Source organism: Anastrepha ludens, chromosome X, assembly GCF_028408465.1.
Source record: "Anastrepha ludens isolate Willacy chromosome X, idAnaLude1.1, whole genome shotgun sequence".
NCBI lineage: Eukaryota > Metazoa > Arthropoda > Insecta > Diptera > Tephritidae > Anastrepha > Anastrepha ludens.
In genome coordinates this window covers 30,707,473-30,851,651 of record NC_071503.1, presented here as the reverse complement: position 1 = coordinate 30,851,651, position 144,179 = coordinate 30,707,473, and the positions used below count along the sequence as shown (strand labels likewise).

At 38.5% G+C, this 144,179-nt stretch overlaps 2 protein-coding genes and 13 pseudogenes across 2 annotated transcripts; 8 read left to right on the top strand and 7 right to left on the bottom strand.

Moving 5' to 3' along the window:
* Positions 1-60,792: 60,792 nt before the first annotated feature.
* On the top strand, positions 60,793-61,380 carry LOC128869884 (uncharacterized). Its single transcript, XM_054112481.1, has one exon. The coding sequence runs from the start codon at positions 60,793-60,795 to the stop codon at positions 61,378-61,380; it is 588 nt and encodes a 195-aa protein (XP_053968456.1).
* Positions 61,381-61,560: 180 nt separating this feature from the next.
* Positions 61,561-65,951, top strand: LOC128869883 (uncharacterized). Its single transcript, XM_054112480.1, has 3 exons — positions 61,561-62,160; positions 62,257-63,854; positions 65,210-65,951. Exons 1-3 carry the CDS (start codon positions 61,561-61,563, stop codon positions 65,949-65,951), a joined length of 2,940 nt encoding a protein of 979 aa, XP_053968455.1.
* Positions 65,952-80,857: 14,906 nt separating this feature from the next.
* Positions 80,858-81,533, top strand: LOC128869192 (NADH-ubiquinone oxidoreductase chain 5-like; annotated as a pseudogene).
* A 2,893-nt stretch (positions 81,534-84,426) lies between these two features.
* On the bottom strand, positions 84,427-90,222 carry LOC128869882 (ATP synthase subunit a-like; annotated as a pseudogene).
* A 173-nt stretch (positions 90,223-90,395) lies between these two features.
* LOC128869283 (cytochrome c oxidase subunit 2-like) lies at positions 90,396-91,083 on the bottom strand (annotated as a pseudogene).
* A 97-nt stretch (positions 91,084-91,180) lies between these two features.
* On the bottom strand, positions 91,181-94,722 carry LOC128869881 (cytochrome c oxidase subunit 1-like; annotated as a pseudogene).
* Positions 94,723-95,091: 369 nt separating this feature from the next.
* Positions 95,092-108,674, top strand: LOC128869880 (NADH-ubiquinone oxidoreductase chain 1-like; annotated as a pseudogene).
* Positions 108,675-108,683: 9 nt separating this feature from the next.
* On the bottom strand, positions 108,684-109,509 carry LOC128869281 (cytochrome b-like; annotated as a pseudogene).
* A 1,212-nt stretch (positions 109,510-110,721) lies between these two features.
* LOC128869287 (NADH-ubiquinone oxidoreductase chain 4-like) lies at positions 110,722-111,421 on the top strand (annotated as a pseudogene).
* On the top strand, positions 111,375-112,802 carry LOC128869879 (NADH-ubiquinone oxidoreductase chain 5-like; annotated as a pseudogene).
* A 3,320-nt stretch (positions 112,803-116,122) lies between these two features.
* On the bottom strand, positions 116,123-116,810 carry LOC128869282 (cytochrome c oxidase subunit 2-like; annotated as a pseudogene).
* Positions 116,811-116,907: 97 nt separating this feature from the next.
* LOC128869285 (cytochrome c oxidase subunit 1-like) lies at positions 116,908-117,617 on the bottom strand (annotated as a pseudogene).
* LOC128869878 (NADH-ubiquinone oxidoreductase chain 6-like) lies at positions 117,592-118,122 on the top strand (annotated as a pseudogene).
* A 16-nt stretch (positions 118,123-118,138) lies between these two features.
* Positions 118,139-124,771, top strand: LOC128869286 (cytochrome b-like; annotated as a pseudogene).
* An 8-nt stretch (positions 124,772-124,779) lies between these two features.
* On the bottom strand, positions 124,780-126,119 carry LOC128869280 (NADH-ubiquinone oxidoreductase chain 1-like; annotated as a pseudogene).
* Between the last annotated feature and the right edge of the window lie 18,060 nt (positions 126,120-144,179).

Genomic DNA, 144,179 nt, shown 5'->3' with positions numbered 1-144,179 from the left:
CACCACAGTTATGCGATGCTACTATCAAGCAACAAAAATGGAATCCAATAAAATAGGATACAAAGACGAAATGCGGAACCTATTTCTTCAAATATACCCACAATATGAAGACGTAATCACCTCACAGAGACTAGTAGATCAGAAAAGGACCATTATTGTAAACAAGCGTTTATCAGATATTGAAATTGAAAACATCAAACAAATAGTAGTAGCACACTTTAAGCCACCATCAACACAAACTCAGTCTCTATTAGATGAACCACAGGCAACAACACACCTAAACACACAACCAACACAAACACGTGCAATATCAACAGAGCAACACGAAGCAACAGATAATAATAACAACACATCAATGGCCGGTCCCACACAGGATACTATCCCGGTCCCAAACACACACCACACAACAGAAGAAATAGAAAACAAACTAATGACAAACACAATAAAATGGAAAAATACGGACCCAACAACCAGACCTTCACTTCCAAAATTAATTTTTAAAGAACATACGAACGCATATATATGTTATATAAATCGATATCTAACGGACAACCAAACATATTTAGAAGAAACACAGAACCTGGAAGAGTACCAAACATTGATATACACAATCGCAACAACAGTAATAGAACTAAATCAACAAACAATATCCAACAATAAACACACAATAACCAGAAAACGAGCCCCAAAATGGCAAACTCGCCTACATACAAAAATCAATAAATTAAGAAAAGACATAGCAATAATCACACAATACAATAGAGGAAATACATCGAAGAAAGTCACCAAACACTTGAAGCGGTTGACAGGGAAGAGCGAATCCCTCCCAATCACGCTGGATACGTTGAAACAAAAATTAAAAGTATACGCATATAGGCTACGTAAATATAAAGAATCAAACGAACGGAAGAAACAAAATAGAATATTTAAGTACAACGAAAAAACCTTTTATAAAACTCTAACAGAAAACAATCATCAATTAAACATAAGTCCTCCAACAAAACAGCAAATACAAACATACTGGCAAGATATATGGTCCAAATACGAAGAACATAATAACAATAACACATGGATAAAACAAGAAGAAGAAACACACAGTACCATCCCAACACAAGAAAACATCACAATAACCCTACCAGAACTTACAAGAACTATCAAAAATACACACAATTGGAAATATCCCGGAATAGACCACATCCACAACTATTGGTACAAAACAATAACATCAACTCACAATAGACTACTAAAATTAATAAACGATACAATAAACCAATCAAACACTCTACCAGCTTTTCTTACTCAAGGAATAACATTTATTAAACCAAAGAATGATCAAACCAATAATCCAGCAAATTACAGACCGATCACATGCTTACCCACTCTTTACAAAATTATCACATCATTAATGTCCCAAAAAATATACACGCATCTAATAGACAATAACATTTTAACAAATGAACAAAAAGGATGTAGAAAACAAAGTCAAGGCTGTAAAGAACAAATAATAATAGACCAAACAATCACACAACAAGTCATTAAAGAACAACGAAATCTACATACATGCTATATTGACTACAAAAAAGCGTTCGACAAAATTCCACATAGCTGGCTGTTACAAGTTCTAAAAATATATAAAATACACCCAAAATATATACAATTCCTTAAAATAAATATGGAAAACTGAACAACAAAAATACTTTTACAAACCCCATCCATAAATATAACAACAGATACAATTAAAATAAAAACCGGAATATTTCAAGGAGATGCACTAAGTGCGCTCTGGTTTTGCATATGTCTGAATCTACTCTCAAACATACTCAATAAAACAAAATATGGATTTGATATAAAAAGTCAAAAACAAAATATTCACAAAATAAATTACCTATTATACATGGGCGATATAAAACTATATGCGAAAAATCAACAAGAACTACAAAGATTAATAAAAATAACCGAGAAATTTACTATAGACATAAAAATGGAATTTGGAATAGATAAATGCAAAACCCAACATATAGAACGCGGACAATGGACGGACAGAAACACAATAGAAACACTAAATAATGAAACTCTCCTAAATATGGAAGAGAATGAGTTTTATAAATACCTAGGTTTTAAACAAAATATAAAAATAGACCACACAACAACTAAAAAAGAATTAACCGCTGCGTATCTAGCGCGTATAAATAAGATCCTAAAAAGCTACTTGAACTCGAAAAACCTTTTTAAAGCCATGAACACATATGCGATACCGCTGTTAACATACTCTTTTGGAGTAATCAAGTGGAGTAATACAGATATCGAAAATCTAAAGATAGCCACAAGAACGAAATTAACAAAACATAATAAACATCACCCACATTCATGTAAAGAGCGTATAACAATACCCAGAAAAAATGGAGGAAGGGGACTTATTGATATCCATCAGCTGCACAACAACCAAATAAATAATTTAAGAACATACTTCTACAACCAAGACACATCCCTTCATAAAGCAATAGTACTAGCAGACAAAGAACTAACGCCCCTCAACCTCAACAACCAAAGCCTTATTCTACCAAAACATACAATAGAGGAAACCATAGCAGCATGGAAACAAAAACAAATACACGGAAAACACCCACATATAGTTAACAATGTCAACATAGATCAGCAAAACACATATACGTGGCTAAGAAAAGGAGATCTACAAGCAGAAACAGAAGGATTCATCATTGGAATACAAGACCAAATCATAGCCACAAGAAACTACAGAAAATACATAATAAAAGATTCAACCATCACATCCGACAGATGCCGTAAATGTAACATATACACAGAAACTATAGACCACATAACAGCGGGATGCCCAATGCTCGCTGGGACAAAATACACACAAAGACACAATACAGTAGCCAAAATCATCCACAAGGAAATAGCCACATTTCTCAACTTAACCAATGACACAGCACCATACTATGAATATACACCTGAAACCATACTAGAAAACGAAGACTTTAAACTATACTGGGACAGAACCATATACACTGACAAGACAATAATATGCAATAGACCAGATATAACAATAATAGATAAGAAAGAAAAAACCACACAGTTCATTGAAATAAGTGTCCCTAATGACGTTAATATACACAGCAAATATACAGAAAAAATTGAAAAATACATAGAGCTTGCGCAAGAAATCAAAAACATATGGAAACAAAATGAAGTGAAAATAGTACCATTTATTATTTCAGCAACAGGAATATTACACAACACTTTCATACAAAACCTAAAATCAATAAATATAAACGAAAAAACACACGCACAAATACAAAAAGCTGTTATACTGAAAACTTGTAATATAGTAAGGTCCTTTCTAAACCAGATCTATTAAAATCTTACACTCTTGCAACATTACTACATCGTAACATAAAACAACAGAGCATTGTCCCTTGATAACGATATCCGGGACACATGTTATCTCCGGTAGTTGTGAACCCAACCGAGATGGAGTAACTCTGTAATAATATTAATAATAATAATAGATGAATGACATGCTCTCCCCGAGATTCGCATCACTGGTGAGAGAATCAGTATCAACGTCAAGTACTGTGTTAATAGGCGCGGATATATCAAGTTTTCTGCCACAATCAGCAGACTTTCTAAGGTATCCAACAGTGGCGCTCGTGCCTTCAATGCGAACATCAAACCTCGTTTACGCTCACTTTGAACGCTTACCCAATCATCTTTGCTTGCGCCAACAAAATTTGTCACCATGTCGCGTCTAAGCTGTACTGGTACACCTCTTCTGTTTATGAAGTTATGGAAGAGAATTACGATTATATAGGATGACCCGTAAGCAATATTATTGGTCTGTCTATTCGGCCCCCTAGTTATGGAATGCCCTCATTGTCTATCATTGGGCTTAGCTTAAGTAAAGAGCTGCATTTCGTAATTGGCGCATCTTTGCGGAAAGATTCAACTTCGTCGGCAAACAAATCTTATTGCGCTAATAGAAATATCAGTAATACACTTTGTTTAATCTCATTGGCAATAATTAGGTTAGGTTAGGTTGAAGCGGTTGGCCTGTGGGACACTCTCAGGCTCACATTTTAGAATATCTCCCATCTCGTTAAGAGTTGTGCTGCATTTCATAGCTACCTTGGAGGTTTCTACCGCTTGGCTATCAGTGAAAATGTCGTAGATATCATTTCCGGATATCGCATCACACTGTATCAGTGTCGCGGCTTACATTATTGACATCAGTTCAGCCTGAAAGACACTACAATAGTCGGGGAGCCGAAAGCTAAAGGAGATACCCAGATATTCGGAGTATACACCTCCGCCCTCCCTGCCCTCAAGCTCTAAGCTATTTTTGTAAACATGTATGGACTCGCCCTGTCTTACATCGTTGCGTTCCCACTCTTCCCTTGAGGGTAGGAGGGTCGTGAACGTTGTAATAGTAAGTGTAGGCGGGATGCATAGTCCACCAGTCCGGGAAGCGCCAAAGCGCCAGCCAGGAATTTACCGTGACCCAAATCCGTGTTTGACCACTTACTTAGAGTCTTCAGCCTTATTGCCGCACTGCGTGCATTATATAATATATTGCCAGCAGATCTACCGGTAGGAAGTTTAATGTCGCATATAATGCTTTCGATGGTGTGGTTGACATCGCACCGGTTATAAGAACAGATGCCAGTCTTCGAACTTTGTCAAGTTTTTTGATGTTCACAGCTTTCTCAAGGGCATTCTACCATATTACAAAACCATAATAGAGAATTGGCATAACCACTGATGTGTAGAGCCAATGTATCATTCTGGGTTTCAACCCCTATTTCTTTCAAATTAGCCTTCTGCAGGAGTACAACTCGGCCATAGCTCAGCGTGCTCAATCTGCGACTGTGAGCCCCCTGTTTAGCTTCCTGTCCAGTACAAGCTCTAGATACTTTTCCCTTTCTGTTACTCTAAGTGGTTTCCCTCCTAGGAAAATTCGTTTGAAAACAGGTGTTTTATGTTTCCTAATAAACAGTGTCAGACGAGTTTTTTTCGGGCTTAATTCAAGTCCTCGACTTTCACACCAAAGGGATAATCTGTTGAGAGATCTTTGTTGAAGAGCACATAATGTTCGAAGGTGTTTCCCCGAAATTGCTATTACAATATCATCGGGAATGAATAACATATTTACTTCTGCCCATTTCTTGGGGATATAATTAATTCGTATCGCTGCCCCAAAAATTAAGGCGAGAATATGTGCATTCATATCTTTTCTATATTACAGATCAACGGGGATGATTCCATCTCGCCCCGGTAAGGTTTGAAGCTACCAATGGTAAATTTTATGTTATCCCCCTCTAAAATCTATTGGGAGATTCCCGTTGTGAGCTATAGGGTGGGTTTTACAATTTTCGTTGCAGAGACAACCTGGAAAGTATGTCTGCATTAGTAATCTTATGAGTTGGTGCGTGACTACCATTCGGAATTCAGGGAGAGAACGTTGGTTCGAATCTCGGTGAAAGATCAAAATTAAGAAAAAGTTTCTTCTAATAGCGGTCGCCCCTCGGCAAGCAATGGCAAGCCTCCGAGTGTATTACTGCCATGAAAAAGCTTCTCGTAAAAAATATCTGCCGTTCGGAGCGAGCCAACTTGGAACTGTAGGTTCCCATCAAGGGGCACACCACAAATAATAGTAGGAGCCCAGCCAAACACCCAAAGAGAATGTACGCTCCAATTATATATAATATATGAATATATATGTTAGTAATTCTAGTGTTTCTTAATTCTAGTGTTTCTTAATACTAGTTGTCCAATCGCCATTCTCTTTTACGAGGTTGCTAGAGTTCCTGGGCTTGTTGATACAACTTCCCGGAGTCTACTGGTATCCGAAACACTTTATATCTTTTGACAGAAATGTATGTTGGATTTCTTTGTATCCATCCCACGAGTTAGTTCTCGTCGCTTCGTTCTACATAGTTCTGCATTCACTTCTAGGGCTTGCTATATGAGTAAACCACCGTGGAGGTTTCGGTTTCCCTCTCCTGCTTTCGCAGCTTGTTTAAATGCTGAAGTCAGCTCATCAACCGCTGAGTAGGGAGATTACTAGATAATGTAGTTTGAAACATCCCCCAGTTTGTTCGTCTGTGGGTTGTAACCGGCTTGCACTGCTTAGTTGGCAATGAAATACTGTACATTAATTACCTATGGTCTGAGAAGGAGTTGTCCTTTTAATATTCGCGCATCACGTTCATTGACATATGTGATGTCTAGAGCTCCACTTCTCGTATTTGTTAGAAAAGTAGGGGTCTCACCAATGTTGCTAATATAAAGATTGTTGCACATATTGAATTCAAAAATGTTCTCACCGCGTGCGTTTTTGTCTGAACTGCCCCAGACAGTTGCATGGTGTGCCATACAATAGAAGGCAAGCTATATTGTCCTTCCGCAGGACATCACCGATATGATGACGTTCCCCGCATTGCTACATTGTACCAATAAGTTTGAATTAGTACGTTTCTTTACTAATATGCACGACCTGGGCTTACCTTTGTTGGTGATAAGGATCAATTTGTATTCCTATTGTATTGTTCCAACCGCAAACCCAATCTTTCATGTCCCATTCTTTCGGCGAGACGGAAGATGAGTGCGGCTGAGGTCGCCTTACTGTGGTGAAGATTGATTTGTAAAATCCTCAATTGTGTTCGTTATTGAAGGGCAACAAACCACGGTTTCTCTGCATTCTCTACATCGGATGTAGGGTGGAGATACTCCTCATCCTCCACAGCAGAGAAATTTGAGTATTCCGCCACTATGTCCTTTAAGGAAACCCTTTGAAAGAGTTCTCCTACTTTGCCGGAATTGGATACTACCTTATCGTTTTCTGCAACAACCTCGTCCGACTACGCTGATGAAATCGTATTCTCTTGCTAGCTACATCCTGTCTGTAGTCATGGAGAGTGAGCGCTTGAAAGACGTAATTAATCTTCCACTTTCTGCTGGCGAGTGGGTCCAGTGATTCCGAATTGAGGATTATCACGGCCAGTCTCCTCTTGCCGTCTACTTCGCCAATCTTTTCTACCTTCCAGTCGATGGTAGGTAGTTCCGGGTTGCCTAGCTTTATCAGGTTCAGGACTTCCTCTGAATCAGAATGGAAGCCTGAAACCAGGTTCTAGATCTTGGCGGGTTGGGAATATCTTTCCGGGGTACCACATCAAGTTTCGCAAAGCGATTATTCGCCAGGGAGTAAAGGTCCATGGAACGTTGATCAGCACTGGAGAGAACGCACCATCGTGGGAGCTGCGATCAATCACCACCCCTATATGGCTTTCTTTCACAATTTACGCGAAAGACTTCCTCGCCGTGACATTAGTCGTCTGAATGGCGAATAACTTAGTTCGCTTGGCTTCAGCCAATGCCCCTTGATTCGATCGCTTGCGCTTGCTTTGCACGGAGTATATTTTAGCCTTCTCCCGGTGTTCGGTATTTAAAGCTTCAGCCCACGCCTTGAAGTCTGACTGTTACTACGTCAGATCCTCCTCTCTGATGCACTTCAGTCTGTCCAGGATTCTGAAGGCCTATTGCCTGGTGCGATAGTACCTTTCCAAAGCACTTATATACTTCGGGGGGTGGGTGCACCCGGGGCAGGGGTAGTGCCAGAAGGGCGAACACCAAAACCCATTGCCTGAGCATTATGGTCCGATGCTGCCGACATTGGTAGACGTGTTTCTCCTCCCGGAGCTCCAGTGTCACCTGGAGGGACGGAGACAACAAGACCCGCTTATTTTCTGACAGGGCAGCTCTTTCTTCCCAAGGATTTTCTTGCTAGGGCGGGCTACTGCTCGCACCAGACGTAGATGGTATGTCATCTCAAACTTGTCTTATGACTAATTCTCTGTTGGTCTGATAAATCTCTCGCTTATACATGTCAATAAATTGTACATATTAATCGTTCGTCGGCCGCCGTAGCCGAATGGGTTAGTGCGTGATTACCATTCGGAATTCATAAAGAGAACGTTGGTTCGAATCTCGGTGAAACACCAAAGGAGGAGTTCGGCCAAACACCCAAAAAGGGTGTATGCGCCAATTATATATATATGTATATAATCGTTTGCATCAAGCAGCTCGGTAAATTTTTTTAGTTCGCAAATGTAGGTACATACATCGCTACGTACAAAAAGGTTTTGCATGTTCGCATATGTTTGGGTTTCGTCAATTTTTTCTATTGTGCACTGAATATTCACCCCAAGATCTCTCGGTTTCGGCCCCCAAGAAGCGCCCAACGCTGGGCTGTATATCCTGCAAAAAGTGAGACGCTAAATTCGTCATTATCCAATGGCTGGAGCAATAACAGCAATCAACCAGTTCGCTGGAGCAACAACAACAATCAACCCATTCACATCTATACATCACCTCGATATACTTTTGCTGCATTTCACCTCTTGCTAGCAGTTATTTCCCACCGTGAATTCTTTTGGTGCTTTTTTTTTGCAAGCACACAAAAAAAACCAGCCCGCCACTCTAAAGGGTCGCATTCATTGGAAAGAATGTATGTATCATCAAAATAAATACAGTTTTTGTTTTGATAAGCCGATTTGCCGCAAGATCAGTACACCTTTATGTACATTGCCTGCAACTAGTTGTTATTGTTGCGCGTATCAATTGCGTGAACTGTTGTCATAACCGCTAACTGGCATTATTCGCGCCTACTAGTGCATTTTTGGCCGCCGTAGCCGAGTGGGCTGGTGCGTGATTGCCATTCGGAATTCACAGATAGAACGTTGGTTCGAATTTCGGTGAAACCAAAATTAATAAAAACATTTTTCTAATAGCGGTCGCCCCTCGGCAGGCAATGGCGAACCTCCGAGTGTATTTCTGCCTTTGAAAAGCTCCTCATAAAAAAAATTTGCCGTTCGGAGACGGGTTGAAACTGTAGGTCCCTCCATTTGTGGAACAACATCAAGGCGCACACCATAAATACGAGGAGGAGCTCGGCCAAACACCCAAAAAGGGTGTACGCGCCAATTATATAGATATATTTAGCCCGAAATAACAATATGATTCGGTTACAAAGCGGACAATATTGTCTTCGCATTCGTCACTCATCGCAGCTCGTTATTGCTTGTAACCAACCGTACACATCACAAAAAATGCACGGATCAGCACCGCTTACGGGTGCTCTATATACGTACGTACGGAAGACTTCACTTCCCAATCTTGAACTTTGCGGTGCGCATCTTCTTGCATCTCTCTACGCAAAATTAAAAGATGTTCTTACTGACCAACCTCTAGGCAGTTACTTTTAGACCGATTCACAACTAGTGCTGCATTGAATTCGACAGCATTCAATAACACTATCAACTTTTGTGGGAAACAGAGTATCGGATATACAAGAGTTGACTGAAGGTGGACACTGGCGACACGTACCAACGCGTGAGAATCCTGCGGGCCTTGTATCTCGAGACTGCCTACTGCAGAGCTCAAAGCGTCGAATTGGTTTTCCGGTCCAAATTTTCTGCAACAGGATCAGACCAAATGGCCAAACCAAAGAACAGCAGTTGACCTCGACGAAGACGTTATCAATTTGGAAAAGCGCAAAACGATGCGCACCATGATGAAGGAGACAAACTATATTCACGATATCATCATCGACATAAGCTCGTACCCCCATTGCTTACGCCTAGTCGCCTGGGAATTTAGATTCCATGACTCATCCAGAAAGAAGTCAACGTTCACTAACACTTCGCCATCGCCTGACGAACTCCGAAGCGCTTCGCACTGCTTAATATGGAATATTTAACAGCACCACTTCTCCGACGACTTTCAGTTGCTAAAGAAATATCAGTTTTTAAAAAGTAATTTTAAAATTTTAACTTCAACAGTTACCAGACACCGAGTTACCAGACAGCAAAAAACACCCATTGCTTTTGCCCAGTAATTCACACTTCACTTTGACGTATGTTTTGTAGGAAGATACTCCATTTGCAAGAAACCCAGAATGAAATTAACAAATTTTGCTCGTCCGATTTTATTAATTTTCATTTTATTCCATCCAGGTCACCCAATTTTGGCGGCTTCTGGAAAGCAGCAGTCAAAAGCACATAGGCTAATACAGGACTAACATTTGAAGAACTGAACACTGTAGCCTCATAGATATAGGCCATACTAAACTAAGTAGATTAGATGGCAACAGTACCCCAGATACACTTCAAGTAGCACTTACGTGCAGTTTTGATGCCATAATGTGGGCCGCTACCTGCGAAAAAATTTAAGGAAGAGAAAACCGTCTACAGCCATCCAGTGCTGTTGATGTAGTGGAGGAGAGAAAAGGGATCAAAGCTGTAGAAGTTCCTTAAGCCATCCCCAAATGGCACACTAAGGCATTTCAAGCTCCCAGCCGCCAGAGCCGGACATTTGCAGATAAATTCTTGAACAGTCTATTTCTCTGCAGGATCCCCAAAACTTCTGCAACAGGGGTTGCACGGAATTCCAAGCTTCTCCGCATGAGTACCGATCACCCAGTGACCAGTGAACACCGCAATGAGTTTGGAAATTGAATGGCGGGGGACTCACATCACCTTAAGCGTTCTGTTTATATCGTATTGAGGCCATAGTGTTTTCGAAATAATACAAGATGAGACAGACCTCCATCTGTCGAACGCTTTTTTTTAGAAATAAATGGTGCAGTTTCCCTTTAACAACGGTCAAGGGGACACCGATGTCTGAAAAAGGGACAACTGATACCGGTTCTGTCGACCCCTTCTAAGATCTACGGGAAGTTAGTGCTGAATGATGTTGAGAGCAGTAGTGGGACATGTTCTACAAGCACCAGTGATGCCCACACCCGCAGTTCTCTGCACTCTCTCTAGTTTAGTGGTGATGTAGCCATTCTGAAGAGCTACCCACCAAACTAGGCAACCATATCGAACATAGATTTACAGGCATAGTAGGCTATACTGGTCTTCTTAACTCGATTTTTTATCTGCAGCTTCCTGTGGAGCCTGGGGAAGTGAAATTTTTTATATTCGTCTCCTACTGGATTAGCAACAGCTTCCTGAACTGTTACTTCCAGCAATAGTAATTTCCAGCATGCTGTCAGGGTTAATTGTAAAACTTCTTTAAGTGACGTTCCAACGATTTCAACACACTTTAAAATTGAGAACTGTTTCCTGATCCCCTTATACAATCTAACGACATCATTCCCTCTCACCAATTTTCGCTTTCCCTTTCGGCGAAAATATTCAACGATACAACAGGTACACAGAGTAACAAATAAAATACAAAAGGAAATTGACAACAAAACTTATTGCGTCGCAGTCTATCTTGACGTGGCTAAAGCCTTTGACAGTGTATGGCATCCCGGGCTATTGCACAAATTAAAAAAAACAACTTCGAAATGACTATTATCTACTTTTCCGGAGTTACTTTAATGAAAGATATTTTTACGTTAAATAACAGGACGAATGTTCTGACGTACTACGTATGGAACAGGTGTTCCGCAAGGAAGCGTTTTGGGGCCACTCTTATACATTATGTGTACAAGTTAACACATGACTCCCATGCAGTCAACAGTTGACTCCCACGCTATATTGGTTTACATTAGAGTTGAGCAATGACAGCAGCAGCTATGGCTCCAAGTGCAGCTGCAACTAAGTTCCTAGAATTAAGAAAACAATATTGTATTCCTAGAATAAGGCAAGCATTTATTGTACTCCTAGTTTTAAGCAAATCTGAAAAGGCTAGCGTCAAAATAAAATTTGAATAAAATTTAGTAAGATTCAAGCAGCCAACAATTGAAGTTGTGAATTTACTCCAGCAGCAAACATCGGTTAGAAGCCCCCAGTGTATCAAAAGATAAATCAACCAATAAACTAAATCAACTGGCGCCCAACGGAAAGGAACTCATCTGACCCGTCATAAGAGAATCAGGAAGCCTTAATCAACTTACTCCTGCCAACGATGTGGATTTTATTGTTAGCTCTTATTTAGCTATTAAAAAAGTGAATTTGTAACAAGAAATTGTGAATCTCAATTAGTGAAAAATTACATTCGGTAAAGTGAAATAAGCTCAAAATGAATGAGACGCAAATAAAAGAATTATTTGATGCCTTTGCAAATAAGGTAACACAAGCAGTGCAAGCAAATATAAGTGAATTAACAGGAAGAGTGGGCAGGTTAGAAATACCAAATCAAATAAAGGAATATGAACCAATTTCAGTAGTTACCGGTGTGACTTGCGAAGAGCCTTTATATATTGTCAAGACATTACCTGAATTTGCCGGTGATGAAGCGCGTTATGTTTCATGGAGGCAGGCGGCGTTTGCAGCGTACAAACTATTTGAACCTTATAGAGGCAGCTGTAAATATTATCAGGAAATAAGGAATAAGAAATAAAATTGTAGGTCGCGCCGATGCCACGTTGGCTTCTTTTAACACGGTACTGAATTTTCAAGCGATAATAGCTAGACTTGATTTCGCTTTTTCGGATAAACGCCCGATTCATTTAATAGAACAAGAATTATCGACTTTGAGACAGGGACCCATGAGTGTGTACAAATTTTATGAGGAGGTAGAGAAGAAACTAACCCTTATAATAAATAAAGTGATAATGATTCATGAGGGAAATTCCGAACTTATTACATTTAAACGACAAATATCGTAGTGACGCACTTCGAGTGTTTATATCTGGGTTGAATAAACCACTGTGTAATATCTTGTTTTCTTCAAAACCAGGTAATCTGCCCAGTGCTCTGGCATTAGCGCAGGAACTCGTATCAAATAATGCTCGATATGCTTTTGCAAATGCTTTTGAAAATTCTCATCATAGGATGTACAGATATAATTATTCTCCGCATTACCAAAGTTTATCTAATATAGCGAATAAAAAAATTGACAATTCACAGACCCCTGTGCCAATGGAGGTTGACCCAAGCACCAGACGGTTTGTAAGGACAGCGGGGAATACTTCTGCCCAAAACAGAACAATGAATAGTCACAATATAAACAGATCAAATATTTTTAGCAACCGGATACAGGATAGAAACAGGTGCAATGTTTTTAATAATGAAAACAGGCCTACCGGGAGAACACAACAAGCATCCAATAACCAACAGCGTATAAATCATATCGAAACAGACGAATGCAATTTTTTAGGTTAGAATCGCGGCTGCCATATATTGAGAAGCACTTAAATGGTAAGCTGCTTAAATTTCTTTTGGACACGGGCAGTGCCAAGAACTATATAAAGAATGCAACATTTTTAAAGGGGGTTAAGGAACTTGAGAAACCGTTTACCTTAAAATCAGTGAATAGTACAATAAATTGATTATAAATCAAAAATGTCCGATGAACGTGTTCAACGAGTATTCGTACTTTTATATATTACCCGAACTTCAGTCGTTCGATGGTATAATAGGATTCGATTTTATTAAACAAATAGGGGGAATTATCGATGCGAAAAAAGAAATACTTACTTTTAACAGCGGCATAGAACCGTTAAAATTTAAAAGTTGCGCGGATGTGAATCAATTGGAATTCGAGCATTACCTGCCTTCATATGTAAAGGCTAAGTTTTGTGAAATATTGAACGATAATAAGAAAGTTTTCGCAGACCCAAATGTTAAGTTAGCGTATAACACAAATGTAGTAGCAACTATAAGTACTTCGACGAACGAGCCCGTTTACAGTAAAAGTTATCCTTGCCCAATGGCGGTAAGTGAATTTGTTAATAAGGAAATCAACGAATTGTTAGGGAACGGTATTATACAACCTTCCAAGTCGCCCTGTAACAACCCAGTATGGGTAGTTGACAAAAAGGGTATAGACAATAATGGCAAAAAAAAAGAAAAGATTGGTCATCGATTTTAGAAAACTAAATAACATAACTGCTAGTGACAAATATCTTATACCGGAAACTTCAGTTATTTTATCTAATTTAGGCAAGGCGAAATATTTCACCACGCTAGACCTTAAAGCGGGTTTCCATCAAATCCTGCTACATGAAAAAGATAGGAAAAACAAGCTTTTAGCATAAATAAAATACGAATTTTGTCGTATGCCATTTGACCTAAAAAATTCGCCTATTATTTTTCAACGTACAATAGATGATGTATTAAGACCAAAATTGGAAAATCATGTCACGTATATGTGGATGACATTATAATATTTTCAGAAAATGAAAGCGATCATTTAAGGCATATTCAGGAAATTCTAGCTTTATTAAATAAAGCAAACATGAAAGTAAACATAGAAAAATCGCAATTTTTTAAAGAGGAAACCGAGTTTTTGGGTTTCGTTGTATCCAAAGAGGGGTTAAAAACTTCACTAGAAAAGGTTAAATGTATTCTCGAGTATGAGGAACCAAGAACACTCCGGAGCCTCCGAGCATTCCTCGGGCTGACAGGTTATTATAGAAAATTTATAAAAGGTTATGCCGACATCGCAAAACCTCTTACAAAATTTTTGAGAGGTGAAAATGGCAACGTTAGTGCGAACCAATCAAAAAAAATTCCTGTGGAACTAGACGAAGAGGGAAGTAAAGCATTTCAAAAGTTAAAGGAAATTCTTACATCAGAACAGGTAACCTTGTTGTACCCGAACTTCAGTAAGCCCTTTGATTTAACAACTGACGCATCATCTCAGGCAATTGGTGCAGTATTATCCCAAAACAACCGACCAATTACATTTGTTTCGCCAACACTTTCCAAAACAGAATCCAACTACGCGGTTAACGAGAAAGAATTACTGGCAATAGTATGGGCCATAAAGAATTTGAGAAATTATTTATATGGTTGTAAAGGACTAAATATCTTTACCGACCATCAGCCTTTAACATATTCAACGTCGGACAAGAATCCTAACTCCAAAATTAAGCGATGGCGAGCATTTATAGAAGAGTTCGCTCCCAAATTTTTTTACAAACCTGGAAAGCAAAATTTGATGGCGGACGCATTATCGAGACAAACTCTAAATCATTTATCTGAATCTGGCTCACATTCGCAGCTATCTTTAACGGGCACCATTAAAATAGTGCAAACTTGCTTAAACAGTTTCAGAAATCAAATTTTAATTATGAGAGGCGATGAAGACAAGAAAAAATCAAAAATATTGTTTCAGAGGTATACGCGGCATGAGATAAGTTATACAAACGATCAGGGCCTGATAAAATTACTTAGGGAAACTATAAAAGCTGATGTGGTAACGCATTTTATTCCGATGAATGTTATTTGGGACAGGTACAAGAAATACTGCTAAAAAATTTTCAGGGGGTTAAATTTGCATATACGCAAAAATTAGTAATAGACGTAACGAATAAGGATGCTCAAGAGGGAATTTTAAATAACGAACATAACAGAGCACACAGAAACGCTAAAGAAAACCATAAGCAAATAACAAAGGATTATTTTTTTCCGAATATAAGGAAAAGATTGACCGAACTAATAAAATCATGTAACACGTGTTTTGTTTGCAAATATAATACAATAGAAAACCAAAAAATCATACAATCGAAGCAACGCCGATTCCAGCACGACCCGGAGATATATTACACATAGACATTTACTCCACAGCAAAAATCCCTTTTCAACATGTATTGATAAATTTTCAAAATTTGCGGTTGTAAAAAAATTGGAAACCAGAACAATTCCCGACATTAAAGTGGGTTTAATCAAAATCCTAAATATATTCGCTAATACAAAAATTTTGACTTGCGATAACGAACCAGCATTAAAATCAGAAACAATTAAAAGCTACGTTAAGAATAATCACGGAATAGAACAGTTCGAAGTGCCACCCAACCACAGCAAATCTAACGGTCAAATAGAACGCTTTCATAGCACATTAACGGAAATAGCCAGGTGTATAAAACATGAAAAAAACACGAGTAATGTGGTAGAAGCAATCCTGTTAGCGACAATTAATTATAACAACTCAGTCCACTCGGTAACGGACAGTAAGCCAATAGAAGTAATTTACGACAGGAAAATAATGATGAAGGATATTGAGGATAGGATAAGGAGAAAGCAAAGGGACGATCTCAAATATCATAATAAAAATACGGAACATAAAACATACAATGTAGGAGACATAGTGTACGTAAAACTTAATAAAAGACTAAGAAAAAAGTTGTCTAATATCTATGTTGAAAAGATAGTTCAAGAAGATTTAGGTACTACTGTTAAGATAGAAGGAAAAAAGATTCACAAAGATAATATTCGGTAATTTCAGGCTATATTTCACCGTTACGGCGGCAAAAATCATAGATTATTCAAACTCATCATACATTTTTATAGAGGATGGCGAAGTTGCAGTATATGAGGAAACAAAGTATCTGATTCACAAAACGACACTAAAAGATTTCTCTAGAATTGCTCATGAATGTCTGGAAATGGCCAACGACTTTTCATACACAAAAGAACAATAGAAATAGACTCGGAACAAATTATTAGAATGGTTAACATATTAGCACTACATCATAGACAAGCCCGTAGCATCAACTTATTAGGCACCGCTCTCAAATATGTCGCAGGGACACCCGATTTTTATGATTTTTATGATGTGAAAGTAAGAACAGAGGCATTAATTGAAAGCAACAATGAACAGGTAACAATAAATGCAGAAATTACAAATAAGATTAAAGAATTAACAAAAAATATGTATGAGTTACAAATGGAAAAGTCAATAACCAAAGAACACAATCTTTTCGAGCTTATTTCACACAGGAATAACATAATTATTTTAGAATTACATTATATATTGTAATATTATATATTCAATTGTTATAGCAAAAATGGACATTGTAAACCCCTTTTATTATCTAATAATGAGTTACTAGTAATTGATTCAAATGTTAAAGATAAGGTTAGTGTAGCAAACTTACTAAGTAATTCTAAATTAAAAGTAGTGCAAACTAATGAGACCATATATTTTGTAATCCAGTATCCATTAATTAAGGAATATTTAAGAAAGTTTACTGTAAAACCTGTAATTAAGAACAAAAAAATTGTCAACCTTGAATCTAACATAGTGCGGAAAAACGCAAATCAATTTCAATTGCTAAAAAACTGTAATAACAAGACAACAATTAATTTTTGCTAAATAATGCAGGAAGACGGTTGCTTGTTAGATTTGCTTAACCAAAATGCCGCACGCTGCAACACAAGTAGCCCAAGAAAGTACAAAGCAATAGAAAAAGTCAAAGAAGGAGTAATAATATTAAACGAAAATCAGTTTGTCATAAGGGATGGAAAAAATAGTGAAACATCAGTTAACGGAACATTTTTATTAATATTAAATGACGAAATTATCATAAATGGGTTAAAATTTAAAAATAGAGAATACCGAGCTTATTCTGAGATAGATCATCCCGGAGTGCAAAAGATTGAATTTGAACGACATCTAGAGGACCTTACATTAGAAAACATTCAAGAGGTAGACATCAGGAATATAAAAAGAATCGCAACTATAAAGAAAAAAATTGAAAAGAAAAATACAAATGTAAATATTATCATGTGGACCACAATTGTAATATTAATTATAGTATATTATGTTTCATAAAACTATTCAATAATAAAAATTTTAAAACTTGGACGAGGAGACAGCCTCAACAAAGAAATAACTTCGTCATTGAAGAGGTGTTGAGGCAGGTCAATGCAAATGACGTGAACAACGGCGAGTAATCGCGGACGATTACATTTAAGAGGGGGCCAAGTTAACACATGACTCCCATGCAGTCAACAGTTGACTCCCACGCTATAAGTAAACACTTGACTCCCACGCTATATTGGTTTACATTAGAGTTAAGCAATGACAGCAGCAGCTATGGCTCCAAGTGCAGCTGCAACTAAGTTCCTAGAATTAAGAAAACAATATTGTATTCCTAGAATTAAGCAAGCATTTATTGTACTCCTAGTTTTAAGCAAATCTGAAAAGGCTAGCGTCAAAATAAAATTTGAATAAAATTTAGTAAGATTCAAGCAGCCAACAATTGAAGTTGTGAATTTACTCCAGCAGCAAACATCGGTTAGAAGCCCCCAGTGTATCAAAAGATAAATCAACCAATAAACTAAATCAACTGGCGCCCAACGGAAAGGAACTCATCTGACCCGTCATAAGAGAATCAGGAAGCCTTAATCAACTTACTCCTGCCAACGATGTGGATTTTATTGTTAGCTCTTATTTAGCTATTAAAAAAGTGAATTTGTAACAAGAAATTGTGAATCTCAATTAGTGAAAAATTACATTCGGTAAAGTGAAATAAGCTCAAAATGAATGAGACGCAAATAAAAGAATTATTTGATGCCTTTGCAAATAAGGTAACACAAGCAGTGCAAGCAAATATAAGTGAATTAACAGGAAGAGTGGGCAGGTTAGAAATACCAAATCAAATAAAGGAATATGAACCAATTTCAGTAGTTACCGGTGTGACTTGCGAAGAGCCTTTATATATTGTCAAGACATTACCTGAATTTGCCGGTGATGAAGCGCGTTATGTTTCATGGAGGCAGGCGGCGTTTGCAGCGTACAAACTATTTGAACCTTATAGAGGCAGCTGTAAATATTATCAGGAAATAAGGAATAAGAAATAAAATTGTAGGTCGCGCCGATGCCACGTTGGCTTCTTTTAACACGGTACTGAATTTTCAAGCGATAATAGCTAGACTTGATTTCGCTTTTTCGGATAAACGCCCGATTCATTTAATAGAACAAGAATTATCGACTTTGAGACAGGGACCCATGAGTGTGTACAAATTTTATGAGGAGGTAGAGAAGAAACTAACCCTTATAATAAATAAAGTGATAATGATTCATGAGGGAAATTCCGAACTTATTACATTTAAACGACAAATATCGTAGTGACGCACTTCGAGTGTTTATATCTGGGTTGAATAAACCACTGTGTAATATCTTGTTTTCTTCAAAACCAGGTAATCTGCCCAGTGCTCTGGCATTAGCGCAGGAACTCGTATCAAATAATGCTCGATATGCTTTTGCAAATGCTTTTGAAAATTCTCATCATAGGATGTACAGATATAATTATTCTCCGCATTACCAAAGTTTATCTAATATAGCGAATAAAAAAATTGACAATTCACAGACCCCTGTGCCAATGGAGGTTGACCCAAGCACCAGACGGTTTGTAAGGACAGCGGGGAATACTTCTGCCCAAAACAGAACAATGAATAGTCACAATATAAACAGATCAAATATTTTTAGCAACCGGATACAGGATAGAAACAGGTGCAATGTTTTTAATAATGAAAACAGGCCTACCGGGAGAACACAACAAGCATCCAATAACCAACAGCGTATAAATCATATCGAAACAGACGAATGCAATTTTTTAGGTTAGAATCGCGGCTGCCATATATTGAGAAGCACTTAAATGGTAAGCTGCTTAAATTTCTTTTGGACACGGGCAGTGCCAAGAACTATATAAAGAATGCAACATTTTTAAAGGGGGTTAAGGAACTTGAGAAACCGTTTACCTTAAAATCAGTGAATAGTACAATAAATTGATTATAAATCAAAAATGTCCGATGAACGTGTTCAACGAGTATTCGTACTTTTATATATTACCCGAACTTCAGTCGTTCGATGGTATAATAGGATTCGATTTTATTAAACAAATAGGGGGAATTATCGATGCGAAAAAAGAAATACTTACTTTTAACAGCGGCATAGAACCGTTAAAATTTAAAAGTTGCGCGGATGTGAATCAATTGGAATTCGAGCATTACCTGCCTTCATATGTAAAGGCTAAGTTTTGTGAAATATTGAACGATAATAAGAAAGTTTTCGCAGACCCAAATGTTAAGTTAGCGTATAACACAAATGTAGTAGCAACTATAAGTACTTCGACGAACGAGCCCGTTTACAGTAAAAGTTATCCTTACCCAATGGCGGTAAGTGAATTTGTTAATAAGGAAATCAACGAATTGTTAGGGAACGGTATTATACAACCTTCCAAGTCGCCCTGTAACAACCCAGTATGGGTAGTTGACAAAAAGGGTATAGACAATAATGGCAAAAAAAAAGAAAAGATTGGTCATCGATTTTAGAAAACTAAATAACATAACTGCTAGTGACAAATATCTTATACCGGAAACTTCAGTTATTTTATCTAATTTAGGCAAGGCGAAATATTTCACCACGCTAGACCTTAAAGCGGGTTTCCATCAAATCCTGCTACATGAAAAAGATAGGAAAAACAAGCTTTTAGCATAAATAAAATACGAATTTTGTCGTATGCCATTTGACCTAAAAAATTCGCCTATTATTTTTCAACGTACAATAGATGATGTATTAAGACCAAAATTGGAAAATCATGTCACGTATATGTGGATGACATTATAATATTTTCAGAAAATGAAAGCGATCATTTAAGGCATATTCAGGAAATTCTAGCTTTATTAAATAAAGCAAACATGAAAGTAAACATAGAAAAATCGCAATTTTTTAAAGAGGAAACCGAGTTTTTGGGTTTCGTTGTATCCAAAGAGGGGTTAAAAACTTCACTAGAAAAGGTTAAATGTATTCTCGAGTATGAGGAACCAAGAACACTCCGGAGCCTCCGAGCATTCCTCGGGCTGACAGGTTATTATAGAAAATTTATAAAAGGTTATGCCGACATCGCAAAACCTCTTACAAAATTTTTGAGAGGTGAAAATGGCAACGTTAGTGCGAACCAATCAAAAAAAATTCCTGTGGAACTAGACGAAGAGGGAAGTAAAGCATTTCAAAAGTTAAAGGAAATTCTTACATCAGAACAGGTAACCTTGTTGTACCCGAACTTCAGTAAGCCCTTTGATTTAACAACTGACGCATCATCTCAGGCAATTGGTGCAGTATTATCCCAAAACAACCGACCAATTACATTTGTTTCGCCAACACTTTCCAAAACAGAATCCAACTACGCGGTTAACGAGAAAGAATTACTGGCAATAGTATGGGCCATAAAGAATTTGAGAAATTATTTATATGGTTGTAAAGGACTAAATATCTTTACCGACCATCAGCCTTTAACATATTCAACGTCGGACAAGAATCCTAACTCCAAAATTAAGCGATGGCGAGCATTTATAGAAGAGTTCGCTCCCAAATTTTTTTACAAACCTGGAAAGCAAAATTTGATGGCGGACGCATTATCGAGACAAACTCTAAATCATTTATCTGAATCTGGCTCACATTCGCAGCTATCTTTAACGGGCACCATTAAAATAGTGCAAACTTGCTTAAACAGTTTCAGAAATCAAATTTTAATTATGAGAGGCGATGAAGACAAGAAAAAATCAAAAATATTGTTTCAGAGGTATACGCGGCATGAGATAAGTTATACAAACGATCAGGGCCTGATAAAATTACTTAGGGAAACTATAAAAGCTGATGTGGTAACGCATTTTATTCCGATGAATGTTATTTGGGACAGGTACAAGAAATACTGCTAAAAAATTTTCAGGGGGTTAAATTTGCATATACGCAAAAATTAGTAATAGACGTAACGAATAAGGATGCTCAAGAGGGAATTTTAAATAACGAACATAACAGAGCACACAGAAACGCTAAAGAAAACCATAAGCAAATAACAAAGGATTATTTTTTTCCGAATATAAGGAAAAGATTGACCGAACTAATAAAATCATGTAACACGTGTTTTGTTTGCAAATATAATACAATAGAAAACCAAAAAATCATACAATCGAAGCAACGCCGATTCCAGCACGACCCGGAGATATATTACACATAGACATTTACTCCACAGCAAAAATCCCTTTTCAACATGTATTGATAAATTTTCAAAATTTGCGGTTGTAAAAAAATTGGAAACCAGAACAATTCCCGACATTAAAGTGGGTTTAATCAAAATCCTAAATATATTCGCTAATACAAAAATTTTGACTTGCGATAACGAACCAGCATTAAAATCAGAAACAATTAAAAGCTACGTTAAGAATAATCACGGAATAGAACAGTTCGAAGTGCCACCCAACCACAGCAAATCTAACGGTCAAATAGAACGCTTTCATAGCACATTAACGGAAATAGCCAGGTGTATAAAACATGAAAAAAACACGAGTAATGTGGTAGAAGCAATCCTGTTAGCGACAATTAATTATAACAACTCAGTCCACTCGGTAACGGACAGTAAGCCAATAGAAGTAATTTACGACAGGAAAATAATGATGAAGGATATTGAGGATAGGATAAGGAGAAAGCAAAGGGACGATCTCAAATATCATAATAAAAATACGGAACATAAAACATACAATGTAGGAGACATAGTGTACGTAAAACTTAATAAAAGACTAAGAAAAAAGTTGTCTAATATCTATGTTGAAAAGATAGTTCAAGAAGATTTAGGTACTACTGTTAAGATAGAAGGAAAAAAGATTCACAAAGATAATATTCGGTAATTTCAGGCTATATTTCACCGTTACGGCGGCAAAAATCATAGATTATTCAAACTCATCATACATTTTTATAGAGGATGGCGAAGTTGCAGTATATGAGGAAACAAAGTATCTGATTCACAAAACGACACTAAAAGATTTCTCTAGAATTGCTCATGAATGTCTGGAAATGGCCAACGACTTTTCATACACAAAAGAACAATAGAAATAGACTCGGAACAAATTATTAGAATGGTTAACATATTAGCACTACATCATAGACAAGCCCGTAGCATCAACTTATTAGGCACCGCTCTCAAATATGTCGCAGGGACACCCGATTTTTATGATTTTTATGATGTGAAAGTAAGAACAGAGGCATTAATTGAAAGCAACAATGAACAGGTAACAATAAATGCAGAAATTACAAATAAGATTAAAGAATTAACAAAAAATATGTATGAGTTACAAATGGAAAAGTCAATAACCAAAGAACACAATCTTTTCGAGCTTATTTCACACAGGAATAACATAATTATTTTAGAATTACATTATATATTGTAATATTATATATTCAATTGTTATAGCAAAAATGGACATTGTAAACCCCTTTTATTATCTAATAATGAGTTACTAGTAATTGATTCAAATGTTAAAGATAAGGTTAGTGTAGCAAACTTACTAAGTAATTCTAAATTAAAAGTAGTGCAAACTAATGAGACCATATATTTTGTAATCCAGTATCCATTAATTAAGGAATATTTAAGAAAGTTTACTGTAAAACCTGTAATTAAGAACAAAAAAATTGTCAACCTTGAATCTAACATAGTGCGGAAAAACGCAAATCAATTTCAATTGCTAAAAAACTGTAATAACAAGACAACAATTAATTTTTGCTAAATAATGCAGGAAGACGGTTGCTTGTTAGATTTGCTTAACCAAAATGCCGCACGCTGCAACACAAGTAGCCCAAGAAAGTACAAAGCAATAGAAAAAGTCAAAGAAGGAGTAATAATATTAAACGAAAATCAGTTTGTCATAAGGGATGGAAAAAATAGTGAAACATCAGTTAACGGAACATTTTTATTAATATTAAATGACGAAATTATCATAAATGGGTTAAAATTTAAAAATAGAGAATACCGAGCTTATTCTGAGATAGATCATCCCGGAGTGCAAAAGATTGAATTTGAACGACATCTAGAGGACCTTACATTAGAAAACATTCAAGAGGTAGACATCAGGAATATAAAAAGAATCGCAACTATAAAGAAAAAAATTGAAAAGAAAAATACAAATGTAAATATTATCATGTGGACCACAATTGTAATATTAATTATAGTATATTATGTTTCATAAAACTATTCAATAATAAAAATTTTAAAACTTGGACGAGGAGACAGCCTCAACAAAGAAATAACTTCGTCATTGAAGAGGTGTTGAGGCAGGTCAATGCAAATGACGTGAACAACGGCGAGTAATCGCGGACGATTACATTTAAGAGGGGGCCAAGTTAACACATGACTCCCATGCAGTCAACAGTTGACTCCCACGCTATAAGTAAACACTTGACTCCCACGCTATATTGGTTTACATTAGAGTTAAGCAATGACAGCAGCAGCTATGGCTCCAAGTGCAGCTGCAACTAAGTTCCTAGAATTAAGAAAACAATATTGTATTCCTAGAATTAAGCAAGCATTTATTGTACTCCTAGTTTTAAGCAAATCAGAAAAGGCTAGCGTCAAAATAAAATTTGAATAAAATTTAGTAAGATTCAAGCAGCCAACAATTGAAGTTGTGAATTTACTCCAGCAGCAAACATCGGTTAGAAGCCCCCAGTGTATCAAAAGATAAATCAACCAATAAAATAAATCAACTTACACACGATATACCCTGCCCAAGTGAGCATGATTGCAACCTTTGCTGATGACACCGTTTTAATGACCTCTTAAAAAATATAAATGCTGTCGTGTTAATATGCAACAGCTGGTTTAACTCAACGCTGGCCTGGTTCAGTACATGGGGAATCGAAATTAACACAGATAAAACTCTCCAAGTAATATACACAAACAGAAAGTTTGATCCACAAATATTGACTATAAATAAGAAAGTCATTAAATATGATACAAAAGCCAAATTTGTATACATAATAAGAGAAATGATGTTAAAATCAGATTCAGACAATTGTACTGGATACTACGAAACGACTCGCGTCTTTCACTTGGTAACAAATTGTCAACAAAAGTCAAGCGGAATAGAGCTCGAGATCTCATTGAATTCTCTTAAAGTGCGGGCAAGAGGGGCATTACGTGCATAATTCGTGTTAAGTAATTTAAGGTGAAAGGGATAAGTGATTCGGAGAGATCTAGTAGGAATATGAAAAGAAATATTGTTTAATAAGGGTGAACAATCAATATCATCTTTAATTAAACTAAAAACAAAAGACAGCGAGACTATAGATCTTCTATTTTCTAGCGATTTTAAGTTAATTAACATCAAACGGGAGTTATATGAAGGGATGGGATGTGAGTATTTTAACGACCTGAGAGCAAACTTAAGAAACACCTTCTGTACACGTTCTAGTCTCTCAATTGCAAATTGGTGGCAAGGCCTCCAGATAAATGTTGCATACTCTAATCTAGAGCGAACAAAGGAAGTAAAAAGTAATTTGAGAGTGTAAGGGTCCGAGAATTTCAAGCTATTACGCCGTATAAAGCCTAAAATTGAGTAAGAGGGGGATACAACAAAATTAATGAGATCCCACAGTTACTGCACCAGCGAACTAGTGCATTAATATCCGCTTGCAACATAGGAATATCCTCAGTTTTCCTAATAGCAGAAAATATTTTCAGGTCATCAGCGTATAAAAGAAAGTTTGCAAAAGAAAAACAGTTACTAATGTCGTTAATAAACAGAACGAAGAGAAGAGGACCTGAAATACTGCCTTGTGGCACGCCTGAAGAAGCAATGAAAGGTACCGAGCATTCACTCTCAATCATTACCACACATCGTCTATTGGCTAAATAAGATTACAGCCATTGATAGAATATAGAATGAAAACCAAATGAGGCTAATTTGTGCAATAGAATTGCATGAGAAACTCTATCGAAAGCCTTAGAAAAGTCCGTGTAAACACAGTCCACTTGAAAACCATCAGCAAAAGTTGAAAAACAAAATTCCCCAAACGTAGCGAGGTTGGAAACTGTAGACCTTTCCATTACAAAACCATGCTGATTGGGCGAGATTAAACTCTTAGTCGCGAAGTACATCTTATCTTTTACAATTCTTTCAAAAAGTTTTGATATAATTGAAAGCTTCGAGATTGGTCTGTAATTGCACACATCATTCTTTTTACCACTTTTGAAAATTGGGGTAATAGTTGTGATTTTCCAATCATTAATAAAAACTCCCGAGGATAAAGATTTATTGAAAATAAATTTGAGAGGAATAATGATAGCCGGACAATTTTTAAGAAAGATTGCGGAAAGCCCATCCTTATCAGTCTTAGTAGAAGTTTTTAAACCTGAGATCCCATTCTCAATGGCACGAGAAACAAGTTTTAAGTCTCCGAAGTTCAAGGATGAAGGAAGATTAGTATGACACGAAGAAAACATGTCTGGATCATCCTGACTGAAATTAGATTTGAAAAAATCTGCAAACAAGTTAGCTGCACCCGCAGGCGTAGTAGCAGATTTACCATTGAAATGAACGGCACAGGGGACTCCGGTACTTGACTTTTTAGATTTAACAAATCTCCAAAAGGCTTTTGGATTGGATTTAATATTCTCTTCAATCCTAAGAATGTAGTTCCTGTACAGAAAATTATTTAAACAGTTGAACTTTTTCAGGCATTGCTGGTAAATTAATAAGATAGTTTGATTCTTAGATTCTAAAAATTTTTTATGAAGCTTATTCCGCTTGTTTTTAAGTTTATTAAGTTGATTAGTATACCATGGAAGCTTGATTAATTATGATTTTATGTTACGCTTATATTTCCATAATTGTTATAAAAATTGCTAAGTGTCGAAAGTTGACAGATGTAATAAAATGAAAAAAAAAAAATAAAATAAAATAAATTTTTTCGTCTACACAAAGATTTGCCTCTTACTAAAGTTTTTGACTTGAGCTCGGATGATTCACTGGTACATCTAGTAATATCGGTAAATGCAGCACAAAACCAGAGGGCAACAAGGCTAGTCAATGCTTTCAAAAGTCCCCTGGATTTGATTTAATCACGGCTCTAAACCTTCGTAATCTGACAATATCTCTGTTACCAGTAATGTGATACTATAGCCATCAATTGAAAATTGCCCATTCACCACTTTGGTTTCAGAAAAAATCAATCAATACTCGATAAAAGACACAGTGTATTCAGCTGTTTTTCTTAATGTATCGCAAGTTTCCGACAAAATATGACATGAAGAGCTTCTCCAAAAGCTTAAGGCTATGCTACCAACACAATACTGCGAGGTGGTTATTGAATATCTTTTGCGTAAAACATGAAAATCTATATTCGTCTCTAAAAAATATAAACAATGACGTTCCGAAGTATATCACTTCTATCCAACGTCTGCAAAACAAAATCATGTGGAGCATAGTATTCGCGCCATACTGTATAAGGAATAGCTACCCACGTTACCTGTCTGTGTCTGAAGTAACAGTGACTGAAATATCACGTCAACGAAGCAGTATCCAACTTACGTCGGCTGAATTATTCTCGAAGACAATTAAAACACAAACCGCAGTAGAACTTATGCAGAGCAAGTAGCGACTATATTGTAAAATGCTTCCTTAAAACAAGTTGAATCATCAAATGAAAACTACTTATACCTATGTAAGTAAACTAGTTGCAATTGTACAACGCTTCTACCATAAACAGTGTCTATCGTTAATATTATAAAAAAAATAAAAGAATATACAATATATGTGTAGGAGTGACAGACGGACGTAAGACGACGAGAAGCGGGCACACCTTTTAATAATTAGACGTAACAATATGAAACACAGCGGACTGAGGAACACAGGAGAACAAGAACGAACAGAGGACTGAAACGATGTACGACTTAGCCTAAAATCAGTCGGCGAATTGGCACCAACCAGTACAGATTGATAAAAGTAAAGAGTTTTATATATATGTATAGTACTATTGTGTTTGTGTTCTATGTACTTATACGTGGATAAATACCGTTTGTTACACAAAGAAAATTAATATTATAAATAAATAAATTGAACTGATTAAAGTAAAACGCTTTATATTTGGGGGCTCAACCGCGATAGTAACGGCTTTAGCGACGAGCAAATATTTTTATAATTTTCAACGCAATTAACTCGGAGTGTCTTGACGACTTAAAACGTTCATTCGGGCTGCGGAAAGGCTGATTTCGTCGCTTGCACTACATTGATTTTCTAAGGATGGCTGCAACAACAAAATTCATTGCTGGCTTAGCCGAAATTTATTGCCGTGTTTGTGCTGAAATTGGCGGTAAGGAGCATCGTTCCTGGATAAAGAAGTATTCGTCGCGGAATTGCGCATATGAAAGGTAACGGCTTGTACTAACGGAGCTCAACAAAAGGATAGCGGTTCCTATTGGCAGCGATTTCGAAGCAACAGGCAAAGCGGCTAACTCCAGCAGCAGCGACCAAAAGTTGATGCGAGCAGAGCGGCTAACCTCAGCAGCGACGACCGAAAGTTGATGCGAGCAGCGCAGCTTCTATCAGCAGCGACAACACCATTTTCAAATTTTAACGAACGAAGACGATGTTCAAGAAGGAAGGCGCTTAAGAAGGAAAACGAAACAAAAAAGAAGTTGAAGGCGAACACTAAATTGTAATTGAAGCAACAGGCAGACGAAAAGAAGGTAAATTAGAAGAAGAAAGAGTTGAGGCAGTTCGAGGCGATAAGCAGAGAGAAGAAGGTAAAAGTGAGACAGATAAGTTGTGTCAGCGACCAAACAAACAGTGTGTAAGTTAAAAGAAGGCCAAATAGGAAAATATATTATTGTGAAATGTACTTTGATCAATGTAAATTTATATTATTATATTTTATAAATACGTATACAAACGCTTTTACATACTTATATCCAAATACGTGTGCACTAGTGAGTGAAAATTTTAATTTGTCTGTTAGTTGTCAAAAAGCATAATTCGATACAAAGGTTTTGTTTATACAAATAAGCGTGTAGGTTTAAATCGATTGTTGATGTACTATAAGTGAGTTTATACTTGCATATTTATCATTCAGATATTTCACTTATATTTTGTAAGATTCAATTTAAAATTGTTATTCGTATTCAATATCACTTATTTATAAATTATTAGAATGAGTGACCTCGACGCTGACGCTATTTTAAAAATGACAGTAGCGACTCTAAAAGACAATTTAAGAGAAATGGGACTAGGAGTAGTCGGACGCAAACATGAACTTAGGGAAAGACTTCTCCAACATCTAGGCCTGATTGACGACGGTGACGACGATGAAGACGAAGATGCTGATATCCAATCAAATCAAACAGTTCGGGAATTTTCTCATGCAAGCAGCGCGTATTTTACCTTTAGAGATATAGAAGAAAGTCTTTCAACGTTTGATGGGGCTGCTCTGTCCGACGTAAAGAAATGGATAAGAAGAAAATGCAGAAATAGTGAATTGGCAGACAGATAGAAGAAAATGCAGAAATAGTGAATTGGAATGAAATATATAAATTCATTTACGCTAAACAGTTGTTAAGAGGTGCACCTAAGCTTTTTGTAAGTAGTCAAATCGGGTTACGTGATTGGAATTCTTTAAAATTGGCCCTTGCTAACGAGTTTGGTAGTAAGTCATCGCCAGCAGACGTGCATAAGACATTGGGGAAAAGACATAAGAAGCATAGCGCATCGTACCGTGAATACTTATATGCCTTAATGGAGATAGGAAAATCGATTTGTTTAGATGAAGAAAGTTTGCTCGAATATTTTATAGATGGAATCCCTGGATCTAAATTTAGCAAGTTCGTAATCTACCAAGCAAAAACCGTAAGTGAACTTAAAGAGCAATTAGTAATTTATGAGAAGATAAGACAGGACCCAAAAGCCGATAACCTTAAAAACATGGAGGTGCCTAATAAAACTAAACCAAAAACTAGCAGTTCCTCGGCGTCATCAAAAAACGAAAAAAGATGTTTCAAATGCGGCGAATATTCGCACCTAGCAAAAGATTGTCCACATAAACAATTCAAATGTTTTAAGTGCCAACAGATGGGTCATAGATCTTTTGAGTGTAAAGTAGCAATGGGCAGCAGAACAAAGCGAGAGGCGGGTCACGTAAATTCAATTGGTGAAGTTTCAAGTCCAAAGTTAAAACTACAGAAGGTCACGATTTGCAATATCGAAATACAGGCCCTTATCGACCCTGGGTGTAGCTTGTGTCTTATGCGATGCGACACATTCAACAAGTTGGGTAAATCCCTAAAGCTAACTCCGGAGCAACGGCAACTATTTGGGATCGGTGCAGCAAAAATATCAACGATGGGTAGTTTTGAGATAGAGGTACAAGTAGACAAAAGTGTTGTTAAACTAACGTTCCATGTGGTGCAAACAAATGACATTAGCTACGAAGTAATTCTAGGTACTTCAATTTTCAAACATTTTGATATCTTAGTGCGTGATGACGGCGTCGAGTTTAAAAACAAGGTCAACATGCAGGTTAGTGATGATGCGTCGGAGGACACCGTCCAAGGGCTGTTGGCGTAGACGTTCGCTTTCACGTGGCCCCAAAGAAAAAAACCACAAGGTGTTAAATCACAAGATCTCGGTGGCCAATTGTCATCACCTTTTCGAGAGACAACACGGTCCAGAGACTTTTCCCGTAAAAGATCAATGGTTTCGTTGTTTGTGTGGCACGTAGCTCCGTCTTGTTAAAAATAAACGATGTCCAGATCAATACCAACCAATTCCGCCCATGAAAAATCGTTAATCATCTCTCAATAGCGCAATCTATTCACTTGTTATTGGAAAACCCTTTATATGGTATGTATATTCTTATATGAATGAAAATGAATACAATAAATAAAAACAAAATAATTACTTACCCTTTCCATTTCTTCTATCTCGGTGATTGTTGTTATGCCTTCAGTTTGCTTGGTCTCGCAAAAAATCGAGCAAATGGAAATACCATAAAGTCGGTAAATAAACATTGTACGCACCAGCGCCGGATTTTTCACTATTTATTACTTTTAGAAATCTCCTCTTGTATGTAGTTTTTAAAGCATTAATTTATTTAACACTTTCAATACTAGCGTTTCTGTCTACTTCTTTATATTTGTCCAATAAAATTTGCAACGATTTTAATTTTACATTTCTGCCTTTATATTCATCATACTAATTTTTCCACAATGACGGCTGGTTTTTAAACAAATCTATGAGTTCTTCAATAAATGCCTTGCTTAATGGTGCCATTTTTCCGCTCATGTGCACACCTCAAAATTTCAAAAAAAAAGTGAGAAAAATCGCGACCTTCGGGTCGCACACACCCAACCTATTACAAAACCCGAAGGGGAAATCGTCAACTTCGCCACACATGCATACGCAACCGATTGCAAGTAGACACAATTTTTTGTGAATTTTCGATCGGTTTGTCAACTATGCCATACACGTATGATTCAATTATAGAAGTTTAGATAAGTAAGCAGCTCTCTCGCTTCCTCTTGTTTTCTAAAAAAAAAACTTTTAAATTCTAGTAAAATTTAAACTTTTGGTGCAAATTATTATGTCGGCAACTTTGTTTTCATTTTTACGCTTTGCCTTATTATTATTCGTTGAAAATCGTAAATATTCATCTGTAAACATTTGAGTTAGTGTTATAATAAAATCGAATTAATTTTTAAATTAATACCGTTTTTAATTATTTAGGTCGATGGTGGTCGGCTTTTGAAATAGTCAAACACACAAGCAGTTATCAAAGTCACCTCGGATATGTGGGAAACTTCAAGATTACGTGCGAGGACATATACAGACTGAACGAGCTGGCGGGTACAACTACTGCAATATTACAATTATGTGGGTGGTACGAAAGAACGGAAAAATAAGGAAATAAATAAAAAAACAACTATCATACTTTGGTGGAGAAATTCATTTGTCCGCAGCCGGAAGAAGGGTGCAGCTCAGTCACGCACAATGTTGTGATCAACCGACTTAAGCAACACACCAGGTGTATATCTATGAAGTGAGATTTTCAGCTACTAGTCCACAGATGTCGCTAGGAGTATTTTTAAGCCTTCCCAAATGTCTTGTTTTTCTCGTCTATCATCTGTCAACAATATTCAGTTCATTGTTTGTTACGTTTCATACAACAATGCATTTTTTCCGCTATTAAAAATGTCGAATTTCGTGCCTTCAAACTACGATTGGCGGACATCGTGAAACCACTTGTGAAATGGAGGAAACCAAACGTAAACGATGGTATGCTCCGCCCGGCCTCAAGCCAAAAACAACGGCCAAACCAAATCGCTTCGGCCGCAAGGCAATGCTGTTTGTTTTCTGGGATCAGCGTGATATGATTTGGTACGAGCTATTAAAATCGGGTGAAACAGTTGACGGTGCACGCTACCAACGACAATTGGCCGATTTGAACAGCTCTATACACCGAAAACGGCCACAATGTGCCGATCGGCGTTACAAAGTAATTTTTCTTGATGACAATGCACCGCCACATCGAACAAGAGCGTCCCGGAATTTGATGGATACGTAAGATTGGGAACCGCTGGTGCATGCAGCTTACTCACCAGACTTGGCGTCTTCCGATTATCCTTTGTTCGTATCGATGGGCTGCGCACTTTCCGAGCAGCGCTTCAATTCTCACGAAGAAGCCAAAAAATGGCTCAATGATTGGTTTGCGGTCAAAGACGGCCAATTTTTTTGGCGCGGCATCCACGAATTGCCTGAGAGATGGGAAAAATGTGTCCCTAGCGATGGCTATTATTTTAAAGATTATATTTGTAACCATTTTTTGTTAATAAACGTTTGAAATTGGAAAAAAGTCTCATTTCATAGGTATACACCTGTAAGTACTGTCATAGTTTCAAAATCTTCGGTAGTCTAAAATGTTCCTTGACATCCCACATAGACCAAACTTCAAATTTATTTTTATCATAAGTACTATTGACGAAATATTTTAACAGTTGCTCTCTAGATCCTAGAAGATGAGGAGGAGCTTATACTAGGAGGCACTTGGGGATATTTTATTTATTTATTTATTTTTATTTATTTATTTATTTATTTATTTATTTATTGTCTTTGAATGCATACATTCTTACAGACTATATTAAGCTAATGTACAATAGTTTAGTAGTATACTAAGAAAAGAACGATTTAAGATGATTGACTAAGATGCCATACGTCCATGTAAAATCAGCACCAGAAGAATTGAAAAACATATTTAAATCTGCACATGCCCTATGAATCGGAGCATTCACCCCATAGTTGGTTCTCGAGAAGCCAATTTTAAAGGTTTAATACTGTCGGAGCCTCATATTGGGTATATTAAATTGAATTTTACTTAAAAGGGAAGGACAATCAATAGATCCAGAAATGATACGAATAATAAATGAGCACGATAGAATAGATCGTCTGCTATCAAGTGGTTTTAAGTAAATTAATAAACATCGAGAGCAGTACGATGGTACAGGTTCAGAAAAGTTTAAAGATCGGAGCGCAAAACGAAGAAAGACTTTCTGAACTCTCTCAATCCGATTAGACAGACCTATTTGGTACGGTCTCCAAATAATAGCGGCATAATCTAATCTTGATCTAACAAAAGCACAATACAATGTTTTGAGAGTGTGTGGGTTGGTAAATGCAGAACAATTTCGGCGAACGAATGCTAGCATCGCATATGATCGTCTTATGACGTGGTTAACATGGCTGGTGAAATTCAGCTTAGAGTCGAAAATAACGCCTAAGTCTTTAATTTCCTCAACGGATTGCAAAGGTAAGCCAGCAATATTATACGAAGTATGCAAAGTATTGTTTGATTTAGCATATTTTACGTGAAAGCATTTGCTAATATTTAGTGACAAATGGTTTAAATAGCACCAGTTCCGGACATTGTGCAAGTCGGTTAGCAACTTTTCAGAGTCCTAGAATACTTCCCTGTGGGACACCAGAGGATGCAATAAATGCACGGGATGTCGTATTATCAACGGCTACAACGCAGTGCCTGTTGGACAAATATGATTTGATCCACGACAAAAACGTGGAGTGTATACCCAATGATGCAAGCTTCGACAAGAGTATTCGGTGCGATACTTTGTCAAACGCTTTAGAGAAGTCCGTATAAATTGCATCAACTTGAGATCTGTTCTGGAAGACTGAAATGCAGTAATCATTGAAAATAGACAAGTTAGTGACAGTGGAGCGACTTGCAACGAAACCATGCTGGTTGATATAATCACGCGATCCTTCCTTTGAATAATTATGCTTCCTATCGAGTTCAGCCTTAAGAACCTTAGGTTAGGTTTGGCAGCCGCATCGTACATAGAGACAACGATGCCACTTAGACCACGAAGTGCGTCCGTTGTGAGTCGCAGGAGCTAGGCTACATTTCCCTTTCCATATTGAACCATCCTGAGCTTTTGACAAAGCGTAAACGGTTGTTGATACCTAAATTGTATAGACTATCTATATTCGTTAAGAAGTATGATCTTAAATATCGGTTCCTCCTTCTGGCTAGAGCTGGACATGTTCAAAAATCGTGTTGAATTGTTTCTAACTCCTCCTCATTTCTGCAGCTAGGACAGAAATCATGCATGTAAACGCCTAATCTCCTTGCATTATTTCCTATGAGACAATGGCCCTACCAAGGTCCTAATTTGAAGTCAACTCAATTTTATAATACTTCTGGATAGACGTAGATTTAGCCTTGGCCATGTTTGCCTAGGAATTTCACAGGCATTGACACTAATCCAGCTTTGATTTACAGAACTGATTAGTGCGCCTTAATAAGAAGCGTACAAGTTGCGAGAGGTACCCCCATAAAATTACTTATGTTTGGCATACAGATACCTTCTCTTGTAAGTTGGTCAGTCCTACAGTTCCCTGGTATATCTCTGTGGCCTGGAACCCAGTATAAGATGATACGATATTGTTTGGCCATCTCATTAAGAGATTGGCGACAATGTAAGATACTACTTGATGTTATTTGGAATGCATCCAGGGCCCGTAGGGAAGATTGGCTGTCTGATAGAATGCAGATATCTGTTGATGATATTCTGTTTATCTCTAATCATTTTAAGGCTTGATGAATAGCGTTTATTTTCGCTTGAAAAACACTACAGTGATCCGGTAGTTTAAAGGATTCACTGATAGAAAGCTTTTCGAAATCTAGCGCTGATCTAACACCGGGGACTGTTTTAGATCCGTCCGTGTAGATCTTAACGTGTGAGTTGGCTGATGGATCCCAGTCTAGAAAAGATTTTCATTAAGAAATTCCTTTCGATGCAGAGAATGGGAGGGTGATAGTCACAATCACTGGGTATATCCGTGAGACAGTCTTCCATTGTGAGCTCGCTCTCAGCCTTAAGGCGGAACAGGCCGCTGAGTATTTGCAGAAGAGATCAAGGGGTAGCAGATGTAATATGATATCCAAAGCCATGGATAGCGTAGTTTTCATGACGCCACATTTTGTTAATTCCGCTGATCTCTGCACCTTATTCAATAAATAAGAATTGGTTTTTCTGCATAGCTCACCGCCGCAGCCGAATGGGTTGGTGTGTGACTACCATTCGCAATTCACAGAGAGAACGTCGGTTCGAATCTCGGTGAAACACCAAAATTAAGAAAAACATTTTTCTAATAGCGGTCGCCCCTCGGCAGACAATGGCAAACCTCCGAGTGTATTTCAGCCATGAATCGAGTCGGCTTAAAATTGTAGGTCTTTCCATTTGTGGAACAACATCAAGACGCACACCACAAATAGGAGGAAGAGCACGGCCAAACAGCCATAAAGGGTGTACGCGCCAATTATATATATATGTATATATACACCACCATGCTGTCTGACGACAGCAGTATAATACCAATGAGCAACCTTAGGTTTAATTTCCCAGACCGTACCTAAAGCGCTCTTACAGGCATAAAAAGCTAGGTTCGCTTTCCTAACTCTTTCTAAGATGTTTGACTTCCAAGTGAATTTCCTACCTATGTTTAGTCCCAAGTACTTAGTTTCTTCCGAAATTACAAGATCTTCCTCCTTGAGTATAATTGGACTTAGCTGAGGGTACTTAGCTTCTTTGCTTAGTGGTACAACAGATGGATATTTTCCTAAGGTAACCCCGAAAAAAACTACATACTTTTCCCAGTCTGTTTTCCTGATATTTCTATTAGGAGGTTTGGGTAGATTTTTACTAGTCTCAAGCGAGATATATCCATGATCAGAAAAGGAATGTTCTTCCAAAACTTTCCAGCTCCTAATTCTGTTAACAACGGGGTGAAAAGCAAAAGTAGCGTCCAACACTTCCTGTCTATTACTTATGACAACAGTAGGTTGATTTCCTTTATTACAAATCTGTAGTTTAGTTCCTATCAGATAATCAAAGAGATATTCGCCTCCAGCGTTAGTATCAGTGCTGCACCAAATCACATCCGCACCAATAATTAGCTTTGCGCGAAGCTTCTGCGCCTGCGCTATCAGATCTTTGAAAATTAATCTCGGTAGCTCCTCATGGCCACGAGGTAACAGAAAGATAGCCACATCTGTTCATTTCCTGACTCCAGGCTATTGGTCAATTATTCGTTGTCGCTATAATTAGAGTGCATGAAAGCATTTATCCCTTTTTTTATTAGCACTCACGCTCTAGGATTACCTTTGTTGCGAACATACATCAGCTTATATTTTTGAGTCCTTAGTCCGCACACAAGTCCATGTCATACCCATGGTTCTTGAATCAGTAGAATATGATGCCCACCTTTTGACAGGTGGATTATGAGGTTGGCGGACGCAACCTTTTAATGGTGAAGATGAATTTGAAGAACCCGTAACATCATGGTTACTGGACTTCATCCCCACCACCGTTTTGTTAGCATCATCCGAATCTGATGCCAGTAACTCTTCCTCATCAGTGAGAATAGTATCAAGTACTCTATCTAACAAGGAAGAGATGCTGCCGTCAATAGATGCTTTTCGTACCGCTATGGCACGCTGTGGACGTCTTGTTCTTATTATATACCCTAAATTTTATGAACGAAAACCGTAAGATCGCGCCAGTGCGTCTACCGAGTCCTTGCAGACTACGAAAATAGCGCTTCGGTACTCACCCTCGGGATGGCTCTGCTTTCTAACCTTCCAAAACGATGTAGGAATTGCATACCCGAGGCATTTCAAGGATCACTTGAGGGTCTGATGGCTCCGCTGGTAACCAGGCCCTAACCAGTTTAGACCCCGGCCATACTTCGCCGATCCTTGAAATGGCTATTTTATAAAGATTAGTTGATCTCTGATCAGCACAAGCGATGAGCTTCACGTGGCTCTGATAGCATCTACTATCGCTACAGAAAGGACCAGGATTCTCCTTCAGAATTGGGAAGAAAACGCTTGAGAGCCTGGCTTCCACTTTCTTCCAATTTTCAAGCGAAATAGTGCGGTCAGGGTTGCTTTTATCAACCACAGCCCATAGCTGTTGGCCGCTGACAGATTCGCTGTACGTAGCTGGAGAAGTCTTGGTGTGTCGCGGCTTCTTGAACGTGCTGGAGTTGCTGGGTGGGTCATCCGACAACTGACGTTTTCGGTTCGGTTCAGAACCCTGAGGGGACTCCTCCGTTACCCTTGTCGCCCAGCTTATTGAGTGCTTCTGTTTAACAGACCACTCCCCCTCTGGAATCGTTTTTAAGCGCTCCAGTAGCCTGAAGGCAGCACGCCTCTCCTTGTAGCCATGCCGTGCAGGATCTGTTACTGCAGAGGTATCAGTCGTTTTTGATTCGGTTTTACCACTTTTACCAAGGCTAGCCCCGGTATTGATGGTAAAAGAATTTGACTTCTTGGCCAGACTTATATTGTTTGTACCGCCACTTCTTCAGTTGCCAGGTTTGTTCTCAGCTCCAGCTTCCGTCGTACGAAATGGGCTAGCCGTAAAGGGCTTGGATGTACTGACATTGCCACTAGGGTTTAATTATCCCAGCTTCCGTCGTAATAATAGAAATCCATATTAGGACTGCTTGTCCATAGAGGTTGTTCGTTGTAAAGACTCCATCTGTTTCTTATGACTACCGTCCACCGTGTCAGACATTGTGATCTTATAAAAAGGAAGGGGAAATCTAATGATCGACCGTGGCAGCGCCCCATACCATAGCGAGGTCGTGGTTATACCCCGAGGTGGCCCGGTATCGAGGTAGCTCCCTAGAAATTCATTCGGAAAAAAACCCTTGACTGCAAACCACTCAATAGGCACGGTTCGCATGACACCTTGGGTTAGGGAGGGCAAATAGAGGAGATGATGGGATGTTGGGGGCTTAGGAATAACAAGGGATCTTCGCCGTAAAGCGGCTGGATGGCAAGCCAATCCCCATATGGAGCTTCCCTCTTAGTTCGTGTTGAGTTGGTCCCCATGATATGAGGGTCTAACGACCACTTAAGCCTCATCCCCGCGGCAAGGGACCAACATGGTAAGGAAGAACCTTATTCGTTATACTAATGCGACGGTCCACCTGCTTGAGCTTCAGATACTTTAGGAATCATGGGCCAATATAGACTGCTTGCTGCGATACAATAAAAAAACTATATGCTATACTAAATGTAGCATTCACATGCAACGGGTGTATCCTAGCATTAGGTGCCAGGTGGTACTCCTTAATAGAGTTATTTCAGAGCAACAGTGTATCTTTTAGTAGAAAAGGGTATTTTATCCCTTAGCAGCACTCTTAATATACTATATGTACCTATACTAGCAAATTGTGCACTGAAAACCGTAGTTCCATAAATTGAGTGGGCAATTGTAAATACTCTGAGTAACTTAGTAGTGATCACATTCTATTAATCTGTGTTGTGCTCATGTTATTATATATTAATAGTGAATAAATCTAAATAGTTTAATTCCTGCTGTAGATTAATGCCAAAGTTAATGTTAAATGGATTTTTCTTCAATCTCAAAAGATACGATATCGTGTAAGTATTAATCATTATGTTGAAGAAATTACTATTAATTCTAAAAGAGTTCTTTTTATTTTAACGGTCAATTGAAAATACTTGAAGTTGGATCGAAATCTAAGAATACCTATATATAATATCATTTTCAATTTCAAGATATTTCTTGGATCACATTTAGGAGATTGAAGAATCACAGAGTAATAATTTATTATTCCAAACAACTTAAATGTAATAGAAAAAATAATAAATAAACTTAATCAAGAGGCGCCATATTAGACATTTAACTATTTTAGTTGACAAACCAATGTTATAAGTTGAAATAATTTTGTATTAATAAAATTTATCATTACAAGCACTTGCTAATGAGACGGATAAATAAAACATTTTTATTAAAAGAAAACAATAATTTTTTTGTTATTTTGTTCTAATGTAGATTGAATCTATATTTGTCAGTTTTTCTTTCATTTTTTATTACATTGCTACTTTGAGTACTTTTTTACTACCTTTAAGGCAAGAAGGGGGAAAACTTTTCTCCCTCTTTCTCAATCCTTTGTAAGTGCAACCCAATATTAGGGAGTGTCAAAATTCCCTTGTCATTACTTACCTAACCTTCTATAATTGAATCATGCCACACACGCATCAATCTGTTGAAATTTCAACCGCTTGTTTGGATTTTTTTTCACCTGTGCCCAGCTTTATTTTCAAGAATCAATAGCAGAAATATTGCTGTTATGTATACATATGAATAAGAAAGTTTGGTTTTGTAAACCAAAATTGCTGGGTGTCTTCTACGTTATCGGCCACAAAACCTTTTGTTTGCACTTTGCGTGCATATTTCGTTTTAGACTGTGTACTTCTCTGCTCATTATATCTGGGCTCTGCTCACTTGATGAAAAATTTGCGGGTGTTGTGTATTTATTACACCACTACATACAATATTAAGACCAATTCTTTATGCTTACGCCATCTTTTTCTATTGTAAAGCAAAAGTTTGTCTCGTGTCAGAGTCCTATCGCTCACGTGTTTGTATTCCGCAATTCGAACACAAGCGTAAAGTAAGAACATAGCATTCTCCATGATTAATACATAGTAGGGAAAACAAGGAAGTGTAATTTCAAATTCAAACGAAAGCAATTTTGCTATCGTTGCACTATATTTAAAATGGAATCCAACATCAACAGAACCACCAACTACATATTGGCCTACACCATCACCACAAATATCTACACTATCAACAATAACTTCCATAGATATAAAAAACGAATATGTATATAGAAAACAAGCAAACGCGTATGTAAACAATCGATTATATCTAAGTTAACTTATTACAAATTTTTTCGGCTTAGGCCGTATTGTGTACACTATTGTCCAAAAGTAACTAACTTACAACAATTGAATTTTGAAGCTAACTTACGCGACGGCCTCTGACACGTTGCAACTGCAGGTGAATGCGTCCAAAGGCGTTACCACGGGAAGTGCAGGTGCATTGTCAGCTTAGTTTAGAGTTAAGTTTCATGGTGAAAAGATTTTTAGAGGTGTACTACCACTTTAAGGTGTTGGGGTACCCGTGCCGAGAGCTGCATGACTGGTAGTCCCTAAATAACCAGTCGCTAACGGTCCCCTCCGATTTGGCCAGGCAAGGCCGGTTGTAGGAAATGCCTTACCACGGTATGCCGGCTCTGCCGCGGCGGACCATTTCCTTCCGTGCATATTGGTTCGACAAAAATTTAGATAAACGGAAACAATAAAAACTGGGAGTGTGCTGGGCACACTCTCTGAAGACGAGTGGTCGCACCCCGCACGTCGAGTGCTCACCATAGCACTCACCACATAGCCGTCTACAGCCAATAACTCTACAAACGCAATCCTTTTCTCCGGCGACCTCTGGTAGGAATACCAAAAAGAAAAAGAAAAAATCCTCTGGGTCGCTGCTCAAAGCGCGCTACTTGAGAGCCAAATTCATTCTGACTCAGATAGCTAAGAAAGAATTGACCGGTAGACCACATGATCGAGATGCAGGGCAACGTCAGATTTGAGACCGTAGGTTCGGAGTGAAAACTTCCCGCCTCTAAGTGTGCTGATGAGTTCTCCAGGGGTTTTCTGGAGAAGTGTGTTGCTGAGGTCAGCAATGCCTGAGAGGGGCTCTCACTTAATCTCATCCCAGCTTTGGAGATCCCAGGAAGACCCAGAGCCCACATTTGGCTACTGAAGGTGCATCTGGAGGGTCCGAAGATCCTCCACGGCCTCAAGCTTCAAAACCCTGAGTTTCCTATGGACAACTGATCAATGATCAAGTTGAAGGAACCTCAAAAAAAAAGCTCCGCTTCACTGCTGCTAATTTCTGAAGAGTCGGTGAAGGTACTTGAGGAAAAGAAGCACGAACTGCGTTTTGGCCTCAGGACGGGCAAACTTAACATCTGGTGCTCCGGATGGCGAGCTGGACGGAATAGGGGAAGTATCAAATCAGCTGGACGAACTACGAGCGTCTGCGACAGAAGCGGTACCCGAAGCCAAGAGCTCCATGAAATCCTCGGAGCTCGGTCAGCCTGTTTGCTTAGGTGAGCATCCTTTAACAAAAAAATGTTAAGAGTAGCTCAGATTAATCTTTCCCACGCTAGTTTTGTCACCGATAGCCTCTGTGTCATCCTCAGGAAGAAACACATAGATATCTGCGGCAGTCTAAGATCATGGGCCTCGAGAGCGGACACTATGATCTTTTTTATGTCCAGTCGGAAGGTAAGCCTAGGGCTTGTATCCTCGTTAGGAACTCTTTTAATGCCTTTATTCAGATCACTGGACGTGACAGTAGTCCGTGTGCAAGCGTCTAGTGGCCGCTGCTACTATTTGGTTTTTGCATACATGGTCCACGAAAATGCAGCACCTTCATTTTATAAAAAAGAGGCCATCCTCATCGGCTGCGACGCCAATGCGAGATATGCCATTTGGGGAGACACCGAGATAAATGATCAATGTAATTCTCTTTTTGATTTCATTATCATAGAGTCAGTGACTGCAGCCGTGAGGAAATCTTCACTACATGCTTGGCACTGGCTTATATGCCACGCTCGTGTAGGATGGTGAAGGTCGCTTTCATCCCTAAGGTGGGTAGAGATGACTACACCAGCCCCAAAAGCTTCAGTCCCATCTGCATGACATCTTTCATGCTGAAAAGACTCGAACGGCTATTGGAGTTGCATATGCGTCAGAAGCCGCTGAAGGTTCCCCCACTCTCTCCATGTCAGCTTAGCTATCAAAGCGGAGAATCCTACGAGTCGGCACTGCAAAACCTTGTTGCTAGGATGGAGCAGGCCATCGACAGAAGGGACACCTTTTTGGATATAGAGGGGGCTTTTGATAATGCCACTTTCGACAGTATGTGCAGCTCTGCCAGCAGACATGGTGTATGTAGACTGGGTGCTGGTGAATTGGATTCGTTCAATGCTAGCCCAAAGAATCGTCGCGGTGTGGGCGGAGGAGGATCTGCTGGTGTCGTCCGGGGTTAATAGAGGCTGCCCCCAAGGTAGTGTGTTGTCTCCATTGCTCTCTGCATGGATGACCCAAACTGGTCCTCTTTACCAGAAGGAGGAAACTTGATGGATTCGTTCTGCCTAAGCTAAAAGGAATCACAATCCTGCTATCCAAAGAAATCAAATACCTTGTAGTAATCCTCGATAGTAAGCTTCTTTGGAAGTCACACGTTAAAACAAAAACATCCAAAGCACTGACAGTCTTCTGGCAGTGCAAAGGTGTCTTTGGGAAAACGTGGTGTCTCTCTCCTAGCAAGGTGCTATGGATCTATACGGCTACGATAAGACCTATTATCACCTAGCCATCACTGGTCTGGATGAGTAGACTCTCTCTCGTGGGAGTCAGGAGGACCTTATCGAGACTACAACGCATCTGTTGCATCGGACCGACTACTTCAGGCCCGGCATTAGATGCTCTGATTGGTTTGCCACCACTTGAGGTTTTCATCCAAGGAGAGGCCTTGAAGGCAATCTACAGGCTGAAACACAATGGGAACTGGTACGGCCCCTGTCCGGTATTAGAAAACAGAGAAGACATGGACCTCGATCCAACGATTCTTTCCATGCCCCTTGACTCCATGCCATCAAGAGTGGTACTTGAAAAGAGATAGAGTGTAGTGCTGCCAGAGGCTCCACCACTAAACACTGTTTTCGCATTTGTACGGATGGCTCCAAAACCGAACATGTATCCGGCTCTGGGGTCTACGTGGAATCCTGCGGGACAAAACTGCACTTTGCTCTTAGAATGCATGCATCTCAGTTTCAAGCGGATGTCTCTGCGGTTCAAGAAGCGATGAAGTTTGTTGTGGAAACCCGATAGAGAGGCAGATCTATATGTGTCTGCAGCGACAGCCAGGCTTCATTCATGGCTTTGGACACCACTCAACCACATCAGGGGTAGTTGAGTCCTGTAAATCTAGCCTGAACTATTATCAGTAGACATAACAGCCTGATGCTATATGGCTTCCGGGACACGTGGGTATCGTGGGTAACGAGACCTCTGATCAAAGCAACGGTTAACCCACTACAACCCACAAGCGAGCTTGGCAGGCTGAGAGAGGCTGCAGATGGACTCAATTTATGTTACCTGTCAAGTCCGATCGACTGTCGCAAACCCTTCTGTCATTAAGCAGAAGAGAGTGCAGACAGCCGGTTGGACTGATGACGGGCCACTTTCTGTGGGTGAAATACTTGGAAAGGGTTTGGATCTCAGACATTGTATTCTGCCCAGCTTGTGAAGAGGAGGATGAGCCAGCGGACCCCTTCCTGTGCGTCTGGCCCGCCTTCGCTCGAATCAGGTTTGAGGCCCTTGGCACTGATGTGTTAAGAAGCGACCACCTTGGCTCCTTGGTACCACAGGATATACTCAGATTTCTTCGGAGATCGGGTAGATTTAAATAAAATTAAAAGGGAATCCAAATGTAGTTCAATGGACTTAATTAATGTCTGAGTGCTGCACTTGCTGGTTGTCCCGACAAAAAAAATTACTTCGATATCTTAAAATTCGTTTTGAGAAGTGTGATGTGTGGTCTGTGCTCTTATATGGCATGGAATGTTGTACACTTAAAACCGCTGACACAAACAATATCGGGACCTTCGAAATGTGGATTTTTTGGCGATTTATGAAAGTTCCGTGGACCTAGCTGGTTTCTAAGTTAGATGTTCTACTACGAGCTAATCAAGAACGGAAACTTCTACAAATAACAAAACGTCACAAGACAGCTTATCTTAGACATATCATGAGAAACACCAAATACCTCATTAAAAAAATTTTTGCCGTTCGGGAACAACATCAAGACGCACACCACAAATAAGAGGAGACGCTCAGCCAAACACCCAAAACGGGTGTAAGCGAGAATTATATATATATATATAGGGTGATTTTTTAGCTATTATCTTTTTAAACAGTTGGTTTAAACAGCTGACGCACGTTTCGTGCTTTGTTTCACTGTCAAACATCTTCAGTTTGGTTTATAAGTTAACCATGCATCGTCTTACAAACGAACAATGCTTGCAAATCATTGAATTTTATTATAAAAATGCGTGTTCTGTTAAGAAAGTTTATCGCGTCTTTCTTCCATTTTATGGTCAGTTTAATCGACCCACTGAAGCAGCTATTCGAGCTATTGTGACTAAATTTAGAACCAAGTTTACATTATTGGACATCAAACCACCAACACGCTTACGTAGAGTGCGAACTGAAGAAAGTATCGCAGCTGTAGCGGCCAGTGTTAGTGATGACCATCAATTATCGATCCGTCGCCGTTCGCAGCAATTGGGCCGCTGTTACTCAACAACGTGGAAAATCGTACGATATAACGCCTTAAGCTTGTTTTTGTGGGGCTATGTTAAAGCTCATGTCTATTCAGACAAGCCTGCTTCAATTAACGCATTTGAAGACAACATTAAAGCATTTATATGTGAGATACCTGCCGAAACACTGGAAAGAGTATGCCAAAATTGGACTAAGCGGATGGACCATTTGAAGCGCAGTTGCGGTCAACATTTGCATGAAATAATCCTCAAACATTAAATTATATTGACTGTACTATCTATTTAAATAAAAATTGAATGCATTTTTCTGAATTTTACTTGTGTTGTTTGGAAAAACTTTCCTATAGCTCTTAAAAAATCACCCGTTATATATATATATATATATACCTATGTATATAATATGTTTTGAGTAGTGTAGTTAAGAAACAAAAAGATATAAAATATGGTGTGTGTTTGTAACTGGCCTAAGATGGGATTGTCAGCGATGATGCCGTCTGTTACTGACGGGTTAAGGTAACGTTTGAGAATACTTATGAGTTTTTCTTTAATATATTCGGGTTCGACTATAAGATGTTTGTGATAGGCCAAAAAATTCAACATCCTGGGCAAAGAGTTTGAATTTGTCCAAATGAAGTTTCATGTAGGCCTATTCTTGTGTATCGAAACTTATTTTGAATTTTTTTGTATGTCTTGCCGAAGATTATCATTATCTAAGTATTATCTATGCAGACGTAGCATAATTTTCCTATGCGCTGTAGTAAGATGTCAAGACAACATGCGTCAACTCTCGCATGGCCTCCCTGCCGCAGGATAGACAACCACTTTACGGGCTTTGGATAGCGGCTTCGAATGGGGACCCCCATAAACTACAGGTGGCAGCGGGAACTCGGAGCCGAGTCCTAAAACCATTTCTCGTATAACAAGAGGAGCGAAATCGCCTCCTCCTTCTCAGCTATCTGATAAACTTTCTCAGGCGCTTGAGCGGACATGTAAGGCACTGCGTGGGGCGGAAGAAGGCAGAGGAAAGGGAGTGAGTGCACCACAAGTGGATTCGGGGGTGAAGAGTCAACGATCCCAGGAGGAGGATGCTTCCCTCAAAAAGAGACCTTGGACTGATGGCGGTCTGCCCAAATCATTTAGCGAAGTCGCTAAACAGGTAGGCTACATCACTCTTGGAGTCATGGACAGCGGTAAGGAGGACGGGACCAGCGTAGCGTCTGCCATCTCCGCCGTATTCATGAGGGTAGTAAAGGAAAACCCTGGACCCCCCTTGCTGTGAGTGTGCCGGATGGCACTATGACACTTTTAAAAGAATTATTTGCGCTGACGAACGGTCGGCTGCTATGTACACGGCGGCAGTGGTCTTAGTGGGAGAAGTATGAAAGGGAGCTTAGCTGAAGGCGGTGGACAAAAAATATCTACCTATGTGTCGGCGAGCACGTGTCTGGCTCCCTTCCGAACCCTCTACTTCAGAGGAAATCCTCCGGTACTGCAACCCAAAACTCCGCACGCACAATTGGAAGGGGGTTAAGGTGGGGAGGACTGAGGGATCTTATCGGCAAGCGCTGATTCTGCTGAATGCAGAGTCTCTTGGTCCTCTCGATGAAACAAAGGGGGCTATCAGCTATGGTTTCGAAAAGGTAGTCCTTAAGGTCTACCAAAGCGATGCCAGAGCGGATGCCTCTGCACATCCGGAGGTGCTGGAGGAAGAAGGGTCCACATGTGAGGGAGCTCCTGTGGACATGGAGATAGACTCCGTCACGTCGGAGGTTGGCAGTGCTGGCGACCCTCCCCTCACGACCAGGGTCCGCCATAAGCATAGGGTCATTCTTTTACAAGGCGGAGGAGGAGACGCTTTTGACCTCGGAGAGTGAGGAAACCGACCTTGGGGTGCTGGAGAGGATTATCGAAGATGGTTATTCTTCAGATAAATCTTTAGCACTCTAAGGCGGCGTCCGCTAATCTACTACTCCGCCTTGAACAAGGTGGAGCTGATATATTTCTGATCCAGGAGCCGTGGCTGAGCAGCAGCGTTATTTCTGGACGAAAAAGCTATAAACTGATAGCGTACAGCGGTTGGGTAAACCAAGATCTTTTATGCTCATGAGGAAGGAACTCAATGCATTTATTTTGCCTAGTTTTAGCAATGAGGGCATTGTGACTGTGAGCCTAGAGGGCCCTCCCGGAAAGCTGTGGCTGATGTCGGCCTAAATGGCGCATGAGGACGAGGTGGAGCCACCTCCGATGATGCTGAGGGAAGCCCTGGCTGAAGCGAGGCACAGGAAAACCGGCGTTATTGTAGGGACGGATGCAAACTCCCACCATACCTGATGGGGAAGTTCCAACATAAATGCCAGAGGTGAGTGACTTTTTGATTTTATTTTAAACGAAGATTTGTTTATTTGCAACATCGGTAAGGTCCCCACTTTCATTACTGCAACTAGCGAAGAGGTGCTGAATCTTACTCTGGCCTCACCCTCACCGAACTTCCGATTGGAGGGTGCTTAGCACCCACTCCTTATCGGGTCACAGGTATATTCCATCTTCTCTCACTGAAACCCGTCCAAAAAAACCTCCTATAGGAATCTGAGGAGGACGGACTGGGATACATAAGGCAGGAATCTGCTGAACCTTCTCCGCGAAGCACGAAGGGAAAATTTAAATCTGTCGGGGGAGCGATCGATGATCTTCGTGGCGAGGCCTCTTTAATAGGGCTAAAAGAATTAAGTCTCCCTCACGACGGAAACTCTAGAAAGTAGGGCTAGGAATTTATAAGTCCGAAATTAGGAATTCCAAGAGGAACTCTTGGAAAAACTTCTGTGGAAGCGTGGAGGGCTGTCATGAGTCTTGAAGATTTAGACAAATACTCACGAGGAGCTGGGCTTCCTTGGGATACCTGAGGGATGAATCGGAACGTTGGGCGATAAGCGGGGAGTAATAATCTAGCAGCACCAGCTCATGAAGTACACCAATCTGTCTTCAGAACCGGGACTGGCTGCTGGATGAGCACCGCTTGGTTTGAGCTATTGGCTCCTTCGGGCCCTTCCTGATGGCACCATACCTGCCCAACTGCAGAAATCTGCGGAGGTGTCATGCCGCTGGCTGAGGCCTATCCATGCGAGTTGCATAGCCAGGGGCTATATACTGGGATCTTGGCGGGCTGTGAAGGTTGTGTTCACACCTAAGGCTGGCAAGTGCTCACATGGCTCCCCTAAGGATTTTAGGCCAATCAGTCTCTCATCTTTCCTGTTGAAAACCCATTAGAGGCTGACTGACGTACACATAAGAAGTGAAATTCCTCGGGGCGTTTGTCGCATACCGAACTTGCTTACTGCAAAGGCAGATCAGTGAAATCTGCCTTGCACACAATTGTTAAAGATATTAAGGAATCTCTACATCAGAAAGAACTCGCAGTTGGCGCCTTCCTCGACATTGAGGGGCTTTTAATTTATAATAATAATTTAATAAAGTTCTCCCGGAGGCAATCACTAAATCTCTGGGTAGGCTGGGGGTTGGAGCCGACATTTCCAGGTTTATCTACAGAATGCTTAGCGACAGAACGGTCGTGGCAGAGTGGGGCGTCGTCTTTCTCCGCTGGCAGGTGAGCAGGGGCACGCCGCAAGGCGGTGTTCTCTCACCACTTCTCAAGATCATTGTTATCAACCCTCTCCACCCCTTTCCCTTTCGTCCTATCGTTTTTTTTTCTTTGTCTCTTCTTCCCCACTTGCATTGGTATCACAAAGAATGAACCACACTTCTTTTGTCCAAGGTGGCCTTCTCTCTGCGCAACCATTACTACCAAACCTAACCTTACCGATATGTTTGTTGACTCGCTTCTCAACCTCATTTTTTCAAAACATTGGTTGGTTGGTTTAAGTGGTGACTCATCCAGAATCCTAACGGCACTTTCGCACATAAGAGTGGATGAGGCCCAGATTGCGCCGCTCACAGAACCTCACGAGACTAGTGGCCTTCCCGGGTGGTGGCCCTTCCAGAGCATCGTAAGGAAAATAAGCAGATGCAATCACAAACTTCGACTATGCGCGTCTACGTCTGTAACACAGCCCCGCCGCTACCAGGTCATTGCACCGAAATTGCTCAAGACCCGTCACAGTGAGATGGGATGATACTATAAGACCGGTCCTAGGTCTACTAGAACTCCTGTCATATAATAACATGGCCCCTTTCAACGCGCTTAAGCCACAGAGGCGGCCCCTAAAGACCCAGGGCTCTTGCACTGTTGTTATCTGAGGTAATGTGGGCAGCTGGGTAAGCCTTCTACATAGTAGTGCAGTAGCTTTTGAATGCTGCAAGTAAAACTTTCCTATAGCTCTTAAAAAATCACCCGTTATATATATATATATATATACCTATGTATATAATATGTTTTGAGTAGTGTAGTTAAGAAACAAAAAGATATAAAATATGGTGTGTGTTTGTAACTGGCCTAAGATGGGATTGTCAGCGATGATGCCGTCTGTTACTGACGGGTTAAGGTAACGTTTGAGAATACTTATGAGTTTTTCTTTAATATATTCGGGTTCGACTATAAGATGTTTGTGATAGGCCAAAAAATTCAACATCCTGGGCAAAGAGTTTGAATTTGTCCAAATGAAGTTTCATGTAGGCCTATTCTTGTGTATCGAAACTTATTTTGAATTTTTTTGTATGTCTTGCCGAAGATTATCATTATCTAAGTATTATCTATGCAGACGTAGCATAATTTTCCTATGCGCTGTAGTAAGATGTCAAGACAACATGCGTCAACTCTCGCATGGCCTCCCTGCCGCAGGATAGACAACCACTTTACGGGCTTTGGATAGCGGCTTCGAATGGGGACCCCCATAAACTACAGGTGGCAGCGGGAACTCGGAGCCGAGTCCTAAAACCATTTCTCGTATAACAAGAGGAGCGAAATCGCCTCCTCCTTCTCAGCTATCTGATAAACTTTCTCAGGCGCTTGAGCGGACATGTAAGGCACTGCGTGGGGCGGAAGAAGGCAGAGGAAAGGGAGTGAGTGCACCACAAGTGGATTCGGGGGTGAAGAGTCAACGATCCCAGGAGGAGGATGCTTCCCTCAAAAAGAGACCTTGGACTGATGGCGGTCTGCCCAAATCATTTAGCGAAGTCGCTAAACAGGTAGGCTACATCACTCTTGGAGTCATGGACAGCGGTAAGGAGGACGGGACCAGCGTAGCGTCTGCCATCTCCGCCGTATTCATGAGGGTAGTAAAGGAAAACCCTGGACCCCCCTTGCTGTGAGTGTGCCGGATGGCACTATGACACTTTTAAAAGAATTATTTGCGCTGACGAACGGTCGGCTGCTATGTACACGGCGGCAGTGGTCTTAGTGGGAGAAGTATGAAAGGGAGCTTAGCTGAAGGCGGTGGACAAAAAATATCTACCTATGTGTCGGCGAGCACGTGTCTGGCTCCCTTCCGAACCCTCTACTTCAGAGGAAATCCTCCGGTACTGCAACCCAAAACTCCGCACGCACAATTGGAAGGGGGTTAAGGTGGGGAGGACTGAGGGATCTTATCGGCAAGCGCTGATTCTGCTGAATGCAGAGTCTCTTGGTCCTCTCGATGAAACAAAGGGGGCTATCAGCTATGGTTTCGAAAAGGTAGTCCTTAAGGTCTACCAAAGCGATGCCAGAGCGGATGCCTCTGCACATCCGGAGGTGCTGGAGGAAGAAGGGTCCACATGTGAGGGAGCTCCTGTGGACATGGAGATAGACTCCGTCACGTCGGAGGTTGGCAGTGCTGGCGACCCTCCCCTCACGACCAGGGTCCGCCATAAGCATAGGGTCATTCTTTTACAAGGCGGAGGAGGAGACGCTTTTGACCTCGGAGAGTGAGGAAACCGACCTTGGGGTGCTGGAGAGGATTATCGAAGATGGTTATTCTTCAGATAAATCTTTAGCACTCTAAGGCGGCGTCCGCTAATCTACTACTCCGCCTTGAACAAGGTGGAGCTGATATATTTCTGATCCAGGAGCCGTGGCTGAGCAGCAGCGTTATTTCTGGACGAAAAAGCTATAAACTGATAGCGTACAGCGGTTGGGTAAACCAAGATCTTTTATGCTCATGAGGAAGGAACTCAATGCATTTATTTTGCCTAGTTTTAGCAATGAGGGCATTGTGACTGTGAGCCTAGAGGGCCCTCCCGGAAAGCTGTGGCTGATGTCGGCCTAAATGGCGCATGAGGACGAGGTGGAGCCACCTCCGATGATGCTGAGGGAAGCCCTGGCTGAAGCGAGGCACAGGAAAACCGGCGTTATTGTAGGGACGGATGCAAACTCCCACCATACCTGATGGGGAAGTTCCAACATAAATGCCAGAGGTGAGTGACTTTTTGATTTTATTTTAAACGAAGATTTGTTTATTTGCAACATCGGTAAGGTCCCCACTTTCATTACTGCAACTAGCGAAGAGGTGCTGAATCTTACTCTGGCCTCACCCTCACCGAACTTCCGATTGGAGGGTGCTTAGCACCCACTCCTTATCGGGTCACAGGTATATTCCATCTTCTCTCACTGAAACCCGTCCAAAAAAACCTCCTATAGGAATCTGAGGAGGACGGACTGGGATACATAAGGCAGGAATCTGCTGAACCTTCTCCGCGAAGCACGAAGGGAAAATTTAAATCTGTCGGGGGAGCGATCGATGATCTTCGTGGCGAGGCCTCTTTAATAGGGCTAAAAGAATTAAGTCTCCCTCACGACGGAAACTCTAGAAAGTAGGGCTAGGAATTTATAAGTCCGAAATTAGGAATTCCAAGAGGAACTCTTGGAAAAACTTCTGTGGAAGCGTGGAGGGCTGTCATGAGTCTTGAAGATTTAGACAAATACTCACGAGGAGCTGGGCTTCCTTGGGATACCTGAGGGATGAATCGGAACGTTGGGCGATAAGCGGGGAGTAATAATCTAGCAGCACCAGCTCATGAAGTACACCAATCTGTCTTCAGAACCGGGACTGGCTGCTGGATGAGCACCGCTTGGTTTGAGCTATTGGCTCCTTCGGGCCCTTCCTGATGGCACCATACCTGCCCAACTGCAGAAATCTGCGGAGGTGTCATGCCGCTGGCTGAGGCCTATCCATGCGAGTTGCATAGCCAGGGGCTATATACTGGGATCTTGGCGGGCTGTGAAGGTTGTGTTCACACCTAAGGCTGGCAAGTGCTCACATGGCTCCCCTAAGGATTTTAGGCCAATCAGTCTCTCATCTTTCCTGTTGAAAACCCATTAGAGGCTGACTGACGTACACATAAGAAGTGAAATTCCTCGGGGCGTTTGTCGCATACCGAACTTGCTTACTGCAAAGGCAGATCAGTGAAATCTGCCTTGCACACAATTGTTAAAGATATTAAGGAATCTCTACATCAGAAAGAACTCGCAGTTGGCGCCTTCCTCGACATTGAGGGGCTTTTAATTTATAATAATAATTTAATAAAGTTCTCCCGGAGGCAATCACTAAATCTCTGGGTAGGCTGGGGGTTGGAGCCGACATTTCCAGGTTTATCTACAGAATGCTTAGCGACAGAACGGTCGTGGCAGAGTGGGGCGTCGTCTTTCTCCGCTGGCAGGTGAGCAGGGGCACGCCGCAAGGCGGTGTTCTCTCACCACTTCTCAAGATCATTGTTATCAACCCTCTCCACCCCTTTCCCTTTCGTCCTATCGTTTTTTTTTCTTTGTCTCTTCTTCCCCACTTGCATTGGTATCACAAAGAATGAACCACACTTCTTTTGTCCAAGGTGGCCTTCTCTCTGCGCAACCATTACTACCAAACCTAACCTTACCGATATGTTTGTTGACTCGCTTCTCAACCTCATTTTTTCAAAACATTGGTTGGTTGGTTTAAGTGGTGACTCATCCAGAATCCTAACGGCACTTTCGCACATAAGAGTGGATGAGGCCCAGATTGCGCCGCTCACAGAACCTCACGAGACTAGTGGCCTTCCCGGGTGGTGGCCCTTCCAGAGCATCGTAAGGAAAATAAGCAGATGCAATCACAAACTTCGACTATGCGCGTCTACGTCTGTAACACAGCCCCGCCGCTACCAGGTCATTGCACCGAAATTGCTCAAGACCCGTCACAGTGAGATGGGATGATACTATAAGACCGGTCCTAGGTCTACTAGAACTCCTGTCATATAATAACATGGCCCCTTTCAACGCGCTTAAGCCACAGAGGCGGCCCCTAAAGACCCAGGGCTCTTGCACTGTTGTTATCTGAGGTAATGTGGGCAGCTGGGTAAGCCTTCTACATAGTAGTGCAGTAGCTTTTGAATGCTGCAAGTAAATCTGCGTCACCGTCATGAGACGGTTGCTACAGGAACCATCCTAGCCACTCATCTGGGATAGACATGGAAAGTGACACTATCAAAGAAGAGACTCAGACGGTTCCCGTACCGTGAACCCATGACATCAACACTGGCCTCATCCGCTCGCACCACAAGAGCAGCCCCTTCCTTTCCTTCCCGGTTTTCGCTCTTGGTGTACAAGAGGACTCACCAAAGCCTCTTGTTGATGCCCGGATTTTGGGCACGTAGACAGGATAGGACATCCGCCGTAGACAGGTCTGGATCCGGAATCCAGCAGATGGTCTTCCTGAGGTGTAGATAGCCTTCCGCTGTAGACTGCGAAGCGAGTGGTCCCCATGGGGGCACGTTATTGACCACGGTCCTGATCCACTCGAAGTTGGCCAGAGACGCGCACGTCACCTTTATGGTGTCGTCCTTTGTCTCATAGCCCTTCGCGTTGGCTTCAGGACCGGAGGCAATAACCTGACGCATCAGTTGACTTTTGCAGTATTTCATTTCTGCATCCGTCAGCTGATGCTCAGGCCCCAGTTTACCAATCACAACCAAAGGTCGTGGGCCAGCAGCCTTCTCGCTATTGGCTGGCTTGGCCGCACCCTTGGATGTGCTTGGGCGAAAGTTCAGCTCCCCATCCACCACTGACGAAAATTTTGCCGGGCAGACAACTGTGCTGGACTTTTTGTCGAGGCGCCGATAGGGACGTGGCTCAGCAGAACCTTTTCCCACCACATTGACTGGCGCCAAGACCGCGCTCGTACCTTGGGGGGTCGTGACTCGGCCATTGGTGGCGGCCGCAGGGCAGGGAGGTGTACCGCTTTCAGCCACCGTCCTTCTCCGCTTACCACTTCCGCTGACCGAGGTCTTTTGAAAGACACAAACGCAGAAGGGCCCGCGGAGCCAGATGAGGATTTCTCCCGCATGAGCCTTGCCCGCCGCTTTCTTCTTTCCCTCCTTGCCACGCTCTTCGATATCCCGGCTTCTTCGGGAGGTCGTGCAGTCACCGAAGAGACCTCACAACTCCAGAATCCATGCCCCTGTCGCCGAAGCTGGTGGAATGCCACTTGTGTGGATTCCACCTGGAGTAATATCCACTGTGTTGTCCACTACCACTAATGATTTTTATTCGGGACTCCTCCCTAGCCAGTTTAGTTCGCGGATGGCACCCTGATTCTATGCGAACTTTGAGTCATCACACGAGTGTTGAACCCACCCCATCAGGGAAGGCCACTCGTGTGATACCAGGGCTTCCCTATCCACCACCTATGACGCGCCCGATGGGAGATCAGGCGGCCATAGTACCCCACCTTGCGGAGTGCCTATGCATGCATTTGGGGACGCTCGTATCGTTCCATTCCGCTCTTATCTTCCTGCTGGCTAATAGCTGCCTTATCTATAGATAAATCGCGGGTTACACATTAAGTGACTTTATTTCATTTAAAATAACATCTTTCGTCACGTTGTTAAAGGCCACTGACATATCTAGAAATACTCCTAGAGCATACTTCTTATATTCCAACGCTTTTTCTATGTTTAGTACAAATGAGTGAAGTGCAGTTTCAGTAGATCTGCCTTTAGTGTAAGCGTGCTGCGCCTTGGATAATACGTCCGGCGCAATTGTGTATCTAATGTATGTGTCCAGAATCTTCTCTAACGTTTTCAGGAGAAAGGAGGTCAGACTAAGGGGCCTGTATTCCTTCGAGTAGAGAGGGTTGCTCTTTCCAGCTTTTGGAATAAACACAACTCTCGCTTCTCTCCACAATACACAAACATAGCCGAACTTCACGCATCCCCTGAATATCGTTTTTAACCACGGTACCACAAGATGGCTTACCTTAGGGAGCATGGGTGGGAAGATTCCACTCAGTCCTGGCGATTTATATGGGTCGAATCTTTGTATAGCCCATTCTATCTTATTAGTCGTAATTACGTTCGTCGGGATGTCGTGCACAATATCTCCCCTTGGTACGAGATCTATAGTGTCCGCACACCCTGAAAATGTGTGCTGACCAGGTCTTCTAAAGAGTCCTTACAGCTGTCAGCCCACTCCCCGTTATTTTTTCGTATTGTTCTTGGCATAGACGGATTCTTGGATAACAGTTTCCTAAGTCTAGCTACTTCGCTAGTGTCTTTCATACTGCTACAGAAGTCTTTCTAAAATCTCTCTCTTGGCTTTACGTATCTCTTTCTTGTATACTTTTAGTAGATCCTCATACTCCTTCCAACAGAACGCATTGTCAGCAACTTTGGCTAACCTTTAGAATTCATGTACCCTACGCCTTTCAGCTCCTAATTCCTTGTTCCACCAAGGAGGCTTCACCTTGCGTCTATTATGTGTGGGGGGGCAGGATCTTTTGAAGGCTTTGACGAGAGTAGTTACAAACAATTCAACCCCTTTCTCAATTGCAACGTGTGACCTGCCGTATGATTGGTTTTTTTGGTTATATATCCCTATACAAGTCCCAGTTCGTATTCTTATGAGCTCTAAAGGATATAAGTTCGTTTTTTGAGCTGAATATAACCTGAAAGCTTATACATTCGGGATCAGGGAATGAGAGCCTACTCAACACTTCACATTCATGCACCTTAACTTGTTTACTTGTGTAGAATGTTAAGCCCACTTCATTCTTTGAGGTTGGTCCAACATATGTTGGTTCTCAACCTCTATTAGCTGTTTCTAAGCTACTCTGAAGAATGTAGTTAAATAGTGACTCACCTCGGTCGTTTATGTCTGTACTACTCCAGACCGTGTGAGGTGCGCTTGCGTCCGTTCCTACCACCAGAGCGTGTTTCTTTCTGGCAGCTGTTTCTACCAGCTTCCGAAGTTCTTTCTGTGGTGCTTCTTCATCGTGTGGCATATAAATAGACCCAAAGAGTAACGTCTCATCCTTGGAGCCCTCCACCGCCACAACTGTCAGATCGTCTGAAGAGAGATTATGATCAATATAAGACCAAATACTTTTTTTGACCATTATCGCTGTTCTCACCTTATTTTTTCCGATCGGGATGTAGGTGTTGTAGTTATGTGACTCCCTCTATGTTGAGCAGGAGCTCGACTAAGGCGTTCTTACTTTTGTGGAGGTTTATCTGAAGGACTTTCAGCATCTGGCCTAATAACCTTCTCGGGGTTGGATACTTCCTCCAGCTCACCCTTCTCCACTTCCTGTATATTGAGGGAGGCTTCCAGGATCTCTTCTATACCGAGATCCTTTTCTACCTCCTCTGCAGCGAGCGTGTTGTGGTTGTCGTCTGCCGAGTTGCGCTTTTTGAGACGAAGGTACACGCTACCAACTCCCCACGCCATCTTCCCGAATCGTGCGTAAAGCAGGTCCTTTGCCGGCTTGTTGACCTGGATAATGTAGTCTTGGCCTCCATCAGCGGTTGCTGGTTCTGTTACGTTCAACACTTTCCAGTCGTCTGTTGGCACGACCGAGTTTTGCCTCTGTAGTAGTCGCAGTGCATTTTCAGGTTTTGCCACTCGCGGAATGAAAACCTTTGCCTTCGGTATTGAGGGAATGCATCTGCGATCAACAATTTCAAGTGATGCCCCTTCCCACAGGCCTTGAAGCGTTTTTACTGCTTCACTTAGCCATGTGAGCGTGGGGTCATCCTTACACTTTATAATTTTCACGCCGCTGAACCACCCTGCTCCGCCGAATGCTGGCATGGGCGCGTTCGGCTCTGCGTTCATTTTCGTAAACAGGGTTTCCAGTAGCTTCATTTCCACTACCTTTCACCGTTGCTGCGACATTCGCCCCAGCTGGTCACTACGGTCAATGAGTACCACTATGAGGTGCCAATTTCACTGGCCGCTGACGCTGCTTTCGACGTCGCAGGTCTTTTGTCTCCGTTTTTCGGTTTAGCCATCTCGTGCCTGTGATTCTGCTTTTTCGATGGCACCGGCCATTTTTGATCTCTTCTCTGGCCCAAGCCAACCGTTCCTCCTCTTGCTTCGTCAGGTAAGACTTGCTACCAGATCGATCACAAACTTTGATCGCGCCCTTGTATCGAGCTTTGCCCTTCAGCTTCTCTTTATCGGGCTTGATCCCTGGCCTGTTCTTGCTATCCGAAGCAGCACCATTGGACCCAGCTGGAGCTCTGCGTTCTGCCTCTTCCTCAGCTGTGTTTGTGCTCCCGACGCTTTTGTGGTCCGAGTCTTCGTGGACAACGGCACCTCCGCGATGAACAGCGTTATGTGTGTGTTGGGCAGTATCATTACGACCACTGTAGCCTGCTCCCGCTACAATCGAAGTTTTGTCGCTTAAGTTGTTATTTGTATTCATCTTTTTCGTACGACCACCTGCTCGACGAGACGAGCGCAGTGGTCTATTTAAATAACGGGGAATTCGAACGGTCCACCATGCCGTGGCAAGGCCACAGTTACTTCCTAAGGCGGCCCGGTGTTAGGAAGGCACCGTTGAAATACAGCCGGTCTGGTCAACCCCCTGGCTACATACCATCCAATGGGCACGGTGTCGCATAACACCCTAGATTAGGGGGTGGGCAAGGAGAGGAAATAACGGGATGAAAGGGGTTTGGGGATGACAAAGGAATCTAACGTCGTCACGGTGAAATTCGCGTGGTGATTGGATGGCTACCAAGTTCGCCGTAAAGCAGATGGATACCTAGCCAATCCCCATATGGAGCCAATCCCCACTTAAGCCTCATCCTAGCGGCAAGGAGACAAACATGCTGAGGAGATATATGCATATGTTTTTGTGCAATTTTTATCAAATGAAGAACTACATACGTAGAGTAATATACTAATCAACTTTTTACCTAGTATCAGAGAACATAAAATAATTGTTTCGAAAATTTTTTCTAGTATTGAAATGTCCGACACAGAACTTTTTTATAAGATACTTGTGCTGTTTTCCGCAACTTACTGCATGCTCATTCCCACTATTCTTAGACCGTGAGAATTCTTTATACACTAACGTTCTCTTTATAAGCTGTTTATTTTTTTTCGGGATGACGCCCGTCAAGAGGGAACTATCATGAGCACTGCTATACCGGCATAGCAGTATGCACGACTTGTAGCCTCACAGGTACACCTACATGATGCAAAGAATAATGAGATGGCGCCCATCGTGGTCCCGTTACTTTGCGCTCAGCGAATTTGACAACTAGTTACGTGATTTTAGCTCCAGTATGGCCAGATTACCATTTTCGTAACTTGATTTAGCATTTTTTTTTGTTATTTTTATTATTTTTTGTCTCGGAGTTTTAGTTCTTTCTTCATGACATTTTTCTAGCTGTTCTAATTAAAATGTCATGTTTATAATTTTGTAAAATATACATTTTTTAATAATTATTTAAATAATTCACTCAGTTTTATTTAGCTTTACTTTTTTTTAACATCTGGTGGCATTGCCCGCGATTGCCGGTGTTGTTGGTGTTCTTCTGCTTTCGGCAGTCAAATCTCTCTCTCGCTATTGCAGAGTTGCCTAGCTTTGGATATAAAAACGCATTAAATGCCCATTTAAAGAAAATAAAACACGAAATTTTTATTGTGTTAAGTAAGAACTTTGTATGCGTGACAAATTGTCTGTAGAATGTGCGTTTTTTTTAAATAAAGGTGTTATGCTTATGTACAATTTAATTTATGAGTTTTTTTTGTTAAGCGAAATTCTTTTGTTAAGGGAACGACTTTTTTGCTATATTTGAAATTATGTAACTAGATAAGGTACTCTTTTTGTAAAAATGTCAGTATGGTTTCTTTAATATTTTCTGGTATTTTGTTGCTTATTTTTACTATGAATACACCTCTTGATGCTCTATGTCTCACTAAGGATTGATGACAGGAAGAAACGATTACACCTCTACGGTTTCAATTCGCATTCAATAAATTCAAAGGCTTTTTAAAATGTGTAAAAAGGTTTTCAATCTTAAGAAGAGTTGAGAGAGGGGCATTTAATATTTTTGCATAGCCTTAAATGGAGCCAAAAATTAAATTTGCACTTTCAAATTATCAAATTTTATAAGAGTAAAAAAATTTTCATTAACACTAAAATCTTCTCAGAGTGGCCTTTTTTAAACTTCTTTTGTATAATAATACAGTTTTTTTTCAACCTAAAGTCTCGGTAGCCTTAAATTAAAAACAAAAAGAAACAAACACCAAACTTAAAAATTGTCGCATTTTCGGTATAAAAAAGCACTAAATTTATTGCGAAGAGCAAATGGTTGGCAATACTACACAACTCTGCAAACGTGACGTCACGTACGCTCTGATGGGCGCAATCTTCTTTCTATCATTCTTGGTACACCTATGTACTAAAAACTTCTCCACTGTCTACCAATCTATACTATTTTCTTCGTTTAATATACCACAAGTTTCGAGAGCATAGCGTTGGCATTGGAACAAGACGTGATCAGCGTCTTCTTCCATATCCGTGCAGATTGGGAAGTTTGGGGAACTGCCATAGGGATGCCCCCTCCAGTCTTAGAACCTTGTTGTTAAGCCAGATTCTGGCAAACTATTATAATAGAATAATGTAACGTAAATTAGAATAGAATAAATTAAATAATATTGAATTTAAAAATTGAAATTGTATTAAAGCTTAATATTAAGTTATTTTATATTGTTTATTTATAAGTAGGTATGTAGTATACTTTACTGTTTCTCGCTGTCGCTATTTCTTTACCTGTTTCTATTTACTTCCGAGCATTGACTTTATTTCTACAGCTATACCTACTTTCCGTTCTTCCTATTTCTTTTTACTTAACTGCAAACTCTCTCTAACTCTCCACTGTTCTTCCATTTCCGCTATTTCTCGTATCTTAGTTTTAGGCCTAATATAAGGACAGTACATGTGTAATAAACTCCACTTTTTGGAATTGTAATCGGAAGAGTGCGGTGTTCCTTTTAATTACGCGGCGTTACAGGCAATATTCGCTTTATTTCGCGCTTCCACTCTAAGCAAAGTGTTTTTTAAAAAATTTAATATAATACAATACCTATATCTTCTCAAACCAGTGAAGAATTTTCATGGCGCCCGAGCAGGGACAGTAGTGCGAAAGTGGTAAATAGTGATAGTGACAAAAGACCACAAGTTGGCAATTTGTGCACGCAAAATATTTAATAACTAATATTTAAATTAAATAACCAGCCGAATAAATAACTAAAAGAATATTGCCTGCGCGGTCCGTTCACAAGCAAAACAAAAGTCGTCTCGCAAACAAAAAATAAAAAATAACAAAACAGACAGCAAAACTAATATATGTACATACATATGTATATGCATATACAAAAACTAGTGCAGTGACGTGGAAAGTGCAGTAACCGACAAAGTGCACAGTGACAGTGAGCCCCCAAAAACCAAAACAGAAAAAAAAAAAAAGAAAAATTAATACATCTATCAAAAAAAAAACAAAAAAAAAACAAAAAAAGTTAAAATTATTTGAAAAAAATTGTTTAACATATAAATAAAATAAAATATTTATAGCCAAAAAAGTTAAAAAAAAAAAAAAAAAAAAACATATAGAACAAGGGGAGTGAAACTGTGGAGCTATCAATCATATTCACCAACTGTTCACCACCAATATCCACCGTACATAGGACATCGAGGGAGGAATGACCTGCAACTGCGTGGCCTGCCAAAGGGAAGTTGAAGCTGGAAACAAACCAGTCCACAGTAAACAGGTATTGAGTGCGAAGAATTGAAGCTAGAAATTGGCTTTGTGATTGACCGAAATTATTACAGTTGCTAATAATCGTCTCACAGTACAAGGGCTTCAATTATTGGCATCTCGTGTATCCACTTCTTATATGCAAATAAACTTATATACTTATATATATACATATCTATATACATATACATATACTGCCTATGAAGTGAAAGATACAGTGGGACCCGAGGTAGAGGAACTTGTTTGTCGCCAAATAATTTGCGAGTACTATTTTTCGGTTTATTTTCGGGACTTTTTCAAAAAATCAAACGAAATTGCGGTTTGTTAATCAGCCACAATATTTTCAAAAAAAAAAAAGATTTTTTTTTTTTCGACAATACAAATTTTGTTTGAGCAAAGACTCAATTGTTCGCTGCTTATTTTCGTCTCGTTTTCGTTGGTTCTGGTCAAGTTTCAGCTATTATATATTTCAGTATTTATCGCTTTCGTTTTCGTTTTCGTGCTGACAAACTTCCAGAACCGTTTTCATTTTACAAAAGCCACAGGCTAAGGCAGCGAACTTTAATCTCAAAACATGAGTAAACCAAAGTCGGCTATTTCAAGTCTCTCTCCAAGTAAGGAGATGATGGACTTAAAGTCTTTAAAGCGCCAGAGAACTGTTGCAAAAACCAGCATAGTGCGCATAAAAACGGGTCTCCTTGAAAAGACCATGTCGCTAGATCCAATCGAATTGGAGTGCCGACTCGACATATTGAACTCCCACAGCGAAAAACTCATGAAATGTCAGTCGAAAATTGAGGAAATCGACGAAGAAGACATTGCCCGTGGAGAGTTAGAGGACTTAATTGTAGAAACAAAGTCCATTATAAAGACCATTCTGGCGAGAAATAAATCGTCAATTGCCGAAACATCTTTTACTGCACCTCACAGCTCGCGACTACCAAAAATGTCGTTACCTACGTTCAAAGGAGAATATTCCGAGTTTAAAAACTTTATGAGTCTGTTTGAGAGTTTCGTGCACAATGATCCCACAATCCCGGATATTGAAAAATTTAATCATTTAGTATCATGTCTATCCGGTGAAGCCTTAGGCAAAGTGAAGTCCTTCCAAATGTCGGAAGAAAATTATCCAAAGGCGTTGGCAAGTTTGAGAAAGGTTTAAGACAATAAATGCCTGATATTTTTTAATACAGTGTCTAAACTTTTTGAATTGTCAAAAATCCAAAGGCCTTCTGCGTCGTCTTTGCGATCAATGATTGATACAGTGTCTGCAGTATATGACTCCCTTTTATCGCTGGGTGACGATAAACTTATTTCAAATGCGATGTTGATTCACATAGTCATGTCGAAGGTTGATCCCACTACTCGGTCAAAGTGGGAGGAGCAACTTGACTATGATAAGCTGCCGCTTTGGGCTGAGTGTGAAGCTATGCTAAACAAGAGATACCAGCATTTATCAGCTGAAGAAGCTTCCTCATCCCAACAAAGGCCAAATAATGAAGATACGCGGCAGAAAACAAAAAATCAACAACTGCGACACTCAAAGACAACATTTATCGCGACAAATTTCAAACTGCCGACTTGCCTTCACTGTGGTTCCAAGGACCATTATTTGACAACTTGTCCAAAATTCCAAGCGCTTACTGCACTTAAAAGATTTGAATTAGCAAAATCGATTTCCCTGTGCATAAATTGCTTGCGCAAGGGACATACGGTCTCAAAGTGCAAAGCAAATCGCTGTGGTGTATGCAACCGTTCGCATCACACTATGGTGCATCAATATCCGATCTCCTTTGAGACTGAGCCGCAACCTTCGACGTCACAGGCCATGCATATTAGCAGCCTGCCTGACCGAGTCATGTTAGCTACAGCCGTAGTTAATGTAAAAGTCAGCTCCAGTGTTTACGTGCAAGCGCGAGCTCTACTTGACTCCGGTTCTCAAGTAAACTTTATGACCGAAGAGCTTATTCAGAAATTGCGAATCCGAAAAGAAAAATTCGCTCTAAATATAGTTGGAATTGGCAATTCAAATAAAAAGGACCAAGGCAAGCTTAAAACTTATATAAAATCGAGGATCAACAATTTTGAGTTTTCGGCGGACTTTTGGGTAATGCGTTCGATATCAGTCAATCATCCTGATCGGACTGTAAACACAAATGGCTGGAAAATCCCACAAAATATTGAGCTAGCTGACCCAAGTTTCTACAAATGTCAGAAAATTGACATACTTTTAGGAGCTGAAATATTCTTTGATCTGTTATCGGTGGGTCAGATCAGAACCAGCCCAAGGCAGCCAACGCTGCAAAAAACTGTGTTAGGCTGGATAATTTCAGGCAAGTATGCCACAAATAATAGCTCCAGTGCCCAAGTAAGTAGCACATTATGTCAATTTGAAGAAAGCGTTGCTAGCATTGATACTACAATCCGAAAATTCTGGGAATTGGAAGAAATACCTGCACAAATAAATTCCACACGACTGACTCCAGAGCAGGCAAAATGTGAGGAATTTTTTTCGAAAACCACACAGGTTTTACCATGTGGAAGGCTTCAAGTCAGACTGCCTTTCAAACCCGACCGTAAATTACTCGGTCATTCGTATGAAACCGCAGCTCGGCGGTTTCAGGCGCTGGAGAGAAGGACGCTGAAAGATCCAGTACTTCGTAAAATGTACCTGGACTTCATGCAAGAGTATCTCGATTTGGGGCATATGAGTCCAACAAATAATCGACTCCCGAGTGAGCCGCACTATTTCATTCCGCACCAGTGTGTGTTAAGGCCGCAGAGCACAACTACCAAGTTGCGCGTAGTTTTTGATGCTTCGAGTCGCACATCAACACAAGTTGCGTTGAATGAAACCTTGATGGTCGGGCCGATCGTTCAAGAGGAGCTTTTTTCGACCCTCCTTCGCTTCCGATTGCACAAATATGCCATGACTGCCGACATCACGAAGATGTATCGTCAAATATTGGTGCACGAAGACGACAGGAACTTCCAGCTCATAGTGTGGAGACAGGATCCATCGGAGCATTTGCAAATTTTTCGATTAAACACCGTAACATACGGCACAGCGCCTGTACCATTTCTCGCCACACGGTGTCTGCAAATGCTAAGCGACAAAAATAAAGCCAAATATCCACTCGGTTCCAAAGTCATTCGGAATGACTTTTACGTCGACGACCTATTAACAGGATCCGACAGTATAGAAAGCCTCACCCAGATACAACAGGAAGTAAATATAATTTTAGAATCGGCAGGCCTGAAATTAGCAAAGTGGTTTTCCAATCATACAAGCTTATCGGGTAGTGAGAGTCTCCAAAAATTATTGCAGCTCAGCGATACCGACTCCACCAAAACGCTGGGAATCCACTGGCAGCCGAAAGATGACATTTTTGGCTTCATTCTGGAAGATAATTTTAGCGAGCTGCGAGCAACTAAACGTAATATTTTATCAGTTTCCGCTCGCCTCTTTGACCCTCTTGGTTTATTAGCCCCGCTAGTTACCAAAGCTAAAATCTTATTACAAGAGCTTTGGATTCGAAAGCTAGACTGGGATGAGTCGATTCCATTGCGGCTTGACACTAGCTGGCAAAACTTTAAAGCCAATTTGTTGCAGCTTTCATCAATTAGCATTCCTCGGTATGTAAATACAGAGTCGAGTGCCAGCTGCCAAATTCATGGCTTTTCCGACGCTTCAATAAGAGCGTATGGCTGCTGCGTATATATACGTAGCCAATCCGCTAGTGGTACGAAATGCACGCTGCTTACTTCAAAGTCTAGAGTAGCTCCGCTGAAGACTAAATCTCTTCCGCGTTTAGAGCTCTCGGCAGCCCATCTTCTTGCCAAATTATGGTCAAGAATTTCACCAATGTTGAGTCGACCAATAGAACAAACAATTTTCTGGACAGACTCCGAAATAGTTCTGCATTGGACTAAAACGCATCCATCGTCGTTGCAAACTTTCGTCGCAAATAGAGTGTCCGAGGTCCAAGAGTGGACCCAGAATATGTCGTGGCGTCATGTGCCCACAAAACAAAATCCAGCGGATCAAGTGTCTCGGGGTTGTAACGTGGACGAATTGGGTAATTCAATATGGTTTAGTGGTCCACAGTTCCTAGAAGACCCTGCTACATGGCCAAAAAATGTCAACTTCAGTCTCTCTCCAGAACAAGAAGCACTCGAGAAGAAGAAGAACGCAATTACGTTAACCGCAATCTATGCCACAACAAATCCACTTCTCGAAATAATTGACAGGTTCTCATCTCACAGAAAAGTGCTTCGGATTTTCGCTTACATACTCAGATGGCTTCGAAAAATACGAGACCGAAAAGCAGAATCTGAAATAATACCCACGGCAAAGGAATTACAATTGAGTTTCCTTAAAATTGTCGAAATAATTCAACGTTTTGAATTTAGCGATGAAATAAATAAATTATCGAAAAATAACGTACTTCCCTCAAGTTTACAGAAATTAACTCCATTTCTGCATGAACACTCGGAATCATCATTATCGTTTAAATTGATTCGAGTAGGTGGCCGTTTATTAAACGCGTCAATCCCCTATGATGCTAAGTTCCCTTTGCTATTACGCAAAGACTCGCACTTTGTGAAAGCATACATCCGGTTCCTACATTTTCGTAATCACCATGCCGGTCCAAAGGCATTGGTAGCGCTTCTGCGAGAAAAAATATGGCTGATAAATGCTCGAGAAGCCTGTAGTCGAACTGTAAGAGAATGCATTCACTGTTTTCGTTATAAGCCAAAATTACAAGGTCAGATCATGGGCAATCTACCCGCCGATCGATTACGCGCCCAACGGCCCTTCACAATATGTGGGGTAGATTACTGCGGGCCCATTCACATAACCTTAAAATTCGCGGTCGCCCTCCCGTGAAAATGTATATTGCCATTTTCGTGTGTTTCGCTTCAAAGGCAGTTCATCTAGAACTTGTAACTGATTTAACTGCTGATAAATTTATTTTCGCTCTCAAAAGGTTCATTGGGCGCCGAGGGATGCCAGCCAAAATATACTGCGACAACGCGACGAACTTCGTGGGAGCAGAGAGGAAGCTGAGGAAGCTCCGGGAAGCCTTTCTGGCACAGAAAGAGGAGATTCTCCAATACGCCGCCGACGAAGGATTCATCTTCGCCTTCATACCTCCGAGGGCACCCCACTTCGGCGGCCTGTGGGAAGCAGCAGTGAAGTCGGCCAAACATCTGCTGGTGCGCGCCGTAGGCAACGCGCTGTTAACCGTCGAAGAAAGCGCAACGCTTCTCGTCGAAGTAGAAGCGGTACTGAATTCCCGACCGCTCGCACTACTCAGCAACGACCCCAACGACGGCGAGGCGCTAACGCCGGCGCATCTACTAATCGGTTGCCCCTTGCGAGCTTTGCCACCGGAGAAGGTACCCGTCAACCTCAGCCGCTGCTTAGAGAGATGGCAGCTTGTTTGCTCTCTCAAGCAACAATTTTGGCGCGCGTGGTCGAAGAGCTACCTTCTGGAGCTTCAGCAGCGCAACAAATGGGTGCACCCGCAGCCCAACGTCCAACCAGGCCAACTCGTCGTCGTCCACGAAGACAACGTACCCCCGCAGCATTGGGTGCTCGGTCGAGTAACCGCAACCATTCCCGGAGCGGACGGCAAAATTCGAGTCGCAGACATCACCACTAGGTCGGGTGAAGTACGACGCCCTATTCACAAACTCGCCGTGCTGCCGGTGGAAAACAAGAATTGAAGGCTGTTGGATTCCTTCAAGGTGGCCGGTGTTAAGCCAGATTCTGGCAAACTATTATATTGTAATAGAATAATGTAACGTAAATTAGAATAGAATAAATTAAATAATATTGAATTTAAAAATTCAAATTGTATTAAAGCTTAATATTAATTTTTTTTATATTGTTTAAAAATTGAAATTGTATTAAAGCTTAATATTAAGTTATTTTATATTGTTTATTTATAAGTAGGTATGTAGTATACTTTACTGTTTCTCGCTGCCGCTATTTCTTTACCTGTTTCTATTTACTTCCGAGCATTGACTTTATTTCTACAGCTATACCTACTTTCCGTTCTTCCTATTTATTTTTACTTAACTGCAAACTCTCTCTAACTCTCCACTTACTGTTCTTCCATTTCCGCTATTTCTCGTATCTTAGTTTTAGGCCTAATATAAGGACAGTACATGTGTAATAAACTCCACTTTTTGGAATTGTAATCGGAAGAGTGCGGTGTTCCTTTTAATTACGCGGCGTTACAGGCAATATTCGCTTTATTTCGCGCTTCCACTCTAAGCAAAGTGTTTTTTAAAAAATTTAATATAATACAATACCTTTATCTTCTCAAACCAGTGAAGAATTTTCACTTGTCATACATTATGTTTCATAGCAGTGGGTCCATAACCTATCCTTGAGGAACACCTGCTAACACGATATACTCCTCAACGCCTTTGACCCTTCTAAACCTCAGTTTACGGTCCGAGAAATAGCTCTCAATTAATCTGATTATGTAACCCTATTTTTGCGAGGGTTTCTAGTATACGCTGCCAGCAAGCTGTGATAAAAGCATTTCTAACGTCCAGAGTTACCACAGCCCATAGTTACCACAGCGCATTCTTTTCTCCCGCCGCGTCATCTCTTGCCTTCAAGGGCTTCTGTTGCTAAATCTACCACGCATTTGATAGCATCCACTGTTGAGCGGGATTTCCTGCATCCAAACTGGTATGTGGGTAGAATACCTTTGTATTCAGCGAAAAATGACAATCTGTCGCAAATAATACTGTTCCACTGTTGAGCGGGATTTCCTGAAGCCAAACTGGTATGTGGTGAAAAATGACAATCTGTCGCAAATAATACATTCCAGAATTTTCCCCATTGTGTCTAGTAGACATATTGGTTGGTAAGGCTCAGTTCGGCAGGCTTTTTGTTACCCTTGGGTAAAAGCAAAAGTGTTTGCTTCTTCGACCTCTTTGGGAAAATGCCTTCGTTAAGGCAGGTTTGGAATACTGCTAGAAATATGTCTGGACGTTTGGAGATTGCTAATTTTAGGGCTCTATTTGGTATACCATCTGAACCTGGAGCTTCTTAGACTTTATTTTATTACACGCCGCTTGGAGCTCTTGTTCGGTGAGACGAGGGATGTCACCTGCTTCGTGTTGTGTGCAGGATGGCACAATGTTTTCAGATCTTTGAGGAAACATAGTAGTAACAATTTTGCGCAGCCTTATTGGACAAGTAATTTGGGGTGTGTGTACACTTTTCGCTTTGGATAATACCACCCGGTACGCAGTGCCCCAGGGGTTGATATCAGTCTCCTTACAAAGCTTCTTGAAACTTTCTTGCTTGCTAGTTTTAATGGCTTTTTTACCGCCCGGCTGGTTGATCTAAAATTTTGAACATTTTGAACAAAGTCAGGTCTCCTCTACTGCGCTGCATCTTGCGTTTAGCGCGAAGACATTGAGATCTTAGTGACTTTATGTTTTCGTTCCACCAGTAGCATGGGTATATGTGCTGTCGCATTACCACCTGGGCATGAAGACATCACAAGCTTCTCTTAGTCCTTCTACTAGGAGTTTCGTCCTATTCTCGGCAGAACCAGCAGAGGGTTGAGGTTGCTCAATCATATATTTTAGGGCTTCGCTATCTAACTTCTTGTTCTTCCGATTCGGACCTGTCGATTTGGGTGCAATTTTAATCCTTCTTTCAGTGATGTCCCTTATGATAGCTTGATGGTCGCTGTGCGTGTAGCCCACACTAACCCTCCATTTGATCTTTTGAGGAAGGGAAACATTTGCCAGGGTAATATCTATGACTGACCCCATTCCCATCCTACGGTAAGTGAAAGTTGACCCATTATTTAAAACAGTAATATGGAGAGGAGCGAATGCTTCAAGAATCATCTCTCCTCTTTTGTTTGTGTGCCGGCTACCCCATTCAGTTGCCCAGGCGTTGAAATGGCCCGCTATTATTAAAGGCGATTTCCCACCAGCTTTCAGTACAACGTTTTGAAGAAGCTGTTCGTACTGCACTATAGTCAAATTGGGTCTTGCGTAGCAGCTGATGGGACTGATTCCATTTATTTTGGATCGCACGAACCCTTCACCAGCACTATGATTCTCTTGGAAAGCGAGCCCTCCACAAAGCCAAATGGCCGCGCAGTTTTTGTTGTCAGAGGTCCATGTGCTGTGGTTTTCACACCTGTAAGGCTCACTTATAATGGCAATATCTGCTCTAATTTTTTAAACTCTTTGTTATAATAGGTCTTGAGCGGCCTTAGGGTGCTTAAAATTTATCTGAACAATTCTCATTTACTTTTATTTGTTAGAGCTCTCCTGAATGCAGTGCACCTATAGCTACCGCTAATATGGTTGATGTTCTCCCTTTTGTCGGTCTCGCAGAGCACACATTTCGGGCTCTTTTGGGAATCCTTTGCGAAGTGACCGTCAAGACCACATTTCCTGCACTGTTTAGATCTATCAAATTCGCTAGTACAGTTGCTCGACATGTGGCCGTATTCTAGACATCTATAGCATTTTTGTAACGAGGTACGTTCTCGTAAGCATCCGTTTTAGTGCCCGCATAGGCTGCTCGGAGTGCAGTTATATCTGCCAACTCCACATCGCCAAAAGCAGGCAAAGATTTAATCGCGTTGTGCACCTCATCCTTGGTAGATTTTTGGCACGATTTTGTCAGTTCGATTAAGAGATCGCCATCTTGAGTCCTTCTTATTTTCGATACTGATTCAGCGAAGTTTTTGAGAATTTCGTCGCTTTTCACTTTCTTGGAAATGTCAGCGTAAGAACTTTTACCCGTTTTTTCAATTATTATGGCGTTGGGTCTTACTCTTCGCGTACTTTTATTACTAGCTTGTTTGGCCTTTTTTGGGTTTTTGTTTTTTACCAGTGTCCACTCGTTTGTAGGCTTTGGCTGGACTGGGTGAAAAGAAGTTGGTACATGAACTTTTCCCAGCGGTTGCATTTTTCCCACTGCTTCGGTTTTTTTTGTTTTACTTGTCGGAGAAACCTCACTGCCATCCTTTTGGCGTCTAATCTCTGTGGTAATTCTTGGCCTGGGAGATGTTTACGTGCTACTCTCATGGCGGGGTATACCGCTAGAGTTGCAACGACACATTTACTCGGCACCCCGGTGGTAGAGGGATTTTTTGCTAAATATAACGTCCCGCATAGGTTGATAGATGGTACGGCGCTTTCCTTCGACTTCGTTTAGCATGCTCACGAGGGCTCTTATTTGTTCCCCCAGCTTGCTAAACGAGTATTCTGTTTCCAGATATTGTTTCTGCGCTGATCTGTTAGCGGGTGAGCCAGCACACGTAATGCTCTGTGGCTCACCAACTCGGCAAGTCTGAACCATAGGAGATCTTGCCGGTGAATGAGCCAACCGTGAGCTTTTCTTGAAGGGATCTATTTCCTCCGTGGCAGCTTTATGAGGTGTGTGTATGTATGTATGTATATATGCTGCGTGCACTTGCCACAGCAAACAATATAAAACTTCTCAAGAAATCCAGCGCACATTCATAGCCACAGCATTGCGAAAAAAACTATGAATTACATATTAAGCGTCAACAAAATTGTTTCATAATTTACAAATTTTAAGGTCTTTAAACCACTTTTTAGGTCTTTGCTATGAAGTAGTACATTATTATTGGATATGTGAATTTTAATGTTCAAGAGGAAACGTAAGTATAAAATTAAAGAAATAAAAAATACATATTGACTGAAAAATATTGCTTCAAAAATTTGCGGTTTTGGCTCCTATTGTTATGAACAGCGCAGAAGCATCAATATTCAATATATTTGGCACTTTGGGCTGCATCTGAAGGCTGAATATATGTACAGTTACCTCCACATAAGCCGCATTCTGATTTTAGAGTAAGTTTCTAACTTTACAGATATGTGCATATATTTTTGTGCACTTTTTATCAATTGGAGAACTACATACATAAAGTAACATACTAATTAATTATTTACCTACTATCAAAGAACATTAAATAATTGTTTCGAAGTTTTATCCTAGTATCGAAATGTCCGGGACAGAACTTTTATATAAGCTACTTGTTGCTGTCTTCTGCATCCTATTGTACGCTCACGCGCGGGCTAAGCGTATACCAAAGAAACTTCAATAAAAATATGTATTTTATTAGTATCAAAGAGTATTACAAAGTTTTATTCTACTTTACACAGCGGTTGTACCCCGGCTGAAGCTTATCTGCTTCAAAAGGGCTATTTACTATATAATATATCCTTATCGCTAAGTTTTAGAGTATGCAGAATGCACACTGTTGCTATGGATAAATTCAAGGAGTTTGAAATAAATTATTACTTTTTACTATATTAAATTAATTGAGGTGACTAAATTATTGTGTTCTTTGCCAACTTCTGTTATAATTATTAGCTGTGAAAATATTTTATGCTGGGGCTTTTTCATATAGGCTGTTTATAATTTTTTGTCTGTTGTTATTTTCTATTAGTTGGTTTATTCTCGTTTGTACTTCCGCTACATCGTCATGATCAGGTGTTCCTATTATCAATTTTAGTCCTGTTCCTAAAAAAGCTAAAGCTCTTTTACTTATTCGATGTAATATCTGAATTCTAAGAGATTCTATTTTATTAATTAAAACACTAATTTCTACATTCTGTTCTAAGTTATAACCGTCTCTGATTATTCTTTGGTATGGTTCAAAAATTCGAGTTATGTTTGAGATAGTATAAATAATCCTGTTGATTAAATATATAGGATCTATGGATTCTATTAACATGTAATCATTTTTCCTTCTAGATTCGTAATATTATACACCTTATTAGCCGCATAGGTTGGTGCGTAACTACCATTCGGAACTCACAGAGAGAACGTAGGTGCCAATCTCGGTGAAACACCAAAATTAAGAAAAATTTTTTCTAATATCGGTCGCCCCTCGGCAGGCAATGGCAAGCCTCCGAGTATATTTTTGCCATGAAAAAGCTCCTCATAAAAATATCTGCCGTTCGGAGTCGGCTTAAAACTGTTGGTCCCTCCATTTGGGGAACAACATCAAGACGACCGCCACAAATAGGAGGAGGAGCTCGGCCAAACACCCAAAAATAGTGTACGCGCTAATTATATATATATATACATATATATCAGCACACAATTTATTATAATTATTAGTACTTTCATTTTTATGTAATTCGAGTATTATCTTTATGTACTATTTTATCCTTTATTCTTCCGTTGTCTGTTTTTACAATATTTTTTCGAAATTTATTCCTTGATTTATCCCTGAAATGGGTTTTTGTAAAGATGATATCTGCTGGTTGTTATTCGATGCTTTTGTGTTTTCCTATTCTTTGTTCAGTGATTTCATCCTTATGATGTTTTAGTTTGTCCTGAATGTCAGGATGCTCCCATTGGTTAAAGAAAAAAAACAACAAACAAAAAAAATAATGTCCTCTTGTTTAATTTTTTTATTGTTTTGCAAGGATATTAGTTATTTCTGTTTACGTGCTATGCACTCGTTCTATCATACTTGACCGTTTGAATGATATGGTGGTGTAGTTACAGGCGTTAGATGTAGTCTACTAAGGAGCGTTTTTGTTTGAATGCTAGTGTAGCATGCTTCGTTATCACTTACAAATGTGTGTGCGTTCGGAAAGAGTATTTCATCCAAATATTTGTACACTTCTCTTTTTGATTGTATTTCTCTCAAATAGCAGTATTTTGAGTAGTTATCCATTGTGCAAATATAAATTAATCTGTTCATGTAAAGTGTATCGTCGTGTATGTGATCCATAATTGAGGCTCTTAACATGTTAGGCACAGACATAGATCTCAACAATAAAACCAGAATAATCATCGGTGAGGTAGGTAGCAGCACGGTAAAACGCTCTGTCAACAGGGAAACCCCTCAGGGAGGAGTCTTATCCCCTCTGGGTGGTTGGTTAGAGTGGTGATTCATCCAGAATGCAACTACCGCTTCCGCACCATTTTGTTGCCTCATCCTCGTTATTTTAGTTAGAGTTATTTACAGCAAGACTATATCGAGTAAGTGCGGTTTATGAACCTTATTAGGTTGTTAACATCTAAGCCAGACAGTTGATCGAGACTCTCGAACAGGGGTTGCCCAGGGTTAACATTATATCCTTCCATATGGCAGGGCATTCACAGAGGAAATGGAAGATTGCTTCCTTTTTCTCCGGTTGTTTACAACTATGACAGTATGTTTTGTGAGGGATGCCCATTTTGGCTGCTTGTTCTCCGATAGACCGGAAGCCAGTTATGACTCCCGTTAGTCTACAGGCGTCCCGTCGTTTCATGTCCTGCTGATTTTGCATTTTGTCTGGTCTCTCCATCTACAATCTGCAATTCGAAGTTATTTTAGGGAAATTACATTCTTGACTGCACCTAATGGTGTGAATACCGGTACTGCAAGAACGCTATTCCTGGCAGATCCCCCTCTTGCCAGTTCATCGGCTTTTCCGGTGTCCCGGGACCCTAATTAAGGTCAATTTATGGTTTTCACTTAAGATGGTGAAGCTATTCCTACTTTGCTCCACCACTTTAGAGGTTGTTGTAGCCGAGCCCAGTGCCTGGATTGCAGCTTGGCTATCCGAAAGAAAAGCGATATTCCCTTAAAAGAGAAATCCGTAATTAGTAGCCTCCAAGCTTCCCCAACTGCCAGTACTTCCGCCTATAAGACACTGCTGGTATTAGGGATACGCACAGATCTTTCAATTTCAAGTCTATGAGAATATATACCAGCTCCAACACCACAATCCATTTTACTGGCATCTGACTGAAATCTACATTGACAGTTCTAAGATGAAATCTAGTGTAGGAGCTGGTTCCATTCAGAGGCGCTCAACCTATTTCAGTCAATTCGACTTCCAAACTATGCCAGCATTTTCCAAGCAGAACTCTTAACGATAACAAATCACTAAAACTCTACAAGGAAGTTGGTGCAAGAGAAGCTATCTTCTCAGACAGCCAAGCAGCTATAAAGGCCTTAAACTCCAACTCCATTTCATCCAAACTAGTCTTACAGTTTAGAGAGGAGCTGGAATTGCTTAGTCATTGGTTTGAAATCACTCTGATATGGGTTCCCGGTCATAGGAACATACGGGGTAATGAGATAGAAGATGAGCTAGCAAGAAAAGGTTCGACACTAGAAAGAGCAGAGGCAGTGGCAGTCTCCAACCCACTCAACACATTAAAAGCATTCATTACAACAAAAAACACGTGGCTGTCGTACAAAATCCAAAGGACGAATGATTTTTTAGGATGCTTTCGGCCAAATAGCTCACGCATCACTGCAACCCTTACAGGCCATTGGAAAGTAGGAGATCACGCAGCTGGACTCAACCCTTCAATCCTATCTGCAGAAGCTGTCAAGCGGAAGGGGCGAAGGAAAGTCGTTTCCACTACTTATGTGAATGTCCAGGGCTAGCTAGGGCACGGCTCCGTTCCTTCGGTAAGCCTTTCTTGTAGCAAATTAATGAGATCTCTGACATCGAGATAAAGAATTTGCTGTTATACTTGGACCTCACTAAATGGATATCACGTAGAACAAAAAAAAAAAAAAAAAAAATAAAAAAACATCATCACACGAGGACAGTGATAGTAAAACGTTTCTGGTCACTATTAAGATTATTTCAGTGGAAATACTCAGCCACTTCAACAACATGTGTAACCTACTTTATTTGGTATGGGTTTTTTCGAAATGGTATTTTATTCGGATGTCTATCATATTTACAATTTTACAAATTTCACATGTGTTTGTTGGTGTTTTTGCGATGTCATGCATATGAGGCCAATCATATTTTTCCTCCATATCTTTTATATTGTTTCTATAATATCTATGTGCTCTATTGTGTACTTCTTTTATAATATTAGTTTGTCTTTCAGTTTCTGTTATATCTTCTACCAGTGCGTTCGTTATGATAAATTTTACTGCGGGAAATTCCTCTTGTATCGGTCTCTCAATCTGGTGTAACAGTTCTGTAGTTGTGAAAATTGCATTTAGTTTATTTGGTTGTATGACCTCTTCTAAATTATATTTTAGATTTTCAATATTGGAGAAATATAGTGTATGACGTAAGTTATCAAATATTTGTCTGGTATGTATTTGAATTAGATTACTAGTGGGTTCTATAACGATTTGAATTTTAAAATGACGGGCTATATTGTGAAAGTAATGAGTTCCTGTCCGTTGATAACTGATTAATTTGTGTCACCCACTACATTTTGTGTACCGGGTTTATAGATTATTTTCGCACCGTATTCTTCTATCAAATTTTTCTTATAAATTTCTTGTAATAACCCGCTAGTCCTAGGAAGGATCTTAATTTATTTAAATAGTTGAATTTTTTATTGTTTCAATTTTTTGTAGGTCTATAGTTATCCACCCGGAGGTCCACGCTCCTTCGGGATCGGGCGGCTAAGCTGGGCTCCAGGCCACCGGGGGGGTCGGAAGGTTGCAGATCGCCGGAAGGCCTGCAATTGCGGGGTAGTTGTGAATAAGTTTTAACAAATAAGCAACCCCCGACAAGGAGCGGCTGAAACAGAGGACGCGGTACAAAAGCTAGCTAGTCCGATGAAGTTTCAGTGACAAAGGCGAATAGACACCGCCTTTTCAAAATTATGTGTCCCCTTCATCATGCGTGGGCATGATAAACATACAAAAACCCAGAAGCATATGACTCAAAGCGAGCGGCTCCCTGGTCAGCGTCTGCTCTCCAAAGTAGAGCGGCTGTCTCCACATCATCACACAGAAATTGTGATGAAACAAACGAACTTGGCAATGAAACGGATATAGATTTTAACAAACGTTTTGGATTTGATGATTTTGGGCTCACGGCTGCAGCAGTCTGTTACCTTAGTACACAGGAGTGAAATCCTGTGGAAACGGCTCTCAGGTAAATGTTGTAGACCGCCTCCGTCCTGTTAAACCCGTGGCGGGTCTTCAAGTACGTTCGAAGCTACGTCGCCATTAAGTTGGCGGTACAGGCTCAGATGAGAAATTCCTGACTTACGCCATCATGGCTCTGAACGCAAGGTTTTGCGTCAACCCTTCGCGCGGCCCCCCTGCAATACATAGATAACCGCGGGGAAAATGCGGCAACTGTACATCGAACAGAGATAGCGGCATGAAGCGAAGACCCTTATAAACATGAACGCACTAACAAAAACACAACAGATAAGCAAACTACAGACGCCATTGCAACAGAGGGGATCACCTGGTTACGAAGGCCTGGAAGCTTTCAGAAGAGGAGGGAGGAAAAATCGGACTCAACGAGAGGGTTGACGCCTCTCTGTTACCATCCTTACCAGAAATAAACCAAAAAGATGCACTAAACACCCCTACTTATGAACAGGGCCTGCCCTCCGAGAAAAGTTCACCAAAGCAGGAGTTCATAGCAAAGATGAGGACAGGAGAAGAGGAAGCTCTCATGAAGTGCCGCCTCACGCTAGGGAAAATGAAACTGGCAATGTTGAAGCAGATATAAGTATCGCCGTAAAAAACGGTGTATCCGAACTAAACGAGCTCTTCGACATTATTGAAAGCCTGAGACGAAACTGGACTAAAGCGGAACAAGAAGCCAAAAAAGTAAGGACGGTGAAACCAGCAGAAGCCCAAAGTGACCCAAGTAATTTGATCACTCCGACGGCTGTATCATCGAAACGGGCGGGCTCGAGTCCGGCAGAGCAAGGGACGGGGAAAAGTATGTGAGAGTGGCAAAACTGATTGGAAAACAGTGACTAGAAAAAAGACGAAAAAACAAGACGTAGAAACACAAATCAAGCAGAGACCTCAGACAAAAAAGGACGAAAGGAAACCCAAACAGCGGTCGGAAGCAGTACTCTTCAAACCAGCGGAAGGGCGAAGTTACGCCGAAGTTCTGCAAAACCTCCGCCAATATGTTAAATCAGACAAGAACCGTGTGGAAGTTCGGGCAATAAGGAAAACCAAAACGGGCGCACTCCTCCTTGAACAAGACAAAGGTATAAAACTAGGACCAGAGTTCTATGAAGCTCTGAGGAGCAAGATGAAAGATATCACTTCCGTAAGTGAGCTGAAAAATAAAACAACAATAGAGATACAGGACCTAGATTCACTGACTACAGCAGACGAAGTTGAAACGGCCGTTAACCAATTATTAGACGAGACCAACGAGGAAACCACTGTTAAACTATCAGCACCAAACAGCCGAGAACAGCTAAAAACGTATGTGACGCTATCATCAGAAAGCGCAAACAAAATTCTCCAGAAAGAATGCGTTAAAATAGGATAGATCAACTGCAAAATGAGACTCTGCATTGACAAAAAGAAATGCTACCGGTGCTTTGAAACCGGACACTTACAATGGGTAAAGGACTGTGTATACGATGCGGGAAGTCAGGACACAAAATTAAAGAATGCAGCAGCCCACCGGATTGTTCTATATGCCGAAGTAAAGGTGTTTCTGACACAGGACATATGCTAGGCTCAGTACGATGTGCGGCCTACAATGAAATCATGTCGAAATGATAAAGATTTTACAAGGAAACATGCACAGGAGCACTACGGCAGACTTACTCCTGCCGCAAATTATGCTGGAACAGGAAGCAGACATAGCAGTTCTAAGCGAACAGTACGCCTCTCAAGGTGTTGGATGGTTTATAGAAGATCCCTATTCTACAGCAGCAATATGGTGCAAGGATAACACGAAACTCCAACTGACGAACAGTGGAACCGGAAACGGGAACGTCTGGATGAGGAGCCAATGTCTCACAATTATTAGCTGCTACCTTACATCAAGACACAGCTCGCCAAATAAGCGGGCACACCATCATCGCCGGAGACTTTAACTCAAAGGCCATGGAATGGGGTAGTCGAACAACAAACCCGAGAGGCCAACGAATAATAGACATGGCCGCTAAATAAAGACTCGCCGTTGCAAACGTGGGCAATAAAGCTACCTTTCGAAGACCAGGGTGTGAAGGCACAATTCCGGATATAACTCTAGTGTCTGAAAGCTACGCAAACAAAATACGTGAATGGACAGTTCTGGAAGATTACAATGGCAGTGACCACCAGTACATTACCTACTGCGCCGGAGAGACAAACGCAAACGCAACGAAACGCGTCAAAAGCTCGCGGAAATGGAATACATCAAAACTTGACAAAGCAAAACTTATAGCTAAAATTGACGAGGAGCAACCACACCACGAAGAGCCAAAGAGCGCCAGACACAAAGTAGAGATGACGCTGAGAAGGATAACGCTAGCGTGCTCAGCAGCAATGCCCAAGATAAAAAGTGCACTCCCGAAGAAGTCCGTGTACTGGTGGAAAAGCAAAATACTCGATCTGAAACATACGTGCATCAGCAAAAGAAGGAATTACACAAGAGCACGAAGAACCAGCCTCGCCACAACAGAGCACGCCGAATACAAAGCTGCAAAAAGCACCCTAAAGACGGCCATCCTGAAAAGCAAGAAAGAAAATTGGGAGGAGCTTCGGCGCGATATAAACCAAAATCCCTGGGGCCTAGGATATAAACTCGTGATAAACAAGCTCGGAGCAAGGCAGCCACCTCCTGAACTAAGCGAAGCCAATATGGAAAACATTGTGAATACACTCTTCCCCATACATGACCTCATGGCAGATAGAGTTGACGAGGAAAATACCGACCCACCCCCGCTTTTTACGGTAGAGGAACTGAGAGACGCAGTTGCAACACTTAAAAACTAACAAAGCGCCAGGTCCTGATGGGATTCCATCGGAGGTTTTGAAAATTATCGCAGTTGAGCGCCCACAAACGCTTCTCCACATGTACAATGTCCGCTTATATGAAGGAACTTTTCCAGAAATTTGGAAGATACAAAAGTTAGTCCTCATAAGCAAAGGGAAAGGAGACCCGGAAACCCCATCAGCGTATCACCCTCTGTGCATGCTCGACACGGTAGGGAAGCTGCTAGAAAAAATGCTGAAACCACGAATGGCAGCAGCGATAAACGAATCGGGAGGCCTCTCGGATAGGCAACACGGCTTTAGACCGCGAAGGTCCACAATTGCAGCAATTGAGGATGTAGGAAAGAGCATAGCAAAAGCACGGAGCATAAATCATTTTCCCGACCAATCGTGCTCCTCGCTACAATCGACGTAAAGAACGCTTTCAACAGCGCAAAGTGGAAAAATATGTTAGACGCATTGGAGAAGCGATTCAAAATACCCCAATACCTGATGAAGATGATCCGCAGCTACCTCAAAGACCGCGTACTCATTTACGGCACAAGAAAAGGACAACGGACAAAAATGATAATAATAATAACCGCACGGGATGTAGACGCAGCAAGACGGAAACTTACACAAACGATGACAAGAATCATGACATGGCTCGATTCGCAAGACCTTAGCGTAGCTCCGGAAAAAACAGTACTGATTCTATTCACGAGAGCGCGCATACCTGTAGAAGTGACAATGTCCAAACCAAACAACCTCAAAAGTGGTGAAATATCTGGGCATCAAACTCGACAACAAGCTGACATACTGGGCACAAATCCAGTACGCTGCTGAAAAATCCACCAAAACAATATCAAGGCTATCAAGACTAATGGCTAACATCGGAGGACCCATCGCAAGCAGGCGGACGCTGCTTATGGACACGACGGTATCCATTCTACTATACGGATGTGAAGTATGGGCGGACACACTTAAAACTGAGTGTCGCCGCAACATCCTGACCAAGGCCCAAAGACCCGTCGCCCTCCGCGTTGCTTCAGCTTATCGCACGGTGTCAGAAGCAGCAGTACTAATTATTAGCAGCACGATACCTATAGATCTGCTAGCGAGAGAGCGAAAAGAGCTATGGAACTTTAAAAAGAGCGAGACAAATGCCATAGGAGACCACACACGCGCGAGCGCAAAGCAGCAAATTAGAGCACATACACTGCAAAGATGGCAAAAGCGATGGGAGTCAGAGACGAAAGGCCGATGGACGAAGAGACTTATACCAAATCTAGACAAATGGTATAACAGACAGTTCGGCGAGGTAACCTATTATACTACACAGATGCTATCTGGACATGGATACTTTTACAAATACCTTAATAAAATAGGCAAGTCAGAAACCACTAAATGCATCTACGGAGATGCACTTATTGACGACGCAGATCACACTTTCTTCAAATGCTAGAGATAAAAACTAGATCGCAAAGCTGTCGAAGTCATACTAGGCCCCTTAAGAGCTGACAACATCCCTGATAAAATGATAGAAAGCGCAGAAAATTGGCAAATTATTCGCACGTATATAGAGCGAGTCCTACGTGCCAAAAAACTTGACATGGACAGAGATGCCTAACCGACATGCTAATATACCTTACTAGAAGATAAGCCGACAACATGAAGCCCCGCAGATAGAGACACAAGAAGACGAGCCTATGACATAAATGCTGACTACAAATATGGTGGCCCCAGACGTGGGTGAATAGAATTTATCCTTTTCATGGACACCGTTCTGGGCCCTCCCGAAGTAATGCACAAATCAGTTCCGGGAGGGGAGTCTCCCCAGGAGAGGAGGAGGGACTGTTTTAGTGGCCACATCACACGACGCAGTAGACGACGGTCGCTGTAAGTGCGAAGGCAGTTTGAACCCTACCTCACCCACCAAAAACAAAAAAAAAAAAAAAATAGTTATCCTTTCATATTTTGTAATGTGCCCTAAATATTCTATACTGTCTTTGAAAAAATGGGACTTCTCAATTAAAAAATTTTCATATTAGCCTTTTTAATGCTGTGATTATAATCCGAATTGGCTCCATATGTTCTTCGGGTGTGCGGGAAAATATGAGCACATCGTCAATATAAACATATGCGAATTTTCCTATATAGGGACGAAAAATATCGTCTACGCATCTTTGAAATATTGATACGGCATTATTTAATTCAAACGGCATTATTAAAAATTCATATTTAGCTCCGTTTATGTTGAAGGCTGTTTTCCCCCTATCTGGTTCTTCTATTTTTATTTGATGGAATCCTGACTCTAGGTCTAAAGATGTAAATACTCTTGCCTTTCCTAAATTCTGAATTGTCATATTAACATCAGGTATAGGATATCTCTCTGTTATAATTTCATTACTTATTTTATGACCATTCTCCTCTTGGGTTTTGCTAATTCAACCTGTCCTTTCTGTGGTACTGTCCAAATGGGAGAATTGTTTGGACTTTTACCAGGTTGAATAATTTTTGCTTTCAACATTTTTCCTATTTCTTTGTTTATGAAGTTATTGTCGCAATAAGGATATGGGTATTGTTTAGTCCATATAAGGTATTCTGATTTAGTTCTAATGGTTGTTTCAATTGTTGTAGTGAATGGTAGTGTTGTATTAGTTTCTTCATTTATTCTCATTATTTCCTCAATTTCCTTTTTAAATTTTAGGTTGTCGACAGTATAATTTATCTGACTTGTTTATTTCTTTGGTTTATCTTTAATCTTTCAATTTCGTAGAATATTCGTTCATAGCCTAATATTAATAATTTTTCTGTGGTATTTATTTGATTCGAACCATTCAGAGTTCTACTTTCAAATGGTTTTACATAAAATATTTTTCCTCCTCTAATTTCTTTATTTATATAATTTTGGGTTGATCCTGTGTCTATTAAAATATTATTTATTTTTTGAAAGAAGAGACAATAAAAAATAGAATTGAAATAGAAATTATTGGTGGATTAATTATATTAGCTGCTATAACTAAAAGAGCACAAATTCCTTTTTCATCTTGGTTACCTGCTGCAATAGCAGCTCCTACTCCTGTTTCTGCCTTAGTTCATTCTTCTACTCTTGCTACTTCTGGAATTTATTTGTTAATTCGGTTTAATATTTTATTGTGTAATTCTTGAACAGGTCAAGCTTTACTTTTATTATCTGGGTTGACTATACTTATAGCTGGACTAGGAGCTAATTTTGAATTTGATTTAAAAGTTTATTGCTTTATATACTTTGAGTCAGTTGGGTTTAATAATAAGAATTTTATCAAAAGGATTTTATAAATTGGCTTTTTTCATTTATTGAGTCATGCTTTATTTAAAGCATTATTATTCATGTGTGCTGGAGCTATTATTCATAATATAAATAATTCACAAGATATTCGGTTGATAAGGGGATTAGGAATTTATATACCTTTAACTTCTGGTTGATTTAATGTTGCTAATTTAGCTTTATGTGGTATACCTTTTTTAGCTGGATTTTATTCTAAGGATTTAATTTTAGAAATTGTGTCTTTGAGTTATATTAATATATTTTCTTTTTTTCTTTATTTTTTTTTTCTACTGGATTAACGGTATGTTATTCTTTTCGGTTGGTTTATTATTCTATAGCTGGTGAACTAAATTGTAGTTCTTTAAATATATTAAGAGATGAAGGATGAATTATGTTGCGTGGTATAAAAGGGTTATTGATTATAAGAATTATTGGTGGTAGTATGCTTAGATGATTCATTTTTCCGACTCCTTAAATAATTTGTTTACCAATTTATTTGAGATTATTAACTTTATTTGTTTGTATTAGTGGTGGATTATTAGGTTATTTAATTTCCAATGTATCTTTATTTTATTTTAATAAGTCTTTAAATAATTATTTAGTAAGTTATTTTTCTGGTTCAACATGATTTATACCTTATATTTCTACTTATGGCGTAATTAATCCTCCTTTAGTTTTAGGTAGAATGGTTTATAAATCTTTTGATCAAGGGTGATCTGAATTTATGGGAGGACAGAATTTATATAATAAGTTGGTTGAATATTCTCAATTAGTTTATTTTTTACATAATAATAATTTAAAAATTTATCTTTTATTATTTGTTTTATGAATTACCTTCCTTTTTAGATTTTTTTTCTTATTTTATTCAAGTAGCTCAAATTATAGAGTATAACACTGAAGATGTTGGGGTAATTATTTAATTCTTGAATATAGTGAATAAGTTTTAGTAAATTAGGAATTTACTAAATAAATAGATCTAACTAAATTTTTTTATATATAATATTTATTTAGTAAAATTATATATCATTATGTAAATATATGTATAAATATATATATATTATAAATGTAAAATAACTTATTTGAAATAGGCTGTTTTCATTGAATTTTGCTTATTATTTTTAATATTTAAAAAGTTTTTAATTTATTTTAATAAATAATTGTTTATTATAAAATAAAATTGATTAGTTCTATTTATAAATTAATTTAAATAATAAAATTTAGTAATTTATAAAAAAAATATTTTTAATTTTACAATGAAAATGTAATGTTTTTTTAAACTATTGTATATAAATAGAAGTATAAATGGAATTTAACCATTAAAAGATAAAAGTTAGCAGCTTTTTCTTGAATATCTTACTTCCTTAATTGGAAATTAAATTTCAGTTCTATCATCAACAGTGATATGCCTCTTTTTGGCTTCAATTAAATTAATAATTAGGAATTTACTAAATAAATAGATCTAACTAAATACTAAATTTTTAGAATAAGGGTAGTAAATTACCTAAAATTAGGTCGAAACTAATTGCAATAAATCGCTTCATATTCGTTTGTATTTATAAAACTAATAATTAGGAATTTACTAAATAAGTAGATCTAAGATAGATTGAAAATTCAATACTTTTTGAATGCAAATCAAATGTTATAATTAACTACAGTCCTATTTAATTTATATTTTTTATATGTTAGTCAGATCAATTTAATATACCTTGGTTTCATTCGTGGTATAAACCAATAATTAAGATTATAATAAAAATAATTGATGTAATTGTTCATATTATAATGTTTGATAAGTTAATAATTAAAATTATTGGTAAGATTAATGCAATTTCTACATCAAATATAAAAAAATAATTGTAATTAGGAAAAATCGTATAGAGAATGGAAGACGTGATGATGATTTTGTACAAATCCGCATTCAAAACACATCCTTATTCCCATTTAGCGTAAGTTATACCTACATACCAAACGTAAAAACAATAAAATCTTAAAACTCACACAACTCTATTAATTTTAATTCAATTACAGTCAAATATAGCTCATTCGACGCAAAATTAAATTTACTATAACAGTAGTTTACTAAAAAATCCTCAATATCGGATAATATCGTAAAAACTATGTCAAAGTTGAAAAAATAGAGAAAAAATTCCAAATACTTCCGTCTACAGTCTCGTCAGTTGTCATTTCAGAAAATTTGTGTGACTGTCAAAAGGACTTGTTTTTGTTCATTCGAACTAAAAAAACAAATTCAAAATCGGATGGAAATTGGCGAAGTTGGGAGTGATTCTTCACATCAACCTACTGAAAAACGGTTTTATGGCCATAAAATGGGATATTGGGGGTGTATTGGAAATTTCTCCTATACCATTTTTTTTAGTTTTTCTATACCCCCAAGTTGTGCTAGGTCTCCATAAAAGTGTATTTATTTTTTTTTTTGTCACACAGTGTAATCAAACAATATCAACGAAATGTCAATATCAAGCGGCTGCTTCAAAACCGAAATGATGTGTTTTTGAAAAGTGATTATTCAAATGTCGGATTAAACAGATTAATAAGAAAGTTGTTCCAATTAATACGTGGATTCCTTGGAATCCTGTAGCTATAAAAAATGTAGAACCGTAAACTGAGTTAGCAATTGTAAATGGAGCTTCAATAAATTCATATGCTTGTAAGATAGTAAGATATACTCCTAATAATACTGTGAAGAATAATCCTTGTGTGGCTTGAGAATGATTACCTTCTATTAAACTATGATGGGCTCATGTTACAGTTACTCCTGAGGCTAGTAAGATAGCTGTATTTAATAGAGGAATTTCGAATGCGTTGAAATGTTTAATTCCCGCTGGTTGTCATGAAGCTCCTAATTCAATTGTTGGAGATAATCTTCTGTGAAAAAAAGCTCAAAAGAATGATACGAAAAATAAAACTTCTGATAAAATAAATAAGATTATTCCTCATCGTAGACCTAATGTTACAGGTAGGGTGTGTAATCCTTGGAAAGTTCCTTCACGAGAAACATCTCGGCATCATTGATAGACAGTTAAAATAGTAAAAATACTACCTAATAGGAATAATGAAATATCATATTGATGGAATCATTTAACTAAACCTGAAACTGATGTTATTGCTCCAATAGCTCCTGTTAAAGGTCATGGACTATAATCTACTAAATGAAATGGATGATTAGCGTGTGTTGACATTAATTAAATTAATTTACTTCTCTAGAGCATAAAGTACTTAATACTGCAAATACATAGGATCGAATAATTGCTACTGTTGATTCAAGCACTAATAAAGCAATTTGGGCAATAGGTAGGTAAGGTAGGTAAGATGGCAAGAGTACCCCAGGTACACTACAAGTAGCACTTACGTGCCGTTTTGATACCATAAAGTGGACCACTACCTGTGAAAGGATTAAGGGAGGAGATAAGACCGTCTACAGCCATCCAGTGCTGTTGATGTAGCGGAGGAGAGAAAAGGGATCTAGGCTGGAGAATTTCATCAAGTCATCCCCAAAGGGGACGCTGAGGAATCTCAAGCGCCTAGCCGCCAAAGCCGGACATCTGCAGAGAAAGTGTTCCACAGTCTCTTTCTCTGTAGGATCCCCACAGCTTCTGCAATGGGGGTTGTACGGAATTCCAAGCTTCTCCGCGTGAGTGCCGATCACCCAGTGGCCAGTGATCACCGCGATGAGTTTGGAAATTGAATGGCGGGGGATTCCCATCACCTTAAGCGTTCTGTTTATATCGTATTGAGGCCATAGTGCTTTTGAAATGGCACACGATGAGACAGACCTCCATCTGTCTTGCGCTTTTCTTAGAAAGAAGTTGTGTAGTTTCCCTTTAACGACGGCCAAGGGGATACCGATGTCTGAGAAGAGGGCAGCTGGATTCGGTTCTGCCGCCCCCTTCCTGGCAAGCTCATCGGCAATTTCATTTCCCTCTATATTCCTGTGCCCAGGAACCCAGATGAGGGAAATGTTTCCTGCACGTTCGAGGCGTTTAAGTTCCTTCTTGCAGGAGTTCACGAGAAGAGAGCTGCAATACGGCGACGACAGTGCCTTGATTGCAGCTTGGCTATCGGAAAAAATTTTAATGTCTCCCTCCCAACAGCGATCCCGAAGCATTTTGCATTCCTGGAGAATCGCGAAGACCTCTGCTTGAAAGACGCTGCTTGTCTCCGGCAGTTTATAGGAGACCGAAATGTTGGCTGATTTGGAGTAGACCCCCGCTCCCACTCCAGACTCCATTTTAGATCCGTCAGTGAAAACAGAGGCATCTATATCCGCAACAACTCTCCCCTCTTTCCAATCTTGCATGCTCGGAAAGATAGCCCTAGCACAACCCTCAAAGCACAGTTTGCGGATGGAGAGGTCGGTGCGAATATCAGAGAAGGAAGGGGAGATCTGCTTCAAGATGCTGCTATGCCCTACAGGGAGTTGTCTCCAAAGGCCCAACTCCTTCAGTCTAATAGCACTCTGAGCAGCAATGGATTTAACCTGCAGATCCACAGGAATTAAGTGGAGAATAACGTTGAGCGCAGCGGTGGGACATGTTCTACAGGCACCAGTGATGCCCACACATGCAGTTCTCTGCACTCTCTCTAATTTAGTGAAGTTGTAGCCCTTCTGAAGCGCTAACCACCAAACTAGGCAGCCGTATGTCAAAATTGGCAGAACCACTAACTTGTACATCCAAAGTACGACACGTGGCTTGAGGCCCCATTTTTTGCCGAACATAGATTTACAGGCGTAGAAGGCTATATTAGCCTTCTTAACTCGATTTTCTATGTGCGGCTTCCAGTGGAGCTTGGGGTCAAGTATTACCCCAGGATACTTGACTTCCGATGAAAGTGTAAGACACTGGTTGTAAAGTCTAGGAAGCTTAAAAGGCGGAGGCTTGTATTTTCTGGTGAATAGCATCAACTCCGTTTTGTCAGAGTTGACTCTGAGACCGCTACTGGCGGCCCATCTGCTGAGTGTAGCGAGTGCACCTTCCAAAATTTCAGCCATTACTGGGAAGGGACCTGAGACCATGAGGACCAAGACATCGGCATATGCTACCACCTTTACCCCACCCCTGTTTAAGCGAACTAAGGCTTCATCTGCAGCTACTAGCCAAAGGAGAGGCGAGAGGACGCCGCCCTGCGGTGTGCCCCTATGTACGAATCTTGTGATTCTTGCTGCCACCGCGTTTATTTCCCTACCCCCAAGCAGGGACGAGATCCAGCGGTAGATAGGTCTTTCCACCCCTAGCCTGTTTAGAGCCGTGACAATTGACTCCGCCGTAATATTATTAAAGGCGCCCTCTATGTCTATAAAGGCCGCCAAAGTGAATTGTTTCCCCTCCAGAGATTTCTCTACACTCCCTACTACCTCATGTAAGGCTGACTCGGTAGATTTCCCTTTCAGGTAAGCGTGTTGGGGTGGAGAAAGTCTGGTTTCACAGTGCTCTCGGATGTGACAGTCGATCACTCTTTCAAGCACCTTGAGAATAAAGGAGGTAAGACTTATAGGTCTGAAGTCCTTGGCCAGGACGTGGCCCCTCCTTCCTGCCTTAGGAATGAAGACCACTTTGGTTTTCTTCCAGCTAGCAGGAACGAGGTTCAGCGAGATACACGCCGAGAAGATCTTTTGAAAAACGGGAACCACCACGGTCTTAGTCTTCTGAAGCATTACTGGCATGATACCATCGATGCCTGGAGATTTGAAAGGGGAAAAACTCTCGATTGCCCAGTTTATTCTGTTGACGGACAAGACCGGTGTCAGGGACATCACAGGTAACCCCTCCTGCCGGTTCGCGTCTTCGTTACAGACCGGATCAATAGAGTTTACCGGGAAATGGGCATCAATAAGGATTTTTAAGGATTCGCCTGCAGATTCAGCCCACTCCCCGTTCTCTCTTTTGACAAGAGTTTTACAGGAGTGGTCCTTGGATAGGATCCTGCTGAGTCTGGCCGAGTCTCTTACGGATTCGATGGATTCGCAGTACTCTTTCCAAGAGTTGCGCTTCGCATCTCTAATGGCTTTCTTATAAACTTTCAAAATTTTCCGGTAATCTTGAAAGTTCCTTATTTGGTAACATTAGTTGAAGACTCTCCTAACCTTCTCTTTCAAGTCGGTCCGCGTCTTGCTCCACCAGGGAGGAAAGTCTTTCTTGCTAAAGGATACTGGACAGGTCACTTTGAAGGCAGTCTGATAGGACCCTTCTAGGTGTCTAACTTGCGTGTCCAGTTGTTCCTTAGTGGAAGTCAAGAACTTACTCCTTTTCAGCTTCTTGCAGAAAACCCTGTGGAAAAGAGACCAGTCTGTTCATTTAGGGTTCCTGCGGGGTAGCAAGGTCTCCCGAACGAAATCGATTTCGTAGAGGATCATCCTGTGGTGCGAAAACGAGTTCCTCTGGGAGACCGTCCAATTTTCAACCCTAACAGCAGATGAGTTTGTAGAAAGAGAGATATCAAGAACTTCCTCCCAACCACTTGATGTTCCCGATGCCGGGAAGACAAAAGTTGGGGAGTTGCCCTTGTTCCAGATAAGTAAATTACGGCTTAGTATAAAATCAAACAGGGACTCACCCCGTTCATTGATCTCGCTGCTGCCCCAAATGGTGTGTCTGGCATTCGCATCGCATCCGATCAGGATGTTCTCCTTCTTGGGCTGGAGAGTATCCACTAGATGTTGCAACTCCTCAGGAGGCGCCGATCTGTCGTGGGCCATGTAGGCAGACACCAAGCAGAAGCAACTGCCACTGGATGGTTTCACCCTGACCGCAGTCACATCCGGTGAACTGAAATTAGACAGCAAAAAGGCATTAATTGTGTTCCGTACTAGGATACAGGCCCTTGGCTTACCATCAGCTTGGACATAAAAAAGGTCATAGGATCTGTCCCTCAGTCCCATGATTTTTTGCTGCCAGATCCATGGCTCCTGAATCAGGCAGACATCGAGGTCCTCCTCCCGGAGGGTGACTCGTAGGTTATCTGTGGCTAGTTTGGAATGACGAAGGTTAATTTGTAATACTTTTAACAGACTCTTCAAAAGTGTTACTTACCTTTACGACTGCTCCCCCAGTTCAGAAACCGCGTCCGTCCCAGACAGCCGCAGATCGTCGAGCAGCTTCTTGGTGTCATCCCCCAATTTCTCCAGGTCATCGTCCAGGGCGACAGAGACGGGGAAGACCTTCACTTTGGCCAACCTGAGGCCAAAGCGAAGTTTGAACTGCTGTTTTTCTAGTGCCTCCAGCGACTCGTTGTTGATCAGCAGTAATATGGCTGAGCTATGCTGCTGAGGTTCTTCTATTTTGATGACAGACCAGTCATCCATAGGAATCTCAGGATTCTGAAGCTTGAGACACGAGACAATTTCCGAACAGTCCAGCTCCATTTTCGGCAACCAGATTCTGGCTCGTGGTCGCCTGGGAATTTCTGAGGCAGGGATGAGCTTTAGCGAAAGCCCTTCCCAGGCGTTGCTAACCGTAGCAAGGCTCTTTTCCAGAAACTCTTTCGAATACTGATTGGCACATGTTATCACCCTACAGCCTCGACAGATTTCACCCGAGTCAAAGAGCGGAGCTGGCCCGTTTTTATCCATGAGATGTCTGACGACCATACCCGATAGCCGTCCCTCAATTGCATCCCAAAGGGGCAACACCGCTCTTCCACTATTGGTTTTCGCGTCCACGAGGGCAACTTGGAGATGATCTCTGGCCACCTCACTGTAAGCCGCCCTCGAGGACGCGCCTGCCGCACTGGTTGAAGGGCCCCCAGGCCCCTGGGTTGAGGAGTGTTTGCTCCTTTTGCCACACGTCCACTCACATCCTGTGAGCGGTTACGTTTAGCCGAGCTCCGTGCCGGTTTTGGCTGTTGTTGTGGTTGTTGTTGTGGCTGGTTTCATTTTGCTGCGGACGCGGCCTCGTACTCTCTGATCGCGGCCTCGTACTTCACACGGTCCTCAGCGTCCCGCTCGTGCGCTTTACCGGCTTGTTCATTCTTGGCAATCTTTGCCAGAATGAATTTCGCCCTCAGGTAGCGCGCTTTGAGCAGGGTACCGGACGACTTCTTATTCTTTTTCTTTTTGGTGACCTTCGCAGTGGTCACCGGGGTCACCTTACCAGAGGCCTCCAAGGGAACCTTTCCAGAGGCCGTCTTGATTACCTCACCAGAGGTCGTCTTGGCAGCCGACTGGAGAAGGCTTGGTCTTAGAAGCGGGGTGCTGTGTTTTGTACCGCTCGAACATGGCTCGACGATCGTTTCCTGGCTGGAGGCCAGAAGATCGTCCTCGGAGAGAGTGCCCAGCACACTCTCCGTAATTTGGGCAATAATTAATAGTGAAATAATAGCATATGATAGTGATGGACCTATATTTCCTAGAAGAGTTAATAGTAAATGACCTGCAATTATATTAGCTGCTAATCGTACTGCTAGAGTTCCTGGTCGAATTAAATTTCTAATTGTTTCAATGCATACTATAAATGGTATTAAAATTGCTGGTGTTCCTTGGGGAACTAAATGTGCAAATATATGTTGTGTATGACTAATTCAAATATAAATTATAAAACATATTCATAAAGGTAAAGCTAATGTTAAAGTTAATGTTAAGTGACTTGTACTTGTAAAAATATAAGGGAAAATAAAGAAGCGAAGATAAAAGTTGATCCTGAATGTCCTGTAGATCCTAATAAAGTTTTAAATTCTTTGCGTAAAGTTAATAATATTGAATTTCAGAAAACGTGATATCGTTAAGGTATTAATCAATATGTTGAAGGGATCACTATTAATCCTAAAAGGGTTCTTATTCAATTAAGAGATAAATTAAAAATACTTGAGGTAGGGTCAAAAACTGAGAATAAATTTGTTATCATTTTCAATTAAGAGGTTGAGTGGAAGATTTTTTAGTTGAATCAGATTTAGGGGATTGAGGAATTACAGAGTAGTAATTTATTATTCTAAAAAGTATAAATGTGATAGAAAAAATAATAAATAAACTTAATCAACCAATTGGAGCTATTTGTGGAATTAAAAAATATTAATAAGTTTAATAATTTTAGTTTGACAAACTAATGTTATAAATTTAACTAATTTTTTATTATTATTAAATGTTATTTATAAATCATTCGAAGTAAGTACTAATTTACTATTGAGTGGTTTAAGAGACCAATACTTGCTTTCATTCATCTAATGATGAATTTACTCTATTTGTAATTCATTTAATAAAATGGTTAACAGGAATACTTTCAATAACAATAGGTATAAAACTATGATTAGCACCACACATTTCAGAACATTGACCGTAGAATAATCCTGGTCGATTTATTAAAAAATTAATCTGATTTAATCGTCCAGGAGTTCCGTCTACCTTTACTCCAAGAGCGGGTACTGTTCATGAATGGATTACATCTACAGCTGTTACTAAAATACGAATTTGCGAATTTATTGGTAAAATAACACGATTATCAACATCTAATAGTCGGAATCTATCTGCTGTTAATTCATTTATTGGAATTATATATGAATCAAATTCTACATTTATAAAATCTGAATATTCATAACTTCAGTATCATTGGTGTCCAATAGCTTTTAGAGTTACTGAAGGTTCATTAATTTCGTCAATTAAATATAAAAGTCGTAAAGAAGGAAAAGCAATAAATAATAGAATAATAGCTGGTAGAATTGTTCAAATTACTTCAATAGTTTGTCCATGTAGTAGATTTCGATTTGTGTATGAATTAAAAAATAATTTAAATATTAAATAACCTATTAAAGTTGTGATTATTACTAAAATTATAAGAGTATGATCGTGAAAAAATGATAATTGTTCTATTAAGGGAGAGGCACTGTCTTGAAGGCCAAGGGCTGCTCATGTTGTCATTATATAAATAAATAATTAGGTATTTTATATTTATAGTTCTAATAAAAGTGAAATACTTTATATATGGAGCTTAAATCCATTGCACTAATCTGCCATATTAGAAATTAGTTAAAAGTGGCAATTCAGAATAACTATGTTCAGCGGAAGGGGTATTTTGAAGTCATTCAATTGATGAACTCAGTTGTATAGGGTAGATAACTTGTCGTTGGGAAATTATACTTTCTCAAATAATAAATAAGAAAAATAAAACTCCTAATAATGAAATAGAAGATCCAATAGTTGAGATAATATTTCATGTTGTATATGCATCTGGATAATCTGAATATCGTCGAGGTATACCTGCTAGTCCTAAGAAATGTTGGGGGAAGAATGTTAGATTTACTCCAATAAATATAATAATAAATTTACTTTTTAATCATCTAGGGTTTATATTTAATCCAGTAAGTAAAGGGTATCAGTGAATAAATCCTCCTACTGTGAATAAGAAAACAAATCCTAGAGCTCATAATATTGCTGGTGAATAATTTAATTGAATTCCATGGACTGTAGCTAAGCAACTAAAAATTTTAATTGATGTTTGCAGTCAAATGCCGATTTTCAGTATATTGTTTCATAAGTACCACAAAAAATTTCGAAATCAATTTTTTCAAAAATTGTATTGTAATTGTTGCACAGGTCTCTAGCAATAATTTGGCTTTTACAGATTGAAAAAATATCAATTAGTCGACGAGTTATAGCCAAAAAACCATATAAACAATTTTGCTCCGATTTCGAACTTCGAAGGCCGATTAAAAAAAAATTCGAACTAACATAAAAAAACGGCGCGATACGGGTCTTCTAATTTCGCCTCTATTTTCACCCGCCACTCTCAGAATGGACCTAATTTTTGCTAACCTGAATTTGTTCCACAGTGTAATTATAGTAGCTGATGTAAAATATGCTCGTGTATCTACGTCTATTCCAACAATAAATATGTGATGAGCTCATACAATAAATCCTAGTAATCCAATTGCTATTATTGCATAAATTATTCCTAAAGAACCAAATGTTTCCTTTTTACCTGATTCTTGACTAATAATATGAGAAATTATTCCAAATCCAGGTAAAATTAGAATAAAAGCTTCTGGGTGACCAAAAAAATCAAAATAAATGTTGATATAAAATTGGATCTCCTCCTCCAGCAGGGTCAAAAAAAGATGTATCTAACTTTCGGTCTGTTAATAATATTGTAATTGCACCAGCTAGTACTGGTAAAGATAAAAGTAACAATAGTGCTGTTAATACTACAGCTCATACAAATAATGGTATTCGATCAAATGTTATACCAGTGGATCGTATATTAATTACTGTTGTAATAAAATTTACTGCTCCTAGGATTGATGAAATTCCAGCTAAATGTAATGAAAAAATAGCTAAATCTACTGAAGGTCCTCCATGAGCAATTAAAGATGATAATGGAGGGTAAACAGTTCATCCTGTACCAGCTCCGTTTTCTACTATATTACTTACTAGTAATAGTGTAAGAGAAGGAGGTAATAATCAAAATCTTATATTATTTATTCGTGGAAATGCTATATCGGGTGCTCCTAATATTAAAGGTACTAATCAATTTCCAAATCCTCCAATTATAATAGGTATTACCATAAAAAAAATTATTACAAATGCGTGAGCTGTTACAATTACATTATAAATTTGATCATCTCCAATTAAGGCTCCTGGGTGTCCTAATTCAGTTCGAATTAGGATTCTAAGAGATCTTCCTACTATTTCAGCTAATGATCCAAAGATAAAATATAATGTTCCAATATCTTTATGATTTGTTGAGAATAATCATTGCCGCGATTAAGACAATTAAAATATTATTTATTATTAAAGAGGTATTAAAGGATTAAATGGCTGAAGATTAGGCGATAGATTGTAAATCTATTTATAAGAATAAATTCTTTTTAATCAAAAATTTATTTATAAGAATAAATTCTTTTTAGTCAAAAATGTATTCTTATAACGGTTTTCAAATAAATACTACATAAATAGATCTAACTAAATTTTTAAGTTTAGAGCTTTATAGTCAATAATGACATAAGACTGCAATTCTAAAGGAGTATAAATATAGTATTACTAACGCTTAAAAGATTTAACTTATATTTATAGCTTTCAAGGTTATTAGTTTATTAAACTTAAAGCCCTTTGGTTGGGCACCTATTGCGGCGCGTCCCAGGTGGTGGATAGGGTACGCCACAGTTATCTTCTGTGGTTAAGTAGGTAAAAGCCTACTCGCGAACCAGCCTAGTTTTCGTCAACCAATAACTATGGTAGGGGGAACAACATGCTGTGCAGTGTTACTGCACGCGTGCCGTAACTGCCATAATTGCTGGCAGTGACCCATATCCACTTCGGTGGAAGGCGAGAAGCCACTCGTATTAGTAGGTCATGTCTCTGCTAATACGAATGGAATAAACATGGACTCACGGGGAGAAGGCCACTTCCTTATATCAAAGGCTACCAATCCAAAGTGGAACAGCACACGCCGAGGGATGCATGGCTTAGGGTGAGCTAAGTCGCTAGTATACGGACTCTGGTGCACCTGTCGCACCCCAGTTTCAATTCGACTTACCACGGCATGGGGCTCTGGCGTGGCGAACCCCATTATTTCCCTACTAATATCTCTGGTTACGACTGCTGACTCGTCAGCTGAGTGACCGCCCCGGAAAAAAAAAAATGAATAAAATTGAACAAAACCGTCAAAGAGACACCACCGCATTCCCTTGAGGCTTCTACTTCCTCCAAAATCGACTCGGTTGAGGAGAACCAATTGATCAATAAATCTGTTTTGCCAGAAACTGGGAAAACAAGTCGGACAGACGTCTCTAGAAAACCCATCCCTCCTCATCTCCGTCGCTACAGAGATCGAAGGCGCGCCACTTTCCTTATGGAAAAGCTCGGCAAAACCCCTGAGGAGGAGCTATCCGACCAACAAAAGTCAACTCTCGATTGGGCCCGGGAGTTCATTCGGAAGTATGAGGCGTCCAGAGAAAAACCGAGTGCAGCAAAGCGGCAGCGGTTTTCAGAGGATCCTCCTAGTTCCAACGACCCCAAGAAGCATACAACTTCCTCTGAGGTCAAATTACGCAAGTTCTGCGAAGTTGCCAGAGATAGTCTGGTCATGGCGGTGGTGGCTAAGAGCCACCCTGACGGTTTCATCTCTCCATCAAACTGGAAGATTGTGGAGAGAAAACTTCAGTTGGGCTACCTGGACGTTCTGAAGCAGAACCCAGAACCCCCTCCTTTCTGCTCTGACGCGGGTTGGTTCCAGGCAAGGGTCAAGTTGATCGCGTGCTCAGATCAACGCTCTGTCAGCCTGTACGGCAAGGCCCTCGATCGACTCGGCGAGGTATGGCCCGGGGCGAAACTTCAACTCATCAAAAAGAGCGAAATTCCCAACAAACCTCGCGGCAGAGCAAGAATACCTGTAGAGCCATCCGATCCGGAAACCATCCTGGAGCTACTGAAGATCGGAAACCCGAACCTACCCTCCGAAAACTGGAGGGTAGTTAAGGCTGAAGAGCCTTCAGGAAACTCCAGACATGTCACGCTGCTCCTGCGTTCAAGCACTGGACGACCGCAAGGGGATTGTGGCATTCGGGTTCATCACCACTACCATCTGGACCTATCAGCCGAAAAATCTCCTCGCACCCAGCGAAGAAAGTACGGCGGCCCCCCGAGATGGATGTCGATAAGCCTCTCTCACAAGCTTCGACGATTGAGTCCGACTCGGAATCAAACAGCGAACTTGTGAGACACTTATTCAATATTCAACTCGATGACGAGGATAGACTTTTAGATAGCGGTGATGACGCGAACGCCACAGTCATTGAATGCTCATCTAACGGTGCTGCAGATTAATCTGCATCACTCTAAGACTGCCTCAGCAGCCCTCATTCTTCGTCTCTCTGACCTCAGAGAAGACATAATTCTCATCCAAGAACCTTGGATATCAAACGACAAGATATGCGGCCTGAAAGATGGGCACTACACCTTGTTTCAAGGTGAGGCTAACGTCAGATCGCGCTCTTGTATTCTCATTCGAAAACATATTAATGATTTTCTTCTTCCCTTTAGCAATGCTGACACCACTGCCATAGAGGTTGAAGCTGTCCACGGCCCGTTTTGGATTGTGTCGGCTTATATGCCCTACGACGCAGCGGAGGCGCCTCCTCCTGAAGTAGTGAGAAGGCTCGTCAATACGGCGCATCTGAACCAGAAACGCATAATTATTGGAGCAGACGCTAATGCACATAATATTGTTTGGGGCAGTACAAACAACAACACACGAGGTGAGCAACTCTTTGGTTATATTCCAGCGAAAAAGCTTGATATATGTAATAGAGGTGATGTCCCTACGTTTCTTAACTCGTCAAGAAGAGAGGTACTCGATATTACTCTTGCTAGCGAATCATGTACACAATTGGTGCAGGACTGGAGCGTTGATAAACAACACTCTTTTTCCGACCACCAATATATAACATTCACTTTGAAAGCCGAAACGGCAAAACCCATGAAGTACCGTAACAAAAAACGTATGAATTGGATCAAATATAAAGAACATCTTGCCAATGGACTTCCTGATATCAGGCAGTTTGAAATGGCAAATAAAAACGATATCGAAAACGCTGTCAACTTGATAACGAACACGTGTCAAAGCGCAGCACGACAATCTTGTCCCCTGACAAAAACAGGAGGTAAGCACAAACCCTTCTGGTGGGCTCCAGAAATCTCAAAACTTCGCAATCGAACTCGGAAACTCTTTAACCAATCTAAAATAACAGACGAACGGGAAGAATATCGACAATGTCTCAAAGACTTTAAGAAAGCTGTCAGAAGTGCAAAACGCACATCCTGGCGATCATACACTCAAGAATTAGAGAACACTTCAGAAGTAAGCAGACTACGCAAGATTATTGCATCAAACCCAGTCTCTCCCAGTTTTATCATGACTCAAGATGGAACCTGGACTACTTCAACTGACCACACTATTAGAATCCTTCTAGAATCTCACTTTCCAGGCTGTGTTGCCAACCTACCTGCACTTCCCAGCACTCTTCAGAGTAATTATGGGAATAGATCAGATTTAATCAGCTCTAATAGCATCTCTACAGAAATACTAAGTTTTAAAAAATGTAAATCACCAGGTCCTGACAACATCATTCCAGCAGAACTTCAAGAAGGACTGGAAATTCTACTGCCTTGGTTAACAAGGATCTTTAACAAGTGTTTAAATCTCTCTTACCTTCCGACAATTTGGAAGAAATCGAAGGTAGTATTCATTCCGAAAACGGGGAAGCCTTCACACTGCAAACCAAACGACTTCAGGCTCATTAGTCTAACCTCTAGCAAATCAAAACCCAACTTGATACTAAGTTGATCTCTGAGGCACAACATGCCTACACTAAAGGGAAATCGACTGAAACGGCACTTCATTCACTGGTGCAAACAGTGGAAACTTCCCTTCACAATAAAGAGTACTCTCTTGTCGCATTTATGGACATAGAAGGTGCTTTTAATAATATTGAACCCAACGCTATTTTGTCTGATATTGCCAAATTGGGTATTAATTACTCCATCCGAAAAATGATCGAACAAATGCTCCAAAATAGAATAATCACTTCAGAGCTTGGGTTAAGCCGCATGAGAATGTACGCCGTCAAAGGCACTCCTCAAGGCGGAGTACTTTCACCCCTTCTCTGCAATCTCACTGTAAACAGTTTGCTTCGAAATCTCGAAAAAGCAGGCTGCAAGGTTGTAGCCTATGCAGCTGATATGGCTCTCTGCGTGTCAGACAAACACCTGAATACCCTCACTGAGCTCATGCAACGCTCAATCAATATTCTGTCAAAATGGTGCACCGAATGCGGACTAAATGCGAATCCAGCAAAGACAGATCTTGTTCTCTTCAATAGGAAACAACAATCTCCTCCACTGCAAACAATAACTTTAAAAGGGGAATCATTACTTCTATCTGATTTAGCTAAATATCTAGGAGTTATTCTAGATAGGAAGTTGAGTTGGAAATTGAACATCGAAAACAGATGTAAAAAAGCTTTCATAGCTTTCTATACTTGTAAGAAAGCTATAGGCAAAACCTGGGGTTTTTCACCTCGGATCATTTATTGGATATATACCTCGATCATCAAACCGATACTCTTCTACGGTGTGGTTGTATGGTGGACAGCACTCGAAAAACGGCGTAGAGTAGCCACAATTGATCGAGTTCAAAGAACACCCTGCCTCCTGATAACAGGATGCTTAAGTACAACACCTACTAAGGCTCTAAACACGTTGCTTCACTTGTTCCCTATCGATCCGGCTGGCAAAGCGATTGCAGCGAAAGCAGCGACACGCATGAATGCTATATCGAAATGGAATAAGTATCTTGGCCACTCGGCCATACTGAACAGGAACACTGTTATCTCTTCCGACATAGACTATCATGTAAGTCTTCCATCGTCAACCTTGCTATTCTCCTGTTCACTCCCAACTAGGGAAGAATGGAAAACAATTCTTACCGAAATCGATGGCCCTCTGATTATATATACAGATGGTTCTAAACAAGACGGCAAAGTGGGATTTGGAATCGCGAGGGCGAAGATGAGGAAGTATCGAGCAGACATTTGCTGTGCAGTTGTCCCGGTCTAGCCAGAAGTCGACTCGCTCTTCTAGGCTCTCCAACAATTGACAATCTTTCCGTACTCTCGGACCTGAAAATCGAATCTCTCATCAAATTCTCGAAACGAATTAATATCTTTGAACAAAATCTACAGTAAAAATCTCGGTTAGGTGGGGAAATCATTTAAAATAATGAGCTCTAGGGCAACACAACGGACCCAACTTGCGGTCTATGTGGCACTCCGATGCGGGGTCGCCCTTAAACCAACCAACCAACCAAGCCTTTGATTCTATAATCAAAATAAAAATATTTTTTTATTTAATAAAATAAAATTAAATTAGTAATTAGGAATTTACTAAATAAATAGATCTAACTAAATTTTAAGATTTAGCTAAAATACTATAAGGTTACATAGATAATAGATACTAAAATTAATCTAAATGTGGAAATAAAAGATAAAATTATTATGCATTTAAATGAAATCTTATTAACTTGCATATAATTTGTTCAGTTATTTTCATTATAGTTTAGTATTAAAGCAGCGAGACATAAACGTAAATAAAAAAATAATGTAATTAAAGTTATTACGGTTATAATTGTTATAAGAGTATATTGATTATTTAAAACTAATATAATAATTGAATAACTAATAATTTTGGTAAAAATCCAATAAATAGTGGAAGGATAGTAAATTTAGAAATAACATAAATTTTAAAATATTTGAGTAAAAAAATGAATTAAACAATTGGTTAATATGATATATTTTAAAATTATTAAAGATAAATGTTAAACTAAATGATAAAAATGTATAAAAACAAAAATAAACTATTCATATTGATTCACTAACTTGTATTGCAGCTAATATTCATCCTAGATGATTAATTGATAAAAATGCTATTAGTTTACGTAAGGATGTTTGATTTAATCCTCCAATTGATCCAATAATTGTTGAAAGAATAATAATTGAGAAAAACAAAAAGTGTTTTGTTGAATTGTAATATATGAAATTAATATAGTCGGTGCAATTTTTTGTCATGCTATTAATACTAAAGCGTTTATTCATGATAATCCTTCTATAACATTAGGGAATCAAAAATGGAAAGGGCCGGCTCCGCTTTTTAGTAAAAGGGAAGAATAAATAATTATATCATTATATATTGAGTTTGATTGAAATATAGGGAAATTATTAAGGCATATCATAATAATAGCAAATAATAGAACAGCGGATGCTATTGCTTGAGTTAAAAAATACTTAGGAGAGGCTTCTGTTGATATTAAATTATTATCTCTTATTAGGGGGATAAAAGATAATAAATTAATTTCTAGACCTATTCAAGCACTTAATCGAGAATTAGATGATACTGTAATGTTCCTTCTATTAAAATAAAAAAAAAATATCAATTTGGCAAAATTATTGAAAATTAAAAAGAAAAGGATTAAAACCTTTATAAATGGGGTATGAACCCAGTAGCTTAATTAGCTTATCTTTTTACTAAATAAATAGATCTAACTAAATTTTTTAGGATAGATTTATTTTTATTGTTAATTTGTTTATTATTATTTTGTTGTTATATTTTGGTGTATGATGCACAAATGTTTTTGATACTTTTAGAAATAGTTTAATTCTATTAAATATAATGAATGTAAAGTTATTACATAATTTACCCTTTGAAGGTAATCCTTTTTATCAGGCAATTGATTAAAGGAAAATAACTTATTTGAAATGAAATAGGCTGTTTTCATTTATTATTGTTTTTTTTAATTAGGTGATTTATTAGAAAGGGGATAAATTTAATTAAACTTGTTTATTTAATTATACTAATTAAATATATTAAATTAATTATTATAGAATTTTATTTATCTAGATAATTAAAAATTCGAATATAGACTTCTCCGAGAGGTAAAAGTACAACTCATAGATAAATATATAAATGAATATAAGAAATTTAATTTTTATTATTAAGTTATACAAATGTCTAACGTTAGATCCAAGTATGTGCCTATAAATGTAATACCTATACAATTCTGCATCTTCTAATTTAAAGGGGTTTTTTAACAAAATTAATAGACATCTATTAATTAATTAAATATTTATATACATATAGATATTTATTAATCTAACTTAGTATACCTTCTGCTCAAATATGAACGAGACGTTATCAATAAAACGGTCCGTGGATGACATATGGCAAAAATAATTTTTTTTGTTTTTTGGTAGGACTGTTATAAGCTTACATGGCAAATTTCAGCGTGATATGTCACATAGTTTGTTTTCTGTGCTACTGTAAACAAGTCAAGCTCGAGTGTGTTCTTCGAATTATCTTTTATGACTTCAATTGTCTCAAAATGTTTTCCACGGAGCGGCAACTTGAGCTTGGGAAACAGGAAAAAGTCACATGGAGCCATATCAGGCGAATACGGTGCTTGCGGAACGATATTAACATTATTTTTGTTCAAATAATCGCGAACAAGACGTGATGTGTGAGCTGGTGCATTATCGTGATGCAAGAACCATGACTTGTTTTCCCACAATTCCTTCCTTTTAAGACGAATGTTCGCAAACGCTTTAAAACGTCTAAATAATATTCAGCTTTAACCGATTTTGCGATTTGTGCGATTTTCAAGCACAATTTCCTTTACTTTTCCGATGTTTTCGTCGTTTACTGATGTTGCTGGACGACGTTCATGAGGCAAGTTTTCAACCGATGTACGGCCCTCTTTGAACGATTTGTACCACTGGAAAACACGTGCACGCGATAGAACAGAGTCCCCATAGGTTGTCTGCAACATTTTAAAGGCGTCTGAAGCCGAAATTTTGTTGGAATAACAAAATTTCAAACAAATTCTTTGTTCAACTTGAATTTCCATCGTTAAATTCGAAGAACACACTCGAGCTTGACTTGTTTGCAGTAGCACAGAAAACAAACTATGTGACATATCACGCTGAAATTTGCCATGTAAGCTTATAACAGTCCTACCAAAAAAACAAAAAAATTATTTTTGCCATATGTCATCCGCGGACCGTTTTATTGATAACGTCTCGTTCATATTTGAGCAGAAGGTATGTCGTATTATTATAAAATATATTATTTAAGAAAAAACATTTTTTTAAATTGAAAAATAAGAGGATTATTTATCAATAAATATTAACATTTAATACATATGAAAATTAAAAAAAAAAATTTAGTTAGATCTATTTATTTAGTAAATTCCTAATTATTAATTTAATTTTATTTTGTTATTTTAACTAAATTTTTTATGATAAATAATTTAAATTAAATATAATTATTTTATACTTATTAGTTCTATAAATTTATCTATATTATTTAAATTTTTATTAACTTATTAAATTCAATGAAAACATTTGAAATGAAATAGGCTGTTTTCATTGAATTTTTTTAATGAAAAAAAGTAAATTTGATTAGGGGTCTTTTACTTTTAAGGAGGAAATACTAAAATATTTTATTAAATTTTAAATTTAATTATAGACATTTTTATACAAATAATTGTTATTTTTGATTTACCAAATAAATAGATCTAACTAAATTTTTAACTAATTTTTATTATTATTAAGTTAATTAATTAATAATTTATATTTATTGTGTTGATTTTATATAAACAGTTAAATTCAATGAAAATATTTGGAATGAAACAGGCTGTTTTCATTCATTTTTTTTTTAATGAAAAATAGTAAATTTGATTAGATCAAACTAAATTTGTTTTTTACTTTATTTTTGTTAATAGTTAGGAATTTACTAAATATTTGTTAAATTAAAATTTATTTAAGACTTATATTATATTAATAACTAATTTATGTTACTAAATAAATAGATCTAACTAAATTTTTAAAATATTTTTTGATTTATTTAATTATTAAAGTTTTATTTTGGCTTAAGTTTTTGTTATTGATTTATTTTATATGTAATATTTTGTGTGAAATTTTATTTATTTTAATAATAACTAAATTTTTTTTTATTTTGAGTAATTAATTTTATAAATCAAAGAAATTTGGAATTAGTAACTTTATATAGTATTGGCTAAATTTGTGCCAGCAGCCGCCGTTACACAAATAATACAAACAAAATATTTTTGGTAAGAGTTAAATTTTATATAAATAAACTATGTATATTTTTATTAGGTGAAATTTTAAAATTATTTATTTTTATTAAATTCTAATTGAGGCTTGTAAATTTTATAAATAAACTAGGATTAGATACCCTATTATTTAAAATGTAATTAATAAATACTAAGGTAGTAATAGTTATGTTTTTTGAAACTAAAAAATTTGGCGGTGTTTTAGTGTATTCAGAGGAACCTGTCCTGTAATTTATAATCCACGATGTACCTAACCTAAATTTGTTTTCCAGTTTATATACCGTCGCTATTAGAATATCTTTTTAGAGTAATAATTTTCAATATTTTTTATTAAAATTTATATCAGATCAAGGTGTAGCTTATATTTAAGTAGAGATGGGTTACAATAAATTTATTTAAATGGATTTAAATTTGAAATTTTCTTTTTGAAAGTGGATTTGATAGTAAAATTTTAAAGATTAAAAATTTGATTTTAGCTCTAAAATATGTACACATCGCCCGTCGCTCTCACTATTAAGATGAGATAAGTCGTAACATAGTAGATGTACCGGAAGGTGCCTCTAGAATGACAATTTAAAGCTTATTAAGTAAAGTACTTCATTTACATTGAAAAGATTTTTGCGCAAATCAATATAAATTGAATTTTAATATTTATTTATTATTTTTTATTGTTAATTTAATTTATTAAAAATAATTATATAAAATAATGTTTTAGTAGGTTTTAGTGAAAAAATAATTTTAATAATAGTTTATTATGTACCTTGTAGTTTATTGTACCTTGTGTATCAGGGTTGATCAAATAATTAATAATTATTTATTAATCTCGATTTTATAAGAGTTAATAATTTATTAAAGTTAATATGTCAAAATTATTTTAAATAAATTATTAGAGATGAAATGTTATTCATTTATAAAGGTATCTAGTTTTTTTAGAAATAAATTTAATTTACAAATTTTTAATTTTTAATTTATTTTTTAAATTTAAAAATTTAATAATTTGAATATTTTAAGGGATAAGCTTTAAAATAAAATATTAAAAATTAATTTATGAATTATTGATCCATTAATAGTGATTATAAGATTAAGTTACTTTAGGGATAATAGCGTCATTTTTTTTGAGAGTTCATATCGACAAAAAAGTTTGCGACCTCGATGTTGGATTAAGGTATAATTTTGGGTGTAGCGGTTCAAAAATTAAGTCTCTTCGACTTTTAAATCCTTACATGATCTGAGTTCAGACCGGCGTAAGACAGGTTGGTTTCTATCTTTAATGAATTGTAATATTTGAGTACGAAAGGACCAAATATTAAAATAATGTTTTTTTAAATAATAGAATATTATTCATATAAATAAACTATTTTGGCAGATTAGTGCAATAATTTAGAATTTATTTATGTAGTTTATACTACAAATAGTACTTGATTTTTATGGAAATAATTTTATCATTTGTTGGTAGATTAATTTTGATAATTTGTGTTTTAGTAAGAGTAGCTTTTTTAACTCTTTTGGAACGTAAAGTATTAGGTTACATTCAGATTCGTAAGGGTCCTAATAAGGTTGGTTTAATAGGAATTCCTCAACCTTTTTGTGATGCAATTAAGTTATTTACTAACTAACAAACTGAGCCCGTGTGGAGTTGCCTGATCTCCCATCGGGCGCGTCCCAGGTGGTGGATAGGGAAGGCCACTCTTGTGATGCCAGGGCTTCCCTATCCGTGGCGGTGGATAGGGAAGCCCTGGCATCACAAGAGTGGCCTTCCCTGATGGGGTGGGTTCGACACTCGTGTGATGACTCAAGGTTGGCTAGGGAGGAGTCCCGAAAAAAACCAAAAAAGGTAAGGGAAAATAAAGGATCTATTACTCCAGGTGGAATCCACACAAGTGGCAATCCACCCGCTTCGGCGGCAGGGGCTTGGATTCTGGAGGCCCCAACAATTACCCAAGTCTCTCAGCTCTATGAGCGAGAGCGCATACTGGAGGAGACGGTCAATGTGGTGGAAAAAGGTTCTGCTGAGCCACGTCCCTACCGGCGCCTCGACAAAATGTCCAGCACAGTTGTCTGTCCGGCGAAATGTTCGTCAGTGGAGGATCGGGAGCTGGACCTTCGCCCAAGCACATCCAAGGGTGCGGCCAAGCCATCCTATAGCGCGAAAGCTGCTGGCACACGACCTGTGGCTGTGATTGGAAAACTGGGGCCTGACCATCAGCTGACGGATGCAGAAATCAAATACTGCAAAAGTCAACTGATGCGTCAGGTTATTGCCTCCGGTCCTGAAGCAAACGCGAAGGGTTATGAGACAAAGGGCGGCACCATAAAGGTGACGCGCGCGTCTCTGGCCAACTTAGAGTGGAGGACCGTGGTCAATAACGTGCCCCCATGGGGACCACTCGCTTCGCAGTCTACAGCGAGGAGAGTGTACCCTTCAGGAAGGCCATCTGCTGGATTCCGGATCCAGACCTGTCTACGGCGGTTGTCCTATCCTGTTTACGTGCCTAGAATCGGGGCATCAACACGAGGCTTTGGCGATTCGTCTCGTACCCTAAAAGCAAAAACCGAGAAGGAAAGGAAGGGGCTGCTCATGTGGTGCGAGTGGATGAGGCCAGTGTTGATGTCATGGGCTCACGGTAAGGGAACCGTCTGCGTCTCTTCTTTGGGACGGCCAGCTTCCATGTCTTTCCCAAATGATTGGCTCGGACGGTTCCTGTAGCAACCGTCCCATGACGGTGACGCAAATTAACTTGCAGCATTCCAAAGCCGCTACTGCACTGCTAAGTAGAAGGCTTACAGAGCTGCCCACATTACCCTACATAACAGCAGTACAAGAGGCCTGGGTCTTTAGGGGCCGTCTCTGTGGCTTAAGTGCGCTGAAAGGGGCCACGTTATTATATGACAGGAGTTCTAGTAGACCTAGGACCGGTCTTATAGTATCATCCCATCTCACTGTGACGGGTCTTGAGCAATTCTGTTGCCAAGAAGACTAACCTTGCAGAGGACTGGGAGCGATACCATGATGTTCAGAAGAACTACAAGAGGCTCATTCGGGAATCGAAAAGAGCCTCATGTAGTGAATTCTGCAGCGGTATTGAATCTCTGAGTGACACGGCGAAATTGGTTAGGATCCTGAAAAGGGACCCAACTGCAAAGCTGGGGTCACTTAAGAAATCTGATGGCTCCTTCACGGAGCGGAAAAGTGAGACGCTCAGCTTGCTGATGGAATCTCACTTTCCTGGTAATCAGATAAGCATCAGCCGGCAACAGCCCTTATTGATAGAGGCAGTTGTCAGAGCTGTTACACCTTCTCGGCATGACTGGTTCGTTGCCAGATCTGTGGTGAATGAGGCCGCCATTCGATTTGCCATCAAATCTTTTGGCGACTACAAGTCGCCCGGACCAGACGGCATATATCCTGCCAAGCTGAAGGAGGGTGCAGAGCTCGTGACAGCTGCCCTGAAGAAAATCTTCTCGGCATGCCTGGCACTGGCTTACATACCACGCTCTTGGAGGATGGTGAGGGTCGCTTTCATCCCAAAGGTTGGAAAAGATGACTACACCAGCCCCAAACGCTTTAAACCCATCAGCATGACCTCTTTCATGCTGAAAAGTCTCGAACGACTGGTGGAACTGCGCATACGTCAGAAGTCGCTGAAGGCTCACCCTCTGTCTCTATTTCAGCATGCCTATCAGAGTGGAAAATCCTGCGGGTCGGCACTGTAAAACCTGGTTGCTAGGGTAGAGCTGGCCATCGACAGGAGGGATTACGCTATGGGCATTTTTTAGACATAGAGTGGGCGTTTGATAATGCCACTTTTGAGAGTATGTGTAACTCTGCTAGCAGGCACAGCGTAGACCGGGTGCTAGTAAATTGGATTCGTTCGATGCTGGCCCAAAGAATAGTTTCGGTGCGAGCAGAGGAAGATGCATGGTAATCGATCCTCTACGCACCACCTTAAACGATTCGGGAGTCTCCGTACAAGCATATGCAGACGATGTTGCTTGTTTGGTAACAGGCCCTTCGCTTATGAACATCTGCAGGAAAGTGCAGAAAACTCTGGACCGGATTGACACTTGGTGCTGTGCGAATGTGCTATCGGCAAATCCCGCCGAGACTGGTATTGTCCTCTTTACCAGAAGGAGGAAGCTTGATGGACTCGTTCTGCCAAAGCTAAAAGGAGTCACAATCCAGCTATCCAAGGAAATTAAATATCTTGGAGTAATCCTCGATAGTAAGCTCCTATGGAATTCACACGTTGAAACAAAGGCATCCAAAGCACTGACAACTTTCTGGCAGTGCAAAGGTGTCTTTGGAAAAACGTAGGGTCTCTCTCCTAGCAAGGTCCTATGGATCTACACGGCTATGATAAGACCCATTATCACCTATGCATCAGTGGTCTGGATGAGTAGACTCTCTCTAGTGGGATTCAGGAGGACCTTATAGAGACTACAACGCACTGTGGCCATCTGTTGCACCGGAGCTTTTCCGACTACCTCAGGCCCGGCAATAGATGCTCTGATTGGTTTACCATCACTTGATGCTTTCATGCAAGGAGAGGCCTTGAAGACCATCTGCAGACTGAAACACAGTGGAAACTGGTACGGCCCTTGTCCGGCAATGGAACACAGAGAAGGCATCGATCCATCGATTCTCTCCATGCCCCTTGACTCCATGCCATCAAGAGTCGTACTTGAAAAGAGATACAGTGTTGTGCTACCAGAGGCTCAGTTTTGGGAAGACTCAGAAAATGAGCCCAGCAAACACTGTCTTCGCATTTTTACGGATGGCTTCAGGACCGAGCATGGCTCCGGCTCTGGGGTCTACGTGGAATTCAGCGGAACAAAGCTGCACTTTGCTCTTGGAATGCATGCATCTGTGTTTCAAGCGGAGCTGTATGCAGCTCAAGAAGCGATGAGCTTTGTTGTGGAAAAACGATGGAGAGGCAGATCTATATGTGTCTGCAGCGACAGCCAAGCTGCGCTTATGGCCTTAGACAGCCCTTCAACCACATCAGGGGTAGTGAAGTCCTGTAAATCCAAGCTGAACTATGTCGGTAGATATAATAGCCTGATGCTAACATGGGTCCCGGGACACGTGGATATCGCGGGTAACGAGACCTCTGACTCCTTAGCTAAGATGGGCTCTGAGGCCAACTTCTTTGACCCAGAGCCCGTTTTGCCACTCCCTTCTGCGGCCATCACGGCCACGGTTAGCAAATGGGTAACTACCACCCACAAGCGAGCTTGGCAGGCTGAGAGAGGCTGGAGATGGACAAAACTGATGTTACCTGTCATGTCCGATCGACTGTCGCAAACCCTTCTGTCATTAGGCAGAGGGGAGTGTAGACGGCTGGTTCGACTGATGACGGGCCACTTTCTGTGGGCAAAGCACATGGAAAGGTTGGGCATCTCAGACAGTGTACTCTGCCCAGCTTGTGAAGAGGAGGATGAGACGGCGGACCACTTCCTGTGTGTCTGCCCCGCCTTCGCTCGAACCAGGTTTGAGGTCTTTGGCACTGATGTGTTAAAAAGCGACCATCTTGGCTCCTAGGCACCATAAGATCTACTCAGATTTCTTCGGAGATCGGGTAGAGTTAAAGAAAACTAAGGGGGAATCCAAGTGTACTACAATAGACTAAATTAATGTCTGAGTGCTGCACTTGCTAGTTGTCCCGACAAAACAAAAAAAAAACCAAAAGGAACAAACTTATCCTCTTTTATCAAATTATATTTCTTACTATTTTTCTCCTATTTTTTTAAATTTATTTCTTTAATTGTTTGACTATGTATTCCTTTACTTGTTAAATTGTTTTCTTTTAATTTAGAAATTTTATTTTCGATGTGTTGTACTAGATTAGGAGTTTATGCAGTTATAGTTGCTGGTTGATCATCTAATTCTAATTATGCTTTGTTAGGGGGATTACGGGTTGTTGCTCAGACTATTTCTTATGAAGTTAGAATGGCTTTAGTTTACTATCTTTTGTTTTTTTAATTGGAAGTTATAATATTTTAGATTTTTTTTTATTACCAAAGTTATATTTGATTTGTCGTTATTATATTTCCAGTTAGACTTGTTTGATTCTGTATTTGTTTAGCTGAAACTAATCGGACACCCTTTGATTTTGCTGATGGTGAGTCTGAATTAGTTTCTGGGTTTAATATTGAATATAGAAGTGGTGGATTTGCTTTGATTTTTATAGCTGAATATGCTAGAATTTTATTTATAAGTATATTATTTTGTGTTATTTTTTTTGGTTGTGATTTGTTTAGTATTTTATTTAAAATTGGTTTTTATTTCATTTGTTTTTATTTGAGTTCGTGGAACTTTATCTCGATTTTGTTATGACAAATTAATGTATTTAGCTTGAAAGTGTTTTTTACCTTTTCCTTTAAATGATTTATTATTTTTTATTGGAGTTAAGTTATTTTTGATATATTATATATTGTTAATTGATTTTAGTAAAGTTAATAGGAAATTTTTGTTCCTATATTATGTTTTCAAAAGATATGCTTGTTCAATCTCATTAACTAATTAATTAATTAAATTATCTCATCATTTATTAATTACTGGGTTAATAATGTAATATAAGAAGTAAACTACTGTTAAAATTTGTCCGACTAGTACATAAGGATCTTCTACAGGTCGTGCTCCGATTCATGTTAATAGAATTACAGTAACTACTATAATTCAAAATAGAATTTTATTTACAGGATAAAATTGGATTCCTCGGAAGTTTCTTAAATGATAGAATGGTAAAATTGCTAGGATTGCAATTGATAAAACTAATGCAATAACTCCTCCTAATTTGTTAGGAATAGAACCTAAAATTGCATATGCAAATAGAAAGTATCATTCAGGCTGAATATGAACTGGTGTTACTAAAGGATTAGCAGGGATGGAAGGGATGATCCTGATAATCTCCTAATAAATAAGGGTTAATTAACGTTAATAATAGAATTGCTATAATTATAACAATAAATCCTACAATGTCCTTGTATGTAAAATATGGGTGGAATGGAATTTTATCGATATTAGAATTTAATCCAGTTGGGTTATTAGATCCGGTTTGATGTAAAAATAATAAATGAATTAATGTTATTGCTAATACAATAAATGGTAAAATAAAATGAAATGTAAAAAATCGGGTAAGAGTGGCATTATCTACTGCGAATCCTCCTCAAACTCATTGAACTAAATCAATTCCTAGGTAAGGGATTGCAGATAATAGATTTCTAATAACTGTGGCTCCTCAGAATGATATTTGTCCTCATGGTAAAACGTAACCTATGAATGCTGTTGCTATAACTAAAAATAGAATCAGTACTCCTACTAATCATGTAGGTGTTAATAGATATGAGCCGTAATAAATGTCTCGACCAATATGTAGATAAATACAAATGAAGAAAAATGATGCACCATTAGCATGTAAAGTTCGTAATAATCAACCATAATTTACATCTCGACAAATATGATTAACACTATTGAAAGCTAAATTGATATCTGCTGTGTAATGTATAGCTAAGAAAAGTCCTGTTATAATTTGAATTATTAAACATAATCCTAATAGTGACCCGAAGTTTCATCAAGCTGAAATATTAATTGGGGCTGGAAGATCTACTAGAGCATTGTTTGCAATTTTAAATAAGGGGTGTTGGGTTCGTAAAGGTTTGTTCATTGGTTAAATTTATTAATCGTAGGGGTCCGTAGAATAATTTAGTAATTTTTACTACTGCAATTAATGTAATTAATAAGAAATTTATTAATAAAATAGTAATTAAATTTGTTGGATTATTGAAATTGAAGATGAAATATATGATTTATCTATAAATCATCTGGTACCTATTAATAAGATGAAAATTAATAGAAAATGAGAAGGCTGTTTTCATTGAAAGGGAGAATATTTCATTTGATGCTAGGGATGTAACATAGATGAATAACACTAACACTCCTCCTAGGAAAATTAAAAATAATAGATATACAGTTAGAAGACAAATTTGTATTGTTTGAAATAATAATATTAGTCCTATTGCTAATGGATGATTTATTTGAATGAAAATAAGACTAGAGATTAATGTTGTGGACTATAAAGTTAGTTGTGTAATATCAGGAGGTAGTTTATTTAAAATATTAATTTTGGGGATTAATGATAAAGTTATTTCTTTTCTCTTGAAGAAAAGATTAATTCTTAGTTTTTATTTACAAGACCGATGTTTTTGTTAAACTGTTAAAACTAATATTAATATTATTATATTGGGGATTACCTTGTTTTTTAATTTTAATAGGAGTATTTGTTTTTGTTTTTAATCGTTAACATTGATTTTCTATGCATTTAAGATTAGAATATATTGTTTTAAGTTTATTTTTTCTACTGTTTATTTATTTGAATTTAATAGATTTTAGAAGATATTTTAGTATGATATTTTTAACTTTTAGTGTTTGTGAAGGAGCTTTAGGTCTTTCAATTTTAGTATGTATAATTCGAACTCATGGAAATGATTATTTTCAATCATTTAATCTATTACAATGTTAAAGTTAATTTTTATAATAATTTTTATTATACCTTTTTGTTTTATTATAAATTCATTTTGAACGGTTCAAAGTTTACTATTTTTGGTAAGTTTTATTTTTATTTTAATGAATTATTGTACACATTATTTTGTAAATGTTTCTTATTTTTTGGGGTTTGATGTTATTTCATATGGATTAATTTTATTAAGTTTTTGAATACAATAACACTTATGATTACTTCTAGTGAATCTATTAATAAATATAGTAACTATGAGAATTTTTTTTAATTAATGTATTAATTTTATTATTATGTTTACTTTTAACTTTTGGTAGAATAAATTTATTTATGTTTTATTTATTTTTTGAAAGAAGATTGATTCCTACTTTGTTTTTGATTTTGGGGTGAGGGTATCAACCTGAACGTTTACAAGCTGGTATTTATCTTTTATTTTATACTTTATTAGTTTCTTTACCTATGTATATTAGTAGGAATTTTTTATTTATATAACACTTCAATGACATTAAACTATTATCTTTTGATAAATTATGTTAATTGTTATGATTTATTATATTTATCTTTAATTTTCGATTTTTTAGTTAAAATACCTAAATTTTTGGTTCATTTATGATTACCAAAAGCTCATGTAGAAGCGCCTGTTTCTGGTTCAATAATTTTAGCTGGAGTTATGTTAAAATTAGGTGGATATGGATTATTACGAGTTTTTCTTTTTTACAAGTAAGTGGTATTAAATATAATTATGTTTGAATTAGAATTAGATTAATTGGGGGTGTTTTAATTAGTTTAGTTTGTTTGCGTCAAACTGATTTAAAGGCTTTAATTGCTTATGTTTTAGGAGGTCTTATAACTTTAAGATATTTAGGATTTTGTGGTTCTTACACATTAATAATTGCTCATGGGCTTTGCTCTTCTGGGCTTTTTTGTTTAGTTAATATTACATATGAACGGTTAGGGAGCCGAAGTTTATTAATTAATAAGGGTTTATTAAATTTTATACCTTCTATAACATTATGATGGTTTTTGTTAAGAGCTTGTAATATAGCTGCACCTCCTTCTTTAAATTTATTAGGTGAAATTGTTAGTTGATCTTGACTAACAATAATTTCTTTACCTTTATTATCTTTCTTTAGAGCTGCTTATACTTTTTATTTATATGCTTATAGTCAGCATGGTAAATTATTTTCTGGAGTTTATTCGTTTAGAGGAGGTAAAATTCGGGAGTATTATTTATTAATTTTACATTGATTTCCTTTAAATTTATTAATTTTGAAGAGTGATATTTGTATAATTTGACTTTAATTTTATTTAAATAGTTTATTTAAAATATTGATTTGTGGTGTCAATGATATGATTTTTAATCATTTTAAATCGTTAATTAAGGATTTTTTTATATTTATTGAATGAGAAGTAGTTAGATTTAATTCGTGTAGAATTCTTATAACTTTTTTATTTGATTGAATGAGTTTATTATTTATATCTTTTGTTTTATTAACTTCTTCTTTAGTTACTTATTATAGAAAGGAATATATGGGGGGAGATTTAAATATTAATCGTTTTATTATATTAGTTCTTATATTTGTTTTATCTATAATATTATTAATTATTAGTCCTAATTTAATTAGAATTTTATTAGGATGAGATCGATTAGGATTAGTTTCTTATTGTTTAGTAATTTATTTTCAAAATGTAAAATCTTATAAAGCTGGTATATTGACTGCTTTATTTAATCGAATTGGTGATGTTGCGTTTTTATTGGCTATTGCTTGAATGTTAAATTATGGAAGTTGAAATTATATTTTTTATTTGGAGACAATAAAAAATAGAATTGAAATAGAAATTATTGGTGGATTAATTATATTAGCTGCTATAACTAAAAGAGCGCAAATTCCTTTTTCATCTTGGTTACCTGCTGCAATAGCAGCTCCTACTCCTGTTTCTGCCTTAGTTCATTCTTCTACTCTTGTTACTTCTGGAATTTATTTGTTAATTCGGTTTAATATTTTATTGTGTAATTCTTGAATAGGTCAAGCTTTACTTTTATTATCTGGGTTGACTATATTTATAGCTGCACTAGGAGCTAATTTTGAATTTGATTTAAAAATTTATTGCTTTATATACTTTGAGTCAGTTGGGTTTAATAATAAGAATTTTATCAAAAGGATTTTATAAATTGGCTTTTTTCATTTATTGAGTCATGCTTTATTTAAAGCATTATTATTCATGTGTGCTGGAGCTATTATTCATAATATAAATAATTCACAAGATATTCGGTTGATAAGGGGATTAGGAATTTATATACCTTTAACTTCTGGTTGATTTAATGTTGCTAATTTAGCTTTATGTGGTATACCTTTTTTAGCTGGATTTTATTCTAAGGATTTAATTTTAGAAATTGTGTCTTTGAGTTATATTAATATATTTTCTTTTTTTCTTTATTTTTTTTTTTTCTACTGGACTAACGGTATGTTATTCTTTTCGGTTGGTTTATTATTCTATAGCTGGTGAACTAAATTGTGGTTCTTTAAATATATTAAGAGATGAAGGATGAATTATGTTGCGTGGTATAAGAGGGTTATTGATTATAAGAATTATTGGTGGTAGTATGCTTAGATGATTCATTTTTCCGACTCCTTAAATAATTTGTTTACCAATTTATTTGAGATTATTAACTTTATTTGTTTGTATTAGTGGTGGATTATTAGGTTATTTAATTTCCAATGTATCTTTATTTTATTTTAATAAGTCTTTAAATAATTATTTAGTAAGTTATTTTTCTGGTTCAATATGATTTATACCTTATATTTCTACTTATGGCGTAATTAATCCTCCTTTAGTTTTAGGTAGAATGGTTTATAAATCTTTTGATCAAGGGTGATCTGAATTTATGGGAGGACAGAATTTATATAATAAGTTGGTTGAATATTCTCAATTAGTTTATTTTTTACATAATAATAATTTAAAAATTTATCTTTTATTATTTGTTTTATGAATTACCTTCCTTTTTAGATTTTTTTTCTTATTTTATTCAAGTAGCTCAAATTATAGAGTATAACACTGAAGATGTTGGGGTAATTATTTAATTCTTGAATATAGTGAATAAGTTTTAGTAAATTAGGAATTTACTAAATAAATAGATCTAACTAAATTTTTTTATATATAATATTTATTTAGTAAAATTATATATCATTATGTAAATATATGTATAAATATATATATATTATAAATGTAAAATAACTTATTTGAAATAGGCTGTTTTCATTGAATTTTGCTTATTATTTTTAATATTTAAAAAGTTTTTAATTTATTTTAATAAATAATTGTTTATTATAAAATAAAATTGATTAGTTCTATTTATAAATTAATTTAAATAATAAAATTTAGTAATTTATAAAAAAAATATTTTTAATTTTACAATGAAAATGTAATGTTTTTTTAAACTATTGTATATAAATAGAAGTATAAATGGAATTTAACCATTAAAAGATAAAAGTTAGCAGCTTTTTCTTGAATATCTTACTTCCTTAATTGGAAATTAAATTTCAGTTCTATCATCAACAGTGATATGCCTCTTTTTGGCTTCAATTAAATTAATAATTAGGAATTTACTAAATAAATAGATCTAACTAAATACTAAATTTTTAGAATAAGGGTAGTAAATTACCTAAAATTAGGTCGAAACTAATTGCAATAAATGGCTTCATATTCGTTTGTATTTATAAAACTAATAATTCGGAATTTACTAAATAAGTAGATCTAAGATAGATTGAAAATTCAATACTTTTTGAATGCAAATCAAATGTTATAATTAACTACAGTCCTATTTAATTTATATTTTTTATATGTTAGTCAGATCAATTTAATATACCTTGGTTTCATTCGTGGTATAAACCAATAATTAAGATTATAATAAAAATAATTGATGTAATTGTTCATATTATAATGTTTGATAAGTTAATAATTAAAATTATTGGTAAGATTAATGCAATTTCTACATCAAATATAAAAAAATAATTGTAATTAGGAAAAATCGTATAGAGAATGGAAGACGTGATGATGATTTTGTACAAATCCGCATTGTTGAAGCTAAAATTATTACAATGCTTGTAATTGTTATTAAGGTTAGAGCTATAATAATAATTGAGAAAATTATCTATACTACTAATTAGTAGACTTTATGATTGGAAGTCAGATATACTTTATATATTATATAGATACTGTAAATATTAATTATAATATTTTATTACCCTCCTCATCAATAAATTGAAATGTATAGAAATAATCAAACAATATCAACGAAATGTCAATATCAAGCGGCTGCTTCAAAACCGAAATGATGTGTTTTTAAGATACATAGCTGTATTTAATAGAGGAATTTGGAATGGGTTGAAAGGTTTAATTCCCGCTGGTGGTCATGAAGCTCCTAATTCAATTGTTGGAGATAATCTTTTGTGAAAAAAAGCTCAAAAGAATGATACGAAAAATAAAACTTCTGATAAAATAAATAAAATTATTCATCGTAGACCTAATGTTACAGGTAGGGTGTGTAATCCTTGGAAAATTCCTTCACGAGAAACATCTCGTCATCATTGATAGACAGTTAAAATAGTAAAAATACTACCTAATAGGAATAATGAAATATCCTATTGATGGAATCATTTAACTAAACCTGAAACTGTGTTATTGCTCCAATAGCTCCTGTTAAAGGTCATGGACTATAATCTACTAAATGAAATGGATGATTAGCGTGTGTTGACATTAATTAAATTAATTTACTTCTCTAGAGTATAAAGTACTTAATACTGCAAATACATAGGATTGAATAATTGCTACTGCTGATTCAAGCACTAATAAAGCAATTTGGGCAATAATTAATAGTGAAATAATAGCATATGATAGTGATGGACCTATATTTCCTGGAAGAGTTAATAGGAAATGACCTGCAATTATATTAGCTGCTAATCGTACTGCTAGAGTTCCTGGTCGAATTAAATTTCTAATTGTTTCAATGCATACTACAAATGGTATTAAAATTGCTGGTGTTCCTTGGGGAACTAAATGTGCAAATATATGTTGTGTATGATTAATTCAACTATAAATTATAAAACATAATCATAAAGGTAAAGCTAATGTTAAAGTTAATGTTAAGTGACTTGTACTTGTAAAAATATAAGGGAATAGTCCAATAAAATTATTAAATAAGATTAGTGAAAATAAAGAAGCGAAGGTAAAAGTTGATCCTGAATGTCCTGTAGATCCAAATAAAGTTTTTAATTCTTTGTGTAAAGTTAATAAAATTGAATTTCAGAAAACATGATATCGTTAAGGTATTAATCAATATGTTGAAGAGATCACTATTAATCCTAAAAGGGTTCTTATTCAATTAAGAGATAAATTAAAAATACTTGAGGTAGGGTCAAAAACTGAGAATAAATTTGTTATCATTTTCAATTAAGAGGTTGAGTGGAAGATTTTTTAGTTGAATCAGATTTAGGGGATCGACAAATTACAGAGTAGTAATTTATTATTCTAAAAAGTATAAATGTGATAGAAAAAATAATAAATAAACTTAATCAACCAGTTGGAGCTATTTGTGGAATTAAAGAATATTAATAAGTTTAATAATTTTAGTTTGACAAACTAATGTTATAAATTTAACTAATTTTGTATTATTATTAAATGTTATTTATAAATCATTGGAAGTAAGTACTAATTTACTATTGAGTGGTTTAAGAGACCAATACTTGCTTTCATTCATCTAATGATGAATTTACTCTATTTGTAATTCATTTAATAAAATGGTTAACAGGAATACTTTCAATAACAATAGGTATAAAACTATGATTAGCACCACACATTTCAGAACATTGACCGTAGAATAATCCTGGTCGATTTATTAAAAAATTAATCTGATTTAATCGTCCAGGAGTTCCGTCTACCTTTACTCCAAGAGCGGGTACTGTTCATGAATGGATTACATCTACAGCTGTTACTAAAATACGAATTTGCGAATTTATTGGTAAAATAACACGATTATCAACATCTAATAGTCGGAATCTATCTGCTGTTAATTCATTTATTGGAATTATATATGAATCAAATTCTACATTTATAAAATCTGAATATTCATAACTTCAGTATCATTGGTGTCCAATAGCTTTTAGAGTTACTGAAGGTTCATTAATTTCGTCAATTAAATATAAAAGTCGTAAAGAAGGAAAAGCAATAAATAATAGAATAATAGCTGGTAGAATTGTTCAAATTACTTCAATAGTTTGTCCATGTAGTAGATTTCGATTTGTGTATGAATTAAAAAATAATTTAAATATTAAATAACCTATTAAAGTTGTGATTATTACTAAAATTATAAGAGTATGATCGTGAAAAAATGATAATTGTTCTATTAAGGGAGAGGCACTGTCTTGAAGGCCAAGGGCTGCTCATGTTGTCATTATATAAATAAATAATTAGGTATTTTATATTTATAGTTCTAATAAAAGTGAAATACTTTATATATGGAGCTTAAATCCATTGCACTAATCTGCCATATTAGAAATTAGTTAAAAGTGGCAATTCAGAATAACTATGTTCAGCGGAAGGGGTATTTTGAAGTCATTCAATTGATGAACTCAGTTGTATAGGGTAGATAACTTGTCGTTGGGAAATTATACTTTCTCAAATAATAAATAAGAAAAATAAAACTCCTAATAATGAAATAGAAGATCCAATAGTTGAGATAATATTTCATGTTGTATATGCATCTGGATAATCTGAATATCGTCGAGGTATACCTGCTAGTCCTAAGAAATGTTGGGGGAAGAATGTTAGATTTACTCCAATAAATATAATAATAAATTTACTTTTTAATCATCTAGGGTTTATATTTAATCCAGTAAGTAAAGGGTATCAGTGAATAAATCCTCCTACTGTGAATAAGAAAACAAATCCTAGAGCTCATAATATTGCTGGTGAATAATTTAATTGAATTCCATGGACTGTAGCTAAGCAACTAAAAATTTTAATTCCTGTTGGATTAAAAACAAAAAAAAATACTCCTATTAAAATTAAAAAACAAGGTAATCCCCAATATAATAATATTAACATTAGTTTTAATAGTTTAACAAAAACATCGGTCTTGTAAATAAAAAAAAAGAATAAATCTTTTAAAACTTCAAGAGAAAAGAAATAACTTTATCATTAATCCCCAAAATTAATATTTTAAATAAACTACCTCCTGATATTATACAACTAACTTTATATTCCACAACATTAATCTCTAGTCTTATTTTCATTCAAATAAATCATCCATTAGCAATAGGACTAATATTATTAATTCAAACAATACAAATTTGTCTTCTAACTGGATTAATAGCTAAAAGATTCTGACTCTCATATGTATTATTTTTTATTTTCCTAGGACGAGTGTTAGTGTTATTCATCTACGTTACATCCCTAGCATCAAATGAAATATTCTCCCTTTCAATGAAAACAGCCTTCTCATTTATATTAATTTTCATCTTATTAATAGGTACCAGATGATTTATAGATAAATCATATATTTCATCCTTCATTCAAAATAACGAAATACAAACCATGGTTAACTTAAATATATTTACAGAAGAAAATTCTTTAAATCTTCATAAATTATACAATTATCCAACAAATTTAATTACTATTTTATTAATAAATTTCTTATTAATTACATTAATTGCAATAGTAAAAATTACTAAATTATTCTACGGACCCCTACGATTAATAAATTAAACCAAAGAACAAACCTTTACGAACCCAACACCCCTTATTTAAAATTACAAACAATGCTCTAGTAGATCTTCCAGCCCCAATTAATATTTCAGCTTGATGAAACTTCGGGTCACTATTAGGATTATGTTTAATAATTCAAATTATAACAGGACTTTTCTTAGCTATACATTACACAGCAGATATCAATTTAGCTTTCAATAGTGTTAATCATATTTGTCGAGATGTAAATTATGGTTGGTTATTACGAACTTTACATGCTAATGGTGCATCATTTTTCTTCATTTGTATTTATCTACATATTGGTCGAGACATTTATTACGGCTCATATCTATTTACACCTACATGATTAGTAGGAGTACTGATTCTATTTTTAGTTATAGCAGCAGCATTCATAGGTTACGTTTTACCATGAGGACAAATATAATTCTGAGGAGCCACAGTTATTACAAATCTATTATCTGCAATCCCTTACCTAGGTTAGGTTAGGTTAGGTTAGGTTAGTATGGTTGCCCAGGGAGTGGGCACACTTGGACGAACAGAGATTCGTCCTTTGTGATACCATTGTCAAGGAAGTGAGGAGAGGGGAAGGACCGATGAGGTGCAGGGAGAGGGCGGGGAGAGGTGGTGATGGGAAGGTTAGGAGCGTGCGGATTATGAACGATGACTATGTTTGCGTCAACCGCTTAATGCTGCTGATGAAACTCATCAGATTTTTAATGTCAGCGCCAGCTATCTCAGCAGGCGTGGCAAAGAAGTAAGAGCCAAGATGCCTGAATCTTAGCCCCGCCAGGGCAGGGCAGCTAAGGAGAAGGTGCTGAGATGATTCCACCTCATCCTCCATACATACAGCACAGAAAGGACTCGAGATGATTCCAAGTCTCACAGCATGCATTCCTCGCGCATTGTGTCCTGTGAGAGAACCCACTAGATTGGAGAGCTGATATTTTGTCAGCCTCAGAAGCTCACCCGAGCGCCTTCGGTCCACACGTGGCCAGAAGGATTTCGCGACTTTGCACGTTTGTGCATTTTCCCAGCGCTCGCTGAGTTTGCGCGATGCCCATCTTTCCAGAAGCAGACCGCAGGTAGTCAGGGGGATTCCAATTTTCTCCCTCCGCGGGGAAATCACCTCACATGTCCCTTGTCTAGCCAGCTCATCCGCCTCACAGTTTCCCGCAATGTCGCTGTGACCGGGAACCCAGATGAGGCTGATGTCAAAGAATTCGGACGCAGTCGAAAGTGAGGTCAAGCATTCCTTGACCAATTCCGAATGCACCGTCATAGACCCGAGGGCCCTTATTGCCGCTTGGCTATCGGAGTAAATATTTACCTTCTTGACTGCTAGTACACGTTTGAGCAGCCAATCAGCTGCCTTCTTGATTGCGGCTACTTCTGCCTGGAACACACTGCAGTGGTCCGGTAGCCTGAATTTTAGTCTGACGGGGAGCCCTTCGCAAAAGACTCCTCCGCCAACCTTTCCTTCCAACTTCGATCCATCCGTGAACAAGTTCACCAGGCCCTGCCCCCAAGTGTAGCCCCCCGTCCACTCTTCCCTTGACGGGATGTGAGTGGTGAATGTTCCGGTTGGACTAAATGAGGGTATACACTGGTCTGTTGACAGAGGGATGAACTCAAAGTTTCTAAGGATGCTTGAGTGCCCATAAGGGAGATTGAGCTTATAGCTCCAGCCCCTCAGTCTGATTGCGGTACGTGTAGCGGCAGTTCTGCCTGCGATATCTACGGGTACCACATTTAACATTGCGTTGAGCGCCAGAGTAGGAGTCGTTCGAAGCGCCCCACTGATTCCAATGAGTGCCGACCTCTGAACTCTTTCCAGCTTCTTCACCAATGTCGTCTTCTCTAGTGAGTTCCACCAGACTATGACTCCATATAACAAGATAGGCTTTACAATGGTATTATACAGCCAGAAAACAACTCGAGGCGAGAGGCCCCACCTTTTACCAATTGCGCCCTTGCACCCATACAAGGCGATTGTTGTCTTCTTCACCCTTTCCTCAATATTGGGCTTCCATGTAAGCTTGCTGTCAAGAATAATAAAAAGGTACTTCACCTTGTCAGAAAGCATCAGAGGAGCGCCCCCTAGTGAGGGAAGTTGAGCTCTGGGTATTTTATATTTCCTCGTAAATAGGACGAGCTCCGTCTTAAGAGGATTCACCGACAGGCCACAATCCGTTGCCCATCTAACAACTGCATTCAGATATCCCTGCATCAAGTTGTACAGAGTATCCAAAAATTTTCCTCTAACAATTAGTGCCACGTCATCCGCGTAGGCAATTACCCTGCAGCCTCCCTTCACCAGCTCCTCCAACAGATCATTTAGAACAACAACCCAGAGGAATGGTGAGAGAACCCCACCTTGCGGAGTGCCTCTACTCACCTGCCGGTGGATGGAGATACCGCCCCACTCTGCCGTGACAGTTCTGTCGCTAAGCATTTTGTGGATAAGTCTTATAAGGTCGGTTTCGACCCCTAGTTTACCTAGAGACCTGGTAATTGCTTCCGGAAGGACGTTGTTAAAAGCCCCCTCAATGTCGAGGAAGGCGCCTACCGCAAACTCCTTTTGAAGAAGAGACTCTTCGATTTCTTCCACGATTGTGTGTAGGGCAGATTCCACCGATCTACCCTTGCAATAAGCATGTTGAGTATGCGACAGTCGACCACGAGGAATTTCGCTTCTTATGTGCAGGTCAATCAGTCTCTCAAGGGTTTTCAGTAAGAAAGATGAGAGACTAATTGGTCTGAAGTCCTTAGGGGAGACGTGCGAGCTCTTACCTGCCTTGGGTATAAAGACAACCCTTACGGCCCTCCATGATCTTGATATGTAGCCCCTGGCTACGCAGCTCGCATAGATGGGGCTCAACCAACGGCATGATACCTCCACAGATTTCTTTAGTTGGGCCGGAATGATGCCGTCAGGACCAGGAGACTTGAAGGGCCTAAAGGAGTCAATGGCCCAAGCCAGGCGACGCTTATCCAGCAACCAGCCCCGGTCCGGAATGCAAGTTGAAATGCTATCCAGGCCGGTGCTGCTAGGTGCTGGGCTCGTCGGAAAATGGGCGTCGAGAAGTAACTTCAGTGACTCCTCGCCGCTCATCGCCCAACGCCCCGATTCGTCTCTTAGGTACCCCAAGGGAGCGGAACTCTTCGTGAGTACTCGTCTAAACCTGGAGGACTCATGGCAGCCCTCTACGCTTTCGCAGAAGCTTCTCCAGGAGTCCTTCTTAGCCTTCCTAATTTCGGACTTGTATATTCCTAGCCCTGCTTTATACAGTTCCCATCCCGAGGGAGACCTAATTCTTTTAGCCCTGTTAAAAAGGCGTCTGCATGAGGCCCTAAGCTCAGATAGCTCCGTTGTCCACCAGGGCGGTTTTTCCTTCCTGGGAAAAACTGTTATTGGACAAGAAGTTTCCAAGGCCGTGTTGCAAGCAAGAGGTGAAAGTTTCCACCAGTTCGTCGATCGTTTCTTCCGATAGATCTAGATTTCCTCCCGGTGCCTTGGGGAGTAAGCTCAGCAAATTTCTATAATATGCATCCCAGTCCGTCCTCCTCAGGTTCCTGTAGGGGGATCTTATTGGACGAGTTTGAGTGAGAGAGAACTGAATGTACCTATGGTCCGAGAAGGAATGAGTGTTTAGCACCCTCCAATCGGAGATTCGGTTTATCAGTGAGGAAGAAGCCAGAGTAAGGTCAAGCACCTCTTCTCTGGCTGCGGTAATAAAAGTGGGGTCCTTACACCTGTTACATATAAACAAGTCCTCGTTTAAAATATAATCAAAAAGTGACTCACCTCGTGCATTGATGTTAGAACTTCCCCAGCAGGTGTGATGGGAGTTCGCGTCAGTGCCTATGATAACGCCGATTTTCCTGCGTTTTGCTTCAGCCAGAGTTTCCCTTAGCAACGCCGGAGGTGGTTCCACCTCGTCATCGTGTGCCATATATACGGACATCAGCCATAGCTTTCCAGCCGGGCCCTCCAGACTCACCGTCACAATGTCTTCATTGCTGAAATTAGGCAAAATAAATGCGTTAAGTTCCCTCCTGATGAGTATACAGGATCTTGGTTTACCTGTCCTGCTATACGCCACCAGTTTGTAGCTTTTCGTCCTGAGCCCAGAAATGCCGTTGCTGCTCAGCCACGGCTCCTGAATCAGGACTATATCAGCTCCACCTTGCTCAAGGTGGATAAGTAGGTTGGCGGACGCCGCCTTAGAGTGCTGAAGATTTATCTGAAGAATATTCATCCTCCAGGATCCTCTCCATCACCTCCAGGACGGCGTCTCGCTCTCCGAGGCCAGAAGCCTCTCCTCCCCCGCCCTGTCGAAGAACGACCCGATGCTTATGACGGACCCCGGTAAAGAGCGGACGTCATCAGCATTGTCACCCTCCGACGTGACGGAATCTACCTCCATGTCCACAGGAGCTTCCTCTACTGTGGGCCTTGCTTCTCCCAGCACTTCCGGATGTGCGGGGGCATCTCCTCTGGCATCGGTTTGGTAGACCTTAAGGACTACCTTCTCGAAGCCATAGTTGATGACCCCCTTTGCTTCAGCAAGAGGACTGAGAGACTCTGCATTCAGCAGAATCAGCGCTTGCCGATAGGATCCCTCAGTCTTCTCCACCTTAACCACCCTCCAGTTGTGCGTGGGAAGTTTGGGGTTACAGTAGCGGAGGATTTCCTCCATCTCCTTCGAAGCAGAGGGTTCGGAGGGGAGCCAGACACGTGCTCGCGGACACACAGGTAGATCCCTTCTGTCCACTACCTTCAGCTTGGCTCCCTCCCATACCTCTCCCACCAAGGCTACTGCCGCCCTATACATCGAGGCTGACCGTTCGTCAGCGCAGACGATTCTCTTGTAGGAACCGTAGTGCCATCCGGCACTTTCACAGCTTGGAGGTGGTCCAGGGTTTTCCCTCACCACCTTCATGAATACGGCAGAGATGGCGGACGCTACCCTCTTCCACTCCTCCCTAGAGATAGCGCCGTCTTCTCTACCGCTGTCCATCACCCCGAGAATGATGGAGCCCGCCTGCTTAGCGACTTCGCTAAACGATTTTGGTGGGCCACCACCAATCTTGGGTCTCTTCTCTTGGGAGACGTCCTCCTCCTGGGAGCGTTGCCTTTTTACTCCCGAGCCCGGGTGTGGAGCGCTCGCTTCCACTCCCTTTCCGCTGCCCTCCTCTGCTCCTCTGACCACCTTCCTGGCCCACTCGAGCGTCTGAGAATGCCTCTCAGATAACTGAGGGTCATTCTGGCCACCGTAGCGCTCTAGGATCCTGGTAGCCATACGAAGGTCAGAGAAGGACCGCTTACTCTGTCCAGGCTGCCGTTTAGGCTTAACGGAGGGCCCTCGAAGAGATACCCCCGAAGTCCCCGGAAAGCTAGGTGAAAGTCCTTTGCTGGTGCTGGCTACCCCATCCAGCGCCACTGCTCCAGGAGTCGCAGACGGTTCCGTCTGTGATCCGCTACCTATTAAAGGTGGGTTCCCACCTTTAACCCCCGAATTTATGGAGAAAGTCGGTTCCGACTTTCCCCCGGTGTCCCCCTTGGTCACTGCCCTACTCGTCGATTCCGACGACTTACCCCCACTAGAGACTACCCCCCGGGGCGTGGGTTTCTTGGGAGGTGATTTCCCTCCTCCAGTCCAGAGAGAGGTAGCTTTGGGGTTCGGTTCCGAACTCCCGCTACCCCCTGAAGCTTTCTGCAGGGTTATTGTGTTGTTATTGTTTGTTGTTGTTGTGTTTCTGTTTTTGTTATTGTTATTGTTCATTGTTGTTGTTGTTGTTGGGTCCCCACTCGAAGCCGCTATCCAAACCCGTAGTGTGTAGTCGTCCTTAAATGGTCCCATGGTTGTCTGTGCCATAGCAGGGAGGCCATGCGAGGGTTGACGCATGTCCTTATGGGGCATGCGTTCAGAGCCAGACTGGACACAAAGACGGGAGTCGTCTCAACCGCACCTACACCGCCAACCCAATGGCTACGGATTTGGAACGTACTCCGAGGCCTGCCAGGGTTTTAACGGGACGGGGCAGTCACGTCATTAGCCCATCAGCCATTTCTGCTGAGTTTCACCTCAGCATACTCAGGTGACAGAATGCCGCGACTACCAGCACAGGGGTCAGAAAAAGTCGAAAAAGTAGTGAAAAGAATTTGTCCAAATCCGAAAAAGCGAGGGGGGGTCGTCATCGTTCAGGAGGCCGTTGAGGCCACAGATCATTTAGCGCTACCCAGGTTGCACCACGCGGAGGCGATCTGCCCTACACCCCAAGGAATACCTAGGAATTGATTTAGTTCAATGAGTTTGAGGAGGATTCGCAGTAGATAATGCCACTCTTACCCGATTTTTTAAATTTCAATTTATTTTACCATTTATTGTATTAGCAATAACATTAATTCATTTATTATTTTTACATCAAACCGGATCTAATAACCCAACTGGATTAAATTCTAATATCGATAAAATTCCATTCCACCCATATTTTACATACAAGGACATTGAAGGATTTATTGTTATAATTATAGCACTTCTATTATTAACGTTAATTAACCCTTATTTATTAGGAGATTATCAGGATCATCCCTTCCATCCCTGCTAATCCTTTAGTAACACCAGTTCATATTCAGCCTGAATGATACTTTCTATTTGCATATGCAATTTTAGGTTCTATTCCTAACAAATTAGGAGGAGTTATTGCATTAGTTTTATCAATTGCAATCCTAGCAATTTTACCATTCTATCATTTAAGAAACTTCCGAGGAATCCAATTTTATCCTGTAAATAAAATTCTATTTTGAATTATAGTAGTTACTGTAATTCTATTAACATGAATCGGAGCACGACCTGTAGAAGATCCTTATGTACTAGTCGGACAAATTTTAACAGTAGTTTACTTCTTATATTACATTATTAACCCAGTAATTAATAAATGATGAGATAATTTAATTAATTAATTAGTTAATGAGATTGAACAAGCATATCTTTTGAAAACATAATATAGGAACAAAAATTTCCTATTAACTTTACTAAAATCAATTAACAATATATAATATATCAAAAATAACTTAACTCCAATAAAAAAAAATAAATAATTTAAAGGAAAAGGTAAAAAACACTTTCAAGCTAAATACATTAATTTATCATAACGAAATCGAGGTAAAGTTCCACGAACTCAAATAAAAACAAATGAAATAAAAACCAATTTTAAATAAAATACTAAATTAAACAAATCACAATCAAAAAAAATAACACAAAATAATATACTTATAAATAAAATTCTAGCATATTCAGCTATAAAAATCAAAGAAAATCCACCACTTCTATATTCAATATTAAACCCAGAAACTAATTCAGACTCACCTTCAGCAAAATCAAAGGGTGTCCGATTAGTTTCAGCTAAACAAATACAGAATCAAACAAGTCTAACTGGAAATATAATAACGGCAAATCAAATATAACTTTGGTAATAAAAAAAATCTAAAATATTATAACTTCCAATTAAAAAAACAAAAGATAGTAAAACTAAAGCCATTCTAACTTCATAAGAAATAGTCTGAGCAACAGCCCGTAATCCCCCTAACAAAGCATAATTAGAATTAGATGATCAACCAGCAACTATAACAGCATAAACTCCTAATCTAGTACAACACATCGAAAATAAAATTCCTAAATTAAAAGAAAACAATTTAACAAATAAAGGAATACATAGTCAAACAATTAAAGAAATAAATAAAAAAAAAATAGGAGAAAAATAGTAAGAAATATAATTTGATAAAAGAGGATAAGTTTGTTCCTTAGTAAATAATATAGCTTAATTGCATCACAAAGAGGTTGAGGAATTCCTATTAAACCAACTTTATTAGGACCCTTACGAATCTTAATATAACCTAATACGTTACGTTCCAAAAGAGTTAAAAAAGCTACTCTTACTAAAACACAAATTACCAAAATTAATCTACCAACAAAAGATAAAATTATTTCCATAAAAATCAAGTACTATTTGTAGTATAAACTAAAACTATTAAATTATTAAATAAATTCTAAATATATTGCACTAATCTGCCAAAATAGTTTATTTATATTAATAATATTCTATTATTTAAAATATAATTATTTTAATATTTGGTCCTTTCGTACTAAAATATTACAATTCATTAAAGATAGAAACCAATCTGTCTTTCGCCGGTCTGAACTCAGATCATGTAAGGATTTAAGGGGGAAGTCTACTGTGAATTTTTCAAAAAATCGATTTTTTTTTATTAGCTTAAAAAATACTTTGAACCCTCTTAAATAAGGTACAATATGTGTTACAGCTGGCTAAATTTTTCTTCGTTGAAATTTTGACCTTTTCCCGAAGCGCTCCAAAGCTTTAAACGCTGAAAACTGAAACTTTAAACGCATTTTTCTCGAAACTAAGTTTTTGTATACGGTGTACACGATATCTCGAGTTCTGATAAATGAATCAGCTTAAAAATTTAATTATATATTCTCTGTAATAGTGTCTCTCGTCTGACATAGGATTTTTTTGATATCGTTATTTGTTAAATTGTTATAAACAATAGTAACATCAATTTTAGGCAAAAAAAAAGAAAAAAATTTCAAGAATTTTTTTTTCAACGCCAAAATTTTTTATCGACACAATCCTACGTCAGACGAGAGTCAATACTATGTATATGATAACAATATTTTGTTTTTTTGTTTTAGATCACCGAAACGTAAGATTTCATGTACACCGTTTAGGCACCTAAGAAAAGCGGACCTGCGCTTGCAGAAGTGCCACAGCGGCCATTTTGAATATTTTGACTTAAAATTTTTTTTTCAAAAACTTAAATATATAATAAAGATAAGAGTTTAAATAGATTTTATGTACGAGCAATATTTTGTTAGAAATAAAATCCGGAAAATAAGCCTGTTTTTTCCCTTGTCACAGTAGACTTCCCCCTTAAAAGTCGAACAGACTTAATTTTTGAACGGCTACACCCAAAATTATACACACCAACATCGAGATCGCAAACTTTTTTGTCGATATGAACTCTCAAAAAAAAATTACGCTGCTATCCCTAAAGTAACTTAATCTTATAATCACTATTAATGGATCAATAATTCATAAATTAATGATTTTAAAAAATTAAAAGTTCATCAAATTTTAATATCACCCCAACAAAATAATTAATATTAAAAAAATAAAATAAATCAAAAAAATTTAGTTAATATTAAATATAAAGATTTATAGGTTCTTCTCCTCTTTTAATAAAATTTTAGCTTTTTAATTAAAATATAAAATTCTATTATAAATTTATATGAAACAGCTTATACCTCGTCCAACCGTTCATACCAGCCTTCAATTAAAAGACTAATGATTATGCTACCTTTGCACAGTCAGAATACTGCGGCCATTTAAAATTATTCAGTGGGCAGGTCAGACTTTAAATATAATTCAAAAATACATGTTTTTTTTAAACAGGTGAGTATAAATAAAATTTGCCGAGTTCTTTATATAAGCTTTTCAATATAAAATATTTTAACAATACTTAAATATACTAATTAATTAAATCATTATTACTTTTTATCTAAGATTAATAAAAAAATGTTTATAAATTCAATGAAAACAAAATTAAATAATGTACCTAAATTACAAAATAATTTATAACAAACTTATAAATGATTGCTAATTCTATGCATACATTTTAAATCAATTATTCAATAATTTTTATATTTTATTTTAAAGCTTATATCTTAAAATATTCAAATTAATAAATTTTTGAATTTAAAAAATAAATTAAACATTAAAAATTTGTAAATTAAATTTATTTCTAAAAAAACTAGATACCATTATAAACGAACAACTCTTCATTTCTAATAATTTATTTAAAATAATTTTGACACATTAACTTTAATAAATTATTAACTCTTATAAAATCGAGATTAATAAATAATTATTAATTATTTGATCATCCCTGATACACAAGGTACAATATACTACAATAAATTTTCTTTTTAATTTAAAGCTTTTCAATTTATTTCAATATTCTTTCACAATACATAATAAACTATTATTAAAATTATTTTTTCACTAAAACCTACTAAAACATTATTTTATATAATTATTTTTAATAAATTAAATTAACAATAAAAAAAAATAAATAAATAAATACAGTCGAACTTCTCTACAGTGAACTTCCATATAATGAAGCTCTCCTTATAATGAACTGGTTTCGAAGACACTGCTTTTTCGTTCTACTTTCGGTGTATTTTTGTCTCCTTATAATGAATTTCTATATAGTGAAGTTTTCTATATAATGAACAAATTTTACAGTTGGAAATTCTAGCGTCCTAAGTTTTTGTCTCCATATAGTGATTTTTTTCAAAAGTTTTCTGTTGCAAAAAATTACAGTTAGATGTGGACAAACTGTAATGAGGGGAATCCCAAAATTAAAACAGAAATAGCTGAGCTATTACAGTTTTATTCAGTGATTGAAGTTAAAATGAAAAAAAATTTATTAATGATTAACAAAGTTAATGAAGGAAAGAAAAAAAAAAGATATTGCCAATGAATTCGGAGTTCTTCCCAGCACTTTATCAAATATTTAAAAAAATAAGGAAGTGATTTTAAAAAATGCGGAGGATTTGGCAGTAAATACCAAACGCAAAAGACTTCGACCTTGTCATTTTGAGGATATTGACAAAGCAATGCTGAAATGGTTACTCGTTGCACGTGGTAAGAATCTCCCTTTATCTGGACCATTATTGAAGCAAAAGGCCAAAGATTTTGCGGTAGAACTAGGACACCACGAATTTGGGGCAAGTACAGGTTGGTTAGACAAGTTCAAAAGTCGGCATGGCGTTATTCAAAAGACATTATGTGGGGAAAGTGCTGACGCCAACATAGAAAACCGTGATGAATGGGTAACGAACGTCGAAATTAATTGAAAATTACAACATTAAGGACATTTTTAATGCCGACGAGACTGCTTTGTTTTTCAAATGCTTGCCAACTAAAACACTGGCATTCAAAAATGAAAAATGCTTTGGTGGGGAGCAAAGCAAGGAGAGAATAACTGTCCTGGTGGGAAGCAATATGACTGGATCAGAAAAGCTAAAATTGCTGGTAATCGGAAAGGCCAAAAATCCGAGGTGCTTCAAGGGAATAAAATCTTTAGGTGTCGATTATGAGTTTAACAAAAAAGCATGGATGACCAGTGAGATTTTTACGAAATGGATTGTAAAACTCGACAAAAAATTTTGTGATCAAAACAGAAAGGTGTTGTTTTTTGTTGATAAATGCACTGCCCACCCTAAAGATGTAAGAGACAGGTTGAGAAACATTCATCTCGCTTATTTTCCTCCCAACATGACTTCGTTACTGCAACCAATGGACCAAGGCATTATCTACAACATGAAACAACATTACAGAAAACGAATTTTAACGAATATATTGACTCAAGTGGATGAGGGAAATTCTGTTATGGCCATAGACTTGCTGCAAGCAGTTCGAAATCTTAGCAATGTATGGAATGTTTATGTTAAACCAGAAACAATTGCCAACTGTTTTAAAAAGGCTGGATTTTCAAAAGATGCTATGCAGATTCCATTTGAGCATTGGGATGAAGAGGACCTTCTTTCAATATCGGATTTGGCTGCTTTACAGTCTTCATTTAAAAAACTAGCAAATATCGAAGCATCGTTTGATGACTACGTAAGTTGATAATGGTGTGCAGACTTGGGACAACCCATCCGAAGAAGATATTCTCAACAGCATTTTTGAAAGTCGCGGAGTTCCAGCTGAACCTGGTAAGCATTTATCTTTTTATAGTCAAACCAAAATTTAATATGTAAATATTATTTCAGATAACGATGAACACGATTTGACCGTTGAAGAATTGGCAGAAACTGAGGAGGCATTACCTACGTTGATACAAGCTGCTTCATCCATTAGCGTAATTAGAACCTTTGTGGAAATGAGGAGTGACGTGCCGATTAATGTTTTCAACTCTCTACATGATTTGGAAGCTTTTATTGAAAATGAAAAATGGAAGACTGCAATTCAAACCAAACTCACTGATTATTTTAAATAAAATTACATAAACAATCAATGTTTCTTTATAATGAAGTTTCTATATAGTGAAGTGATTTTCAGGTCCCGTGCGAATTCATTATACGGAAGTTCGACTGTATTAAAATTCAATTTATATTGATTTGCGCAAAAATCCTTTCAATGTAAATGAAATACTTTACTTAATAAGCTTTAAAATGTCATTCTAGAGGCACCTTCCGGTACATCTACTATGTTACGACTTATCTTATCTTAATAGTAAGAACGACGGGCGATGTGTACATATTTTAGAGCTAAAATCAAATTTTTAATCTTTAAAATTTTACTATCAAATCCACTTTCAAAAAAAAAATTTCAAATTCAAATCCATTTAAATACATTTATTGTAACCCATCTCTACTTAAATATAAGCTACACCTTTTAATAAAAATTATTGAAAATTATTACTCTAATAAGATATTCTAATAACGACGGTATATAAACTGAAAAACAAATTTAAGTTAGGTACGTCGTGGATTATCAATTACAGGACAGGTTCCTCTGAATAGACTAAAATACCGCCAAATTTTTTAAGTTTCAAGAACATAACTATTACTACCTTAGTATTTATTAATTACATTTTAAATAATAGGGTATCTAATCCTAGTTTATTCATAAAATTTACAAGCTTTAATTAAGATTTAATCAAAATAAATAATTTTAAAATTTTACCTAATAAAAATATACATATTTTATTTAAATAAAATTTAACTTTTACCAAAAATATTTTATTTGTATTATTTGTGTAACCGCGGCTGCTGGCACAAATTTAGCTAATACTAATATATATAAAATTACTAATTCCAAATTTCTTTGATTCATAAAATTAATTACTGAGAATCAAAAAAAAATTTAGTTATTATTAAAATAAATAAAATTTCACACAAAAATTTACATATAAAATAAAAAAGTATCTCTCAATGAGTATTCTTCTTCGTCTATATTTACCTTTAGAGAATCTTAATCATTATTATCCGTTACCAGGTTAATTCTCTGAATTTTGCTACGATTAAAGTTTCTCGAGGAAGGATGATGATATCGCTTCGTAGGATATCCTCTAAATGGATTTAGTGGTGGGTATCCATTTCGTTGACGATCATATTTGTTCAGATAACGTGGTAGCTCATAATTGAAACTTGTTAGTTGTCTTCGAGCATTTCTATTGTATGTGATATATCCACTTCCATTGGTTCTTCTCTGTTCTGATGATTATTATTAGGCTTATATTGTATGCAAGGCCTATATACCCGCGAGTCTTGTCTTCTCATGGGGGCATTATATGAGCTCTTGTTCCATCTGCTGTTTTGTTTTGACGTGATAACGTCTTATAATTCGATTTAGCCGGCTGCACGCACGAAAAAATGTGTCGTTACCTTGCTCAATCGTCGTTACCTTGCTCACTCGTCGTTACCTTGCTCAATCGTCATTACCTTGCATGAACTGCTAGCGAAAGCGCGAAACGAACGTCAAAGCAAACGAACGGCAACGTTCGACATCTTGCTCTCTCCTACTTAAGTGAGCGTTTATATGTATCTATATGCGCATATGTTCATATATAAATTCACATATTTGTATTTGCATATCCCTTCTTATTGATTATTATTAATTTGATTTACTTGAAGAATTTAAAATACAACCAAGTGTATCATCATCATCGTTACCGAATTTATAATTAGTGACGACTAGTTGTTAATAATACCTGTTGTTTTGATGTCATTATTATTAATTTTTTTATTATAATATATATGAAGGAAAAAATGTATGGTAATATTTACCACATACTTTATAAGATATGTTTAATACTAATATATGTATATAAACATGCATATACATATAGAATTTCGCGCAATTCTCAAAAAGAACAAATCTATATGTAAAGATGCATACAAATCATATGGACATATCAAATGTACGAATTTATTCTGTACGCAAGCAAATGTAAGCTAATGTGCTTGAACTGCAAGCGAGAGCGTGGAACGAGCGACAAAGAGCACAATCGGCCCCGCGTTCGGCAACGTTCGACATCTAGCTCTCTACTACTTGGGTGAGCATATATATGTATGTATATGCGCATTTGTATATAAATTCACATATTTGTATTTGCATATGCCTTCTTCCTGTGTGCATTGTAATGAACCATTTCTCTGTTGAGAATAGGATGATGATAGAAAAAGTGGGAAATGAAAGGGAGTGTTTCCAGTGTAATGTGTCTCGAAAAAGGCAAATCGATGATGTTGCCTCTTAGTGTTGTTGACTTATTAACGTCTGATGCACAATCGAAATTGAACATATCTTTCATGAATTTGATAAATGTTTCGTCATTTTTCACGTTTGTGTAAATGTAACTTGACCTATTCCATTGCGATTCCATTTACCTCCTCCTCTATATCCATACAAAATATCTATCAAACAAATAAAATTAAAATTTTGTTTTGAAAATTGCAACCATTACATCAGTATTTTCTTATGACGTTGTCACGTTAAACTATCGTCAGTAAACCGACTTTACAGACAACGTCTTTTTTTTATATAATATGCTGTAAGCGATTGCATACGCGACTTTAAATCCTTTGGTTCAGCTGCATATATTGTATTTTGGGTAAATTCATAATTTAATCCGTCTCTACAGCAGTCTACGGCTGTTTGTCTTGTTATGTCTTGGAGTCCTTGAGTGTTGCTTGGATGTCAATTTCACATTTGGTGATAGCCTGATTCATAAGTTGACAGAGTTTGCTATGGTACTCAGATAATCAGATAACCTTCAATTAGGCTGTTGTAGCTATTAGAGTCCGCGTAGCTGTAATGAAGCCAATTTAAAATGGCTCAGAGATGGAAATTAGATTAAAGTGGCGTATTAGGCAGAGGATGTCATAATATTCTTGTGTTTCTTCAAATGGTGTTAAAGGTTTCATCATTTCTGAGATAGTACTTCTCCATACTCCATTTTCATTTTTGTTTTCATATTTGTGAGGTCAATATGATCCTAGGTCTTAAGAATTCAAATTGCTCAATCCTTGTGTTGTTTTTTGTTTGTAATTGAGTTAGCTGGGCCAGTATCCTACCCTTTTTTGAGCTAATGCTTTTCCTTGTTGTTGCATGATGGGGTACAGCAATCTTTGGATATCGAAAGTTGAATTTTTTTTGCTTCTTTTGTTGTCCAGTTTTTACTTGTGTTCGCTCTTTCGGAACAGTGGATTTTTATTTTTCAAGTAAATTTTTTTGTTTGTAATATTTATCACTTTTATTCATTTAAATATTTAACACTTAAAGGATTTTGTTGTCCTTAAAATTTGGCTACAGGATTTTTAGAACGGATCCCGGTCGAGCCCTTAGTTAAGCGTATACAAAAGATACTTCAATAAAAAAAGGCCAGCCGCACTATGTGCGCATATTTAAAGTGAAACTTCTTAATTTCTGGATTAAATTTAAGTAGTTTAATGCGGGTTGAAATGATTTTTTAAAAAAATTAAATACAATAGTATTGGCATCTTCCAGCATCTTTTTTCGCTGTCTATATTCACGACACCGCTGAGTGAATGATTTCCTCGCCTTTGTGGATGTAGTTGAGGTCGAATTCATTGGACTTTGCGATGAATTGGCCTGATGCACGTCGGCTTGAACGACAATATGCAATATGCAATATGTTACCATCGTCTCTGCTGGTACTGGGTTGTGGATTGTCTGGATGGACTATGGGTAATTCGATGGGTTATTTATGGGTAAGTCGATGATGATTCGTCCCCGATAGTGGCGACTGCATTTCTCAAAGCCTTCTGTCGAGCCCTACATTTTCGATTTGTGCTGCTGTTTGCGCTGGCGATTTTTCTTGCTTCGACCATTTTTTCCGAGCTCTGTATTCTCGTGAACGTTCAGCAGGCGTTTGGGCATTTTACAAATACTCAAATTAGTGATGTTGAATCGGTTTAGTAAGACGCAGCATTTTTTCTTCAACAGTACCTGTGAACTGTGTATGAAAGATCTTACATAATCACAATATACTGATATTTAATTTCTTCGTATAGATACTTAATTTGATATTGTATATTTATAAAAATTTATCAATACATACCTGTTCTAACGGGGAACTAATTTGCAAATTTTAACTTCACTTTCACTGAATATATACTCATATATTAAATATTATTTAATATTAATTTTGATGAACACGTGGACTACACAAATCCGCGTCGTTTTCTACGTGTCTAGGCGTCTGCGGCTCCTCGCCCCAGTAATATCATGCACATGCGCGTGTATACGGATGCCACGCTGAGACGAAGGCGAAGCTGAAGAGAAATTGCTTGCGTTACGAGTAAGCGAATAGGTTGCACAGTGCAAGACGAATTGGTTGCGCTTTTGTTATGTTAGTCGCAATGGATTCCTCATCAGATGATGACCTGCTGATTGAGCAAAGCTTATATTTTATTAAAACGTATAAAAGTAAATAAAAAAGTACACCCTATAAATTTGGGAAGAGAAGCATTTGGTGAATTTCATCATTTGTATGATGGGCTGCGCCACGATGAAAAGAAATTTGTTTAATATACCAGAATGACAATTAGCACATTTGATTATATTCTAATTAAAATTGAGCCACTTATTATTAAAAATTGGACTAATTTTATATTAATAAAACGAAAATTATATGTGGTGAAAGGCTAATTGTGACGTTAAGGTAAAAAATAATTTAAAATATATATAGTTTTATGCCTTTTATTGATTATTATATTACTTCTCATTTAATTACTTGTTTATCGACTGTCTTAACTTAATTAACGTGCCAAAGCATAGACAGAACAAACAAACAAAAACCACGGTAACTAGCAAGCGATTCGTCTTCAAATTCAGTACAGCAGCGTTTGAAGCTGATTGCTTGCGTTTCGTCTTCATCTTCGTCTTCGTCACAGCGCGCACTATGCGTACGAGCGAGCGAATTCATACGATTTGTTCTGCACTGTTTTTCGTCTTCAGCTTCGTCTTCATCTCAGCGTGCACTGTGTTTGCAACCTTAGTGCATATTGTCTGTGTATACTCTGTAATACGTATCTACAGAGTGGGGAGACTACGAGCACCGCACAAAGCGGAGAAAGAGAATAGCTTGTATGCCGTAGGTTTATACATTTAATGACGTTTTTTCGTAACGCTAGCTCATGTGTCGCGGCCTTGAAATTATACTCTGTATTTTATTAGTATCAAAGAGTATTACAAAGTTTTATTCTATTTACTTTACACAGCGGTTGTACCCCGACTGAAGTTTATCTGCTTCAAAAGGGCTATTTATAATATATTCTTAGCACTTAGTCTAGAGTATATGGTGATGTAGGTTACATCATTTTAATGGAATGCATACTGTTGCTATGGATACCAATTGTGTATGCCGTTAGCTTTGTACCCCTGCTGAAGCTTATCTGCTTCAAAAGGGCTATTTATAATATCTTCTTATCGCTAAGTTTTAGAGTATGTAATGATGTAGATTACATCATTTTAATGGAATGAACACTGTTGCGATGGATACCAATTGTGTATGCAGTTAACTCGCGCACTAGATGCACAGCAGCTACGGCTGTCGAGCATTTAAAAAGCATATTTACATACACATATGTATGCAAACATAAGTGTGTATATACGGAGCCGCGACCATTCGGTATGACAAAAATTCATTATTCAACAAATGTTGGTAAATATTTCTATAAAAACTATTCCAGTTTTGAATATTAATATTTGATTTCTTCAATCATAGAACTAAACTTTTGTCATCGTTGAGAAAAATTGGCATATGTGCGGCTTGTTTTATGAATGAAAGTACTTTGCTCATAGAAATATGAGCTCGAATTTATCACTGAAATGATTTTTGTTGTGCTTTTTAATATTTGAAACTGTTCAACGCCATGACAACTAGAACCATGACCGCTGTGTGCGGTTATACATATGTACATGCATATGCAAAAGGGAATTGTTTTAGCATTTGTTAGCAGGAATTCAATTATTCGACTAGTTACTCCCTAATTATTGCACGTAAATATGATAAGGCGATGCCTCGTGAGGTAGGTCATTGTTGCTTCAGTGCATTCATATGTATGCGTGCAACACTATATTTATGAAAGATTACACTGCCCTGCAAATTTCAATTTTTCTGATGCGAATAAGATGTGACCTAGTGTTCCCGAAGGGAATTTTCGCGCTGAGCACGAATCCGAGTTCAAAAATTTTCCATCACGTCAGGTTTTCAAAAAGAAGGGGGTTGAAACCCCTAAAAATAGCGTATTTGGCCATTTTTCAAAAATTGTGGAGCAGAACCCTGACGTGCTACGATCTTCGTTATTGTCAGTAATTGAAGGTTGAACTTTGCTCTTTGAAATAAGCCCAAACCCAAATTGTTCGCATGCACCCTTAGAGTAGGGGGTGTACTTATGTCTACGGGGGTAGGGAAAAAAATGAACATACGAACTTATCTACACCCAAGATTTTTTTTATTTCTTTTTAAATGGAATGTTTGACTTCAGATTTGTAATCAGCGACACTAAATACCTTAGGAACACTGCACTTTTCATTATATCTTAACTTTTGTTTTCTTTTATTTATTTTAAATTTCAAAGTTTTACACGATCCAGAAAATGCAGACATATATTATTTCCGGTAATAAAATTTCTGTATTAGCATATGTAGGCCAACTAAGTTCAATTGCATCTTTATTAAATACGAGTATAATGCTGCACGCATATGAACATATGCACTGCAGCAACCATGTCCTATAACACTGTGGAACAAATTCAGGTTAGCAAAAATTAGGTCCATTCTGAGAGTGGCGGGTGAAAATAGAGGCGAAATTAGAAGACCCGTATCGCGCCGTTCTTTTATGTTAGTTCGAATTTTTTTTTTAATCGGCCTTCGAAGTTTGCAGTCAAATGCCGATTTTCAGTATATTGTTTATATGGGTTTTCGGCTATAACTCGTCGACTAATTGATATTTTTTCAATCTGTAAAAGCCAAATTATTGCTAGAGACCTGTGCAACAATTACAATTTTTGAAAAAATTGATTTCGAAAATTTTTGTGGTACTTATGAAGCAAAATGTTGGAAAAATTATTTTTTTTTCATGTTTTTTGAAAATATTTTCCACAAAACTAAGTGTTTTTTACTTTTTTTGTAGTCTATAATATGCTTCTTAGTTTCTTTATTGAATTTCATTTGAAAAAAAATTGTCTTAGTCGATAATTTGCGCTTTAGGCATACAGTCATAATACAAAACTTGCGTTTTTTGAGCTTAATATTAATTTATTTCTCATTTTTTATTTACCAATTTTCTTCAGTGTTGGTTTTGAAGAAACATAGAAAAAGAAAATATAAAAATATTAAAAAAAATATAATTTTGAAATGTTAATAATGAAAAGTTTTAAGTAGAAAAATAAAATAAATTAAATTAATATTGTAATTTGGCCTGCTGCCGTTTAGCAGGCGGCTGTGGATCAACATCACTGCTCTCTTTAATGTCTTGGTCATCGTCATCATCATCAGAGAGATCGATTATTTCGTCCAACAGATATTCTGGATTTTCATCTGTGTCTTCCCCTTCTTCCTCTGTTTCCTCGTCTTCCTCTTCTTCAAAGGTGTTTTTATACCATCAACAAATTTCAGCGAGTATCGCATCTGGAGATTTCTTTCCTCTGTACCTGAAACCAAAATAGTTTTCAATTGTTAACATGTTTAAATTGTGCACTCTGACCAAGATATTAGAAAAATCTAGGAATTCAAAATATGCACACTCTATAGTTACCTTTTTTCAAATGGAAGCGCAATTTGGTGATGACGTTCGCCTTGCTCATCAGATTCAGTTGGCAACTGTTGAGCGAGTTTTTCAAGATTTTGAGCAAGTTCTGACAGACCGAGAATTAAATGCATGGCTCGCATTGAAAACAGTCATCAAAGGACTTTTGGGTAAAGAACGCGAAGAAAACTACAGGCAATCTGTTGCAAACATGTTGGCAGCTTTCGCTGAAATTGGGGTTAATATGTCATACAAAATTCATCTCTTGCATCAGCATCTTGAAAAACTCGCTCAACAGTTGCCAACTGAATCTGATGAGCAAGGCGAACGTCATCACCAAACTGCGCTTCCATTTGAAATAAGGTAACTATAGAGTGTGCATATTTTGAATTTCGAAATTTTGAAGTTCGAAATCGGAGCAAAATTGTTTATATGGTTTTTTGGCTATAACTCGTCGACTAATTGATATTTTTTCAATCTGTAAAAGCCAAATTATTGCTAGAGATCTGTGCAACAATTACAATTTTTGAAAAAATTGATTTCGAAAATTTTTGTGGTACTTATGAAACAATATACTGAAAATCGGCATTTGACTGCAAACTTCGAAGGCCGATTAAAAAAAAATTCGAACTAACATAAAAAAACGGCGCGATACGGGTCTTCTAATTTCGCCTCTATTTTCACCCGCCACTCTCAGAATGGACCCAATTTTTGCTAACCTGAATTTGTTCCACAGTGTTATTGGCAATAGTTGATTCACTTGTACAATAATTGGTGAATCAACGAAATATTTCTTATTACTAATTTTACATGTCTACATTTGCGTAAGTGTCGTTCCACTTCTCTCATTGCAAGCTAATTGGCATATCTTTTGTGAAATGAAAAGGTGCAATGACACTTATTTGGTTGCGTGTCGTGTTACGACGACCAGTCAACTTCAATTTTTGGAGTGGAATGGTCGAGTGATGTAACTCGCGTGGTTCACAAAAACAGGTTCCTTCCTGGTTGTTTAAAAAAAAAAAAACACTTGCTGAGTTCAGCGTTGATCACTGATAACTGAGGTTTTTATTCTTAAACTTTCTTATTTATGATGAATATTTGATTACTTGACAGTTTTTAATTTCACTTACAATTCTTGGAAAATCTGACAATATTCAAATCGCTTAACAAAATTGTAATTACTTTACAATATTCAATAGTTTATTGGTTTTAATAATTGCTTATGAAGCAGTAAAGTTTAAATAAAGGAAGTTGAAAAAATATACTTATGTATGTATCTTTGTTCATATTCTTATGAACAAACATTTTATATTTCGAATACAGTGGAGGCTATAACTCCCCCACCATTAGATTGAGGCTCCGACGAAATTATGATTTTCTTTTTTGTTTTGATGTTGTATGTTATGATTATTATTACAATTAGTATTATGACAAGATTAATGTCAATATTTAAATTTTTTGTTTTGGGGGTCATTGCTGGCAGTCTTTGTAGGGGGAACGACGCAGAGACCTTCGTGGACTTTGTGCCGTAACTGCAAGACTGTCGGAAGTGCGACTATTCCTCTCCGTGGTGGCCACTGGAAACAGGATACCCCAGCACGGTCATGTCTCTGTTGGGGTCCTGGCTAATATAGTCGGGCGGGAAGAGTAAACTTCCTTGGGTAAGTATAAATCCCCAATCTAAGGTGGAACAGCATACGCCGAGGGATGATTGGCTAGAGGGTGATCTAGTCGCTAGTATGAGGACTTGGGGCGCTCTGGCGAGGCCCCATTTCAAAAATGCCTTCCTGCGCTACCGGGGCACTGGCGTAGGTGACCGATATACGCCTTTACTCGTGGGAACAAAAATTAATACCAATCGCAATAAAACAAAAAATAGCGGAAGCGGCCAAGAAGGCTTCAACCAAGAAGCTAACAATAAACCTCAAAAAACAGAGGCGGTCTTACCTCAGCAGGAAGAGAACTAATAAGAAGGAACGGTCCGCAGTTGAAGGCGTGAGAACTGCCGAGACGACTCCGAACAACACCGATGGCGAAGGGCCGACAACGGAACAGCCAAAAAAAGGTCAGTGGTGCGGGCAGGAAAGCACTTCCTAAAAAAGGGCTAACCAGAGAAGAAGCATATGCTAAGGCTCTGGAGCCCATGACAACCAAAAACACCGGAAGAACAACGACGGGGTCGAAACGACTAAGGTCGGTTGGGGACACCCCACCCGAGGCAACAGCCAAAAAGTGGCCTAAAGATGATGGTCCGTCCACATTGAAAGACGCAGCTCTAAGAAGCAAAAAGTGGCAGCCCACTGCCACATACAAAGATGTAACAACAGGAGTCAGGTTGGCAGTACTTGCTAGGGACTACCCTAATACGGTACTGACGACCGAACAAATGGACTCCATCCAAAAACTTCTGTTGGACACAATACTGGCGGAGAAAAACATGGCCACAAAACCAGCGTTCTTGGGCACTACTTACAAGGCAGGTTACCTTGTCCTGCACTGTAAGGAGAGCACATCGGCAGAATAGGCCAAGGCGGCCATTTCAAATGCGTCGCCGTGGGAGGGTGCAACACTGTGGGCCACCGAGGAATCCAAAATTCCTCACTCTCGGTTCGCAGTGGGGTCCTTTCCCAACTCCCTCAAAGTTGAGACAGTCAGGATACTGGATTTTGTGCAGCGGCAGAATAAAGGCCTCAATGTTGATTCCTGGCGCCTGCTAAAAAGAGCCGAAAGAGGCTCCAAAGTAACGCTAGTCGTAGCGGTAGACCAAAAATCAGCCGCCAGCCTGAAGGAGTACAATGGTAGAGTAAACTACCGCTTCATCCAAGTGACCCTCAGGCTGAAAGCTGAAGACATAACGACGGAAGAGTTAGTTGACCAAATGGAGGTAGTGGAGTTAGAAGAAGAGATTGAAAGTCATCCCAACGACTCCGAAAACCAACCAACAAAATGAGGTGCCTCCAGGCAAATCTTCACCATGCTAAGGCTACTACCACTGAGCTTAGCAGAAGACTTGCCGGAGGTATCTACATAGAGCTGATCCAAGAGCCCTTGATCTACAGAGGCCATCCCCAAGGCCTCAATGTCCAAAATACACAGGTAATCAATGACAAAAGCAAACCTAGGGCTGCGATAGTCACAGATACCAACATTAAATTTTTGCCATTCACAGAATTTTTGGATGGCGACGTATCAACAATACTGGTCGAAGCGGAGTTTGGTGGAAGCAAGACAGAGACGCCGACATAGTACCACTAGAGGCAATCAGAGGTCTAGTGGAGTATTGCCAAACCCACAATCAAACCCTCATCATTGGATGCGACGCAAGCTCCCACAATGTGGCATGGGGTGGCACAAATACAAACAACAGGGGTGAGTCACTCCTTGAATTTTTATTACTTAGTAACATAACAGTAGTAAACAGGGATAATAAACCCACTTTTGTAAACGCAATACGACAAGAGATACTCGATTTAACTCTAATTACCAACAGTCTCTGGAGAGTCTCGGATGAGGACTCAATGTCTGACCACAAACACATACTCTTTGACTTAAATGGGGTGGTAAAATTTTCCACATTTTACAGAAGCCCAAAAACAACAAACTGGAAAAGATACAATGAATGTCTTTCAACTGAGCTTAATAACAGCATAAGCAAAAAACATCAACAGAGGAGCTAGAAAAGGCAGTAACAGACATGACTGACTCAATTATAGGCTCATACCAAGACTGTTGTCCACTAAAAATGAGATCCTCCACGAAGAGGGTTCCCTGGTGGAACAACGAGCTTGACAAACTTCGGAAAGCAACGAGGAAACTATTCAACACTGCAAAGAAAACAAATAAATGGGACGAGTATAGTAAATCCCTAACTAACTATAACCAAGAACTAAGGAAGTCCAAACGAAACTCTTGGAAAAACTTCTGCGACGATCTAAAAGATACTCCAGCAACAGCTAGAATCCAAAAATCACTCTCCAAAGGTGACTCAAGTCCCATTGGCACACTAAAAGGTCCAAACTATTACCAACACATTCTTAGAAACACTAGAGCTTCTTCTAAAGACTCACTTCCCAGATTGTAAAAGTCATGACCCATCAATCGACAATAGTCTAGACATGGTAACTCACCATCAACGGAGATCGACTGTCTCATTTGTCAACAAAATCATAAATTTCGAAAGGGTAGAGTGGGCAATTAACTCCTTTAAGCCCTTTAAATCACCAGACCCGGATGGAATATTCCCAGCATTTCTATCCAAGGGCACTGTGGAACTGATCCGCGTCATGGTGAAAATATTCAGAGCTGGTCTAATATTGGAATACATTCCAAAGATATGGAGGAAAGTGAAGGTAATATTTATTCCTAAGGGAGGTAACAACAGGGGGGTTGTTCTCCAAAACCTTACAGACCAATCAGTCTATCTTCGTTCATGTTAAAGTCAATGGAAAAACTACTTGAATACCTTCTAAGAGAAGAAGTAATCTTCAAAAATCCCCTCCATAAGCTGCAATTTGCTTACCGAAAAAGGAGATCCACAGTCACAGCACTGCACACACTCGTTGTCAATATAGAAAAGGCTCTAAATCCAAAAGAAATAGCCCTCTGTTCCTTTATGGACATAGAGGAGGCCTTCGACAACGCAAATTACAAATCCATGGAAACAACACTCTAGAAAATAGGTGTAAACCCTATATTTATACATTGGATAAGCCAAATGCTTAATCAGAGGATTATTAAAGCCTCGTTAGGCCAAGCTGAACTTTATGTAACAACAGTAAAAGGATGTCCGCAAGGAGGAGTTCTTTCTCCACTGCTATGGTCCCTACTTGTTGATGACTTGGTGCAGCACCTATACAATAAGGGATTTATAACCATTGGTTATGCAGATGACATATCTGTTATACAATAATAAAAGGCAACCATGAAAGGACCCTAACAGACTTAATGCAAAATGGCTTGAACGCAACATGGGAATGGTGTAAAAAGGAGGGGCTGTCGATCAACCCTAACAAAACCACTATAATCCCCTTCACAAGAAAAAGAAAGTTAGAGTTTCCTACATTGAAAATAAATGAAACAGTGATAGAACTAAAGGAAGGGGTCAAGTATCTAGGTGTAACCTTAGATAAAAAACTCACTTGGGAATCACATATAAATAATATAACCAAAAAAACCACGACATCCTTGTGGACAACCAAACAATTACTAGGGAGATCCTGGGGCCCTAGTATGGCCCTCTGGATATACACCCGTATGGTTAGATCAATCATACTGTATGATGCACTAGTATGGTGGAGCAAATCTATCCAAATAACAGCGATAACCAAACTGGGAAAAGTACAAAGGCTTGCTTGCCCATGCGTCACAGGGGCTATGAGAACTACCCCAACAGCTGGCATAAAAGCACTCCTTAATCTCCCACCAACTCATATAGCAATCCAAGAGGAAGCAGCTACGCAAGCACTCATGCTACACATGAAAGAAAATTTCAAATTAGGCAACCTCACCGGTCACCTAAGTATCCTAAATAAAATCAAAAACGCCATAAGCATGGCTCAGCTTTCAGATCACATTGACCCAACCCTCTGTTTCACAAAAGGATACACAGTTACCTTTCCTGAGAGGATCGAGTGGAAAACAAACCCAAAATGGATGAATGATGATTCATAAAAATGGTACACTGATGGATCAAAAACACCTTATGGTGTAGGAACAGGAGTAGTGGGGCCCAGAATCCACAAATCATTCACTCTCACCAGGGACACCACCATCTTCCAAGCGGAATTATACGCAGTAATGGAAACAGCAAACATCATGCAACGTAGAAACCACAAGAGAATAAAGATTAGAATACTCTCGGACAGCCAATCAGTTCTAGAAGCTTTAGATAGCTATACCTACAACTCAAAAACTCTCTTAGAATGCCACAAGGCACTCAATAACCTGGCATCCAAAAACAATGCCTCATTAATTTGGGTACCAGGGCATGAGGGATATGACGGCAACGAAAAGGCAGACTTTCAAGCCAAAAAAGGGGCAGATGTAAATTTCATAGGACCTAGTCCCATGTTTGGATTTAACAAAAATAGTCTAAAACACAAAGTAAAATACTGGGCCAAAACTCTAATAAATCAGCATTGGAACAACGTAGAGGGTCTTAGACACTCCATAAAATTCCTTAGTTTCAATG

Excerpts from the sequence above, each read along its gene's own strand:
- LOC128869884 (XM_054112481.1), top strand. The coding sequence starts at position 60,793 with ATGAGTAAACCAAAGTCGGCTATTTCAAGTCTCTCTCCAAGTAAGGAG.
- LOC128869883 (XM_054112480.1), top strand. The coding sequence starts at position 61,561 with ATGTCGAAGGTTGATCCCACTACTCGGTCAAAGTGGGAGGAGCAACTT. Across the intron at positions 62,161-62,256 it reads TACTTGACTCCGGTTCTCAA|GACCAAGGCAAGCTTAAAAC; the intron begins GTAAACTTTATG and ends TCAAATAAAAAG. Across the intron at positions 63,855-65,209 it reads TCATCAATTAGCATTCCTCG|GTTCATTGGGCGCCGAGGGA; the intron begins GTATGTAAATAC and ends CGCTCTCAAAAG.